At 44.6% G+C, this 136,200-nt stretch overlaps 1 protein-coding gene, 1 long non-coding RNA gene and 1 pseudogene across 3 annotated transcripts; 2 read left to right on the top strand and 1 right to left on the bottom strand.

The window, feature by feature from the left end:
- The first annotated feature begins 20,536 nt into the window (after positions 1-20,536).
- EDARADD (EDAR associated death domain) lies at positions 20,537-107,065 on the top strand. 2 transcript variants are annotated; one of them, XM_001099801.5, is made up of 6 exons: positions 20,537-20,767; positions 34,890-34,948; positions 40,389-40,428; positions 51,757-51,815; positions 90,002-90,047; positions 104,234-107,065. In XM_001099801.5, exons 1-6 carry the CDS (start codon positions 20,707-20,709, stop codon positions 104,614-104,616), a joined length of 648 nt encoding a protein of 215 aa, XP_001099801.3. In that variant the 5' UTR covers positions 20,537-20,706; the 3' UTR covers positions 104,617-107,065. The 2 variants fall into 2 exon arrangements, with proteins under 2 accessions (XP_001099801.3, XP_014982468.3); XM_015126982.3 differs by lacking the exon at positions 20,537-20,767 and adding an exon at positions 21,242-21,894.
- Positions 102,196-104,835, bottom strand: LOC114678800 (uncharacterized). The gene is made up of 3 exons (XR_013416000.1): positions 104,333-104,835; positions 103,294-103,374; positions 102,196-102,931 (listed from the first exon to the last, which is right to left on the bottom strand). It is a non-coding gene; the product is annotated as an uncharacterized LOC114678800 (long non-coding RNA).
- LOC717728 (alpha-enolase pseudogene) lies at positions 105,309-106,437 on the top strand (annotated as a pseudogene).
- Positions 107,066-136,200: the final 29,135 nt, after the last annotated feature.

Below are 136,200 nucleotides of genomic sequence, written 5' to 3'. Positions count from 1 at the left end.
TGTATGTCTTCCCAAGAATATGTAAATTTTTGAGGTAAGGAATATGCCTTTTTGAAACAAGTTTTTAGAGACAGAGTCTTGCCATGTTGCCCAGGCTGGTCTTGAACTCCTGAGCCAAGTGATCTGCCTGCCTAAGCCCCCCAAAGTGCTGGGATTACAGGTGTGAGCCACTGTGCTCAGCCTATAGCTAGTTTCTAGTAAGTCTTGAAGCAAGGTATTGTCAATCCTCCAAATTTGCTGTTCTTCTTCAATATTGAATTGGCTCTACTAGGTCTTTTGACTCTTCACATACACTTTAACATCAGTTTGTTGATATCCACAAAGTAACTTGCTGGGACTTTGACTGAAATTGTGTTAAATCTATAGATCAAGGTGGGAAGAACTGTCACCTTGATGATATTGAGTCCCCTTACCCATGAGCATCAAATATCTTTTCATTTATTTAGTTCTTCTTCGAGTTCTTTCATCTTTTCTTTTATTATTTTCCTTATACAGATTGCAGAGGCCAAAGCGACTTCATTTGGATCCTAATCTGCCATTTTGGCTTCTGATTAACCCCTGTTCCAGGAAGCCATCTAAGATTTCCAGTTTATCCTTTGTTTTTTGTATAAGAGCCAGTACTTATCATAAAATTGTTACCATACTTCAACTATCCTTAATGTTATCATACTTCAATTGTTCTACACATCCCTTCTGAACCACAACTTGGGTGCAGGGATCCACCATCTTGTCTCGCTGCCACCCAAGACACAGTCATGGCTTCTGTTCAGAAGTCCCTATTAACTATTTCTTTCTAAGAAACTTGTAACCACCCAAGGGGTTCATCTTGCCTGCTGCCTAGACAGAGCCTATTCATCAAGATGGAGGAATTGGCCAGGCACTGTGGCTCACACCTGTAATCCTAGCACTTTGGGAGATGCAGGCAGGCAGATTGCCTGAGCTCAGGAGTTCAAGACCAGCCTGGGCAACATGGTGAAACACCATCTCTACTAAAATACAAAAAATCAGCCAGGTGTGGTGGTGTGTGCCTGTAGTCCCAGCTACTCAGGAGGCTGAGACATGAGAATTGCTTAAACCCGGGAGGCAGAGGTTGCAGTGAGCCAATATCACGCCACTGCACTCCAGCCTGGGTGACAAAGCGAAACTCTGTCTCCAAAAAAAAGGCAGGAGAATTGCAATAGAGAAAGAGTAATTCACACAGAGCTGGCTGTGTGGGAGACTAGAATTTTGTTATTACTCAAATCAGTCCCCCTCAGCATTTGGGGAACAGAGTTTTTAAGGATAACTTGGTGAACTGGGGGAGGCCAGTGAGCCAGGAGTGCTGATCAGTCGGAGATGAAATCACAGGGAGTCAAAGCTGTCTTCTTGCACTGAGTCAGTTCCTGGGTGGGGGCCACAAGACCAGATGAGCCAGTTTATTGATCAGGGTGGTGCCCCGTGATCCATCAAGTGCAGGGTCTACAAAATATCCAAAGCACTAATCTTAGGAGCAGTTTAGGCAGAGTCAGAAGCTTGTAGCCTCCAGCTGCGTGACTCCTAAACCATAATTTATAATCTTGTGGCTAATATTAGTCCTACAAAGGCAGTCTAGTCCCTAGACAAAAAGGAAGTCTTTGTTTAAACTGTCAACTGTAAACTAAATTTCTTTCAAAGTTAGTTCAGCCTATACCCAGGAATAAATAAGGACAGCTTGGAGGTTAGAAGCAAGATAGAGTCGGTTAAGTTAGGTCTCTTTCGCTATCTCAGTCATAATTTTGCAAAGGCAGTTTCAATCCAACTTTGTCAGCCTCTCTCTTCAGCCTCTCGGCTTCCTTGGACTTTAGAGGTAGGTTTGCATAGGTACCCCCATGAAACATAGATCTTGTACAGATTTTGTTAGATTTATATCTAAGTATTGCATTTTTAGAGGTGCTAATATAAATGGTACTGTGTTTTTAATTTCAAATTCTACTTTTTCATTGCTAGCGTATGAAAAAGTGATTTGGCTTTTGTATATTAATGTTGGATTCTGCAACCTTGCTGTAGTTATTTATTAGTTTCAGGAGCTTTTTGTTGTTGTCATTGAATATTTCAGATTTTCTACATAGACAATCATGCTATCTGCAAAGACAGTGATAATTCTTCCTTCCCAATCAATATATTTTATTTCCTTTTTTTTTTTTTTTTTTTTGTCTTATTGCCTTAGCTCAGACTTCCAGTATGATGTTGAAAAGGAGTGGCAAGAGAAGACATCCTTGACTTGTTACTGATCATATCAGAAAACTTCTAGTTTCTCACTATTCATGGATGTTGGCTGTAGGTTTTTAGATGTTTTTCTTTGAGACGAAGTTTTGCTCTTGTCGCCCAGATTGGAGTGCAGTGGCACAATCTCAGCTCACTCTAAGCTCTGCCTCCCAGGTTCAAGCGATTCTCCTGCCTCAGCCTCCCAAGTAGCTGGGATTACAGGCGCCTGCCACCATACCCAGCTAATTTTTTTGTATTTTTAGTAGAGACGGGGTTTCACCATGCTGGCCAGGCTGGTCTTGAACTCCTGACCTCAAATAAATCACCTGCCTTGGCCTCCCAAAGTGCTGGGATTACAGGCATGAGCCACCGTGCCCAGCCCCTTCTTACATTTCTGATATTAATGATTTGTGTCTTCTTTCTTTTTCTAGGTTAGCTTTTCTAGAAGCTTGTTGATTTTACTGATCTTTTTAAAGAGGCAGCTTTTGGTTTTGTTGGTTTTTCTTTATTGATTTTCTGTTTCCAATTTTATTGTCTTGGGCTCTAATTTTTATAATTTATTTTCTTCTCCTTTCTTTGGATTTGATTTGATCTCCTTTTTCTGTTTTCCTAAAGTGGAAACATAGACTATTGATTTAAAATCTTACTTATTTTCTAATATATACATTCAAACTATAAATTTCCCTCTAAGTACTGCTTTTGCTGAATCCCACAAATTTTGATAAGTTGTAGTTTCATTTTCATTTAGTTCAAAGTATTTTTAAAATTTATCTTGCAATTTCTTCCTTGACCCATGTGTTATTCAGAAGTGTGTTGTTTGATCTACAAGTATAATATTTTGAGATTTTCCAGATATCTTTTTATTATTGATTTCTAGTTTAATTCCACTGTGGTCTAAGAGCAGATATTGTGTAATTTCTATTCTTTTAAATTTGTTGTGGTGTGTTTATGACTAAGTCTGTTGTCTATCTTGATGAATGTTCATGTGAGCTTGGAAAGAGTGTGTGTTGTACTGTTGTTAGACGAAATAGTCAATAGACATCAGTAATATCAAGTTGACTGATGGTGCTATTGAATTCCACTATGTTCTGTTCCTACTCATTTTCTGCCTGCTAGATCTGTTCCCTCTCTCCCTGCCTCCCTCCCTCTCTTCCTTCCTTCCTTCTTTGAGACAGGGTCTTGCTCTGTTTCCCAGGCTGGAGTGCAGTGACATGAACCTCCTGGGCTCAAGTGATCTTCCCCACCTCAGCCTCCCGAGTAACTACAGGTATGCATCACCACACCCAGCTAATTTTTTTATTTTTAGTAGAGACAAAGTCTCACCATGTTGCCCAGGCTTGTTTCGAACTCCTGGGCTCAAGCTATTTCCAACCATAATAGTAGATTCACTTAGTTCTTGCACTTCTGTTTTTGTCTTGTACATTTTGATGCTTCGTTGTTAGGTGCATACACATTAAGGATTGTTACGTCTTCTTGAATAATTGACCCCTTTATTATTATATAATGCCCCCTCTTTAGCTCTGATAACTTCCTTGCTCTGAAGTCTGCTCTTTCAATATTAATATAGCTATTTTCACTTTCTTTTGATTAATGTTATCATGGTATGTATCTCTCTAATTTTTACATTTAATGTCCATGTGCCTTTATATTTAAAGTGGGTCTCTTGTGAACAACATATAGTTGGGTCTTTTTTTGATCTACTCTGAACTCTGACAATCTCTTTTAATTGGTTTACTTAGATCATTGATGTTTAGAGTGATTATTGATATAATTGAGTATCTACCATATTTGTTACTGTTTTCTATTCATTGTCTTTATTCTTTGTTCCTATTTTTGTCTTCTACAGTTTTTCTGCTTTTTGTGATTTTAATGAAGTATTTCATATAATTCCATTTTCTCTCCTTTCTTAGTATATCAGTTATACTACTATTTTTAAACTTTCTTTTTCTTTAGTTGCTGTCCTACAGTTTGCAATATACATTTACAGCTAATACAAATCCACTTTCAAGTAGCATTATACCATTACACAGGCAGTGCAGGTACCTATAATAACAAAATAATCCTAATTCTTCCCTCCTATTTCTTATATCATTATTGTAATTCATTTCACAGATACATAAGCATACGTAAATATGTATGTAAGCATACATAATTGAGTACATTGTTGTTGTTATTATTTTGAACAAACTGTTATTGTTAGTTAAATTAATAATAAGAAAAATAACCAGGCCAGGCGCGGTGGCTCATGCCTGTAATCCCAGCACTTTGGGAGGCCGAGGTGGGCGAATCACCTGAGGTCAGGAGTTCAAGACCATCCTGGCCAACATCGTGAAACCCCATCTCTACTAAAAATACAAATATTAGCCAGGTGTGGTGGCTCATGCCTGTAATCCCAGCTACTCAGGAAGCTGAGGCATGAGAATCACTTGAACCCAGGAGGTGGAGGTTGAAATGAGCTGAGATCACACCACTGCATTCCAGCCTGGGCAACAGAGTAAGACTCAGTCTCAAAAAGAAAAAAAAAAAGAAAAAAGAAAAATAACCAGCCTGGGCAACACTGCAAGACCCTGTTTCTACAAAAGAAATTTAAAATTAGCCAAGATTGGTGTTGCATGCCTATAGTCCCAGCTACTTGGGAGGCTGAAGCAGTAGGATTGTTTGAGTCCAGGAGGTCAGGGCTACCATGAGATATGACTGTGCCACTGCACTCCAGCCTGGGTAACAGATTGAGCCCCTGTCTCTAAGGAAAAAAAAAGAATGTTTTTGTTTTACTTTCTTTTTTTTTTTTTTTTTTTTTTGAGACAGAGTCTCACTCTCTTACCTAGGCTGGAGTGCAATGGTACAATCTTGGCTCACTGCAATCTCTGCTTCTGAGGTTCGAGCGATTCTCCTGCCTCAGCCTCCCAAGGAGCTAGGATTACAGGCGTGCACCACCATGCCCAACTAATTTTTATATTTTTAGTAGAGACGGGGTTTCACCATGTTGGTCAGGCTGGTCTTGAACTCCTCACCAAAGGTGATCCACCTGCCGTGGCCTTCCAAAGTGCTGGGATTACAGGCGTGAGCCACCACGCCCAGCCTACTTTCACTTTTTTCTAAAGATCTTCCTTCCTTCTTGTAATCTGAGTTTCTGACTTATGTCATTTTCTTTTACTTTAAAGAACTTTTAACATTTCTTCCAAGCATGACTACAGGCAAGACATTCTCTCAATTTCTGTTTATCCGAGAAGCTTTTTATCTCTCCATCATTTGTGCAGGATAATTTTGCAGGATATAGAATTTCAGATTGGTGACTTTTTCTCTCTCTCAACAACACTTAAAAAAATTTCACTTCGCTTTCATCTTGCTTACATTTCTGAAGAGAAGTTGGGTGTAATTCTTACTTTTGGTCCTCTATAAATAAGGTGTTTTTTTCTCTCTGTCTTCTTTCAAACTTTTTTCTTTATATTTGATTTCCTACAGTTTGAACGTGATATGCCTACATGTAATCTTTTGGCATTTATCCTGCTTTGCATATTCTGAGCTTCCTGGATATGTGGTTTGGTGTCTGACATTATTAATATGGGGGGAAATACACAGTCATTGTTCAAATAGGTTTTCTGTTCCTTCCTCTCTTTTCCTTCTGATATTCTCATTATGTGTATGTTAAACCTTTAGTAGTTGTCTTACAGTTCTTAGATATTCATTCCAGTTTTTTTCCAATCTCTTTTCTCTTTGCGTTTCCATCTTGTAAGTTTCTATTGACATATCCTCAAGCTCAGAGGAGATTTTCTTCCTCAGCCATGTCCAGTCTACCAATGAGTCCATGAAAGACATTCCTTCATTTCTGTTACAGTATTTTTATCTCTAGCATTTCTTTTTTGATTTTTTTCTTAGAATTTCTGTCTCTCTGTTTACATTGCCCATTTGTTCTTTCATGCTACCTACTGTGTCCATTACAGCCCTTAACATACATATATATATATATATGTATGTTATATATTTTGTTTATTTATTTATTTATTTAGAGACAGAGTCTTGCTCTGTCGCCCAGGCTGGAGAACAGTGGCATGATCTCGGTTCACTGCAACCTCCGCCTCCGGGGTTTGCACCATTCTCCTGCCTCAGCCTCCTGAGTAGTTGGGATTACAGGTGCTGCCACCACACCTGGCTAATTTTACCATTTTTAGTAGAGATGGGTTTTTGCCATGTTGGCCAGGCTGGTCTCAAACTCCTGACCTCAAGCTATCTGCCCGTCTCGACCTCCCAAAGTGCTGGGATTACAGGTGTGAGCCACCACGCCCAGCCCAGCTCTTAACACATTAATAATAGTTATTTTAAATTCCCAGTCTGATAATTCCAACATTCCTGCCGTATATATATGAGTCTGATTCTGATGCTTGTCCTGTCTCTTCGAACTGTATTTTTTTGGCTGAGCCTGTAATTCCAGTACTTTGGGAGGCCAAGGTGGGCAGATCACGAAGTCAAGAAATCGAGACCATCCTGGCCAACATGGTAAAACCCCGTCTCTACTAAAAATACAAAAATTAGCTGGGCGTGGTGGTGGGCGCCAGTAGTCTCAGCTAGTCGGGAGTCTGAGGCAGGAGAATGATTTGAACCCAGGAGGCAGAGGTTGCAGTGAGCCAAGATTGTGCCACTGCACTCCAGCCTCATGACAGAGTGCGACTCCATTAAAAAACAAAACCTGTAATTTTTTTGCCTTTTAGTATGTCTTATGATTTTTTCTTAACCGGCTGGACGTGATATACTGGGTAAAAGGAACTGATATTCACAGGTCTTCAGCAATGTGGTGTTAAGGGAGGGGAGCTTTCCCTAGTCCTATGATTACATCTCAGTCTTTTTGTCAGCCTATGACTCTGAATTGTGAACTTCACAAGTGTTTCTCAGTCCCACCCACCCTCCTTTAGGTGGGATCTGATGGTTAGAGTGGGCTGGAGTTGGGTATTTTCCTTCTTCCTGGTCAGTTAGGCTCTCATGAAGTAGTTTCCCCTAAGATCAGGCCTTGTTAAGAAGAATAGAGTGCTCTGGTATATTTCTTTTTTTTTTTTTTTTTTTTTTTTTTTTGAGACGGAGTCTTGCTCTGTTGCCCAGGCTGGAGTGCAGTGGTGCGATCTCGGCTCACTGCAAGCTCCGCCTCCCGGGTTCACGCCATTCTCCTGCCTCAGCCTCCCGAGTAGCTGGGACTACAGGCGCCCACAACCGCGCCCGGCTAATTTTTTTTGTATTTTTAGTAGAGACGGGGTTTCACCGTGGTCTCGATCTCCTGACCTTGTGATCCGCCCGCCTCGGCCTCCCAAAGTGCTGGGATTACAGGCGTGAGCCACCGCGCCCGGCCACTCTGGTATATTTCAAAATGGTTATTTCGCCTCCCTCTTCTGCAAGCACAAGGGGATTTTTCTCCAGTAGTCACTGTGTGAACCTGGGGGAACTTCTAAGGTGAATACAAAAGTGTGGTAAGGGAGCCTGAAGTTTTTATTGCTCAGAGAGTTGCTGGCAACTCAGCAATTCTTCAGTTACAGTTCAGGTTTTCCTACCCCAGAGCTGGTTCCTGGGGAGGTTTCTACGCCCATAAGTTGTGGGTCTCTATATCCACCTGTCTGTGTCTCCAATTCTGGGGGGCAGGAATTTGCCCTATGACCTTACTTCTGATAAATATAAGAAGACTGTTAGATGTTTCAGTGTGTGGAGCTCTGTACTTGTTAGGACAGAGTGACGACTTCCAAGCTCCCTGCGTGCTGGTCATTATAAAGTTTTAAGTATTTGAGAGCAAAATAACTATTTTATTGTTGAATTGATATATTTTGCAATCTTCATTAATGTAGCATGATTCAACCACTCTACTACTTCAAGCACTTACTGAACTTTTAAATACACCTTTTCCTTATTTATCTCTGAAGCACTTATACTTCAGCTAAAATGATCATCTTATGTACTTAAAATTCTTCTTCTTTTGCATTATTTTCTTTTTATATTCAACATTTAGATCCATAATCCTCAATCCCAAACTCTATTTTTTAAAAACAGACTACAGTGTTTGTAATTGATTAGATCACTAGATGCAGAGAGGGGATGAGGAGAGAGGGATAAAAATTATTCTTTCTGGAGCTACAAGTCTTTGCACTGATTGAAGTAAAAAAATTCTGAGGAAAACTCAGCATTATTGGAAGTTACCTGTTTAAACAGCTAAAGTCAGCCGTGGTGGCTCACACCTGTAATCCCAGCACTTTGAGAGGCCAAGGCGGGAGGATCACCTGAGGTCAGCAGTTCGAGACCAGCCTGGCCAACATGGTGAAACCCTGTCTCTACTAAAAATACAAAGATCAGCTGGGTGTGCTGTCACATGTCTGTAATCCTAGCTACTTGGGAGGCTGAGGCAGGAGAATCGTTTGAACCTCGGAGGCAGAGGTTGCAGTGAGCCGAGATCATGCCACTGCATTCTAGCCTGGTTGCCAGATCGAGACTCCATCTCAAAAATAAATAAATAAATAAACAACTAAAGTCACAATCCCTGCCGTCTCAACAAAACAGATACCCTTGAAACTGAGAAAGTGTCTATTGAAATACTGGTGATAGGCAATTCTAAAATTCAGGGTTGGGGCCGGGTGCAGTGGCTCACGCCTGTAATCCCAGCACTTTGGGAGGCCAAGGCGGGCAGATCACCTGAGGTCAGGAGTTCGAGACCAGCCTGGCCCACATGGCAAAACCACATCTCTACTAAAAATACAAAAATTAGCCAGGCATGGTGGCAGGCGTCTGTAAACCCAGCTACTTGGGAGGCTGAGGCAGGAGAATTGCTTGAGCCCAGGGGGTGGAGGCTGCAGCGAGCTGAGATGACGCCACTGTACTCCAGCCTGGGCAACAGAGTGAGACTTCTCTCCCCACCCTCAATCCTGGGCACCCATTAATCAGCTTTCTGTTATTATAAATTGGCTTGTGTTGCAATAGATTTATTATCAGTGGAGTCACACAATATGCATGCTTTTGTTTTTTTCTGGCCTCTTTCACTCAGCATAACTATTTTGATATTCATTTACGTGGTTATGTGTGTCAATAGTTTGTTCCTTTTATTGCTAAGTAGTATTCCATTCTAAAGAGATACCATTTTTTGTTTATTTTTTATTTTTATTTATTTATTTATTTATTTTTAGATGGAGTCTTGCTGTGTTGCCCAGACTGGAGTGCAGTGGCGTGATCTCGGCTCACTGCAACCTCCACCTCTTAGGTTCAAGTGATTCTCCTGTCTCAGTCTCCCGAGTAGCTAGGATTACAGGCATACACTGCCGTGCCCGGCTAATTTTCATATTTTTAGTGAAGATGGAGTTTTACTATGTCGGCCAGGCTAGTCTCAGACTCCTGACCTCAAGTGATCCACCCATCTTGGCCTCCCAAAATGCTGAATTACAGGCTTGAGCCACCGCGCCTAGCCAATATTTTTTTAATCCATTCATCTGATGATGAACATTTGTGTTCTTTCCTGTTTGGAACGATTACAAATAAAGCTGCAGTGAACATTTGTGTACAGGTCTCTGTATGTATATAAGTTTTTTTTAAAACTTGGGTTAATACATAAAAGTAGAATAGCAAAATCATACGGTTTGTGTATATTTAATTTTTTATGAAACTGTCAAATGGTTTTCCAAATAGTTGTACCCTTTCACATTCCAACTTCCTGGGTATGAGGATATCAGTTCCTCCATATCCTTGCCAATGCTTGGTGTGGTCAGTAGTTTCAAGTTTAGCCATTCTAATAGGTGTTCATAAGTATCTCATTATGGTTTAAATTTTTTTTTTTTTAGAGATGGGGTCTCACTATATTGCCCAGGCTGGTCTTGAATTCCTGGCCTCAAGAAATCCTCCTGCCTCAGCCTCCCAAGTAGCTGGGATTACAGCATGAGCCACCATGCCCAATTCACTCATTATGGTTTTATTTTATTTTATTTTATTTATTTATTTTGAGATGGAGTCTCACTCTGTCGCCCAGGCTGGAGTGCAGTGACAAGATCTCGACTCACTGCAACCTCTGCCTTCTGGGTTCCAGCAATTCTCCTGTCTCAGCCTCCCGAGTAGCTGGAATCACAAGCCACCACGTCCGGCTAATTTTTGTATTTTTAATACAGACAGGGTTTCACCATGTTGGCCAGGCTGATCTTGTACTCCTGACCTCATGATCTGCCCGCCTCGGCCTCCCAAAGTGCTGGGATTATAGGTGCAAGCCACCGGACCCAGCCCTCATTATGGTTTTAATTAGAATTTCCCAAAAGACCAGTAATGTGAGCATCTATTCATGTGTTTACTTGCCATCTTCTTTGGTAAAGTGTCTCTCTGAATTGTCCGTTTTTTTAATGAGTTGGTTAGTTGATTTCTTATAATTAAGTATTGAGGGTTTCTTTTTTTAAATACTCTAGATAAAAGTCCTTTGTCAGATATATGCTTTGCAAATAGTTCCCCCTAGCAGTGGCTGGTCTTTCCAGTCTCTTAAGAGTTTCTCTAGAAAAGCAAATGTTTAAAAAAAATGATGAGACCCAGTTTTTAAATATTTTCCCTTAGGATCATCTTTTTGGTGTTTTGCCTAAGAAATCTTGGCCTAACCCACAGTTATAAAAATTTCTACTATGTTTTCTTCTAGAAGTTTTGTCATTTCAGCTTTTACATTCATGTATAAGTCTTTGAACACACATGTGCTTTAATTGCTCTTGGGTGAATAGGAGTGGAATGAGTGGGTCATATAATAGGTGTACATTTAAATTTTTAAATAAACTGCCAAAATGTTATTTTGATTTTATTTCCTTTATTGGCTTATTAGCTATAACTCTTGTTTGTGCTATTTTAGTGCTTACTTTAGCATTTTTTGTATACATCTTTAACATGTCGGAGTGTATTTTTAAGTGATATTACAACAATTCATGCATGAAAACGTTAGCTTCCATATCTCCCCTCTAGGCTTTTGAACAATTATTGTCATCAGTTTTATCTCTACATATATCATAAGCCCCAAATACATTCTTACATTTTGATTTAAAATATATTTTTTAAGCTGGGCATGGTGGCTCATGCCTGTAATCCCAGACTTTTGGGAGGCCTAGGTGGGAGGATGGCTTGAGGCCAGGAGTTCAAGACCAGCCTGGGCAACAAAGTGCTATCCCATCTCTACAAAAAATAAAAAAAAGTTAGCTAGGTGTGGTGACATGCACCTGTAGTCCTAGCTACTTAGGAGGCTAAACGGGGGGGATTGCTTGAGCCTGGAAATTTGAGGCTGCAGTGGCTGGAATCATGTCACTGCACCCCCTCCTGGGTGATGGAGGGAGACCCTGTCTCAACAAAACAAAACAAAACAAAAGACCTATTTTTAAAATAAAAAAATAGAAAAATCTTTTTCTATTTACCCACATATTGTTCATTTCTGTGCCCTTCATTCTCTTGCATAGATCTAAATTTCCATCTAGTGTCATTTTCTGTTGGCCCAAAGGACTTTCATTAACATTTTTTTGTAGTTCAGTTCTCCTGGCGTTAGCTCTGTCAACTCTCATATATTTGAAAAAGTCTTTATTTGGTGTTCATTTTTGAAAGATACTTCTACTGGGTGTACAATTCTAGGTTGACATATTTTTCTGTCAATTCTTTAAAGAACTAGCTCCACTGCCTCCTGCCTTACATGGTTTCTGATGAAAAATCTGCTGTTATCCTTGTTTTTATGCTTCTGTAATGTGTCTTTTTTTTTTCTTCCTGTGGTTGCTTTAATTTGTTTTTTCAGAGATGGACGGGATCTTTATGTTGCTCAGGCTGGCCTCAAACTCTTGGGCTCAAGCCATCCTACTGTCACAGCCTCCAGAGTAACTGGGACTACAGGCACATGCCACTATACCTGGCTTAGTCTGTTCAAATTTTATCTTTATCCATGGCTTTGAGCAATGTGATTATGCTGGGTTTTGGTGATTTTTTTTTCATATGTCTTGTGCTTGGTGTTCATTGAGCTTTTGGAGTCTGTGAGTTTAGGGTTTTCCTCAAATTTAAAAAAAATTTTGGCCATTATTTCTTCAAACATTTTTGTTCTTCTTCTTCTTTACATTTCTGGGATTCCAATTACATGTATATTAAGAGATTTGAAGTTACTCATAGTCCTTTTCATTGTCTAAAATTACTTTTTCCCTTCAATATCTATGTCTCCAAGTCACTAATATTTTCTTCTGCAATATCTTATCTGCCATTAATTCCACCCAGAGTATCTTTAATCTCAGGGATTACCGTTTTAATTTCTAAAAGTTGTAGTTTGGGCCTTTTTATATTTTTTGTGTCTCTACTTAGCTTGTTGAACCCATGGAATACAGTTATAATAAAAGTTTTAATGTCCTTCTTACTAACTTATCATCTGTGTCCATTCTGGGTCTGTTTCAATCAACCAATTTTTCTCCTCATTGTAAGCTACGTTTTTTTGCTTCCTGCAAGTCTGGCAATCATTGTATTCCAGATGTTATGAATTCACTTCATTGGATACTGGATATTTTTGTATTCCTATACCTCTTCTTGAGCTTTGTCCTGGGTGCAGTTAAGTTGGTTGGAAAGAATTTGAAACTTTCGTGTCTCACTTTTAAGGTTTGTTAGGTGGAACTGGGGCAGGGTGTGCTCAGTCTAGGACTAATTATTCTCCACTATTCAGGCAAGACCCTTTTGTGTACTCTACCAAATGCTCATGAATTATGAGGTTGTTTTCCCGTCTGGTTGGCAGGAACAGACACTATTACCGGCCCTGAGTAAGCACCAGGCATGGTTCCCTCTAATGTTCCCACATGGTTCTTTCCCCAGCCTTGGATAATTTCCAGGATGCATGCACAGATCAATAAGTGTTCTACTGGGTCTTCAAGGGGGACATTCTTTAGGTCTCTTAGGATCTTTCTGGGACGTCTTTACCCTATTTTTTTTTGCAGAGACAGGGTCTCACTATGCTGCCAAAGCTGGTCTAATCTCAAACTCCTGGCCTCAAGGAATTCCTGGACCTTCCAAAGCTCCTGGCCCATTTTCAGACAATAATTTTATTGCCTATTTTTATTTCTTCTCGAAATTTTCTGTTTAGTCTTTGTTTACATTTATATTGAATTATTTTTATTATATTTTAGCTTACTTGAAGAAATGCTTTAAAATTTGGATACTCACCTTTGTTATATATCAAAGATTAATAATTAATATAAATTAATTTATCCAAGTCTATCCCCTGCTTTAGAACCTCTCTTGTCTTGCTGCAGAGAATTTAAATTTGTATCTGATTGGGTTTATCAGATTTTTCTTCTATGCCTTTTGATTTTTTTTTTTTTTTTTTTTTTTTTTTTTTTGCCTTAAGAAAGCTCTTCCAGGCTGGGCCCGGTGGCTCACGCCTGTAATCTCAGCACTTTGGGAGGCCGAGGCGGGTGGATCATCTGAAGTCAGGAGTTTGAGACCAGCCTGGCCAACATGATGAAACCCCGTCTCTACTAAAAATACAAAAATTAGATGGATGTGGTGACAGGTGCCTGTAATCCCAGCTACTTGAGAGGCTGAGGCAGGAGAATCGCTTGAGCCTGGGAGGCAGAGGTTTCAGTGAGCAGAGATTGTGCCATTGCACTCCAGCTTGGGCGACAAGAGTGAAACTCCATCTCAAAAAAAAAAGAAGCTCTTTCTTTTACCAAATTGTTAAAAGATTTTCTTGCATTCTCTCTTAATAATTTGAAAATTAATGTTTTCCAATTAGATCTTTAATCTAGCCAAAGCTTACTTTTGTGTATAGGGTGAGGCAGAAATATAAATTGCATTGTGTGTGTGTGTGTGTGTGTGTATCCTCCCAACACCATTTTTTGAACTGTCTTTTTACTGTTTAAATGTGTTTATCATTTATCATATTCCAAACACATACATGAGTCTGTGTCTTGAATTTTTGTTCTGCTCCATTAATCTTTTTTTCACTTTTCTTGTACCAATATTCAGTGTTTTAACTACTGTTGTTTTATCATATCTTGCTATATTATAAGCCAAATCCTTGTTATTCTTTCTCAAAGTGATCTTGAATTTACTCTCCCATATGAATTTTGCAATCAGTTTTATGTTCCAAGAAAATCTTGTTAATTTGGTTGAGTTAGCATTGAATCTGTAGATTAATTAAGGAATCATGATTATCTTTACAATATTGAGACATTTTATCCATTAACATGGTATAGCTTGCTATTTAGTCAGATTTCTTTTTATGTTTTTCATTAAAGCTTTGTAGTATTTGCAATAATGCTCTCACAAAGTTATATTGAATTTATTTCTAGTTACTTTATAGTTTTATTTGTTGGTTTCAATGGGACCTTCCCCCCGCCCCCAGTTGGGTATTGTTGGCATATAAGAAAGCTCTTGGTGTTTGGTAACTCCCCACCAAGCTATATTCACTTATTACTTCTAATAGTTTCTCAGGTGACTCACTTGGATCCAAGTCCACCTTCTTGTCTAGCTCAGAATAGGTTTTAAATGACAATTTGTTAAATGAATGTTAAAGTGATTGATGATTTTGTAGATTCCTGAGTTACCAGTCTGAGCCTGTGTTCTCCATTCTGGGGGTAGAAAGCACAGGAAACTGAGCGCTAGCTACAGTCACTGATAACACTAGATTGTTTTTCCATTTGTCCTTTTCTTGCAACAGCAATAACCAAAGCAAACATCCCCCAAAAAACTTCTCTAGCTAAATTTTGTTACTTGGGTTTCAGGTTTTAATATATGAAGTTCATCTCTTGGAACAGATTTTACCTCAAAATCTGAAGCAAGAAATCAATTGCTATGTATGAAGGCATTCACTAAAAAAGTAGCTGGAAATGATGCTGGGTGTGGGAGCACCCATGATCAAGGCACCAGGAACACCTGCGAGGTGGTGAGTGAGGATCCCGAGACTGCAGGAGGATATGTAGAATAAAAGTGCCCTCTGCCCAGCCACACTTTTTTATCCCATCCTGTCCCTCCTCTCTGCTCTGCACCTACCACTCCCCACCCAGGGCATTCAAAGTGTGTTTAGCAACACACCATACTAAGAATCACCCACACTTTGCCATTCTCTTTGTGGGAAACCAAACATTGCTCATGCTTCTAGTGAGTAAACAATTCAAAGTAAATTGCAAGTAGACAAGAGAGATTTAATCTCCTGTGTGAGGAAGGGTGTTGCATAAGTGAAGAGAGGAAACTTTAAGAATTATTCATGCTTGGCTGGGCACAGTGGCTCACGCCTGTAATCCCAGCACTTTGGGAGGCTGAGGTGGGCGGATCACAAGGTCAGGAGATCGAGACCATCCTGGCTAACACGGTGAAACCCCGTCTCTACTAAAAATACAAAAAATTAGCCGGGCGTGGTGGCGGGTGCCTGTGGTCCCAGCTGCTTGGGAGGCTGAGGCAGGAGAATGGCGTGAACCCGGGAGGTGGAGCTTGCAGTGAGCCGAGATTGCACCACTGCACTCCAGTCTGGGCGACAGAGCAAGACTCCGTCTCAAAAAAATAAAATAAAATAAAAAATAAAAAATAAAGAATTATTCATGCTTAAATACATGCACTGGAATACTGTGCCTCTAACAAACAGAAATCAAATCAGCACAAAAGGTAATATTTTATTTTATTTATTTATTTTTTTTGAGATGGAGTCTCGCTCTGTCGCCCGGGCTGGAGTGCAGTGGCCGGATCTCAGCTCACTGCAAGCTCCGCCTCCCAGGTTTACGCCATTCTCCTGCCTCAGCCTCCCGAGTAGCTGGGACTACAGGTGCCGCCACCTCGCCCGGCTAGTTTTTTGTATTTTTTTTTTAGTAGAGACGGGGTTTCATGGTGTTAGCCAGGATGGTCTCGATCTCCTGACCTCGTGATCCGCCCGTCTCGGCCTCCCAAAGTGCTGGGATTACAGGCTTGAGCCACTGCGCCCGGCCTCACAAAGGTAATATTTTACTTATTTTTAAGCTTCTGTCCCTCTGTTGACATTTTGGAATATAACTTTCCAGATAATTTTATGTATGTATGCAAAATCTACAAGGCAATTGACTCCTGTATAATAATGAATGCTTAAGAAGGTAAGAAGTCTAGGCACAGTGGCTCATGCCTGTAATCCCAGTACTTTAGCAGGCCAAGGCAGGTGAATCCCCTGAGTCCAGGAGTTCGAGACCTGCCTAGGTAATGTAGTGAGATTCCTGTCTCTACAAAAAATAATAAAAAAATTGGCCAGGAGTGGTGGGGTGCGTCTGTAGTCCCAGACACTCAGGAGGCTGAGGTGGGAGGATTGCTTGAACCCCAGGACTATGAAGCCGCAGTGAGCTGTGATCATGCCACTACACTTTGCACTCGAGCCTCAGAGACAGAGCAAGACCCTGTCTCAAAAAAAAAAAAAAAAAAAAAAAAAAAAAGAAGGTAGCAAAAGAAGATTTAAAATTTTCTAATGGGAATGGAAAACCAAACATCATATGTTCTCACTGATATGTAGGAGCTAAGCTATGAGGACACAAAGGCATAAGAATGATACTTCGAACTTTGGGGACTTGGATGGAAGAGTGGGAGGGGGCCTGGGATAAAAGACTACCAGTATGGTGCAGTGTATACTCCTCGGGTGATGGGTGCACCAAAATCTCACAAACCACCACTAAAGAACTTACTCATGTAACCAAATACCACCTGTACCCCAATAACTTATGGAAAAAAAAATTCTGATAAGAGTTTCTCCTGCATTTGGATGAGGATGTAAATTCAACTCTAATAAATTACAGTGTATCAAAAGGATTAAAGCGTCTCTCCCTGCATTCTCTCCTAGCTCTGTTGCATCCTACACACAGCTGCTGGATTAATCTTCCAAAACACCAATTTCCTCATGCCACTTTTCAAACGCTAGCTTCCTGGCTTCCTGTTGTCTAAAAACTAGTTTCAAATGCTTTTGTCTGACATTCAAGGAGGTCAGTAGTGTAGAGCCTCCTAAATGTTTCACTCCTACTCCTTCCTTCCACCACATACCAGCTGTGTGCTCTTGGGCTAGTTATTACTATTATTATTATTATTTGAAATGGAGTCTCACTCTGTTGCCAGGCTGCAGTGCAGTGGTGTGATCTCAACTCACTGCAAACTGTCCCTCCTGGGTTCAAGCGATTCTCCCGCCTTAGCCTCCCAAGTAGCTGAGACTACAGGCACCCGCCACCACGCCCAGCTTGGGCTAGTTATTTTAGACCCATTCGCCTGTCCCTGTGAAGATCGCACCCACCTCCTCCACTCAGTGGCTCACTGTAGCAATGCCCTGAAAGGCTGTAATTTAGTCATATTCCAGCCCCTGGACTCAGGAGTCAGGGGTGATGTCGCCACCACCTAATTGCTGGGACTGAGGATGGGAACGGTGATTCTCAAGAAGAAAACTTGGACACTATTACGAGAAGTTAGTACAACTGCCTTAAAGCACTCTGGGCAAAATTTAACAACCGTGTTCCAAAAATGCAGCGACACAGGAACTTAGTAACTCTTGTTGGGGCATCTTCCATCACATATGATTCAGTAAGGGTATATCAAGCAAATTCAGCTGTAGGAACTGGCCCATTCTGAGGCATAGGGTCTCTTATGTTCCTAAATTCATATTTTACCATTGTGGTTCTAGCTGCTTTTCTATAGCTCAGGCCCACTTGAGTAGCCCAATTTGCTGGGTTTTATCTGTACACAATGTACATATCCTTTGAAATAAGAGGTATGTGGTTCAATAATTTAACTTTTTATCTTAGACTGCAGAAATTTCTGTAACACTTACCTCAAATGATATAAAATAAACAAAAACGATGTATTCTATGATGAATCAAACAAAATATATTTTGAGTTGTTGTTCCCCCATTTGAAACAGCACATTTCTGATCATTGTCATCTGTTTGTGAAACAACACGAGACCAACAGTTCTCTCCACACTTACGGCTGCAGCCTCGTACCCATGAGTTAAGGCCTTGGAATTTGCCTGAAACTTCCCCTGTCAATCCAAGATGGTCGTGACCAAGCCACTTTGCTTCCGTACATCTTCAGTGCCTCCTTCCACACACACCTTTCCTGGTTTAAACTTTCATTTCTCCAGTTCTATAGCAAAACAATATTTGCAAATCTCTTTTGACCACAAACTCCTAACAGTCAGGGACTTCTCATTTTAATTTCCCCAGGGCTTGGAATTTTGTTTCGTTCATGGGGAGGCACTCAGATTTTTAAAATTGCATTAATGAATGCAACCAATCAATCCATTGCTCCATGCTATGTACAAACACTGTAATAAATATTGGTTTATTTCTTATAACAAAGGCAATAGGAGCTTCTCTCAATAAACTAAATTACAAGGAAAGAACGAAGGTAGGAGAGTAGCTGGTTTATTTGTAACTACTGTATGACAGGCCTTAGTTTAGGTTTGTTTGTTTGCTTGGAGACAGGGTCTCATTCTGTCACCCAGTGGTGTGGTGTTATCATAGCTCCCTGAGGTCTGTAACTCCTGGGCTCAAGTGACCCTCGTGCTTCACCCTTCCAGAGTAGTAGGGACTGCAGGTACGTACCACCATGCCCAGCTAATTTTTTTTTTTTTTTTTAAGACAGAGTCTCGCTCCATCACTCAGACTGGAGTTCAGTGGTGCAATTTCAGCTCACTGCAGCTCTGCCTCCCAGGTTTAAGTGATTGTCCTGCCTCAGCCTCCCAAGTAGTTGGGGGCCTGCCACCATGCCTGGCTAATTTTTGTTTTTGTATTTGTGTTTGTTTATTTATTTATTTTGAGATGGAGTCTCGCTCTGTTGCCCAGGCTGGAGTGCAATGGCACAATCTCAGTTCACTGCACCTCAGCTTCCTGGGTTCAAGTGATTCTCCTGCCTCAGCCTCCCTAGTAGCTGGGATTAGAGGCACCCGCCACTACGCCTAGCTAATTTTTGTATTTTAATTAGAGACGGGGTTTTGCCATGTTGGACAGTCTGGTCTCGAACTTCTGACTTCAAGTGATCCACCCACCTTGGCCTCTCAAAGTGCTGGGATCCAGCTAATTTTTAAATTATTTTGTAGAGACTGGGTCTCAAAATGTTGCATAAGCTGGTCTTGAACTCCTGTCCTCAAGCAATCCTGCTACCTTGGCCTCTGATAGTGCTGAAATTGCATGTGTGAGCCACCGTGCCCAGCCAGTATTTTCACATAAACATTATTTCAGTGAATTATCACAATCCTGCAGACACTTACAGACTCAGTTTTGGTTTCTTACTTAATGTAACACAACCTTACAGTGACAGGTCCATCAGCAAAATCCAGCATATTTGACTCCATGATTACCAAATGTACTATCTCCATTTATTGGAAAAGGAAAATTGGAGATCACTCAAAGAGCAGTGAAGTTACGGAAATATGAAATTTTTCACATGACTCTGAGATTGTTTGGGTACTATCAGGAAATGTTAAAAATGTCCATTTTCTTTTCTTTTTTTTTTTTTGAGACAGAATCTCACTCTGTTGCCCAGGCCAGAGTGCCATGGTACAATCTTAGCTCACTGCAACCTCCACCTCCCGGGTACAAGCAAATTCTTCTGCCTCCGCCTCCTGAGTGGCTGGGACTACAGGCATGTGCCACCATGTCCAGCTAAGTTTTTTTGTATTTTTAGTAGAGGCAGGGTTTCATCACATTGGCCAGGCTGGCCTCGAACTCCTGACCTCAGATGATCTGCCTGCCTCGGCCTCCCAAAGTGCTGGGATTACAGGTGTAAGCCACTACGCCCAACCCAAAAATGTCTATTTTCAACAGTAAGGTTTAAAACACTCTTGGACAGCAAGAGAAATAAAAGTCGAAGGACATATTATGACAGCAAATTGATTGTATGGGAACTCTGGTGAATGAGAATCAGTTTTAAATTACTTTTTTTGTAAAGTGCAAAACAACAATAGCACCCATTTGTATCATACTTTATAGTTCGCAAAGCACATGGGAAAAATAAAGGTAATGATAGGGATCGTTGCAATTCATAGGAAAGGAGGCACAAGGAAAGGAAAATGAAAGGGAATAGTAACCTGCATAACTAGTCAATCTTCCTTAAAAACAAACAAACAAACAAACAAACTTAAAATATACCGCCCATCTTCTATTTGATATAATGCAGAATGGGAATGATAAAAAGATGAATTACAGTTCAGAGTTTCAAAAAGCAAACCAGCTCTAGAGCAATGCTTGAAGTTGGGCTGCTAACAAGCTCACTTAGTGTTTCCTGACGGCCAACGTCAGAATAATTCCATCTTCATGAGAAGTACAGAAAGAACCACAAACAAACCTCCAAATCGATTCTAAGATAAAATACCCTTTAAAAAAATTTCCCTTCCTATCCGAAGGCAGACCAAAAGGAAGTTTATCCTCCCACCCACAAATTCCCCCAGAGAGCTTTCATCTAGAAGGTTTGTCTCTGGCTAGACAACCAGCGAGCATCTTCTTGGAACCTCTTGCTTCTTCCATGGCAAACTCCAGAGAATAAGAAGCCAAGCTCAAGACTGCCATGGGCCTCAGGAAGACGAAACAGATGGGGAGAGGCACTAAAGCTCCTGGTCACCAAGACGGTATGTGGGCATTTGCTGTCTTCCTGGATTTCTCAGAGCTGAGTTTTTAGCCAGAGGTTGCTTATTTATGATAATTTTCGGATATATTATACACTAAATAATGTGTTATTATCTTTTTCGAGCCAACTTTTATCTTTCTGTTCTTATGTGCGAAGGCAGAGAAAGATTAGAGCTCTTCAAAGATTCCTATTTAATTTAAAATGCCCGTCGCCTTCCTATAATAGACTTATGATGGATGATAGTTTTAGTTAAAATGTAGCAATCTTAAATATATTCTTCATAACCAATTCCAACGTGTTCCCCCTTAAGTAATGGGTATAAAACCCCACTTAAACGTAATATTTTAAATATTTGAAGCCATCCTTTCCGAGAGAACCCGAAGCTGTTTTTTCTAGGGAGGCTGTGAGTGTGTTTCGGGCCACTTGTTTTCACTCCTTTTGTGCAGCACTCACCCTGGAGGTCATATAGTAACTAATGCCAAAGAAAAATCAAAATGGAAAGTACCAGCGTGTGCCATCATGCAGCGGCAGAGTCTGCTTAAAGATCAGGAAATTGTCTAAATATCAGCTCGCCGGCGGGCATCTCGGCCCAGGCCTGTGTAAGGGGAGTTCTGGTGTCTCAGCTGAGGGCGTGATTAGGGAGCCGGGAAAGCGACCCGCGACTGCAGCCGTTTCTTAAGGCCAGTCCTTCTCCCGCGGTCTGTCCGGGCGGCAGTCGTGTCAGCCCCCCGCTAGGACGCGCCCAGGGGGACGTGGGCACCGGGCAGGACGCGCGCTCCGGGCGTTGGGGACGCCCGGGACACTCGCGGCCCCGCCTTGCGTCCCCGCCCCGGGTCGCGGCACCCCGGCTCCCGCCCCGCGCCTCGGGAGGGAGGTACCGAGGGACGCGCAGCGAAGGGGCTTTGCTGATTGCCAAAGCAGGAAGTGAGCTCGTGGAAGAAGCGAAGGAGGAGAAGAAGGAGGCGGGGGGGAAGGCGGAGGAGGGCAGGGGCGCGCAGAGCCGCGGTTTGCTGCAGGCGCGTCGGAACCGCAGGAGTTTTCACCCCCGGAGGCCGGCCAGCCCCGCTTGGACACTCGTTTGCCCCTAGCCCGCCCCCATGGCTTCACCGGACGACCCTCTCCGCGCAGGTAAAGGGACACAGCGCCGCGCCCGCACCTGGAGCGGGCACCGCGGGGCGGGAGCTCGGGAGACGCTCGCAGCAGCCGCAGGGCTATCGAGGCCGGGCCTTGGCGACCCCCGAAGGACGCCCGGGAACCACCCCCAACCCAGGCGCCAGACCCGGGGTCTCACGGGGCTCCTAGTCCAACCTCGCGAGCGGCTGCTGACCGCCCCTCCCGCGCTCGCCACGGCCCTTGCCCCGCGTCACCCACTGAGCGCCTTCCCCCTGCCCACGCCGCATCCCCCGTGGCTTTTGTTCTGGACTCGGGATGCCAGGTTGAGACACGTCCTGCAAACCTCTGGCAGAAATGAGCGCAAGGGGGTGGATTTCGTTTTCCCCTCCCGGGCTTTTTCTTTTCTCTCCGCTCACATGCCTTCTCATTACTCCTCTTCCTCACCCCCAGTGCACTTGGATGAAATGGTTTTGTCTGTCTAAACATTGGCCCTCGGAGCTATTTCATCAGATAGTTTCCGCAGAATGGAGAGGCAGATCCCACCTGTGGGATCCCATCTGTGATTAGAATGGCCTCTAGTTCTGTCTCTATTTTAAAATACTGTGTGTTGGTACCCGAGGTCAGAGTGGAGATTTTTCTCTTTTCTCTCATGTGAATCTAAAATCCGTCCCAGACCTCACTTTCCTGGAGTTCTCTCTTTGCGCTCTCCTATAACCTAGACGGTGACCTCCGTGGGTGTTTCTTGAACACACAAGTGAATGAATGATCTATCCCTCGGAGTACACTGGAGCTTTACTTGGTTTCGTTGAGGTTGGAAACACTGAAGAGAGTTACGTAGAACCTGATATAACCGTCTAGATAAACGCGTTTCTTATTTCATTTCTTGAGCTTGGGCAGGGGCCGAGTTTGAATGTTCCATCCTTAAATTGTGGCTTCAGCAGTTAGAATAAGACAGTGTGTCTGCAGGTGGTCAGAATACTACACCCAACAACTAAGTTGGCATTGTGATGGCTGGGTTTGGGGGCGTTTCTTGGAAACTTCAAAGAAAGATCTACCTTTTTTTTTTTTAAAGTGGGGTTTGGTAAACATTTTATCAATTGGATGCAGAAAATAAATACATTGTCTAGATATTATTCCCCATCCCCATACCTGTTATTTGAAAAAATAGAAGGGGAAACAAAGGGAGAAACCCTCGTACCGCCCCATCCCACTCCACTCCTACCCTAGCATCCATCTCCTCTTCTGAGAACCGAATTGACAAGGTGCCCAGGGATGTTTTCGGCTAGATTTCACTAACAGTGGCCTCAGATCTCATTAAATGATCATTGCAGGTGTATGTGGTGGGGGATTCAAAAAGATCTTGAGAGAGACACACTGAATAGAGATAAAATGTAAAATCTACTTGGGCCCCCCCTAAATCGACACTACCAGGTAAGATAGGGGTTGGAAAACAGCTCAGCAGTGACCACAGTGTATAAAAAGCTCAGTGGTTGGGTGCAGTGGCTCCGGCCTGTAATGCCAGCACTTTGGGAGGCTGAGGCAAGAGGATTGCTTCAGGCCAGGAGTTTGAGATCAGCCTTGGCAACATAGTGAGACACTGACTCTACAAAAAATAGAAAAATTAGCCAAATGTGGCAGTGCATGCCTATTGTCCCAGCTACTCGGGAGGCTGAGGCAGGAGGATTGCTTGAGTCCAGGAGGTCGAGGCTTCAGTAAGCTGTGATTGAGCCACTGCACTCCAGCCTGGGCGACAGAGCAAAAACCTGTATCTCAAAAAAAAAAAAAAAAAAAAAAAAAAGCTACAGGTTCCAGATTTCCCAAGATGGTATTCTTAGTCTGCCTGGTCCAGCCAAAATGGATGCGCACAACCTGGAACAAATGGGCAACGTGGAACAAAGGGATTTCAAAATCCCAGAACATGTGGAGGAGTAGAGGATATGATGGACGGAGGATATGATGATAAGAGGGAGTCATGTGGAAATAATCTGTCTCTTTGACTTTAAGAGGTAGAACCCAAACCTGTCGGTGAAAACTTTAGAGAGAGATGGATTTGGGCTTCCCACAAAGAGAAAGGAGGCCTCCTGAGGGTGAGAGCTCCCCACCAGTTGGCAGAGGATGCCGAAGAACATATTTGACCATCCGAAAGATGATCCAAATGTCCATTCCCACTCTGGGACTCTATTCTGTCTATAAAATGAGCACTCCTCCATTTAAACACAGGCATACACACACCCCAATTTCCCCTTCCTAACATATTGTTTCATTTCTGCAGCCCACAGGAGACACCCCCTTACTCCTATTTCTGTAATGAAACCATAGATGGTGCCCATATCTTGAGCTCGCTTTACCCCAGACCAAGTTACCATACTCTCTTGCCTGATTTCCCACCTTCCTCTCCCACCTGGTGTTTTCACACCGTTCCAACTTAGGTTTTCACACCCACTCTTGCCTTCTGGTAACGTATTCTGCAAAAGGTGGCCAGGGTCATCTTTTATTTTATTTTTATTATGATTATTTTTCAAGACGGAGCCTCACTCTGTCACCCAGGCTGGAGTGCAGTGGCATGATCCCCACTCACTGCAACCTCTGCCTCCCGGGTTCAAGAGATTCTCCTGTCTCAGCCTCCCAAGTAACTGGTATTACAGGTACACACCACCACGCCTGGCTAATTTTTTGTATTTTTAGACTGGTCTCGAACTCCTGACCTCAAGTGATCCACCCACCTTGGCCTCCCAGAGTGCTGGGATTACTGTTGTGAACCACTGTGCTCAGCCAGTCATCTTTTAAAAACAAATCAGATTCTGCCATTTTTCTGTGCTGACTTTGAATCCGGTGCTGGCTTTCCAACACTTTCCGACAGATCCTCAGTCCTTGAGGCTTCCACACTCTGTACAATCAATCCCTACCTATTCCTTCGCCTGCCTCACCTGACACCTAGCTTGACCCCTGCTCTCTGCACACGGCTGTGCTGCCTCCCTTCATTTCCTTGAAGCCTCTTGCACCCTCACACCTCCTGGCCTCTACAAATTTTGTTCCTGCGGCCTGGAAGGCCCCCTGCATTCCAACCGTCACCCCATCCTTCATTCACCCGTCTCCTTCTACTTAACCTCCAGATTTCAGCTCATAGGTCACCCAGATCCAGCCCGATGTTATACACGCTCAGCAAACCCTGTACCTTTCATTTCTGGCACCTGTCACCATTTCTAGCTGTGATGATTTGGCCACTGTGGCTATTTCCAGTAGGCCATAAACTCGTGGCCAGAGGCCATGTCTGTGTGGTAGCTCTCCCTGACACTCAGCACAGTACTCCGCACATAGTAAGCCCTGGGCATACCGCCTGAGTGAGTGAAGGAAGATTATAAAATTTAACCACAGGCCCTTTAAAGAGTTGGGGGGAAAAAAAGCTCTTCCCACATTGGCATTTTAGGAACTTATTCATCGAGTTAGCCGTATTAACCAAGTTTTCTTTGTAAAGTTAAAGTAAGATGTTTTGTATATCCACATGCATATAACAAAAGTATGTATATGATTATACTATATTATGAGTTAGTTTTATTTATTTTTTATTACTTACTTATTTATTTATTTTTGAGACAGAGTCTCACTCTGTCGCCCAGGCTGGAGTGCAATGGTGTGAGCTTGGCTCACTGCAACCTCCACCTCCTGGGTTCAAGCGATTCTCCTACCTCAGCCTCCCAAGTAGCTCGGATTACAGGGGTGTGCCACCACACCCGGCTAATTTTTGTATTTCTTTTTCAGTAGAGATAGGATTTCACCATGTTGGCCAGGCTGGTCTGGAACCCCTGACCTCAAGTGATCTGCCTGCCTCAGCTTCCCAAAGTGCTGGGATTATAGGCGTGAGCCACCATGCCCTGGCCATGAGTTAATTTTAAAAGTGACTTTTTACATTGAGAAAATTCACAAGACTCACAGTCACATGGAAGGAAAACAATGATGGTGGTTACAGTGTAGCTATCACCCTGTGTCTCTTCCACTAAGAAACAGTCTCGCACTGGATGAGCCAGATATGTCTGTCAAATGTGTGTAAAATCTGGTTATTCTTGATTGTTCATACAGATAGATTTTAAAGACAGAAACAAACAACCGGGCTTTGAAGGTCTGGGTCAAAGGTGGCACAATTCCTTGCTTCGTTACAGTAAGGCAAGTGCCAATGGCCACAGAGCACTGCAAGAGAGCACATTCTCCCTTTGTTCTGAGACTCCACAGCACAGGGCTGTTCCCTGGGGGAACCCCGGCCCTGGGCCACCAACTCAGGACGGCCCCAGTGGTGGCACTTCACCTCCCACAGCCCCTCCTGTGGGCTTCGATGGGTCCAAGGTGGCAACCTACCCTCCCATGGCATTGGGGGCAGTACCCAGGACTAAAGGGTAAACCACTTCCTGGAGCACTCATATATGCAAAGCTGGACCAGCCAATTCTTTCTGCAGATACACCAAAGAGAGGGATGGCAATCTGTGGTTTTCCCTTCTCTGCTCCTTCTGCCCTCTCTTTCTCCTCCGTGTGGGTTTTCCCAATTCTCAATTCATTTCTCTTCCTTTTGTTTTTTTGTATCGCTCTGCAATCAGGCTGGAATGCAGTGATGCGATCTTGGCTCATTGCAACTTCCATCTCCTGGGCTCAAGCAATCCTCCCACCTCAGCCTCCTGAGTAGCTGGGACCACAGGCTCATACCACCACACCTGACTTTTGTGTGTGTGTGTGTGTGTTGTGAGTAGAGATGGAGTCTCGCCATGTTGCCTAAGCAATTTCCTGAGCTCAAGCAATCTGCCTGCCTCTGCCTCCCAAAGTGCTGGGATTACAGGAGTGAGCCACCACGCCCCACCTCCAAGCCTTTTTTATATCCAATAATGACAATAGCAGTCAAAAGAAAAGTTATGGGCTGGGAGTGGTGGCTCACGCCTATAATCTCAGCACTTTAGGGGCTGAGGCAGGTGGATCGCATGAGGTCAGGAGTTCCAGAACCAGGCTGGCCAACATGGCGAAACCCCATGTCTAACAAAAATACAAAAATTAGCCGGGCATGGTGGTAGGCACCTGTGATCTCAGCTATAGGGGAGGCTGAGGCAGGAGAATCACTTGAACTCAGGAGGCAGAGGTTGCTGTGAGCTGGGATCGCACTACTGCACTCCAGCCTGGGTGACAGAGCAAGAATGTCTAAAAAAAAAAAAAAAAAAAAAAAAAGCTATGGTACAAAACAAATAACAAATGAGAAAGAAATTAATCCTGCAATCACACGTTCGAAGAATTGCCTGTAATTCTTCACTAGAAAGCACAGTGACTGCGTTTTTCTGGCTCAGGATGCTTGGGAACCCCAGGAAGTCCTGACATACTTCCTTCTTTGTTTTCTCTGAAAGGACATCTTTAGAGATGTTTGAACTTCCTTTGAGAAACCATCTCTAGGAACCATTCACCACTATCTGATGTCAGAATGCGGCAGTGCAGTCCTCGGCCACCTCCCCAGTGTCTGTTTCGGGTTATGTGCTGAGGATTCTTTCTGGAGAGGCTGTTGCATACAGTACCTGTTTCCTAGCATTCCTGAAAAGGCTCTGATTTGGTAGATGATGAGATTTGAGTCTTTGAGTTGAAGATGAGTGATGAGATTTGGGATTTAGAGTGGATGCTGGAATGATTAATGCTTTTGGGGATGTCGGGAGGAGGCAAATAGATTCTGCATGTGGAAAGGATGGGCAGGGGGCGGAGTGTGAACTGTTAGGGGTTGAATTGTGTCCCTCTAAAAAGATATGTTGAAGTCAGAATTCCCAGTACCTCAGAATTTAACTTTCTTTGGAAACAGAGTTTTTCCAGCGGTAACCAAGTCAAAATGAAGTCATCAAAGTGGGCTCTAAAGCAATATGATTGGTGCCCATATAAAAAGGGGAAATGGGACACACAGACACTCACCTTCTCAAGAGAGTCTGTCAGGTGGTCAGTGCATGAACCACTTCTGTTTTATTTTGAGACGAAGTTTCACTCTTGTTGCCCAGGCTGGAGTGTGATAGTGCAGTCTCAGCTCACTGCAAGCTCTACCTCCCGGGTTCAAGCGATTCTCCTGCCTCAGCTTCCTGAGTAGCTGAGATTACAGGCATCCATCACCATGCCCAGTTAGTTTTTTTATTTTTATTTTTTTTTTGAGATGGAGTCTCGCTCTGTCACCCAAGCTGGAGTGCAGTGGCCAGATCTCAGCTCACTGCAAGCTCCACCTCCCGGGTTTATGCTATCTATTCTCCTGCCTCAGCCTCCTGAGTAGCTGGGACTACAGGCGCCCGCCACCTCACCAGGCTAGTTTTTGTATTTTTTAGTAGAGATGGGGTTTCACTGTGTTAGCCAGAATGGTCTCGATCTCCTGACCTCGTAATCCGCCCGTCTCGGCCTCCCGAAGTGCTGGGATTACAGGCATGAGCCACCGTGCCCAGCCCACTTCTATTTTAAATTTTATTTTATTGGCCAGGCATGGTGGCTCATGCCTATAATCCTTGGGAAGCCAAGGCAGGTTCAGGAGTTTGAAACCAGTCTGGGTAACATAGTGAGACCCCCATCTCTACAAAAATAAAAATAAATTAGCCAGATGTGACAGCGCATGCCTGTAGTCCTAGCTACTCAGGAGGAGGTGGGAGGATTGCTTGAGCCCAGGAGGTGGAGGCTGCACTGAGCTGTGATTAAGCAACTGCACTCCAGCCTGGGTGAGAGAGTGAAACCCTATCTCAAAATTTTTATTTTATTTTTTATTATTTTAAATAAGTAGAGATGGGGTCTCACTATGTTGCCCAGGCTGTTCTCAAGCATCCTGAACTCAAGCAATCCTCCCACCTTGGCTTCCCAAAGTGCTGGGACTACAGATGTCAGCCACCACATCTGGCCATGAGGCACTTCTAGAACCTGATTATACTGGAAAACAGGCAGATTATGAAGCCAAAAAGTCCCAGATACAAATTCTGGCTTTTCCACTTACCACCCACCCTATGATCTTGGGTACTCAATGTGTGAAAAGGGGATGTCTAATGCCTTCCTCGGGGTTACTGTAAGGCTTAGCTGAGACTGTGAGTAAGCCGTGCCATGCAGAGCAGACACTAGGGAAGCTTTTAAGCTTTTCAAACTTTTCTTTTATTTTCTTTTTTTTTGAGACAGAGTCTCACTCTATTGCCCAGGCTGGAGTGCAGTGGTGAGATCTTGGCTCACCGAAACCTCCACCTCCCAGGTTCAAGCGATTTTCCTGCCTCAGCCTCTCTAGTAGCTGGGATTACAGGCATGCGCCACTATGCCTGGCTAATTTTTGTATTTTTAGTAGAGATGGGGTTTCACCAGGTTGGCCAGGTCTCGAACTCCTGACTTCAAGTGATCCACCCGCCCTGGCCTTCCAAAGTGCTGGGATTACAGACATGAGCCACCACGCCTGGACAGCTTTTCGAACTTTTCAAAGTGAGAGCTTTGAAAGTTTAATTGTGAACTTTCAGCTTGGAGGTGCTCTTTGACCCTTATGGCTACTACTACTCACCACTCATGGACTTTTAAAGCAGGAAGGGGATGTAGAGGTGCTCTGTTCACCTCCTGAGGTTTAAGTTAGGCATTTAGGGCCCACAGAAAGAAAATGAGGGTGCAGCCTGCCCTGCCTGCTCTCACCTGCAGCCTCTGTGAGCCAGGCCAGGTGCCCTCGCCAGCCCTGATGCATCAGTTCACCAGGTTTCTCTCATGCCTTTTGAGGAACTTTCCAGAATATGCTTGAGGGAGTTAAACCTCAATCTTACTGCCGGCAGAGATATCCCCATCAGTCAGTTACCAGCTAATTTGAGGTGATCTGAGCCTTGTGCAGAGTCACCGACCCAGGGGAGCCCAGGCAGCTTTGGCAGAAAAACACAGCCCGGCATAAGATGGCAGCCACGAGCAGGGGACGGATCCTGCACCCGGGCCTGGCAAAGCCACTGGTCTTGTCTCCGCCGGGCTCTAGCCCCGCTTCTGTTTGGGGCTCCTCTGAGCCATGTCCCATCAGATATCAGAGCCTTGCCTGAAGGCTCAGCCTGCTGTTAGGCGGGAGCTGGGAAAAACAAACATTTTAAAGCTTCTAGATAAATGATTTGATTTTATACTTAATAGTATTGTAAACATGCAACTCCAAGGCCCTAAGAAAGACCTTAGGGCAACTTTCCACATCTGGATCAGTCTCAAATAACCCGGCTCTGCTCTCCTGGGAATAACTTCCCTGGTACACACACCCATCTGGACCTGTGAGAACAAAAGGAGTCTGGCGTGATCTCAAACAGGCCAGGGAGAAGGTGCAGTACCAGATAGAGTGCATGGGGCGCCACCGTGGGCCTGGGTCTGTGAGCATTTATGGCAATAACACGTATGTAAGAACTTAATCCACAGCTTAATATAAGGCAAAGGTTGATAAAGTCAGAACCACAAGAAGGAAAATAATAAAAGACCTGACTAGCCTGGGCAACATAGCGAGACCCTGTCTCTACAAAAAACAAAGACAAAATCCCCCATAAATTAGCTGGGTGTGGTGATGTGTGCCTGTGGTCCCAGCTACTTGGGAAGCTGAGGTGGGAGGATTGCTTGTGCTTGGGAGGTTGGGGCTGCAGTAAGCAGTGATCACACCACAGCCCTCCAGCCTGAGTGACACTGCGAGACACCATCTCCAAAAAAAAAAAAAAAAAAAATGCTGGGCGCAGTGGCTTATACCTGTAATCCCAGCACTTTGGGAGGCTGAGGCGGGTGGATCATCTGAAGTCAGGAGTTTGAGACCAGCCTGGTCCAACATGGGGAAACCCTGTCTCTACTAAAAATGCAAACATGTATCAGTCGTGGTGGTGGGTGCCTGTAATCCCAGCTACTCAGGAGGCTGAGGCAGGAGAATCGCTTGAACTCAGGAGGCGGAGGTTGCAGTGAGCCGAGATCACGCCACTGCACTCCAGCCTGGGCGACAGAGTGAGACCCCATCTCAAAAGAAAAAAAAAATTAACTAATTAATTTTTTAAAAAAGACCTGAAAATGCCTCTAATACCTGTTCTAAAAGTAGTGCCTTTCCCCGTTCCCCTCTCACTTCATTGTTGTGCTTCAGAAAACAAAAAAACCTAAATTCTCTGTGTCTTTGTCTTCTTAAGTTCCATTTATTCTGAGATGTCAGCCAAAGCAAGAGACTTTGTGCCTCCAAGCCTATGTTGTCTTCTGTCTCTATCTTGTTAGCTTCATAACCCTCCAACGCAGGCCCCAGGATCTCACAGAACTCGGTCAGAGTCTGAGGGGAGTTGAAATTCACCTACCCAGGTGGTTCCCAAATCCAGAATAATGGTAGTAAGCTGAGTGTGGGATCCAGAGACCCAGGACTCCTCATGGTGCAGAGGAAGAGCCCGAGGCTTAGAAAGCTTACGTGACTTCTCCAAGGTCACACCTCTAGGCTTGTCCAAGGCCACAGCACTAGATTTGTTCAAGGCCAGACTGCCAGCTCTTAGTGATGTGCCAGTGAGGACCGGTCCTTCCTTGCTTTTAACTGTCCTGTGTGTGTCCTCAGTGATGCTTTTTTTGTGGCTCTGCCTTTCCCAGCGATCTACTGCATTTTCCTCTTTTATGTTTTTCTTTCTTTCTTTCTTTCTTTCTTTCTTTCTTTCTTTCTTTCTTTCTTTCTTTCTTTCTTTCTTTCTTTCTTTCTTTCTTTCTCTTTCTTTCTTTCTTTCTTTCTCTCTTTTTTTCTGCTCATTCTAATTTTCCTGTGGGAAACAAGATTAACTTGTCCTGGACACAGCGGGCATTGTTTGCAGAGGATGGTGTCAGGGGCATTTAAAAGCCCCCAGCCTCACCCCAGCCTCAGCACTCCAAACCCATTTACCTGAAATTTCACTGTGTTGATGCCTATTAACAAGCCACACTCCTAGCAGGATGGCATTTTAAAGCATGTCCTCCAGTACACTTCAGTGAAGATGAAATATGTGAGACTAGGCTGTGACAGGACGAGGGAGAAGGGACTCTGGGCTATTTTGTGGTGGCTTCTACCACCCCCTCCCCAGCTAGGAACCAGCGTGTGAGAAGGATGGGAAGGAAAAACTGGAAAACTGAATGCACGTGTGTCTGGCTATAAGGACTCATTTGAAGTATCGTCATATGTCACTTAACAACAGGGATACACTGTGAGAAATGCGTCACTAGATGGTTTCATAGTTGTGTGAGCATCACAGAGTGCACTTATACAAACCTTCATGGTGTAACCTACAACACTCCTGGGCTGTATGGTGCAGCCCACTGCTCCTGGGCTGCATACCTGCACAGCATGGGACCATCCTGAATACAGTAGGCAGTTGTAATGCAGTGCTGTTTGTGTGTCTAAACATATCTCAACATGGAAAAGGTAGGGTGAGAAGATAGTGATCTAATCTTTATGGGACCACCGTCATATACATGGTCTGCCCTGTGATTGTACATTAATGTGTCATGTTCTCTGTCTTCTCTACGCCTGTGCTATTCCCTCTTCCTGGAATGCTTTTCCCTCTCTACCACGTCAACTCATCCTTCTACACTCAGCCCTCAGGCCCTCTGCAGGCTCTTCTCCCGCCCCTCCTCCTCTCTCCGGGAGCTCCCCAGGCTTCGAGTGCTGGTTCTGTGTGTCCCCTGGTTGTCCTGCACTGCCACTGCCTTAGCACTAAGGGCTCTGTGTCATTACTTGTTGCTTGGGCGGTAAGAGTTCTGCCATCTCCGAGAGGCGTTAGTAGCACAATTTGTTTTTCATTTTCTTTCTATCCATTTAAATCCAAGTCTGAGTGTGTATTGCCCTGGACTGGCAGGAAATCCCACTTCAGTCAGAATTGGGGCCCTGTCCCTCAGGGCCGCCCAGTAATCTGAGGGGTTCGTGGGGTGCTGGGAAAACTAGGAAAGGACCTCAAATTTTTAGCGCATCAGGGAGGCATTGCTGTCTCATGGTCCAGGCCTGAGAAGTCCCTTGAGACCCAGCAGCCCTCTGTTTCTGTGCTGGACACAGGGCACAGGTCTCTTTGCTGGGGCTAGGCCGCGGTCCCCGGGGGTTAGGCTGCTCTGTGCTGTCTCTGATGCAGTCTTGCCTCCTTCGTGCTCTGCATATGTCTGTGCCCTGCTCATGGGAGGCACTGCCGGAGGCTCTCTCCATTCATCCCCACTTCTCTTCAGTGACCGGAGGCTGTCATAAAACAAAGAGATGTTGCCTTCTCGAAGCTTCTTTGGGCATTATCCACACCTGCAGGGTGAAGAAATTACGGAAAGTTCAGACACATTCTCAGCAGGGAAACACCTAGGAAGAACACACACGAATTATTATCTTGACAAATTGTCCTGGTGTGCTTATTTGGATACCCAAAGGCATTCCCAGGATCTAATTCCTAGTCTGCAATATATGCTTAATGAGGATTTGGATCAAAAGTGAACGTTGACGCTTGGCGGGCCCATGACTGCCACTTAGGGTACTGCAGGTTGTGCACTGCACAAATCTAGAGGATCCCATGCAAATAGGTTTGATTATTTATTGAGACAGCTCTCTGGCAGATGTCTTACAAAGCATTTTGGAGGTTGGAAACTTTTCTAATTTGTACTAATTAGGTTCTGACTGAGGTCTGTGCCTTTTTATGTATTTCCCCATTAAATTCCTTAAATGCAACAAGTGGTAAAGTATCAGAAATGAAATATTGAGAAATCAAGTTTATTTTTGATTTAAAAAACTGTAAGTTTTTTGCTTGATTGGCTCACGTAAACAACATTCAGAAGATTAATAAAAATGAGTTGCAGCAGAACAGGAAATCAGGAAAGAAGTAGATTCAGAATGGAATAATTCCTGCTGAAGGTAGTGTCAAATGCAGTAGGCAAGAGGGTCATTAATATCATGCCTGTATAGTTTGTGGTTGTTTGTAACTCTGGGTATTTGAAGATATTTATAGTTAACCTGTTCCAAAATATGGTGGGGTTTTTTATATAGTTATTTTTTAATATTTTTAATTAATTAATTAATTTTTTTTTTTTTGAGATGGAGTTTTACTCTGTCGCCCAGGCTGGAGTGCAGTTGTGTGATCTCAGCTCACTGCAACCTCCACCTCCCAGGTTCAAGCAATTCTCGTGCCTCAGCCTTCTAAGTAGCTGGGACTATAGGTGCACACCACTGTGCCGGGCTAATTTTTGTATTTTTAGTAGAGATGGGGTTTCCCTGTGTTGGACCAGGCTGATCTCAAACTCCTGACCTCAGGTGATCAGCCTGGCTTGGCCTCCCAAAGTGCTGGGATTACAGGCATGAGCCACTGCATCTAGCCTATAGTTTCTTTTTATTAATCTCTTTGTTGATGCAATCTGAATCTGTTCCTCCTTATTTTGTCTCAACTAATAATTGGAAGTAAGGCTTTCAGGCCGGGTGCAGTGTCTCATGCCTGTAATCCCAGTGCTTTGGGAGGCTGAGGGAGGATTGCTTGAAGCCGGGAGCTCGAGGTTATAGTGAGCTATGATTGTGCCACTGACTGTACTCCAGCCTGGGCTACAGAGCAAGACCCTATTTCTTTTTTCTTTCTTTTCTTTCTTTTTTTTTTTGAGATAGAGTCTCACTCTGTCTCCTAGGCTGGAGTACAGTGGCACTGTGTCGGCTCACTGCAACCTCCGATTCCTGGGTTCAAGCAGTTCTCCTGCCTCAGCCTCCCGGGTAGCTGGGATTGCAGGTGCCCATCACCACGCCAGGCTAATTTTTATATTTTTATTTTATTTTATTTTTTAGTAGAGACGGGGTTTCACCATGTTGGCCAGGCTGGTCTTGAACTCCTGACCTCAGGTGATCCACCCACCTCGGCCTTCCAAAGTGCTGGGATTACAGGCATGAACCACCGTGCCCGGCCGACCCTATTTCTAAAAAAAAAAAAAAAAAAAGTAAAGTTTTCTTCAGCCTAAGTAAAATTACTTGCCTCTGTAAGAGACAGTTATCAAAGGACTAATTTGTGGTTTTAAATGAAAGCAAAGGTGCTCTATTTGTTTTTGTTCTGTGTTTGTTTCTTTTACAGATCATATGGCACAGGAACCAGTGGAAGACACAGACCCTAGCACTTTGTCCTTTAACACGGTAGGTTACAAATTTTACACTAATGGTGATAATTATTGTTTTGCTTTTCTTCTTTGTTACTTCTTTATATTTTTATTACTCTGTATTTACATGTGCATCAGAAAGCCCAAAGTAAGATTTTTCTAAGATAAACTGCTTTATCTGGTGTATGTGATAATAATAAACTTTGGGTTGGCTAAAAATGGCATTAGATTCTGTTCTTGTTTTGCACATGTTGTAGGTGATATTAAATTATGTGAAGGCTTTGTCTACTTGCCTTTTTTTTTATTTTATATTTTATTACTATTGTTTTTTAGACGGAGTCTTGCTCTGTCACCCAGGCTGGAGTGCAGTGGCGTAATCTCAGCTCACTGCAATCTCTGTCTCCCAGGTTCAAGCGATTCTCCTGCCTCAGCCTCCTGAGTAGCTGGGACCACAGGCGTGTGCCACCATGCCTGGCTAATTTTTGTATTATTATTTTTTCTTTTTAGTAGAGTCGGGGTTTCACCAGGTTGACCAGGCTGGTCTCGAACTCCTGACCTCAGCTGATCCGCCCCCGCCTCAGCCTCCCAAAGTGCTGGGATTACAGATGTGTGTGAGCCACCGTGCCCGGCCTACTTGCCTGTTTTTTTTTTTTTTTTTTTTTTTGAGACGGAGTCTTGCCCTGCCGCCCGGACTGGAGTGCGGTGGCACGAACTCGGCTCACTGCAAGCTCTGCTTCCCGGGTTCACGTCATTCTCCTGCCTCAGCCTACTGAGTAGCTGAGACTACAGTCGGCCGCCACCACGCCTGGCCAATTTTTTGTATTTTTAGTAGAGACGAGGTTTCACTGGCCTGTTTTTAATACTACTGGTTTGGTAATGGAGCAGCCTGGATGCCAGATGGACACATGCTACTGGATTTACCTCAGTTAGGGCGTTTAATCCTAGCAGCTGGCTTCTGAGCCTCATCCTCTCCCCATCCTCCCATAACCATTCTGAGGCTATTGCTTTAAGGTTACCCAAAGATTTCACACATATTGGTTTTTTAGAATTCATTTAATGGTTTTATTATTATTATCATCATTTTAATTTCAGATTCCATGGGTACATACTCACGTTTGTTACGTGGATACACAGCATAATGGTTAGGTTTGGGCTTCTTGTAAATCCATCACCCAAATAGTGAATGCTGTACCTAATAGGTAATTTTGCAACCCTGAGCCCCCTTTCCACCCTCCCCCCTTTTGGAGTCCCCAGTGTCTGTTATTTCCATCTTTATGTCCATGTGTACCTATTCTTTAGCTCCCACTTATAAGTGAGAACATGCAGTATTTGATTTTCTGTTTCTCAGTTATTTCACTTGGGATGATGGCTTCCAGCGGCATCCATGTTGCTGCAAAGGACAGAATTTTTTTTTTTTTTTTTTTTTTTGAGATGGAGTCTCGCTCTGTCACCCAGGCTGGAGTGCAGTGGCGTGATCTCGGCTCACTGCAAGTTCTGCCTCCTGGGTTCACGCCATTCTCCTGCCTCAGCTTCCCGAGTAGCTGGGACTACAGGCGCCCACCACCACTCCTGGATAATTTTTTTGTATTTTTAGTAGACATGGGGTTTCACCGTGTTAGCCAGGATGGTCTCGATCTCCTGACCTCATGATCCACCCGCCTCAGCCTCCCAAAGTGCTGGAATAACAGGCATGAGCCACTGTGAACGGCCAAAGGAAAGAATTTTATTCTTTTTTATGGCTGCCATCATTATTTTTCAGCCTCCCAACCATCCCTTGAGATGGTGGGGCAGGTATCCCTATCCTACAGATGCAGAAAGGACAGTTAATGGAAGTGTGTAGCCACCTAGACCGGAGCCCTGTTCTCCTGCCCAGCCCTGCCTCTTGCTCAGGGCCAAAGCAGTGCCCTCTGACAGCACAGCATATGTGATGGGCATATTGTGTAGGACATATTCCTTCTGTTCCAGATCCTCGAAGGATGGGATCTACCAACTCATAAAAAGTTTTGGTTAACTAATTTAGTTACAGAGACATAAAATACACTTCATATAATTCAACTAAATGTCTTTAAATCTTAGGTGTCTTGAGGACCTGAGGTGTTTAATTTCCTGTCCTTTAATTACCCCTGGCTTGGTAAATTGTGGACAGCATAGGGGGTCAGGCTTTGATACCTGCTGGAAATTCCTATGAAAAATTTTCAGTCTCTTCACTCTCATCAAAATGAAACGAAGAACAACCCTGTGGCCATGGCTCCTATGTCTTTGGAGGAGCTTGCTACGTTTGGTTTCTATAACGTGTTATTCAGTTTGCCTTCTTTCCCTTGCCGCTGCCCCCACCTGTGACTATCCGGGTCTCCCTGGTATCCTGCTCACTTCCTGATAGCAGGTTTTCTTTCCCTCCCTTAGAGTCATCTCCTTGTGCTCACCTTGGGGCTTGGCTACCTCTAATTACTTCTCCATGATGGGGACAAAGTGATCTTTCCAAAGTGTCCCTGGTACTAATTTCTTAGGGCTGTTGCAATAAAATACCACAGACTGGGCAGCTTAAACAACAGAAATGTGTTTGCTCATGGTTCTGGAGGCTGGAAGCTTGAAATCAAGGCGTCCTCAGAGCCATGCTCCCTCTGAGACCCACAGGAAAGAATCTTTCCTTGGCTCTTCTAGCTTGTAGTGGTTGCCAGCCATCGTGGAAGCTCCTCAGCTTATAGAGCATCACTGCGTTCTCTCACTTTGTTAGCACACGGCCATCTTCTCCTGGGGTGTTTGTGTCTTGTCTCTTCTTCTTCTTGGTTTTTTTTTTTTTTTTTTTTTGAGATTGAGTTTTGCTCTTGTCGCCTAGGCTGGAGTGCAATATGCAACAGCTCACTGCAACCTCCGCCACCCGGGTTCAAGTGATTCTCCTGCCTCAGCCTCCCAAGTAGCTGGGATTACAGGCGCCTGCCACCAGGCCTGGCTAATTTTTTGTATTTTTCATAGAGATGGGGTTTCACCATGTTGGCTGGGCTGGTCTTGTACTCCTGATCTCAGGTGATCCACCCGCCTTGGCCTCCCAAAGTGCTGGGATTACAGGCGTGAGCCACCGCGCCCTGCCCTCATCTCTTCTTTTAAAGATACTGATCATATTGGGTCAAGGGCCTGCCTTCTTCATAACTTAACTAATTACCTCTACAACTATCTTATTTGCAAATAAAGTCATATTCTGAGGAACTGGGGATGAGGACTTCAACACATCTGGTTTGGGAGACAGAATCCAACCCGCAGCATTCCCGCTGGGTACAGGATTTAGTATATACCCCTTGACGTGGGAGATGAGGTCCTCCACGGCCTTACCTCAGCATCCAATGCTCGCCTGATGACCCAGCCCTGTGTGGCTGTGTGGTGCTTCTTCATACGCCATGCCCTTCCACCCTCCCAGGGTAGCAATAATGCTGTTCCCTCTGGCAAGGAAAATCTCCCTGCATCCTTACCTAATGAACTCCTGTGCTTCTTCCCATCTCACTTCAAGTGTCCCCCTGATCTACGAAGCCTTCTTTGCCTTGGGACCTTTAGGTGCTCCCTTTTCCGTAGCCCAATCCCTATTTGCTATCTCAGAGAATTGTCATTGCCTGCTTGTCTGACTTCTTGCAAGACTGTGTTGAACCATCTTCCCTTATGCAAAGTGCATGAGGTGCAAGGCAGGTAGCAAGTTTCATGAGAACCTAGAAGGGCATCCTACCTAAATCCCTTTGCTTATCTTTCTTGGTCTTTCTTGGAAACTGGGTTCATCATTTCTCATCTAATCCCACCTTCCTCTCTCCACCTCCAACAAACTGTTTCAGTTCTGTACCCTCAGCTCTTCCAGCCACCTGGTCCCTGCTCCTGCCATGCCTGCCACCTGCAACTACTTTGCTGCTGCGTCTCAGTTCATCCAATTCTTGGCCATTCTCTAGGCCCAGCTCCAGTGTCAATCTCTCTAGGAGCTTTGTGCTTGCTCCAAGCAGCTTGTGCCGTCTTCCATGCAGACTTTCAGTGGATGTTTGCTTAAAACTATGTTACAATCTGGGGATGCACAGATTGTAGTTCCATCTCTGGAAAAACTCAGTCTATCTGAGGAAATAGATAAGTACTTTTTTTTTTTTTTTTTAGACCAGCTCTTGCTCTGTTGCACAGGCTGGAGTGCGATGGCACGATCTCAGCTCACTGCAACCTCCACCTCCCGGGTTCAAGCAATTCTCGTGCCTCAGCCTCCTGAGCAGCTGGGATTACAGGCATGAGCCACCATGCCCAGCTAATCTTTGTATTTTTAGTAGAGATAGGGTTTCACCATGTTGGCCAGGCTGATCTCGAACTTCTGACCTCAGGTGATCCGCCTGCCTCTGCCTCCCAAAGTGCTAGGATTACAGGCATGAGCCACCGCGCCTAGCCTCTTTTTAAAACAGAGTGATAAATGTTCTAGTACAGATTTGTGTTCCACAGTCTTGGGAATAGAATGATGAGAACTAATTTGATCTGGGGTAGTACTGTAGGACTATTCTTTGTGATTAACTTTTATTTACTAATTTATTTTTGTTAGGAGAGGTTGAGGTTGGAGGCTTCTAGAAGTTCTGAAACTTTATTGCCCAGCTCCAAAGAAACTCCAAGGAAAGGCATTTAAAACAAAACCCTCGATTCTCCATTTCTTTCTTTCTCTCCTCTCTCAGAGGAAGACATGGGTGAGACCTACAGGAAATTGTTGAGGTGTAATTTTGTTCAGGCTGAAGGACAGGGGCTGAGTGGAGTTGGGAGCCGAGCAGGGGTTAGGGGACAGGGTTGGGAAATTAGGCTCCTTTTCATTCCCCTTATGGACGGTTTCAGAAATGGCTACATTGTTTAGTCTGAAATAAGTTTCCGGAACTTTAGATACCTGCATGGAAGTATGAATAAATGAAAAGAAATATATGTGATTGTGAGAACATTTGCTATTTTGAATTCCTGTAACAGTATTACTCTCAACTGATACACTGAGGAACTGTGCTGAATTTTAGAGCTTTGTGCAATCAGTAAGAAAAGGATCTTTTGAATCATCCTGTCTCAGTCAACCCAGGCCAGAGCTCTGCAATAGATGAGTACTGCCCAGAACGGGTGACCCAATGACTGTTGCAGAAACGGCGAGAGAAAGGCGTCTGTCCTCAGAATTCATGACAACAAATGCCCCTCAGTTGTCAGCTGCTGGAGGCTAGCACTGCACAAAAGAGAGGAAGTGTAGTTTTGTGGTCCAAGCTGTGGAAATTTGGAAAGCTTACTGTGTTTCATGTTCCAGCATTAACCTCTTGTCAACCTTGCTTTCATTCCTGTCAGCTGAGAATAAATACAATCAATGGATGAGGCTAGTTGATAAGTTTGAGGCTAAACATGTTCAAGTTTTTAATCGAAGTCATAACTTTCCCAAGACAAAGCTTTCTTTTCACTTTGATCTTACATGGCATTTAAAAATAACTCTCCTCTTTTGTTGGTTTCTGCAGTCAGACAAATATCCCGTTCAAGATACGGAACTCCCTAAAGGTATGTACAGTTAAAATAGCTACTTGAACGTGTGATGATTTTAATATTATGACGTAATTTTTCATTATTTAAATTGTAAAGCAGAAACATGCCCATAGATTAGCTCGTGACTTGTGACATGATTATCTCAGAAATTAATTCTTCTTTCTTTTTTAAAATCGTATCTTTTAACCTTGCAATAGAAATGAATTTTCTTATTAAAAAATGTAAATTATTCCATAACACATTATGCATTAAATTCCTGTGGTGTTTTTAACAGGAATCAAATGAAGATAGTCGGGACTCTGGGTTGCAAAGGGAGAGAAATCTAACACTAATTTGTTTAAAAAGTGGGAACTGGCCAGGTGCAGTGGCTCACACCTGTAATCCCTGCACTTTGGGAGGCCGAGGCAGGTGGATCGCCTGAGGTCAGGAGTTCGAGACCAGCCTGGTAAACATGATGAAGCCCCATCTCTATTAAAAATATAAAAATTAGCTGGGCATGGTGGCAGGCGCCTATAATCCCAGCTACTCAGGAGGCTAAGGCAGGAGAATCTCTTGAACCCGGGAGGTGGAGGTTGCAGTGAGCCAAGATTGCACCACTGCACGCCAGCCTGGGAAGCAAGAGCGAAACTCCGTCTCAAAAAAAAAAAAAAAAAAGTGGGAACTCACTGACTTTGGGGTCTTTGGACCCTGCTGAATCCAAGCAACTAAATGAGGCTGTCAGGTTGAGTCTCTCAGTCTCATGGCTCTGTCTTGTTCCATGTTGGCTCCATTCTTGGGCAGGATGCTTCCCCCACCCCCACCCCCGTGGAGGGAAAGATGATTCCTAGCGCCTCCTGCTTTAGATGGTGTTCTCAAGGTGGTGGAGGAAGAGGGAGCCTTTCTGCCAGCACGGATAGCACAATTTTAGAGATGATTGTGACTGGGGCAGTTCAGGTCATGTGGTCATCCTTAAGTCAACTATTGTCGTCGGGAGGATGGAAGACATTGGCCAGGTCTGAGCCTTGAGACGGGGTCACACAGTGGATTTTGCCCAAACCACTTTGTCTAGGAAAGAATGTTCTGTGGCTAGACAAAGGTGTGAGGGATGCTTGTTAGGCCCAAAAGCAAAGTAAAAAAGCTATCTTTGATAACCCATACACTTATGCTTTAGGCATGGTGCAGACCATAGGGGTGGCTAGACACTACACTAGCCTTCCATAACCTCTCCTACTGGGTGGTCAGCAGGGCTCTGTTCCTTTTTTTTTTTTTTTTTTTTTTTTGAGACAGAGTTTCACTCTTGTTGCCCAGGCTGAAGTGCAATGGCGCCATCTTGGCTCCTGCAACCTCCGCCTCCCAGGTTCAAGCGATTCTCCTCCCTCAGCCTTCCAAGTAGCTGGGATTATAGGTGCCCACCACCACACCCGGCTAATTTTGTATTTTTAGTAGAGGCGGGGTTTCACCGTGTTGGTCAAGCTGGTCTTGAACTCCTGACTTCAGGTGATCCACCTGCCTTGGCCTCCCAAAGTGCTGGGATTACAGGTGGGAGCCACCCACCTCACCTGGGCCCTGTGTTCCTTTATGGAGGCCAGGCTGCTGGTTGTCACAGTGTTGCCTCTACCTTGTAGTCTGCTGACAACCCAGAGACGAGGGGTGGGATGGGGTGAGGTTGGGGATAATCAGATCTGACTAGTTTCAGAGATGGCAGGGGCACCTGGCATCCTGGTCACCATGGAGGGGTAGGCCTGCCCAGCATGCACTAACGTGGGTCTCCCCAGCAGTTCTCATGGTAGTGGATAATTGTAGGGAGATCCCCAGGGCCAACCTGTCCAGAGTTTGGCCAAAGCTCTCCTCCTCTTCTCCCCCTACTATCCCAGACCCTTCTCCCTGCTCCCTGAAATGACACCATTAGAGTGTCCTTTCTTTTCTGTCCAAAAAGGCTGTGAGTGGCCTCAGCAAGTGGCTTCAGGTCTCAGGGTCTCTGTTTCCTCCTCAGCGCAGCAGGAAGGACAAGGTTACTGTCCACCTCCCAGGGTGCTGGTGAGAATTCAATGAAATAAATCGAGAATGGTGCCTGGCACTTGTGAGCACCAGACAGGGGTGCAGGGAAATCCGGCTGAAGAAGTGTGAAAAATCAAGCTTTCAGTCAGAGTGGCAAAGTGAAACTGTCTTAGAAAAAGACGGAGCTGCAGTGGCCCTAGCATTGAATGTCGTGGTGCCATCGGGCTCAATATCTTTTTTTGTCACTCTTAAGTGGATTTCCTGTTTTGAAAGAAAAAGATTGTTGCCTAGCAACCTGATAATACAGTAATTGTATCATCAGATTTCTCCTAGAATTTGAGTTCTACAAAACCTTAATGAATTTATAAGTAACATGAATGTGAAAACCATACCCTCGGTCTTTCCTTTGTCCTTATTCATGCTGAATAGTATTTTTTTCTTAGATCAAGGAACAGATTGGGGTGAACATTATTATTAAGTGCATAATTTCTTATTTCCAAAGAAATACATCATTTTATAAGTAAATGAACCATGTCTGGAAGTTTAAAAACTTACTCCTGCATTTGCACTCAACAATATAACAATTTGATGTCTGCTAGTATTTTTCTTTGATGTCACTAGTGGGACCAATACTATCATTAGACATTATGGTAATTTTCCCATTCAAGTTGTTTATGGCTGGGTGCCTTGGCTCACAGTTGACCCCAGGAGTTCAAGACCAGCCTGGACAACATGGTGAAACCCCGTCTATCCAAAAACTATAAAAAATTAGCCAAGCGTGGTGACATGTGCCGTAATCCCAGCTACCAGGGAAGCTGGGGTGGATGGATCACCTGAGCCTGGTAGGTTGAGGCTACAGTGAGGCATGAACCTCCTGGGCTGCACCCCAGCCTAGGTGACAGAATGAGACCTTGTCTCATAAATAAATAAATAAATAAATAAATAAATAAATAAATTGTTTTTAGGGAAAGAAAAATCCACGTGAATTAACAAAGAGACTGATTTATAGACTTAAAAGCAATTGTAATTTAATTCTATAAAGGAAAGACTAGGACGCCAACATTTAAGTGAGTTTTAAGGAGGCCAGCTTTATTTACTAGAAGCATCATTTGTAATTAGCGTTAACAGTTTCACAAAATCTCTTTCATACTGCTAGCATATTCCTACATTATTCACAGAGAGTATAAACCTTTAACAGTGGCCAGAATAGATTGGTTTTGAATAATGTGGTTTAATAATCAGCTGTGGAAATCTAGTGTAATTTCAGTGATCAGCATCTGTTTTTGAGGTGAAATGTGTTAATATAAATTATATCTGTTTTCTCATTGGGCATAAATGCAGAGCTTCCATCTCAAGCAGTCACCCCCTGATTTTACAGTTTTCGGGGGTTCATTTTGTTTGGGGCTCTTTTCTGATGGCCATTCTGTGAGTCTGCGGGTACTAAGAACTGGTGAGATTGAGGTTTACTTTCCATCACATGATTCCCAGTATCTCATAGAAGCTGCTGCTTAATTGTTCTGAAGGGAATGTGACTGTTCACATTTTTGAGAGAAAAATGTGTTTGAAAAAGGAATTTTGATTTTTGAGCCACTATTCATAATGGGAGAAAATTACACTTAAATACATGAATCTAACAAGATTTTATCATCTTCATTTCCTCTCGTGTCCTTGCTCTTTTCTTTGATCATTCAAAAATGTTATAGTGTATTTAGAAGTTAAAGAGAAGTAAGGTAGACTTTTTTTTTTCTTTTCTTTTCTTTTTTTCTTTTTTTTTTAAGATGGAGTCACGCTCTGTCACCCAGGCTGGAGCGCAGTGGTGTGATCTCAGCTCACTGCAAGCTCTGCCTCCTGGCTCAGCCTGCCGAGTAGCTGGGACTACAGGCACTGGCTACCAAGCCCAGCTAATTTTTTGTATTTTTGGTAGAGACGGGGTTTCATTGTGTTAGCCAGGATGGTTTTGATCTCCTGACTTCGTGATCCACCCACCTCGACCTCCCAAAGTGCTGGGATTACAGGTGTAAGCCACCGCACCGGCCTCTTTTTTTTTTTTTCTGAGTCTTGCTCTGTCACCCAGCCTGGAGTGCAGTGGCATGATCTCAACTCACTGCAACCTCTGCCTCCCAGGTTCAAGCAATTCTCTCACTTCAGCCTTCTAAGTAGCTGGGACTACGGACGCCCACCACCACACCTAGCTAATTTTTGTATTTTTTAGTAGAAAGGAGGTTTCACCATGTTGGCCAGGCTGGTCTCAAACTCGTGACCTCAAGCAATCCACCCATCTCAGCTTCCCAAAGTTCTGGGATTACAGGCGTGAGCCCACCGAAGTAAGGTAGACTAATGCTACCTTAAGAAGTTTCAGGAACTTGAACTTAAGCATAGATGCTGTTTGGGGATGCCTTTTAGAGCAATGTAATTAACATTGTTAATTACATTAACAATCTAATTAACTATGAAGGAGTAGTTCAGTTTGAACACGTGAAGAGAAAATAAACGAGTACCAGGAAATCGCTAAATAATTCAAAAGTAGAAATGTCTGTCCTAAAACTAGGAAGCCAATATGTTGTATTTGATATGATTTCCTACCTCACGGATTGATAGTGATGCCACGGGAAGAGTTGTCCCTGTTCTCATGGGAAACTCCGCATCCTCCCACCTGCATGGTGTGCTGTGTGTTCTCATCCTGCTTGTTCAATAAATACACTCCCCGCCCCTGTCCCCCAAGCCTTGACAGAGACCCTCTTGGGAATCTTCTGTTACAGTAAACCAAAAATCAGTGTGCCCTCCCCTCCCAGTTATGGCAAGAATACAATGGAAACAACTCTCCAAAACATTTTTTAATCTTTTATGTATAAGAGGATAGAGGGGAGGGAGAAGACTGTGACCATGGGAGCATTTGGAAAACCACCTGAGAAAAGTTGCTATTAAATTCAAATTCTTTCCCAGTGTTTCAGGAGCCTGAGGCAGGAGGACCACTTGAGACTAGGAGTTTGAGACTAGCCTGAGCAACATAGTGAGACTCCTATCTATACAAAAAAAAAAAAAATTAATTAGCTGAGTGTAGTGGTGCACACCTATAGTCCCAGCTACATGGGAGGCTGAGGCTGGAGGATCGTTTGAGCCTGGAGTTCGAGGCTGCAGTGAGCTATAGCTATAACTGTGCCGCTGCACTATAGCTTGGGTGACAGTGAGTCCCCATCTCAACAAAAACAAAACTAAAACAAAACAAAAAACTCAACTTCTCATATTGAGAAAAAAAAAAAAAACACTTTAAAGAAATCTGGGTTAATAATTTTGACATTGTGGGAATGACTGTGATTGAAGTCACATGCTTATTACATTGGGCTGTGATGAATGACCCTTCAGTGTGCATCAGAATGTGGGGATGCTTGTCAACAATGCAGACGTGTGCACCCCTGGAGATTCCAACTAAGGAGGTCTGGGGGAGAGCCCAGCACTCTGATTGAGAGGCAGGAGAGCTGAGAGGGACACAAACCTGGGTCAGATGGCAACCGCTGTAGCTGTAAAAAGATGACATACACAGCCTTAGGCAAAGGCCACACTTTTAGCTTCAGTTTCTCAGATCATACTATTATGAAAAGAAAGTCTTTTATTCTAGTCAGAATTGTGTGTGAGACAATGAATACACATGGTCTTTTATTTGAACCAGTCTAGCAGCTCAGTGCATAATAGGTGAATGAATACCAATGCATGTACGGTGACTCACGCCTGTAATCCCAGAGCTTTGGGAGGCCAAGGTGGCTGGATTACTTGAGGCCAGGAGTTCCAGACCAGCCTGGTCAACATGGCGATACCCCGTCTCTACTAAAAATACAAAAATAAAATTAGTCAGGTGTGGTGGCATGTACCTGTAATCCCAGATACTGGAGTGGCTGAGGCAGGAGAATCGCTTGAACCTGGGAGGCAGAGATTGCAATGAGCTGAGATCATGCCACTGCACTCCAGCCTGGGCAACGAAGTGAGACTCTGTTTCAAAATAAATAAACACATAAAATAAAAAAGACTGCTAATGAATGTAAAAAACAAATGACTTAATCAATCAATCCCTTACTTCATCCTGACTTTTCAACCCTGAGTTAAATGGTTCTGTATTTAAGGCTAAATAACTTTAAAATTTTACATGATACTAAAATTTCTTTTATAATATATTTCTGCCAACTTTAAAGTTTAGAGTATGGCCTTGAATTCTGTGACTAAAGATTAGAATCTGATGGAACAAAATCAGTTTTTAAGCTGTTTTGTACCATCTTCACCATTGGTAGGGAAACTGTGAAGTTAACACAACTTTGGAATGGAAGTTGCTTCCTAGCAATTCATATGGAAAGATGTTAAATGTTTAACATGAGTTTTAAGTTCCTTTGCTTTTTGCTGGCAACCTGAACTTGAACAAGAGAACCAAAGTGGTTTAGGTCTGACCTTTAGGAGGGTGAGCTGTTGGGACAAGTATAATCCCACTCTCTACTGTCTGAAAGGCTTAATAAAATGACAGACAAATGAATACAGTGGAATTTAATATCATGTTGTTAATCAGGGGATTTTTTTTTTTTTTTTTTTTTTGAGATGGAGTCTCCCTCTGTCTCCTAGGCTGGAGTTCATAAGATTGCAGGCATGCGCCACCACACCCAGCTAATTTTTGTATTTTCAGTAGAGACGTGGTTTCACCATGTTGGCCAGGCTGGTCTCGAACTCCTGACCTCAGGTGATCCACCTGCCTCAGCCTTCCAAAGTGCTGGGATTACAGGCATGAGCCACCGCAACCCACCAGGCGAGAATGTGTTTTGATTGTCTCCTCTTCACCCCGTTGGTGAGGGAGGGATTCCATCTTAGGGTTACAGGGATGGCCAAACACATAACACTCAACACTGAACAGATGAGATCGACAGGAATTTATGAGTCATGTATACTCAGCCTGGGAGAGGAGGACACTGTGCATCATGCAGGGCCACAGGGGGGTTGCACTTAAGAGCAGAGCAAACAACCAGGGGCTGTCAGACAGTCTTTATAGTATTAAGAGGGTGGGGTGCCTCCTGGTTGTCATGCAGAATGTGATTGACTTGTTTGAGTAAGTCCATGGAGTCGGGGGAAATGAAGCCCTTTACAAAAAGAGAACAAGGACTGTGCCTGGTCCCCTTGGTAAGGGGCATTTTTTGGCTAGGGGACTTTCTCTATGGGAGCAGAGTGGCAAGGGGAACTTGTGGTTAAGCCATTCAGGACCTTCCCAGTTCTTTTTTTTTTTTTTTTTTTGAGATGAAGTCTCACTCTGTCACCCAGCCTGGAGTGCGGTGGCACGATCTCGGCTCACTACAACCTCCACCTCCTGGGTTCAAGCAATTCTCCTGCCTCAGCCTCCTGTGTAGCTGGGATTACAGGTGTGAGCCACCACGCCCGGTTAAGTTTTGTACTTTTAGTAAAAATGGGGTTTCACCATGTTGGCCAGGCTGGTCTCCAACTCCTGACCTCAGATGATCCACCCACCTTGGCCTCCCAAAGTGCTGGGATTACAGGTGTGAGCCACCATTCCTGGTTAAGTTTTGTATTTTTAATAAAGATGGGGTTTCACCATGTTAACCAGGCTGGTCTCCAACTCCTAACCTCAAATGACCCACCCGCCCTGGCCTCCCAAAGTGCTGGGCTTACAGGTGTGAGCCCTTCCAGGTTCTACCAGTGTCAGGGCATCACATAAATTGAGCCTCAATGTTAGGTCTTATACAGCAGTTCACCCCTGGATGCCATGGCATAAATTTAAACCTTGATGATGGCTGAGACTTCTAGGGAATAGAAGTGCCCCACTAAGAAGCAAGGAAGGCACTTGACCAGGAGGGAGAGGGCCACATGGTGAGACTATCACCAAAAACATGAACTTTAGAGGTGTCCCACGATGGCCAGTAAAGGCGGTTGAGTAGGGAGTACATGTCCCCAGAGGTTGTGGATTTAGATTCATTAAGGCCTGTGGCAGTAGTGACACCCAGTAACTTACATAGGAGTTCCTTGAAGATTTCATTATGCCTCTCAATTGAACCTGCTGCCTGATAAGAGAGGGGAGGTGAAAGTTTCATTGAATGGCTTAAGAACCCGGCATTGTATATTCTCAGAAGAAAAATGAGTGTCTTGTTCACTGTCAGTAATATGTGGGACTCCAAGGGGGACCAGAAATGTTCTACTGAAGCCTCGTATTATGGCCTTGCTGTACGTAGGGACATCTGTTTCTTTGATTTATAGTTTGGGTGTATTTGAAGCAAGAGATTCTGAGAGTTCCTTACCACAAAGGATGCAGCTCTTAGGCAATGGTCCAAGAGTTTATAAAAACTGTGCAGATGGGGCAATTTGTTGGCCAGGACATCCAGCAATAAGATGACTGCCTGAAGTTTGACCAGTTTTGCTAACCTTGGGTCCCTCCTTTATCAGGGATATGCTGGTTAAGGGATGGAAAGCAGCAGCTATCCACTGAGCTTCATCGTGCATGATGGGGGTGATGTCATCTGTAAAGTCTACAAATTCCCATTGCTTTTCACCCAGTTGTTTTGAAGGGGCTCCCCAGATAACCTAGAAGTCTGCAAGAGGGGTGACTTTTTCCAGCACCACGGGCTCTGGTGAGGGATGGGGGACGCCACCCCTTCCTGCAGATGGAATATGCCAGAGGGCCCGGGTTTGGCTCCATCCTGTATCAAGGAGGCCTTGGTAACCATGCGGAGCTTGCAGGATTTTGCTTCCATGACCCAAGACATAATGGACAGAGCAGTGTGGAGGGGCACAGCTAGGGTTTAATGACAGCCTCTATTTCCAAGAGAGCCCAGTATGCAGCTAGCAGATGCTGCTCTAATAATGTATAGAACAGAGCCTAGGAGGGCAGTTTCTTGCGTCAAAAGCCTGTGGACAACTTGCAGCTGTCATGGGTGGTCCAGAGACTTCAGGGGGAATGCGAGGAGGTTGCTGAAGCCCCTGCAGTGTAGAAATCTCTAGGGGTCCTAATGGGACTGCCTGCTGTAGACTTTTATTAGAGGGGCTCAAATTTACATTGAGCTAACTTGCAAGTACTGGCATCAATGGGACTAAATTTGTAAATGAGAAATATGTTGCCACCAGAACCCAAAAAAGAACTAAAAAATACTAGACTTGTATTCACATTGTGGGTGCAGAAAGGGTCAATACTCTTTATTGACAGTGTCTGCGTGGGAGCAGCCCTTAGTTTACCAAGTAATTTTTAGAAATTTCACCACAGTGGCAGGGCCTTGCCCTGTGTGTGGGGGCAGTGGCCCATCTCTTTCCGTGAGCATTGTTGTGAGTACTGTACTGCGTGGCCTGCATGAGAATGTCAAGTGAGAATGTCCTCAGAGGAGAACACATGGGCAGCAGCAAGGGAAGCAGCAGCTAAGGGGATAGGCAGGGTCATGCCCTCGGCCTTAACAGCAACCAGGGCACAAGGGAAACTCCCCTGGGGAATTCCCTGGTTTCTCTCCTTCCTTTCTGCAAACCTCTGTCTGCAAAGGACCATCCCCATGGCTGACCTGGGGATGCACATTCACAAACAGTGTCTGTACAGCTGCCCCAAGTGGCCAGTGATGGTCACCAGGCTAGTTGTGTTGCTAAGAGAGCTTGCACCTATCCCTCGATAAGTGGGACTTAAGCAGCAACCGGTTAGGGGGCTGTACTACCACCGTCTTTACAGATGGGAGCCTCAAGAGACCACCTGCCAAACACAGGCCCAACCTGACAGCACTGGGGTCCAGTCAGTTCACAACAGTTTTCATCTTGGGATGAGATAGCAAGCAATCAACAGAGACAACACAGCATTGCATAGGCCAGAATGCAAATCTTCTGGTAATCGTCAATTCCATCCCAGGCAGCCTGCATGGTATTAGTGAAGTTGGTTAGCCGAGAGCAATTAATGAAATCTGACCAAATATCCTTGATTGTGGTTGGGTCATCCTGTTAATTACGCCAGTTGTTTCTTTTTTTGGAGACAGGGTCTCATTCTGTCCCCCAGGCTGGAGTGCAGTGGCATGATCAGAGCTCACTGCAGCCTTGAACTCCTGGGCTCAAGCGATCCTCCCCTCTCAGCCTCCCAAGTAGCTGGGACTACAGGCACACACCACCATGCCTGGCTAATTTTTAATTTTTTTGAGATCGGGTCTCACTGTGTTGCCCAGGCTGCCCTCAAACTCCTGTCTCAAGTGATCCTCCTGCCTCAGCCTCCTGAGTAGCTGTCGTTACAGGCACGAGCCACCACTTCTGGCTATCACTCCAGTTGTTTTGATCACCTTCTCCTCACCCCTGCTCTAGGATTATGGGGATGGACAAACACACACACCCAACACTGGAGAGACAAGATCAGCAGCAGTTTATGAGTCACATATGCTGACAGCCCAGGGGAGGAGGACACTGCCCATCACACAGAGCCACGCAGGGAGACACAGATGTTGTACCTGAGAGCAGAGCGAAAAACTGTGGGCTGTGTGAGGCAAACACTGTGGCATCAAAAGGGTGGGCTGCCTTCTGGTTCCCATGGGAGGACATGATCAGCCTGTTGGAATAATTCCACAGGTTGGCAGGAAACTGAAACCCACTACCCAAAGATAAGCAGGGGGCAGTCACAGTGGCTCACGCTAGTAGTCCCAACACTTTGGGAGGCCAAGACAGGAGGATCAGTTGAGGCCAGGAGTTCGAAACCAGCACGGACAACACAGTGAGACCCTATATCTTCCTTTGCTGGGTGTGGTGGCACATGCCTATCTTCCCAGACACTTGGGAGGCTGAGGCGGGAGGATCACATGAGCCCAGGAGCTCCAAGTTACTGTGAGCTGCACTCTAGCCTGGATGACAGAGTGAGACCCTCTATCTCTATTTTTATTTTTTTTTTGAGTTGGAGTTTTGCTCTTGTTGTCCAGGCTGGAGTGCAATGGCACGATCTCAGCTCACTGCAACCTTCGCCTCCTGGGTTCAAGCGATTCTCCTGCCTCAGCCTCCCGAGCAGCTGGGATTACAGGCATGCGCCACCACGCCCGGCTAATTTTGTGTTTTTAGTAGGGACGAGGTTTCACCATATTGGTCAGGCTGGTCTCGAGCTCCTGACCTCAGATGATTCGCCCACCTTTGTCTCTTATTTTAAAAAAATAAATAAAAAATAAGCAGGAATTGTGCCTAATCTCTTGGTAAGGAGCATTGTTTAGCAGGGGGATCTTATCCTTAAGAGCAGAGTTTGGAGAGGAGTTTGTAGTCCAGCCCTTCTGATTTTACCAGGTGCCAAGGCAGCATGTGACACTGAGCCTTAATTTTAGGTCTTACACCATGGAGTGTGTGCTTTTTAAAATCACACTTTGTTTCTTTCTTTCTTTTTTTTTTTTCCCCTAGCTGAAGAATGTAATACGATTACTTTGAACTGCCCACCAAATTCAGATATGAAAAATCAGGTAAGAATAATTTCAACTATATTTTACCCTTAGGTACATGATAACCCACCTAAAATGTTTTGAGAATTATAGAACTTTACAAATAAAAAATGAGAAACAGGATTTCTAGATCATATACAGGGTTTGCAAATGGTCTCTAAGCATCCTAGTAAAGCAGCATATCTTTAGAACTTTTTTACTTCTAATAAGTATTGTAGCTTTCACTCATTTTTTGAAATACTTGTCTACATGCCAGCAACAGAAAATCAATGCTGGTGAGTTAGAAAGGAGAGCTGCTTTCTTTCTAATGCAGTTGGCACCCTGGGGTTGGGCAAATTCTTTAAGACACAACAAAACTAGATACTCTAATATAATACTTTTGTAATGCTTTATAAAACTTTAATTTTTTTAGATATCAGATGTCAAACTTTAACATATTATTTCTATTATCCTTTTACAAAAAAGGAAATATTTATTGTGTTATGATTATAAAAGAATGTTATTTTTAAAAATTTTTATTTATTTATTTATTTTTTGAGACAGAATCTCACTCTGTTGTCCAGGCTGGAGTGCAGTGGTGTGATCTTGGCTCACTGTAATCTCTGCCTCCCAGGTTCAAGAGATTCTTGTGCCTCAGCCTCCTGAGTAACTGAGATTACAGGTGTGTGCCACCATGCCTGGCTAATTTTTTTTTTTTTTTTTTTTTTTGAGACGGAGTCTCGCTCTGTCGCCCAGGCTGGAGTGCAGTGGTGTGATCTCGGCTCACTGCAGGCTCCACCTCCCAGGTTCACGTGATTCTCCTGCCTCAGCCTCCCGAGTAACTGGGACTACAGGCGCCCGCCACCACGCCCGGCTAATTTTTTATTTTTATTTTTTGTATTTTTAGTAGAGATAGGGTTTTGCCATGTTGGCCAGGCTAGTCTCAAACTCTTGGCCTCAAGTGATCTGTCCACCTAGGCCCCCCAAAGTGCTGGTATTACAGGCGTGAGCCACTGCACCTGACCAGAATGTTCATCATGTTAAAGTTCAGATTGTGCAAAAAGGTACATACAAAAAATTGAGAATTGCCTGTCATTCCACTGTTCCACCTTTTGATATACATCTTTCTGGGGACTTCCTTGGTCAGTTACTTGTACTGTCCAAGCCACCTCTGTTCTCTCCCAAAGCTCATTAGCAGAGTTGCTTAACTATATTTACAGCATTCGATATCTCAAAGGCATGTCTTGCCTCAAATAGGCTGATTCAGTTCTGCTCCTTCTATATATAACATCAAGTTAATTTGTAACAAGTTTTGCCTAGTCTTGCTTTAAAAACATCAGTCTGTAATAAAGTCTTTAATAGTAACATTGTTGGGTAGTCAAATCACCTCTGTAATAAAGAGAAGTTACACAATAGTTGATAAAATAAGCAATTTAAATTAAAACACATAACTCTTGAAAATGGTCAGTGGTGCTACTTTTAACTTTGTTTCGGGGAATCTTCAGCCATTAATTGTGAATATCAGACTTGACTTTACTCTTGATACTCAACATTTTCCTTGAAATTACAATCTAATAATGGGCTTCTGTACTTACCGAATTTAAACTAGTTTAGTAAACTGAAAGTATAAATTTGTTCTTCTCATTATCCTAATTTTTAAACAAAGTTTTGCTCCTCAAATTTTTTTGGTAGCATGTAGACTTCCTTGAAGATAAAAGAATGCTAAGTTTTTCATGTACTTTACTTTTAGGGATTTTCCAAAACCACTTAAGATGAGGTACAGAATATATGTTAGCACACTGTTCAGCATTTTCCCTAATTTCAGTGTTATAATTTTGGCTATATCAAGTAAATACTGTCCTAAAAGGTGAAATATATTTATCAACTAAAAAAATAGGGGAATGACCTCTCTGAGATTTTTAAAGTTCTGTTTTAAAACAAATGTCTTCTTGTCCTATAAAAAGTAGTACTATAAGCAGCTGGCTGCTTCCGTTGACTATTTCCTTGTATAATCTATAGGATTTGTTTTAACTGCTAGATACTCAGAAGGATTCTTTGAAATGAACTTGGCAATTAGAACAAAGAAACTTCACCAGGGAGAAACGTTTAAAAGAAGAAAACAACCCACACTCCACTCTATAGTTCAGACATTAAAAGCAAGCTGGAGGCCGAGCTCGGTGGCTCATGCCTATAATCCCAGCACTCGGGGGGGTGGAGGCAGGTGGATCACGAGGTCAGGAGTTCAAGACCAGCCTGGCCAAGATGGTGAAACCCTGTCTCTACTAACACTACAATAATTAGCAGGGTGCAGTGGCAGGCACCTGTAATCCCAACTACTTGGGAGGCTGAGGCGGGAGAATTGCTTGAACCAGGAGGTGGAGGTTGCAGTGAGCCGAGATTGTGCCACTGCACTCCAGCCTAGGTGACAGAGTGAGACTCTGTCTTAAAATAAATAAATAAATAAAACAAAAGCAAGCTGGAAGTATGTTCTTTAGAATAATTATTATCTGCCTTTTTAGTGATTTTTGTAATTTAAGAACTAAAATCTACTCCTACTAAGGATTAATTTTAGCTTCCTTTTTTGAATGATGCTGAGGAACAACATGGTAGTGTCCTAGTGTCAAAAGTTAAAGTCTAAGCCAGGCATGGTCGCACATGCCTGTGGTCCCAGCTACTCAGGAGACTGAGGTGGGAGGATCGCTTGAGAGCTGGAGTTTGAGGCTAGTCTGGCAACATAGCAAGACCTGGCTCTTAAACGAAACAAAACAATAAGGTCTGACGTCTCAAGTAGAGTTTCAGAAAGAACCCTGTATTTTTAGTTATTTAAAATCAATACCCCATCTACTAGAACTATTCAACTTCTACAGCTTACTACAACTGGTATTTATTGAGGATATACTCTAAGACCAATGTGAACTGGGTATTCTTGGACATAAAAAATACAGGAGAAGGAGGTGGTGGAAGATGAGACCCCAGGCAGACCTTATAGAGTTGTTGGAGAGGCGGTACACACACAGTTTGATTCTTGGATGTGCGTAAGGCTCAGATATGTAAACAATTTCCATACTTTACGTTAAGGAAAACATTTCCTAGGACCTTTATCAATCAATAAAGTTTTAATTACTTTAACTACATGCACAAGCATATGGCAAATGAAAGTAAAGCAAAAATTTGTTCCAGCTGGGTACAGAGGTGCACGCCTGTAATCCCAGCACTTTGGGAAGCCAAGGTGGGCAGATCACTTGAGCCCAGGAGTTTGAGACCAGCCTGGGCAACATGGCAAAACCTCAAACTACAGAAGATACAAAAATTAACCACACCTGTGGTCCTAGCTACTCAGGAGGCTGAGGTGAGAGGATTGCTTAAACCTGGGAAGCAGAGGTTGCAGGGAGCGGAAATCGTGCCACTGCACTCCAGCCTGGGAGACAGAGCCAGACCCTGTTACCCAAAAAAAAAAAAAAAAAAAATTAGTTCCAATTTGTAGCCAAGAATCCATGCCAAGAGGAATCTAAGGTAATAAAACAAAAATAAGAAAAATAATAAATATTAGGGTACTAAGTTGGAGTTAGAAGTTATGAAAAGAATGACATTGTCTTCTTTGTTGTTTATTTGGGTTACAAAACAAGTTTTTTTAGTTTTAGAAATTACATTAAGAAACTACAGTCCGGCTCGGTGGCTCATGCCTGTAATCCCAGCACTTTGGGAGGCCAAAGTGGGCAGATCACCTGAGATCAGGAGTTCTAGATCAGCCTGGCCAACATGGTGAAACCCTGTCCCTACTAAAAATACAAAAATTAGCCGGGCATGATGGTGGGCGCCTGTAATCCCAGTTATTCGGGAGGCTGAGGCAGGAGAATGGCATGAACTCAGGAGGGGAAGGTTGCAGTGAGCTGAGATCATGCTCAGCTTGAGCCTGGGAGGCTGAAGCTGCAGTGAGCTGTGATTTTGCTACTGCACTCCAGCATGGGTGACAGAGCAAGACTCTCTCAAAAAAGAGGAAGAAACTACAGTATCATTAAGTTATTGGCTCATTTACTCGCGACAAACATATTCCACTAATGTAAGATGTTCATAATAAGAGAAACCGGGGGTAGGATATATATATATAGGAATTCTTTACACTGTCTTCTCAAATTTTCTGTTAATCTAAAATGATTCTAAAAGGGTTACTTTAAAAAGCATACCATATAAAATTTAGATTCTAGATCAATGAAAGGCGCATTGCCCGTTTCACCACTTGAATACAACTATTTTTGTTACTTCGTTGTATTCCTTTGTACATTTTTGTATGTATAATTATAAAAACTGCAAATAAGCCTGGGCGCAGTGGCTCATGCCTATAATCCCAGCACTTTGGGAGGCCGAGGCAGGTGGACCACCTGAGGTTAGGAGTTTGAGACCAGCCTGGCCAACATGGGGAAACGGAAACCCTGTCTCTACTAAAAATACAAAAATTAGCCGGGCGTGGTGGTGGGTGCCTGTTATCCCAGCTACTCTGGAGGCTGAGGCAGGATCGTCGCTTGAACCCAGGAGGTAGAGGTTGTGGTGAGCCGATATTGCACCACTGTACTCCAGCCTAGGCCACAGAGTGAGACTCCATCTCAAAAATCAAAAACAAACAGAAAACCCCCCAAAAAAACCCTGCAAATAATTTGATATTGTTCCATATCCTGCTTTTGTTGTTTAATAATTCAGAAACATTTTATCCAGTTTGCTCCATGGTTTTGCCATCCTGTTGCTCTATGGCCATGATGATGTCACGGTCATGATGATGTCACAGTCAATGGCAGCATGGTATGCCCATCTAACACAGAAATAGATTCTAGGATGCGAGTCTGAGGGCCGGAGCCAGAGCCCTCCTAGTAGGTGGAATGGTATAGCCCAAGCTTGTCCAACCCGTGGCCTGCAGGCCATATGTGGCCCAGGACAGCTTTGAACGCAGCCCAACACTAATCTGTAAACTTTCTTAAAACGTTATGAGTGTTTTTGCAATTTTTTTTTTTGCTTTTTTTTTTTTTGAGATGGAATCTTACTCTGTCTCCCAGGCTGGAATGCAGTGGTGTGATCTCAGCTCACTGCAACCTCCGCCACCTGGGTTCAAGCGATTTTCCTGGCTCAGCCTCCCTAGTAGCTGGGATTACAGGTGCGCACCACCACACCCAGCTAAATTTTTTTGTGTTTTTAGTAGAGACAGGGTTTTGCTATGTTGGCCAGGCTGGTCTCGAACTCCTGACCTCAAGTGATCTACCCGCCTCAGCCTCACAAAGTGCTAGGATTACAGATGTGAGCCACTGTGCCGGGGTTTTGGCAATTTTTTAAAGCTCTTCAGCTATCATTAGCGTTACTATATTTTACGTGTGGCCCAAGACAATTCTTCTTCCAGTATGGCCCAGGGAAGCCCAAATATTGGACACCCCTAGTATAGACAGAGGATCTGAGGGGAGAGTCTGTGACAGAGTGAACTTGGCCTGAGAGATCTTAGGTGATGAGGCTGGAAGGTAAGTTGAGACCAGGGCACCAGAGCCTTGAATGCCGGAGAGGCGTAGGTGGTGGAAGGTATTGGGGATTTTCAGTGATTTTCTCATGACCTTATCTGGGATCCCAGGGGGACTTGAACGAAGATGAGACTGGATTTTAAGCCTCTGCCTGGGAGAAGGATGCTATTGACAAGATCAATAGAGAATTCAGGAAGAAGACCATCAGATGTGTGTGTGTGTTGTTAGGACTGAGTTTTCTTGGTTGGCTGGTTAAGAAAGAGGAGATAAAGGTGTGTGGAGTTTGGGGTATGTGAGATTTGTTGTGCCAGTGAGACTGCTTGTGTGGATGACACAGCACTAGGTACTGTGCTTAGGATTCATGCATTGGGAGGTTATAGTTGAAGCCCTAGGCATGGATGAGACTGTCAAGGAAATTCGTTGTTATAGGAAAGCAGACAAGTGAACCAAGATGGAACCTTGAGGAACACTTACTTTTGGAGGCCAGAGGAAGAAAGGAGCTCAGGGGTAACTAGAGGAATAGCCAGAGAAGAAAGCCATCTGTGGTCAAGGCAACGATTCTTTCCTTCATAGCACTGATCCTAGTTCATAGCCACATGTCTGCTGACTATTTCATTGTCTTCGCCCATTGATTAGGCTATGCTCCTTGAGGGAGGGACTCCTGTGTCTTTTTGTTCATAATTGTATCTTCAATGCCTACTACATAGTAGGTCTCAATAACTATGTATTGAATAAAGAAAGGGAAAAGCCAGGGAAGGACATTGCCTCACGTGTCGGGGAAGGAATAGTCACCACCCGCAGGAGGCACCGTGTGGTCAAGAGGGAGACCTACCAAGACATCATTGGATTTACTTGCAAGAGTTAAGAAGTGAGTACGAGAATGCTTATGCAGTTCTATCCAGAAATTCATTAAGGTAGCAAAGAAACATATTAAAATGTTATTTGAAGGTATTGAAAAGTACAGAAAAGGCTTCCTTTTTACTTTTCAGGGTGAGAAACTTCAGGATTTTAGAAAGAAAAAGGATCAGCAGGAGTGGAGGATTACAAATAATGGCGAGAAGGGGGATAATACATGGGATGTTTTCCTATAGAAGGTAGAGGGGATTCATTTTCTGAGCAAGTATTTATTGATACGTATGTTTGGTAGAGAACACACAACACTAAATTTTCCTCAAGGAATCTGTAACCTGGCAAGGAAGTCAAGAAATACGCACACGTAATTTTGATAAATAAGAGTCATCAAAGGCACGGAGAGATGAATATTGCATTTTGAAAGTAAGAACCTCAGCCGGGCATGGTGACTCAGGCCTGTAACCCCAGCACTTTGGGAGGCCGAGGCAGGAGAATTGCTTGAGACCAGGAGTTCAAGACAAGCCTGGGCAATAAAGTGAGACCCCATCTCTATAAAAAATTTCTTTCTTTCTTTTTTCTTTTTTTGAGATGGAGTCTCACTCTGTTGCCCAGGCTGGAGTGCAGTGGTGTGATCTCAGCTCACTGCAACTTCCACCTCCTGGGTTCAAGCGATTTACCTGCCTCAGCCTCCCAAGTAGCTTAGACTACAGGCGTGCACCACTGCTCCCGGCTAATTTTTGCATTTTTAGTAGAGACCACCATAGGTCTCACCGTGTCGGCCAGACTGGTCTCGAACTCCTGGCCTCAGGTGATCCCTCCACCTCGGCCTCCCAAAGTGCTGAGATTACAGGTGTGAGCCACTGTACCCAACCAAAACTTTCTTTTTAATTAGCCAGGTGTGGTTGTGCACACTTGTAGTCCCAGCTGCTTGGGAGGCTGAGGCGGGAGAATCACTTGAGTCTGGGAGGTTGAGGCTGCAGTAGGCTGTGATTGTGCTACTGCATGCCAGCATGGGTGACAGAGCAAGATCTTGTCAAATAAATGAATAAATAAATAAATAAGAATCTTAACTCTTTTTCAGAGGCAGGACTCAAAGAAGGTTGGATGGGGAAAGTTAGAAATATTCTTTTTGGATGCAAAGGCAAGAAGTTGAGTTAGTTGATGTGAAGCTGGTGTTGTGGCTTGAATCATGGCATTTGGTTGGGACAGGAGGGAGGAAATGGAGCAGAGTTGTTAGGGGGCTAAAGAGTTTACTCTGTTCATACAGCAGGGAGGCAGAGACCTGCGTGAAATAGGCAATGGTATGACAGTATTTGATAAATGTGAAATAGATTGCGAGATAGTAGATGGTGAAACATCCATTCATCCCTCTATCTTTCAAGTATTTCAGCGCCAAGAATGTATTACCTGCACTCCCTTAGGGACTGCGGATACAATAGTGAATACCTAGAACTTACAGTCAAGTTTGGCATTGAAACTCTCCAACTGGGAAGGGTGAGTGGAAGTGTTTACGGATGCTCCAATAACAGAAGCTCCATAGGCAAGTACACTAAGAAAATCCCCCTCTTAGAGAAGCTCAGCACATATCCCTAAAGGCAAAAGATAGAGAGAACACCTGATCGACAGGTAAGCTTAGTTGAACAGAGAAATACTTGTTTTCCCAACCCCCGGGGCATACCTGTTAAATGTCCCCTGCATCTCACGTTTCCTCTAAATACTACTTTGGGAAGAGTTGTTCAAATGGAAGTCTTGAATGCCAGGATGGAAGAGTGTGAACTTGATGTCCCACACCCTGGAAATTTCCTGAAAGTCTGACGGTGGAATGATGGGGTAAAAAGGCAGAGTTCTAGAAAGGGCATCCTAGCAGAGGATGGTCTAGAGATTAGATAGGAAGAAAGACTGAGGCCAGGAGAGCCTGAGGGCTATTGCACTCACCCAGGGATGTAATCCCAAGGGTTTGGGATTTGGATTGTGGCAGGGAGAAGGAAGAGGGGAGAGTGCAGTTCTAATATGTTGGTGTTAGTGTATTAGGGCTGCCATAACAAAGTGCCACAAATGAAGTGGCTTAAACTTACCATCATCTCATAGCTCTGGAGGCTACAAGTCTGAGCTCAAGGTGTTGGCAGGGTTGGTTCCTTCTTTTTTTTTTTTTTTTTTTTTTGAGACTTGCTCTGTCACCCAGGCCAGAGTGCAGTGGTGTGATCTCAGCTCACTGCAACTTCTGCCTCCTTGGTTCAAGCGATTCTCCCACCTCAGCCTTCTAAGAGTAGCTGGGATCATGGGCACATGCCACCATGCCCAGCTAATTTTTGTATTTTTGTAGAGACGGGGTTTTACCATGTTGGCCAGGCTGGTCTTGAACTCCTGACCTCAGGTGATCCACCCACCTCGTCCTCCCAAAGTGCTGGGATGACAGGCGTGAGCCACCGTGCCCCGCCCAGGGTTGGTTCCTTCTGAGGGCTGTGAGGGAAGGACCTGCTCCAGGCCTCTCTTCTTGGCTTGTAGCTGCCTGGCTTCTCCCTGTGTTTCTTCACATAGTTTTCCCTCTTTGTTTGTCTGTCTGTGTCCAAATTTCCCCTTTTCATAAGGAAGCCAGTCATACTGAGTTAGGGTCCACCCCAATGACCTCATTTTAACTTGATTACTTCTGTAAGGACCCCATTTCAAAATACAGTCACATTCTAAAGTACTGAGGGTTAGGATGCCAACATGGGAATTGTGTGGAGACACGGGTCAATCCACAACAATGTTTGAAAACAAAGTAAAACAAGAACCTTACAATATAACAACAGCGCATTTTCAGGGAGAGATAAAGACTTGCTTTGGTGTCTGGCAGACGCTGGGACAGAAGTGGAGGGAAGGGCTGAAGGTCTGCTTCAGAGAATCCCCGCTGGTGACCAGGGCTGTGGTGCAGACCACTGTCGAAAATAGAAAAACCACTTGTTTGGGCAGTGGGAAAAGCAAGCACAGAGTCTGATCAACAAAAACTGAAGACCCCATGTCATTTAATCCTCTGAGGGCTGATTATCTAATTGGTGAATTACCTAATGCTATCATTTTCCCACTCCCGGCACATCATCCGTAGTTGATTCTTTTATTATTATTTTTAATACGCTTTATGTTTTTAGAGAATTTTTAGGTTCACAGCTAAATTGAGCAAAAGGTGCACAAATTTCCCATTCACTCCCTGCCCCCACTCATGCACAGCTCCACCATGAACTGCACCCATATAAGACAGTGAACTTAATTGATAAATGTGTGTGTTCTGACTGCTCCGATGACTGGCCATTCCTCTGTCTCCCTCTCCTTGGGCCTCTCTATTCCCTGAGACACAACAGTATTGAAACTAGGCCAATTGATAACCCTACGATGGGCTCTAAGTGAGGAAGAGTTACGTATTTCTCACTTCCAATCAAAAGCTAGAAATAATTAAGCTTAGAGAGGAAGGCATATCAAAAGCCAAGATAGGCTGAAAGTCAGGTCTCTCATGCTAAACAGCCAAGTTATGAATGCAAAAGAGAAATTCTTGAAGGAAATTAAAAGGGCTACTCCAGTGAACACACAAATGATAAGAAAGCCATTATTCTTATCTTATGCTTATCTTATTGCTGATATGGAGAATGTTTTAATGGTCTAGATAAAATGGTCTAGAATGTTTTAATGGTCTAGATAAAATGGTCTAGAATGTTTTAATGGTCTAGAATGTTTTAATGGTCTAGATAAAATGGTCTAGAATGTTTTAATGGTCTAGATAAAAAATCAAACCACCCACAACATTCCCATAAGCCAAAGACTAACCCAGAGTAAGGCCCTAACTCTCTTCATTTACATATATATATATATATAAAGAAGAAAGTCCTAGATGGCATCTTCTTCCAGTAAAGAAGTAAAAGTAAAGGAATATTATATATTATATAATATTATAAATATATAAAATATATAGCATATTTTATAATATATAATATACAATATATTTTATATTTTATAATATATGTTATATATTTTATAATATATATTATAGATATTTTATATAATATAAATATATAAATATATTATATATTATATAATTATTTATATATTATTTATGTATATTTATTTATATATTATAATATATAATTATTTATATATATAAATATATATATAATGTATGATAAATCAATACAAAAATACATGTTATAATATTATATTATATTAGAATATATAGATATATATATTTTTAGATGAAGTCTTGCTCTATTGCCCAAGCTGGAGTGCAATGGCGCAATCTCCACTACTGCAACCTCCATCTCCTGGGTTCAAGTGGTTCTTCTGGTTCAGCCTCCTGAGGTGCTGGGATTACCGGGATTACACACCTGGCTAATTTTTGTATTGTTAGTAGAAACAAGGTTTCACCATATTGGCCAGGCTGGTCTTGAACTCCTGACCTCAAGTGATCCACACTTCTCGGCCTCCCAAATTGCTGGGAATATAGGCATGAGCCACCGTGCCCGGGCTCCTAACCCTCTTTAATTATATAAAGGCTGAGATAATTGAGGAAGCTGCAGAAGCGAAGTTTGAAGCTAGCATAGGTTGGTTCATGAGTTTAAGGAAAGAAACCATCTCCGTAATATAAAAGTGCAAGATAAAACAAGCAGCAAGTGCTGAGAAGCTGCAGCAAGTGATCCAGAAGATGGAGCTACCATCATTGATGAAGTAGCTATACTAAACAACAGATTTCCAGTGTAGACGAAACAGCCTTTTACTGGAAGAAGATGCCACCTATGACTTCCCTTTTTTTTTTTTTTTTGAAACAGAGCCTCATTCTGTCGCCCAGACTGGAGTGCAGGGGCGCGATCTCAGCTCACTGCAACCTCCACCTCCAGGGTTCAAGTGATTTTCGTGCCTCAGCCTCCCAAGTAGCTGTGATTACAGGCATGCACCACCATGCCCAGCTATTTTTTGTATTTTTAGTAGAGACAAGGTCTCATCTTGTTGGCCAGACTGGTCTCAAACTCCTAACCTCAAGTGATCCTCCCGCCTCAGCCTCCCAAAGTGCTGGGATTACAGGCGTGAGCCACTGTGCCTGGCCATGAGCCACCAAGCCTGGCCATCTAGGACTTTCCTAGCTAGAGAGGAGAATTCAATTCCTGGATTCAAACTTTATAGGAGAGGCTAACTCTCTTGTTAAGGGCTAATGCAGCTGATGACCTTAAGTTGAAGCTAATGATCATTGACCATTCTGAAAATCACAGTGCCCTTGGAATAAGCCTCAGTTTACTCTGTCTGTGCTATGCTCTGTAAATAAAACACCAAGCTTGGCTAACAACACATCTGTTTATATCATGGTTTACTGAATATTTTAGGCCCACTGTTAAGACTTATCGCTCAATCAAAAAGATTCCTTTCAACACATTACTGTTCATTGACAATGTTCCTGGTCACTCAAGAGCTTTGGTGGAGATATACAAGGAGATTAATGTTGTTTTCATGCCTGCTGACACAATATCCATAGCGCAGCTGCTGTGGTTTGAATATTTGTCCTCTCCAAAACTCATGTTGAAATTTAATCCCCCATGTAGTAGTTGAGAGAAGTGGGGCCTTTAAAAGGTGATTGGATCATGAGGGCTCTGGCATCATGAATGGATTAATCCGTTCACAGATTACTGGGTTTATGTTAATGAGTTATCATGGGAAGGGAACTGAAGGTTTCCTAAGAAGGAGAAGCTACCATGTTAGCATGATCAGTTCCTTTGCCATGAGATACCCTGCACTGCCTCAGTAGAGGCCCCACCAGCAAGAGGGCCCTCACCAGATGCAGCCCCTCAACCTGGGACTTCTTTGCCTCCAGAACTGTAAGAAATAAATTCCTTTTCTTTATAAGTTGCACATTTTCAGATATTCTGTTATGAGTAACAGAAAATGGACTAATACAGCACCCCATGGACCAAGAAATAATTCTGGCTTTCAAGACTTATTTAATAAATACATTTGGTAAGGCTAAATGTAGTGATTCTTCTGATGGTTCTGTGAAAAGTAAATTGAAAACCTTCTGGAAAGGATTCACCATTCTAGATGCTATTAAGAGTATTCATGATTCATGAGAGGAGATCAAAATATCAACATTAACAGGAGTTTGGAAGAGTTGATTCCAGCCCTCATGGAGGACCTTGAGGGGTTCAAGATTTCAGTGGGGGAAGTAACTGCAGATGTAGTAGAAATAGCAAGCGAATTAAAATTAGAAGTGGTGCTGAAGATGGGGCTGGATTTCTGCAGTCTCATGATAAAACTTGAATGGATGAATAGTTGCTTCTTACGGATGAGCAAAGAAAGTAGTTTCTTGTGATGGAATCTACTAAAGACAACGAAGACTTTAGAGTAGTACATAAACTTAGAATAGTACATCAACTTAGTTCATAAATAATGCATAAAGCAGTGGCAGGGCTTGAGAGAATTGACTTCAGTTTTGAAAGAATGTCTACTGTGGGTTAGATGCTCTCAAACAGCATCATATGCTGCGGAGAAATCTTTTGTGAAATGAAAAGTCCATTGATGCAGCAAACTTTATTATTGTATTTTTAAAGAAATTGCCACTTCTACCCTAATCTTCAGCAACCACCACCCTGATCAGTCAGCAGCCATCAACATCAAGGCAAGACCCTCCATCAGCAGAAAGATTACAACTTGCTGAAGGCTCAGGTGATCATTAGCATTTTTTAGCAATAAAATATTTTTGATTAAGACATGTACTTTTTTAGACATAATGCTATTTCTAGACTACAGTATAATGGAAATATACCTTTTCCATGCACTGGGAAACCAATTTGTGTGACCTGCTTTATTGCTATATTTGTTTTATTAACTATGTTTAATTATTATTATTGTTTTATTTTATGTTTAATTAAATCATATTAACTAATATAGTTTTCAAAACGACCCTATGCAGGATGTACTATTATTATGCCCACTTTACACATCAAGATCCAGAGAGGTTAAATAATTTAAGGTCATACAGCACTGAGCACTGATTCTCCTATCTTGACTCTACCATCTTTTTTTTTTTGGAATGGAGTTTCACTTCTGTTGCCCAGGCTGGAGTGCAATGGCACGATTTCAGCTCACTGCAACCTCTGTCTCTGGGAGACTGTGATGGAATCTACTCCTGACAAAAATGCTGTGAACATTGTTGAAAAGACAACAAAGAATTTAGAGTAGTATATAACTTAGAATAGTACATAAACTTAGTACATAAATAATGCATGAAGCAGGGGCAGGGCATTCTCCTGCCTCAGCCTCACTAGTAGCTGGGATCATAGGCATGTGCCACTATGCCCAGCACGTTTTTGTATTTTTAGTAGAGACGGGGTTTCTTCATGTTGGTCAGGCTGTTCTCAAACTCCTGACCTCAGGTGATCCGCCCGCCTCAGCCTCCCAAAGTGCTGGGACTACAGGTGTGAGCCACGGCACCCGATTGACTCTACCATCTTGATTCTATTACCATGGCCACTGCACAGTTATCTGATATGGGCAGTGTACTCTAAGCTGAATTTTTGCACCTAACCCCAGCAGCCAACCCCACCTCTTCAGTCTGGAACTGAACCCACAATAATTCTGAGATATGCCTGTATTTAGTTATTTGATTTCCTTCATCAGACTTTGTATAGTTTTCCTCACATAGATCATATATGTATTTTGTTAGATTTCAGCCTAAGTCCTTCATTTTGGGGGGAGTTAATATATTATAAATGGTATTGTGCTTGAGATGTCAGGATCTTCTTCATTGCTCATATATAGGAAAGCAATTGACTTATTTGTATTTATTTATTTATTTATCCTGCCACCCTGCCATAATAATTTACTTTTTTGTTGACTGTTTCAGATTTTCTATGTAAACGGTCATATCATCTAAGCAAAGACAGTTTTATTTATTTTTCCACTGTACCTTTTATTTACTTTTTTGTGTTACTGCATTAGTTGAGACATAATCAATTCTTTTTTTTTTTTCTTTTTTTTTTAAGACGGAGTCTTGCTCTGTCACCCAGGTTGGAGTACAATGGTGTAATCTCGGCTCACTGCAACCTCTGACTCCCAGGTTCAAATGATTATCCTGCCTCACCCTCCCGAGTAGGTGGGACTATAGGCATGCACCACCACGCCTGGCTAATTTTTATATTTTTGGTAGAGACAGGGTTTCACCATGTTGGCCAGGCTGGTCTTGAATATCTGACCTTGGGTGATCTGCCCGCCTTGGCCCCCCAAAGTGCTGGGATTACAGCCATGAGCCACCACACCCAGACTATAATCAATTCTTTATTGACCATCCTCTACATCTGAGGATGAGCTAGGCAGGAGGCAGGAGCACACTACAGCAGGGATCTTTGCCACTGGCCAAGGTCACAGGGAGGTAGAAATGAAGAAGGAGCTTAAATTGGTGACTAATAAACTTTTCAATATATTTGTAAGTCACATTACAGTCTTCATAAATGTGTATGCCCATATTTGATACCTCCAACAGTCTTAGGAGGTGAGATATTACCTCCACTTCATAGATGAAGAAATGCAGAAGAGTTAAACCATCTGTTCATGTTCCAGAAGAATGAAGGTGGGAGCCCAGGTTCTCTGTCTCCAGGCTCCCTGCTTGGCTGCCTTTGTGCCTTTCCTTTTTCTCAGCAGTTCCACCCCTGTTGGAACCGATCACTGTGAGCACCCATACACAAAGAGTGCTTGTAGGATTGGCAGGTCTAAGTACCAGAGTGTCAGTGGTTGGAGAGCGAGAAGTCATGATTCATTATTGATGTCTGCAGAGCGTGGCACTTATACTTTGAAAGACATAGAAATGCTTTATATGAAACATGCAAGCTCCATTTTACTGTAAGAGAAGAGCGGGACATCTTCCTGCTGCCATTTTTTAAACAAAGACCAAGAGGCCTCGGGCCCCTAAGGACCTTCCCCTTCTCCCCTTTGTTACACAGACCTCTCTTACAGCCCTTGGCCTGGCTATGATTGCTTTCACCAAGTCTGCCTATAGTTCAGTATTTTTCAAACTTTAAACAATGACATAGATTAGAAAGTCATAAGGAGGCTGAGGTGGGTGGATCATGAGGTCAGGAGTTCGAGACCAGCCTGACCAACATGGTGAAACCCCGTCTCTACTAAATATACAAAAAATTAGCCAGGCATGGTGGCATGCGCCTGTAATCCCAGCTACTCGGGAGGCTAAGGCACAAGAATTGCTTGAACCTGGGAGACAGAGGTTGAGTGAGCCAAGACTACACCACTGCACTCCAGCCTGGGCGACAGAGCAAGACTCCGTCTCAAAAAAAAAAAAAAAGAAGAGAAAGTCACAAAAGCTTCTTAAGTCTTGACCAGCATTTCTACCAATGAAATGAGTAGAATGCAATACAAAAAAGTAGAAAATGTGTCAAAATGCTATGCATGAAATAGAATTATTTTTGTAAATTTTTGGTTTCGAGTAGACATTTTTTAAAAACACATATATTTGTGCAAAATAGTGTTACATGTTTCATTCTGTAGGTTGAGGTCAAAAAGTTGGAAGAGGCCTGCACTAGACTGTGAGTTGTTTAAGGACAGAGAGGCTGTCCTGGTCGTCTTTGGTCTCCAGTGTCATGCATGAAGTGTGCACACACTGTAAAGCGTGTGAATATTTCGTGAGCGCGCTGGGTCAGGTTGTCCTGGGTACTGCTCAGAGTGCTGAGATGTGGTGGTAAACAAAAGACAGAACCCTGCCATCAGGAGCTGACAGCCAATGGGTGAGGAGGGCGCACAGCGGGGCAGGGCAGGTCAGGTCACTAGTGCTGGCACCAGAGCACCTATAGCAAAATCTCTGTGACCCTGGGCTGTGACCCTGGGCAGTGCCTTCATTTCTTCCTTTTTTTTTTTTTTTTTTTGAGATGGAGTCTCGCTCTGTCACCCAGGCTGGAGTGCAGTGGCGTGATCTTGGCTCACTGCAGCCTCTGCCTCCCAGGTTTCAGCAGTTCTCCTGTCTCAGCCCCCCGAGTAGCTAGGATTACAGGCACATGCCACCAAGCCTGGCTGATTTTTTATTACTAGTAGACACAGGGTTTTGCCATGTTGGCCAGGCTGGTCTCGAACTCCTGACCTCAGGTGATCCGCCCACCTTGAAATCCCAAAGTGCTGGAATTCCAGGCATGAGCCACCACGCCTGGCCTTCATTTCCCTGTCTGTGAAATACTAGGCAATAGAATTAGATAAGGCATACAGTAGCACCTCCCTCAGGGTGGTTTTGATGATGAAGTGAGCTAATATTTTTTAAGCTTTAAAAATATTATCAAGTGCATCATTAATGCCTTATGGGTGTGTAACAAATAAGACTAACCATGAACAGATTTGTACAAGATTATGTAATACAGATAGTTTCTAATGGGAATGGGTGCTGTGGAGAAAAATAAAGCAGGGGAGAATGAGGAGTGTCATTTTAACAGAGAAAAAGACACAAACTCTGCTGTGTTCAAGGTGCCCCAGGAGGAGGAGGCTGCAGTGGGCTCTGATTGCCCCACTGTGCTCCAGCCTGGGCGACAGAGCGAGATCCTATCTCAAAAAGAAAAACAAAACCAAAAAACAGTAGATGTGGAGAGTCCCCAGCAATCAAAGGTTGGCTTGTGCTAACTCAAGTCCAAGCGGCCTTGCCTCTTCCGCCGCACAGGCGGTGGCTTGAGCAGTGGTTTGCAGAGGATGTACAAGGCCAAGCTCCCTGCTCCAGAAACTGCGGTGGAGCTGAGCTAGCAAGACACTTGCACAGGGAACAAATGCAGCTCAGGACCCTGCAGGGCTCATCCAGGCACATGCATCCAGCCCTGTGCTCTGAAGAGGTTTCCAGGACTCTCCGGTAGTGGGTTAGTCCTGTCTCTCGGGAGGGTGGAAGGTGGGGAGGCCTTAGCTAGACCACACAGCTGTCATTGAGAACAGAGGCAGGCAGGGTGGGGGAAGGAAGTAGGGCCGCGTTGCAGGAGCCCTCAGCTTCCAGAGCTGCAAAAGCAGATCTTCTCAATCTTCTTTTCTCTGTCCCTCCCCAGCCCCCCAGCTAACATTGCCTGGGAGGAAGTAGTTTTTAAAAGTCTTATGGGGCCGGGCGCGGTGGCTCAAGCCTGTAATCCCAGCACTTTGGGAGGCCGAGACGGGCGGATCACGAGGTCAGGAGATCGAGACCATCCTGGCTAACACGGTGAAACCCCGTCTCTACTAAAAAATACAAAAAACTAGCCGGGCGAGGTGGCGGGCGCCTGTAGTCCCAGCTACTCGGGAGGCTGAGGCAGGAGAATGGCGCAAACCCGGGAGGCGGAGCTTGCAGTGAGCTGAGATCCGGCCACTGCACTCCAGCCTGGGCGACAGTGCGAGACTCTGTCTCAAAAAAAAAAATAAATAAAAATAAAAATAAAAATAAAAGTCTTATGGGAGCAGGGCATGGTGGCATGCACCTGTAATCTCAGCAGCTCAGAAGGCAGAGGTGGGAGGATTGCTTGAGCCCAGGAGGTTGAGACCAGCCTAGGCAGCTTGGTAACAAAGTGAGACCCTGCCTCAAAATAAAAAAATAAAAATAAAAGCCTTATAGGTGATTCTGATGTACCCAAACCCATACCCAATATGAAATAATTGAACAGGACGGCTAACTGGCTATGGGTTAAATTCACCTGTTCCACAGCAGGACGGATATATGAATAATTTTAGTGTGGGCTAACACAAATCTACGGTAGTAGTGATTGTGAGATTAGTCACACATGTACCTCTTACCCTTCATTTGCATGTCCTCCTGCCATCCTACCCTTCTTAGCTGTTTTTGTATAACCCCTGAGCCTGCCGCATCACTTTACACATAGAAGGTGCTTCAAACATGAGCCCCATTAAGGGGGAGGGGTCAGCAAGCTTCAAGTGGCCACCCTGTGACTAGCACCTTAGGCAGTAATGAGAATCCCTAACGATAGATTTGAAAAAAAAAAAAAAAAAACATGGAAAGTGCCTATTAGTTAGTGGCCCAAAGAAAACAGATTTAAATTTTCTTACCAACAGTATTAGTACCCATCTATGATCTGCTTAAACCAGTGGTTCTGGTCCTTGACTGCACATTAGAATTACTTGGAGAACTTTTTTTTTTTTTGAGACAGTTTCATTCTTGTTGCCCAAGCTGGAGTGCAAAGGTGCAATCTCAGCTCACTGTGTCCTCTGCCTCCCAGGTTCAAGCGATCCTCCTGCCTCAGCCTCCTGAGTAGCTGGGATTACACATGCATGCCACCACACCTGGCTAATTTTGTACTTTTAGTAGAGACAGGCTGGTCTCGAACTCCTGACCTCAGGTGATCTGCCCGACTCGGCCTCCCAAAGTGCTGGGATTACAGGTGTGAGCCACCGTGCCTGGCCTACTTGGAGAGCTTTTATAAAATGCCAGTGCCTGGGCCCCATGCCCCAGAGATTCTGGCTTAAGTGATCTGGGGTAGACTCCAAGTATTGATCTTCCTTAAATGTCCCAGGGCTCTCCCAGCATAGCCAGAGCAGGGAAGGCTGGCTTAGACCATGCATCCACAGGGCAGAGAAATGCAGACACGTTCACTGCCTAACTCTTCATGTAGCCTGTGTGTGGGCTGCTCCTCCTGGCTGCCATGGATGGCCTGCTGGGCTGAAGTTGAACTGGGCAGCTTGGGAGGGTCTGATCCTAGAGTCGGTCCCACCATGGTGGTCATAGCAGGCCCACAATGGCAGCCTCAGCTGCTGGGGAAGAGCACGAGAGAGCGTATTCCCTGACTCCCAAAATTCTTTCCCCATTTCTAATATATTAACTCCCCCCAAAATGAAAGACTGAGGTTGAAATCTAACAAAATACATGTATGATCTATGTGAAGAAAACTATAAAAACTCTGATGAAAGAAATCAAATAACTAACTATAGGTGCTCCAGTGCCAGCGCTGGTGACCTGCCCCGCCCTGCTATGCAAATTTTTTAGGCCAAGGAACGCACCTTGGGAAATGCCGTCTTCACCTAACCAATGTGCATTTCTGATACAGAGATTGTGTAGACTTATAGGACATTAGAGGTGGAAGGAGCTGCATCATTTAGTCCAGCTTTCTTTGCAGATACAAAAACAGAGGCCCAGAGGTTTCTTCTTGCTCCTTTTCAGAAGCAACTGACATAACCACGTGTGTCTAGTCTGCTTGGGCTGCCCTAACTAAGTACCATAAAGTCAGAGGCTCAAACGACAGGGATTTATGGTCTCCCAGTTCTGGAGGCTGGAAGTCTGAGATCAAGGTGCCAGCAGTGTTGGATTCTCCTGTCCTGAGGGCTGTGAGGGAGATTCTGTTCTATGCCCCTCTCCTAGCTTCTGGTGGTTTGCTGGCACTCTTTGGCATTCCTTGGCTTGTAGAAGCATCCTCCCAACCTCTGCCTGTTCTCCCTGTGTGCAGGCCTGTCTCCAAAGGTCCCCATTTTATAAGACACTGGCCATATTGGATTTCAGAGCCCACCCTAGTGATCTCATAGTAACTTGCTTACCTCTGTAGAGACCCTATGTCCAAATAAGCCTACATTCTGAGATATTGGGTATCAGGACCCCAACAAAGGGATTTTGCGGGGGACACAATTCAGCCCGTAACAGCACACGATAATTTGATGATTATTGCAGCATTTATCTTGGAATCTGATACTTAGTAGACATAAATGGAATGGATGGATGAATGCATAAGTCTTAGCATCCAGGGTATTGTGTGTTTATCTGTATCAGAAAACATACACCCTGATGGTTTCCATTATCCTCTGAGCAGAAGGCTGGAGTTTTCCCGACCAGCCTCCACTGTCATGGATCATTGTGCTTTATCATTCATTCTGGCTATATCTGTTATACTTACATCTTTTCCTATGTATTCTGTTTGGTTCTACTTCCCATCCGGGATGTGGCTGCATATGCTTACCTAGCCTTTGCTAAGTCACAAAGTCTTAGATGTGATAGGTACTCATTATATGTTTAAAACTGTTAATAGTAACAGCAAGCTAGGGCTACCAAATTCTTTCTGTTACATGATTACTTTTCCATTATAAAAGTAACAGGCAGCTGGGCGCGGTGGCTCACGCCTGTAATCCTAATACTTTGGGAGGCCAAGGCGGGTGGATGCCTGAGCTCAGGAGTTCAAGACCTGCCTGGCCAACATGGCGAAACCCTGTCTCTACTAAAAATACAAAAATTATCTGGGCGTAGTAGTGGGCACCTGTAATCCCAGCTACTGGGGGGGCTGAGGCACGAGAATCCCTTGAACCCAGGAGGCAGAGGTTGCAGTGAGCCGAGATTACGCCACTTCACTCCAGCCTGGGTGACAGAACGAGACTCTGTCTCAAAAAAAAAAAAAAAAAAAAACAACAACAAAGTAATAGGCTTATTAAAAGATGATGAATGACGAGGGCCCGGTGTGGTGGTACACGTCTGTAGTCCCAGCTACTCGGGTGGCTGAGGATAAAGGATCACTTAAGCCTAGGCATATGATCGTGCCACTGCACTCCTGCCTGGGTCACAGAGGAAGACTCTGTCTCTAAAATAATAACAATAATAATAAAGACAATGAAGGAAGTATGATTTTCTCTTTTTTCCCTTGCATGGGTATAATTTTTTTTGTATAGTTATGGTCACACTGTATAGACAATGGAATGTCTTGCTTTCTTTACTTACTACAGTATCATAAACGTTTTGTATAAAGAGTTAATTTGATGTGATCAAAAGAATAATCATTATAATTAAAAATGTTAAGGCCAAGTGCCGTTCTAAGGACAGCCCCATTTTTAAAAAAAATTTTTTTTATTTTTTGAGACAGAGTCTTGCTGGAGTGCAGTGGTGCAATCTCAGCTCACTGCAACCTCTGTCTCCCAGGTTCAAGCGATTCTCCTGCCTCAGCCTCCTGAGTAGCTGGGATTACAGGCGCCCACCACCACACCCGGCTAATTTTTGTGTTTTTAGTAGAGATGGAGTTTCACCATGTCGGCCAGGTTGGTCTCTAACTCCTGACCTCCAGTGATCCACCAGCCTCAGCCTCCCGAAGTGCTGGGATTACAGGCATGAGCCACTACACCCAGGCTAACTCACATAGTTTTCAAAATGATCCTATGCAGGATGTACCATTATTATGCTCACTTTACACATCGAGATCCAGAGAGGTTAAATATTTGTTGACGGTCATAGAGTACTGAGCGCTGATACTACTATCTTGACTCTACCATCCTGATTCTATCACCATGGCCACTGCACAGTCACCTCATATGGGCCGTGCACTCCCAGCTGAATTTTTGCACCTACCCCTAGCAGCCAACTCCAGCTCTTCCTCTCCCAGGGGTACATAATGCAAGTCTTGACTCTACTACTCAGTACTGTGTGACTGGAAACATGGTGATAAAATCTACTATCTTGATTCTATCGCCATGGCCTCTGGACCTAGATGGACCTTCTCAGTCCCTAGCTTTGCTACTTTGCTGTGTCACCTGGAGCTGGTTCCCTAACCCCTCTCAGTCAGCTTTCTCCTTGGTAAAATGGACATCATAATACTCATCTCCTAGCACACAGTAAGTGCTCAATAAATTTCTGGTTAATGTTATATTTACATGAAATGAACTCAGTGGATTATTTGTCAACAAGTTCAAAACTTTCTTTCCTTCTTTCTTTTTCTTTCTTTCTTTCTTTCTTTCTTTATTTTTCTTTCTTTCTCTTTCCTTCTTTCTTTCCTTTCTTTCCGTCTTTCCTTCTTTCCTTCTTTTCTTTTCTTTTTTTTCTTTTCTTTTTTCTTTTCTTTTTCTTTTCTTTTCTTCTCTTCTCTTTTCTTTTCTTTTATTTTCTTTTCTTTTCTTTTCTTTTCTTTTCTTTTCTTTTCTTTTCTTTTCTTTTCTTTCCTTTTCTTTCTGGAAACAGAGTCTTGCTATGTCACCCAGACTGGAGTACAGTGGCACAGTCTTGGCTCACTGCAACCTCTGCCTCCCGGGTTCAAGGAGTTCTCCTGGCCCAGCCTCCCGAGTAGCTGGGACTACAGGTGCCCACCACCATGTCCGGCTAATTTTTGTATTTTTAGTAGAGATGGGGTTTCACCATGTTGCCCAGGCTGGTTTTGAACTCCTGACCTCAATGATCTGCCTGCCTTAGCCTACCAAAGTGCTGAGATTACAGGCATGAGCCACCACACCCGGCTCAAAGCTTCTTTCCTCACCTTCAGCACAGGCCTGATCTGGAATTTGGAGGCCTAAAAGTTAGGCGGTTGAACCTGGCTCTCTCCCTCCTCCCCAGAGATGAGAATTTGGCCACTGCACAATTACCTGAAATGGGCAGTGCACTCCCAGCTGAATTTTTACACCTCCCCCCAGCAGCCAACCCCAGCTCCTTCTCTCCCAGGAGTACACCTTGCACCTCTTACCTGAGCAGGTAAGAGGCCTTTGTGCTTTCCAGAAGGCCCTGGTGCATGTGACCCATAGAAAACATGCCCCACGGTGCCATCATCCAGGGCGGCTCCAGCTAGCATCTCGCTTCCTCAGGCCCACAGGTTAGGTCTTCCAGTGGTTGAAAGGTTGGGCCTGTGAGTATCTACAGTCCACAGGAATCCAGTTGGGGAGTGAGAGGCTGGTCCCCACCCCTGCTGATAAGCAGCCCCTCGTGGTGATCTTGAAGCCCCCATCACTTGGCTTGGATGGGGCAGAGAGCAGTCCCGTTTCTCCTTGTGAGCAGAGGGAGGACAGCGGCCCCAGCTTTCACTTCTTCCGTGAATTTCTTCTAAGAAATCTCTTTCTCTTATTGATACGGTTTGGCTCTGTGTCCCCACCCAAGTCTCCTCTTGAATTGTAATCCGCATGTGTCTGGGGAGGGAGCTGGTGGGAGGTGATTGGATCATGGGGGTGGTTATCCCCATGCTGTTCTCACAATAGTGAGTGAGTTCTCACGAAATCTGATGGTTTAAAAGTGTGTGGCCGGTCCCCCCACCTCTCTCTTTCTTGCTGCCATGTAAGACGTGCCCTGCTTCCCCTTCACCTTCTATTGTGACTGTAAGTTTCTTGAGGCCTCCCCAGCCATGTGGAACTGTGAGTTAATTAAACCTCTTTTCTTTTTTTTATTTTTATTTTTTTTGAGACGGAGTCTCGCTCTTTCGCCCGGGCTGGAGTGCTGTGGCCGGATCTCAGCTCACTGCAAGCTCTGCCTCCCGGGTTTACTCCATTCTCCTGCCTCAGCCTCCCGAGTAGCTGGGACTACAGGTGCCCGCCACCTCACCCGGCTAGTTTTTTGTATTTTTTAGTGGAGACGGGGTTTCACCGTGTTAGCCAGGACGGTCTCGATCTCCTGACCTCGTGATCCGCCCGTCTCGGCCTCCCAAAGTGCTGGGATTACAGGCTTGAGCCACCGCGCCCGGCCAATTACCCAGTCTCAGGCAGCTCTTTATAGCAGTGTGAAAATGGACTAATAGACTTCTATAAGCTGAAGGTGGGGCTTGGGGCAAGGGTCATACCACCACATTTGGCCCACCCTTAGCTGGTCTTTTGGGGTTTATCTGGCACCTCTCTGTGGAACATGTACATACCACTGTCCTCACTTGGGCCCAATCAAAACTCCTGTGACACTGAAGACATCCCATCTCACATCCTCCTATAGGATGTCCTGTTACACTCTCTGCCGTACAGCTAATAAGAGTTTCTTTCTGTCTATTATGGGACCTGGAGATTGTTTCAACTATTTCACTGTTTTTTTTTTTTTTTTTTTTTTTTTGAGACGGAGTCTCGCTCTGTCACCCAGGCTGGAGTGCAGTGGCGCGATCTCGGCTCACTGCAAGCTCCGCCTCCTGGGTTTACGCCATTCTCCTGCCTCAGCCTCCTGAGTAGCTGGGACTACAGGCGCCCGCCACTGCGCCCGGCTAATTTTTTGTATTTTTAGTAGAGACGGGGTTTCACCGTGGTCTCGATCTCCTGACCTTGTGATCCGCCCGCCTCGGCCTCCCAAAGTGCTGGGATTACAGGCGTGAGCCACCGCGCCCGGCCAATTTCACTGTTCTAAATGCTGCTTTGGTGAATGTCACAATGTGAGTACCTGCCCCCTACCCCCACGTAAAGCTGTGTCTTTCCTACAACTATCCGGATGTCTACATTTGCAGACTAGACCTAAGGCCGATTGCCAGTTCATTCTTCCACTAAGCAAACCAGAGGCACTCCAAGTCCCTTCCTAGTGATAAATGCCACCAAATAAAAGAAATGATGCTGTTTTGTCTGTTGAAAATGATGCTGTTTTATCTGTTTAGAGCCTAGCAGTAACTACAGTCTTGTGCTGCATAATAACTTGACTGTCAACAACAGACCATGTGTTCGACAGTGGTCCCTTGAGATTCTTTTTTTTTTTTGAGATGGAGTCTCGCTGTCAGCCAGGCTGGAATGCAGTGACGTTGTCTCAGCTCACTTCAGCCTCCTCCTCCCGGGTTCAAGCGATTCTCCTGTCTCAGCCTCCCAAGTAGCTGGGATTACAGGCGCACACCACCATGCCAAGACTAATTATTGTATTTCTAGTAGGGATGGAGTTTCGACATGTTGGCCAGGTTGGTCTCTAACTCCTGACCTTATGATCCCACCCGCCTCAGCCTCCCAACGTGTTGGGATTACAGGTGTGAGTCACTGCGCCTAGCCAAGATTCTAATACCATTCTAGTGCCTCTTCTGTGTTTAGATATGTACTTACCATTGTGTTACAGTTGCCTACAGTATTCAAGTCAGTAACATGCTGCACAGGTTTGTAGCCTAGGAACGATAGGCTTTACCACCCAGCCTAGGTGTGTAGTGGGCTACACCATCTAGGTTTGTGTAAGTGCACTCTATGATGTTCACACAATGACATCACCTGAGGACGCATTTCTTAGAACATATCCCCATTGTTAGGTGACACATGACTGTAATTGATTTCTTTGATATCTACCAAGTCTCTCAACAATTTAAGTTCTGCATTATGTCATACAGAATAAATGGGGAACTATCTTAGTTAATGATTGATGCTAATGTAGCCACCCAATAAATAGTGACTGGTTTTGCATCTTGTTTCCTCATCGAAGAAACAGAAATCAAGCAGTTCTCCTGCCTCAGCCTCCCAGGTTCAAGCAATTCTCCTGCCTCAGCCTCCTGAGTAGCTGGAACTACAGGCATGTGCCACCACACCTGGCTAATTTTTTGCATTCTTTTAGTAGAGACAGGGTTTCACCCTGTTAGCCAAGATGGTCTTGATCTCCTGACCTTGTGATCTGCCTGCCTTGGCCTCCCAAAGTACTGGGATTATAGGCGTGAGCCACCGCTCCTGGCCCAGAGTTTGTATCTTAAGTGGGACACACCCCTTTGTCTTTGACCCCTCACACACCACCTACACCTTCCTTTTAGAGGGCTGGATTCCTCCTTCCTCCTAGCCCCCATGCACACTCTGTCATTCAGAGACCAGGGCCCCATCTATTGTGCTTTATTTCCTAGGCTTGGTGCCATCCAGAACTAGAGCAGGGGGATGACTCAGCATTGCTAATCTTGACAATTTAGAAAGTGAGCCTGGGGCCCAGCTGCCCAGTTTGACAACTTGGCATCTTAAAGCTGAAGGGAACCTTAGAAGTCACGTAGTTCAGCCTCCTTGCTTTACAGATGAGGGAGCCTGGGACCGTGGATGAGCAGCAGAGTTGGCACCGGGACCTGGCCCAGCACCCCTGCCAGGTGCCCAGAGTGTCTGAGTTGGTAGCAGTTGTTACCACCTGCTGCCGGGCCTCTTGCCTTGCCTAACTCGAGGGAGATTTAGACTTTTCCACAGTTCTAAATGGTACCCATCTGGCAGAATGGTGCAGATAAAAGCTACTGGGAGATGGAAGGGTTGCTCCTTTCCTTAAATTGGATGGAGAGGCTGGGCGCGGTGGTCACGCCTGTAATCCCAGCGTTTTGGGAGGCCAAGGCGGGCGGATCACGAGGTGAGGAGTTCGAGAGCAACTTGGCCAGTATGGTGAAACCCCATCTCTACTAAAAATGCAAAAATTCGCCGGGCATGGTGGTGTGTGCCTGCAGTCCCAGCTACTTGGGAGGCCGAGGCAGAAGAATCGCTTAAACCTACGAGGCAGAGGTTGCAGTGAGCTGAGATTGTGCCACTGCACTCCAGCCTGGGTGACAGAGCAAGGCTCTGTCTTTAAAAAAAAAAACAAAAAAAAACTGGATGGAGAGGCAGTGGGCAGAATCCCATCCAACAACTTCATTGGCTTGGCAGGGCAACCAGCTCACCAGATTCTCTGCAGACCCCAAGTCATTACCTACAGTAAAATAACAGGGAATGGACCCGACCAGCACTTGCTGGAGATGATATCTGGTGTGAGTCAGCCCGGCAGGCCCCTACCTGCTTCTCATGATATGTAGGAATCCTTTCAAGCTCCGACAAGATCTGTTTAATAGACTGGAGAGTCCTTAGTTCCTTCCTCTAAGGGAAAATCTGATCGTTCTGGTTTGCTTGGTAACTCTTTACTTTATCCCTGATGGGAAGTTTATAGAACGGGGGGGAAACCAGGGCTATTAGATGAAACTATAAAACTGCCTAGAGCACATACTTGGTGTTTTTAACACTGATGAGAGGGACTCACTTCAGCCTTGCAGCTATTGCATTCCAGTCCAAACTAACGGCAGGTTCCCAAAACAGGCGGTGAAAGGGTTCCTGTTGCAGAGCTGTCTGGACATTTAAAGAAGGGAGAGGAAATCTCAAGGGGTCAGTTGCACTGGAATAGAAATCGCCTCTTCTTTTTTTTGAGATGGAGTCTTGCTCTGACATCCAGGCTGGAGAGCAGTGGCACTATCTCGGCTCACTGCAACCTCCGCCTCCTGGGTTCAAGTGATTCTCCTGCCTCAGCCTCCCAAGTAGCTGGGACTACAGACATGTGCCGCGACATCTGGCTATTTTTTTAAACTTTTAGTAGAGACAGGGTTTCACCATTTTAGCCAGGATGGTCTCGATCTGCTAATCTTGTGATTTGCCCGCCTCGGCCTCCCAAAACGACAGGGATTACAGGTGTGAGCCACTGCTCCTGGCCGCCTGGTCTTATTTTTAGAGTCTTGCTCTGTCACCCAGGCTGGAGTGCAGTGGCGTGATCTCCGCTCACTGCAATCTCCATCTCCTGGGTTCAAGGGAGAAATCACTTGTTCTGTTCTGTGAACAAAAGCATCGCGGATCTCTCTTGGCCTCACACTCCTCCATCTCCCTGTTTTCTCTGTTCTTCATTTACCTACCTTCCCAGCAGTCTGTAGAGCTGGCCACTCACTCATCTCTAGTAAGGTGATCGAGGGTCCTGTGTTAGAATAACTCACTGACCACTAGAAAGTTAAAAATAAGTGAGTAATGCTGGGAGAACTTGGCTGGGGTCTTTAAAAACTGTAGAACTTCTCTTTCTGTCTTTAGATAACTGTAAACAATTTTGTCCAAAACAGATAATCATCTGATTCTACCTCCCATTGGTATTTACCTTCCTCGGCATGTGGCTTCTCACTTTCTCTAGACTGAACTTCTTTATCCCAGACTGTGACCTTGCCATGACCTTCCTCCCACGTGTGCCTGTGCCACCAAGGGAATGGCCATGCCTCAGATCATGCCACCGCTGGGAACAAACCCTCTATCTGTGACTCTGAAGTTCCCTCTCTGACCCCAGCTTTCCTCTTTTCTTTCTTCCCCTTCCCCCCCTCCCCCTCACTCCCTCTGCACCTGTGTTTAGCTGTCACACTCCCCACTCATCCCTGTACAGCCGCTGGAGACGCAGCCCTGCAGCCCTCCTCTGGCCTCACTGACCCAGCCCGATGCCCTGGTCAAACATTTTGGCAATGCTCCTGGTGATTTTTAATGGAACCTGCCTTGCCAAGCCCTAGGCTTGGGTGAACCAGGGCCACCTGCATTCTTTGTTTTTGATTGCTGGAAAAAAATCATGAAATGTCAACTGTTGTTCTTATTTTTCCCACTGCCAATTCCTACTACCCAACCTCAGCCATCATTTCAAGGCCTTGAGTATTTTTTTTCTATAGTGAAACCTCCCCAAAATGCTATTTTTTTAAAAAAAGAAAAACCATAGTACTCTGCTTTGATGTGGTCTGTTAATACTTATGGGCTTTGACTTATTTCTGCTTTTAGACCCGGACAAAATAAAATATTTGTGGTAAAACATACTCAAGTTTACTGGGCATGGGGGCTCACGCCTGTAATCCCAGCACTTTGGGAGGCTGGAGTAGGCAGATCACTTGAGCCCAGGAGTTTGAGGCCAGCCTGGGCAACATGGTGAAACACCATCTCTACAAAAATACAAAAAGTATCTGGGCATTGTGGTGTATGCCTGTAGTCACAGTTACTCGGGAGACTGAGGTAGGAGGATGGCTTGAGCTCTGGAGGCAGAGGTAATAGTGAGCCGAGATCATGCCACTGAACTCCAGCCTAAGCAACAGAGCCAGACTCTTTCTCTGTCTCTAAAAAAAAAAAAAAAAAAAAAGAAAGAAAGAAAGAAAAAAAACAGACCAGGTGCAGTGGCTCATGCTTGTAATCCCAGCACTTTGGGAGGCTGAGGTGGGCAGACCACGAGGTCAGGAGATCGAGACCATCCTGGCCAACATGGTGAAACCCCGTCTCTACTAAAAATACAAAAATTAGCCAGGCGTCGTAGCGCATGCCTGTAGTCTCAGCTACTCAGGAGGCTGAGGCAGGAGAATGGCTTAAACCCGAGAGGCGGAGGCTGCAGTGAGCCAAGATCGCGCCACTGCACTCCAGCATGGGTGACAGAGACTCTGTGCCCCACCAAAAAAAAAAAAAAAATTCAGGCCAAAGGGCAAAAATGCTTGCTTTTTAGCACTTAGTACTTATTTCCCCAAGAAGAGCAGGAGAGAAGTTTATTAATAATTAAACTGGACAGTTCTTTAACAGCTCTAATTAATTGATTCAGTGGCTCCTCTTCTCATTACCTTGCAGTGCTCCACTGACTGCAATGCCTTTGAACTTTACGGGCAGGTTGGAATTTCACTTAGACATTCGGATGGTGTGGGTGTCAGGGTGCAGCTCTCACACACAGTTGAGAGTGTAAATTGATACAACTTTACGGAAAATTGTTTAGCAGTACCCACTCACACTCCTGTCTAGCAGTCTCACTTTAAGGACTTGATCCTACAGAACTCATTACATGGTGCAAGGTACACAGTATGGCATTCAAAATAGAGAAGAGCTGCGGGTAACTCCCATGCCCATTGGCAGGCACTGGTTGAATAAATTATGGTGCATTGATGCTGTGGGATATTTTTAAACCATTAAAAAGAAGACAAAGCCTTGGCCTTAAGAAATATATCTGATGTATTGTTAAGCAGATAAAGCAAGTTGTGGATCAATGTGATATGGGGCCTAAAAAAATATTTCTCCATATATGTGAACATGGCCATGACTAAGGAATCAGGAAGGAAGTGCCCAGATTGTAACCAGTAATGTGCAGTGAGTGAGATGGGATTGAGAGACATGATAATAGATTGAGAGAGAAAGTTTTTCCTATCTCTTTTTGATTTCTAATGAGACAGCATGATTTTGAGTAATTTTTACTTTTTGGGTGTTTTTGGTACTTTTTCTTTTTCTTTCTTTTTTTTTTTTTTTTTGAGATGGAGTTTCACTCTTGTTGCCCAGGCTGGAGTGCAATGGCCTGGTCTCAGCTCACTGCAACCTCCGCTTCCCAGGTTCAAGAGATTCTCCTGCCTCAGCCTCCCGGGTAGCTGGGATTACAGGTGTCCACCACCATGCCCGGCTAATTTTTATATTTTTAATAGAGACAAGGTTTCACTGTTTTGGTTAGGCTGGTCTCGAACTCCTGAGCTCAGGCAATCTGCCCGCATCGGCCTCCTAAAGTGCTGGGATTATAGCCGTGAGCCACCACGCCCAGCTGGTATTTTTTCAAATCAAAGAAAAAATAATAGAGTAAATCATCCAAAACTTTAGATGGTATTTAGACTCAGTAAACTTTTCATATATGACAGATGAAGCCAAATGGTCTTTCTGTGCGGTCAGCTAGCACACAATTGTGCACCCAAGGAAAATTATAGACTGAGCCAGGGAGTCTGTGGGTGCATTTCCTCAGCACTCAGCCTTCCCTTTGCCTGTGTTCTAGCATTACTTCTGTCCTACAGCCTGGGTTTTGTGAATGAAATAGATAGGTGCGAAAACTCCCTGCCTCTCTGTAATATCCAGAGCCCCATGCTCTACTTGTATTCGCATGTACAAACCGTAATCTCCTGTAAAATACTCTGTGATATTTCTGAATAATAATCAACTCTACATCCTACACAGGGAAAACCCCTTTATCTTTCATCTTTGAAACCATAGCAAAGGTATGAAATTACACCTGAGCTTGCCCGGCCTCAAAGTCCCGGAACGGTTATGTCTTTGACCCCCCACTTCAACTCCAGAAGAAGCAGGTCTTCCTTGTAATTGGATAGAAAACTCATTGCAGAGAAGAAGGACCTACAGGTCCAGAAACCCACAGGCTTGCTCTCATCCAAGCAAAGCACTGTAGCATTTATTTTACACTTTCACTCTTCCTTATTTAGCTCTTTTTTTTTTTTAGACAGAGTTTCACTGTTGTCACCCAGGCTGGAGCAATGGTGCGATCTCGGCTCACTGCAACCTCTGCCTCCTGGGTTCAAGCAATTCTCCTCCCTCAGCCTCCTGAGTAGCTGGGATTACAGGCTCCCGCCACCACACCCAGCTAATTTTTTGTATTTTTAGCAGAGATGGGGTTTTAGCCAGACTAGTCTCCTGACCTTAGGTGATCCTCCTGTCTCAGCCTCCCAAAGTGCTGGGATTACAGGCACCTGCCACCATGTCGAGCTAATTTTTGTGTTTTTAGTAAAGATGGGGTTTCACCATGTTGGCTAGGCTGGTCTTAAACTCCTGACCTCAGGTGATCCGCCTACCTCGGCCTCCCAAAGTGCTGGGATTACAGGCATGAGCCACCGTGCCCAGCCTGAGAAAGTTTTGAACAGTCTAAATCCATATGCTGTGAATCCTGTTACCATCACACACCTAGGCATTTAAAATCAGATTTTCAAGGCCATGTACTGAAATATTTTCTGCAAGCAGAGAGATCAAACTTGAGCATTGTTATTCTTGTAGTGGTTTCATAGTTCGAGGTCTTAGATTTAAGTCTTCCATTGATTTTGATTTGATTTTTGTATATGGAGAGGGATAGGGGTCTAGTTTCACTCCTTTGCATATGGATATCCAGTTTTCCCAGCACCATTTATTGAAGAGACTATCTTTTCCCCAGAGTATGCTCTTGGCACCTTTGTCAAAAGTGAGTTCCCTGTAGGTGTATGGGTTTGTTTCTGGGTTCTCTATTCTGTCCCATTGGTCTAAGTGTTTGTTTTTATGCTACTACCGTACTGGTTACTATAGCTCTGCAGTATAACTTGAAATCAGGTAATGTGATTCCAAAGAAGCTAGTTAAGTAATTGAGCTGAACTGGTGCCTCAAGTCATAAGCGTGCGGAGCGTTTCTTCTCAGGTTCTCTGCCTATAATTTAGTTTGCCACACCAGATGAAGAGTGACTACTTGGTCTTGGTGTTCGTGGTGGTTTCCATTCAGACTTTGGTCATACCAGGTGAACCAGCCTGGGCCACGCTTTCCCATTCAGTTATCCTCCCCATAGTTTGCAAAGTAGCACAGATGAATGCTTTATGAGTTAACCAAACTAGACAGTCCTGAAGAGCATGTTTCACAGAAAACTAGCCCCTATTGGACCAGTGCGGGCTGTAAGAGAACAAGGTTTCAACTTACTGAGTTTTAAAGATCTAATTGGCTTTTAATAACGATTCATGAACCAGGCACCATAGTCTGCAAAATAGACAAGGTTTCTGCTGGGCACTGCAGTACAGTTGGTTTTTGGAAGGTGGCTTGAGCAGGAGCAAGGAAACAGCACAGTGCCGAGAGTGGATTGGTTAACATCAGGGGACTTCGGGTGACTTTCCTTCTATGGGTTAAACAAAGGGGACTTCCCTAGCATGTCAGTTCATGACTGGCCCCCTTTTGATTAGTTGCTGTGAATCTCCTGGGTTTTTTTTGTTTGTTTGTTTGGTTTGGTTTGGTTTGGTTCTTTTGGGGAAAACTGGCCGGTTTTTAGAGTCAGCTATTATTTCTCTCTCCTGATATCAGGTCAGATCTTAGGAATACACAGCTGAGGTTTTGGGTTGCTGATGTGGAACCTTAGTGCGAGTGACTCCATTTTGGGTTGGTCTATTGGGGTCTCAGTGCAGGAGCTCAGTCCAAATCAGTAGCCTCTCCTTGTTTTTATTTGACTTCTCCATCAACCTATTAGTGTCTCTGGTCACATCAGTCCATTCCCACGTGGGCTGCACTTTCAGCTGGGAGCTGGGAGCTTTTCCCAAGTGTGCCCTGGGCCTTGGGGTTTCTGTTGCTTGGAGCCTGATATTAAATCTCAGTTGTAAATAGTTAGAGGCAACTGTTCCTTAGTACCCAGAGCTTTCAGCTCCCTGAGCAGAAATGGGACTGACTGTCAGTTTATAAAATAACCAAGGTGTGAAATTCATGGAACTTAGCCAACTTTCTGTTCAAAGAATTCTTGGCAGCAGTTAATACATTTTGCCCAAATATAAGATAATTCTCTTGTTCTTACAATGAGAAGGTTTTACAAAATGGGGGTTTTCTTTAGTTTACTTGAATATAAAACATAGGTGTTTGACTCTGCAACACCTTAACATTTCTTAAGGAGATATTTAAAACAACCCATGTCCAGGCCTCACACCACGCCAATTAAATAAGTGAGAAGTTCTTCCCAGCCAGTGTTAAGAAAAATTAACATCAAGTTTTAGGAAGGTAGACTGACTATGCAAATGCATACCTATATGATTTAAGTTATTACATTAATTTACACACACATATTTAAAATCAGAGATTAATCTAATTTAGAGATGCCACATTTTTTTCCCGTCTCTCCTGTCTCATAAATGTGATTCACACGGCATTTCTCTATCCTTGGAATAGTGTTTGTTTCGTGTCACTCTGGCACAGGGCTCTACAGAGTATGTCGAGCATGTCGCCTTCCTTACTGCCCACATCGTTTAAGAGAACACATTTTAAACATTTTTTATTGTGGTAAAATACACATAACTTAAAAGTTAACGACTTTAACCGTTTTTAACTCTGTCACCCAGGCTGGAGTGCAGTGGCAAGATCTCGGTTCACTGCAACCTCCACCTTCCAGGTTCAAGTGATTCTCCTGCCTCAGCCTTCCAAGAAGCTGGGATTACAGGTGCATACCACCATGCCCGGCTTATTTTGTATTTTTAGTGGAGATGGGGTTTCACCATGTTAGCCAGGCTGGTCTCGAACTCCCGACCTCAGGTGATCCGCCCGCCTCGCCTCCCCAGTGCTGGGATTATAGGCGTGAGCCACCGCGCCTGACCCATTTTAACAATTTTTAAGTGCACAGCTCAGTGGCATTAAGTATATTCACGGTGTTGCGCAACCATCACCACCGTCCATCTCCAGAACTTTTCTGTCTTTCCAAACTGAAATTCTATATGCATTGAACGGTAACTCCCCATTCCCCGTTTCTGCTTCCTATCCCCTGACATGGAGGCTGGGCCAACGGATATCTCACCTCCCTCCAGGTTTCTCCAGATTTGCCCCCGTTTTTCTCCCTCTTTGTCCTATCTCCAAAGAAATGGTGTCTTTTCATCATCAAGGTCCATCCCTTGCTCCTTGAATACACTCCAGGCCCAGTGGAACAGGCATGCTGTGGGGGTGCATGGACAGGGTGCCTGGGGAACGCCCAGGGCACAGAACCCAGACTGGGGGTTTGGAGAAGGTGTCCTAGCGGAAGTGATGTCTAAGCTGAGGCTCTACAGATAAGAGAAATTAAGCAGATGACAGGGCTGGGGAGGGTGGCATTTCAGGCCTACACAACCACACGCATGTTCTTCAGCCATCTCCATGGCCTCACTGCCTACCTGGTATCAGCCAGCCACCACTCTGCTAGAACGGCTTTCAAAATTGCTGCTCGTCTCCTCCTCACCAAGTCTTGTCTTCACTTGGTGCTCAGAGTCCATCCCTTTCTGCAAGTTTTTTTTTTTTTTTTTTGGAGACGGAGTCTCACTCAGTCACCTGGGTTGGAGTGCTGCAATCGCTTTTTTTTTTTTTTTGAGACAGAGTCTTGCTCTGTTACTCAGGCTGGAATGCAGTGGCGTGATCTTGGTTCACTGCAACCTCCGCCTCCCAGGTTCAGGTGATTCTCCTGCCTCACCCTCCCGAGTAGCTGGGATCACAGGCACTCACCACCACATCCAGCTAATTTTTGTATTTTTAATAGAGCCGCGGTTTCACCATGTTGGCCACGCTTGTCTCAAACTCCTGACCTCAGGCGATTGGCCTGCCTCGGCCTCCCAAAGTGCTGGAATTACAGGCATGAGCCACCGTGCCTGGCCGTTTGCTGCAACTTTTGATACTGCTTCCCCTGCTTTTCTTCCCCTCTCTAACCTCCTTTCTCTGCTGTCCTTTCGTTCCTTCCTCTGCCACTGACGTGTCCTTCTCAGGTCCTTCTCGAGGTTGTGACCTCACAGCTGTCTTTTCACTTCCAGTCATTTCTTTCGTAATCACTTTGACATCCTTATTTTCATCTCCTGCCCTGGCCTCTCCCAGGGACCAGGACCATGCTTTCAGCTCCTATGGGTATCTCAAGTTTGTTGTGTGTGAGCCTGCCCTTGTCTTCTCTGTCACCTCTTCACAGCTTGCTCTGCATTTCACCTCCTTTCCTGTTTTTCCCAGTGATCGCATCTCTACAGCGGCTCTCGCTTCATCCCCTTCTCTCCTGGAGGAGTGATGCGGAGTCTCATTAATCCTTGCTCATGTCATTCTTCCCCCTTCTCTGTCCGTCGCCTCCACATGTTCTGTTCCCCCACGCGTCCTACACTGTAGCCCGACAGGTATTTCCTGCGCTGGTCTTAGACACCTGTGAGGATGCCCTGCTTCAGACAAGAGCCCCTCAGTGACTCCCTGTTGTCTGGAATGACGTCCAGCTCCTTGGACAGGCCCCAGTCTATTCACCTGTCTTACCCCCTTCTTTTTGTTTTGTTTGTTTTTCTTAACTTCCAGCCTGATTTCTGAATCATCTCCCTCTTGCCCCTCTCATGGTCTTTGCTTAAGATTAGATGTTTCTTCCTCTCAAGTCCCCACTGCCCGGATTTCAGCAGGGTCCGTCTCAAACATGTCTGTCTCCAAGAGACTGCCTCTGATTTTTTTCATCAGAAGACACCTTTCCTCTCTGACTTCATCTGTACCCCTCTCCTGGAATTCACTATCTCGTGCCTTGCATTTTAGTTGTTTAAGTGGTCTCCATTTCCCAGCATATCTTGAGGTCAAGGGTTCAGGTCCTTTTATCTTTGTGCATTGCAGTATGGGGGCTTTTACATATTAGCTGCTCAATAAATAGGTGTTGAATAAAGGCATGTGTATGCTTTCATTAAGACTACAAAACCCACAAAAATCAGTGGTTTCCCTATTTCACTCTTAGAAAACAAACCCACAACATAGCGCAACCTGATAATCAGAGCTAAGAACAAAGATCATGCATATTAATCTAAATTCTATCGTTATCAACTTTCACAAGTAATTCATATTCCCTGTCTGCATCATGGGGATGATTCTGGCCAGACACTGACCTTGGTAAAATTTTCTCTCGATTATGAGAAATCAAGTCAAATATGCCAAGTAACATAGTTTCTACTTAGAGTCAAGTTCATGTTTTAGCAGGAACCTCAAATACCACAAAATCTGTCAAGTTCTAACATTTGTATCTCTCGAGAGTACCTGAAGTTCCTGCTTCTGTTTCCTCAGCCCAGGTTTCCAATTCAGTGAGCAGAACCGTGACTGTGTTGATAAAAGAGTCCACATACCTGCCCGATCCTGCAGGAGTGATGCAGATGCGAAAAGGCAGGTCTCCACATGACCTGCGGAGTAATGACTAGTGTCCCTAAAGTCGTGGGGCTTCTGGGGTTAGCCTTGAAATAAAACAAAAGGTTGCATAGAGAGAGATTTCTATCTGCTCAGAGACTCACTATAATTCTCTCTTTCCATCTCTGTCTCTTCATCTGTTTCTCTCTTTCTCTCTCACACTCTCTCTCTGATACACACACACACACACACACACTCCTGAGTAAGGGAAATGTGAGAAGAAAGTACGACTTCACCTAAATGAAAAGAAATTGTATGAATTATGGTAAGCAAGTTGGTTTTTAGTTCCAGCAAAGATAAGAAATATTTAGATGACTTAGGAGAAAAGTCTAGCTGGTAACACATGGGAATGTGCCTGTGTGGAAAAAAAAAAAGTCTAGGTTTGTGGTTAGGTTAAGGTATGTACACGGCGGAGACATGGGGATGGATGAGCTTGGGATGAGGCAAAAGGCTCCTCTGAGAAGATTAAGAGAGAAAGATTGTTTAAAATGTTTAAAACACACCAGGCACAGTGACTCACGCCTGTAATCCCAGCACTTTGCGAGGCTGAGGCGGGCAGATCACGAGGTCAGGAGATGGAGACCATCCTGGCCAACATGGTGAAACCCCATCTCTACAAAAATACAAAAATTAGCTGAGTGTGGTGGCGCATGCCTGTAATCCCAGCTACTCAGGAGGCTGGGGCAGGAGAATGACTTGAACCTGGGAGGCAGAGATTGCAGTGAGCCGAGATTGCTCCAGTGCACTCCAGCCTGGTGACAGAGCGAGACTCCATCTCAAAAAAAAAAAAAAATGCTTAAAACACATTGACACCACGGATTTAGCACATCTTGACAGGTGAAACTCTCAGACCCAAGAAAGTAGAGGCACGTTAGAGCTGAGCTAATCCCACAGCTACCTCAGTACACAAACGGGGGATCTGAGACCCTCACTGGCACTGTGCCTGAGGTTCTAAAGCCCAGGGCTTCTGACTGGCCTCTTGTGCTGCTTCAGTACTGTGGATGGGGGTGGAGTGGGGGGTGGCATTAGCTGATAAGAAAGATTTGGTTGTAGAAAGATGGAGTTAACATAAACGAAGGTATACTGGGACCGGTCTCCTCTGCTGACTTCATGGGAAGCACACACACACACACACACACACACACACACCCCTCCAAGATCAGAGTAAATCCCTCACATCCCTGTAGCATGGTCCTGATTATAAAAATGGAACCCCAGTCAGAAGGGCAGAAACACGATTGTCTCTCAAGAGATTTGGACACCACTTTTTCATAGTTGGTTTTAGCTGCTTTGCGATATATACTGAAATAAATAGAAAAGGGAAAGAATTGTAACCTGGATCGACAGACAAGCCCTGACAGACAAAAAGCAGATAAGAAATAATATAAGGAAGATAACCCATAATGTAAAATAAAAATAGCACATTGTTGCTTGCATTGATACCCTTTTTTTTTTCTTTCTTTGAGATCTTGCTATCTTTCAGGCTGAAGTACAGTGGCTCAGTCATAGCTCACTGCAGCCTCCAACTCCTGGGCTCAAGCGATCCTCCCATCTCAGCCACCCAAGTAGCTGGGGCTGCAGGCACAAACTATGGTGTCCAGCTGATAATTTTTAAAAATAGGGACACTAGGGCATTTAGCAAGTTTGAGTGTCTGCTGTGTATCAAGCACTGTTCTGGGCACTGGGACAGCACAGGGAGCAAATAAACAAAAGTCCCTGCACTCAAGGTGCTCATATTCTAGAGGCAGATGCTGGGTTCACCTCCCATTAAAATACCATTCTCAAGATTCATTCCCTCCACCCACCCCAGCCCCTAGGGTTTTAGTGGAAATTTAAGTAAGTTGGAAGATGGATAATATCTCCATTCACATTTGGATATGATTTTAATGAAGGTTGCTTTTTGGTTTTTAGGGAGAAGAAAATGGCTTTCCAGATAGCACTGGAGATCCCCTTCCAGGTAAATGATTTATTCTAAAAAATATCTGGGCCAATAGCTAGTATGACTGAATTAAAGATAATTGGAGGCCGGGGTCGGTGACTCACACCTGTAATTCCAGCACTTTGGGAGGCCGAGGTGGGTGAATCACCTGAGGTCATGAGTTCAAGACCAGCTGGCCAACATGGTGAAACCCCGTCTCTACCAAAAATACAAAAATTAGCTGGGCGTGGTGGCAGGCGCCTGTAATCCCAGCTACTTGGGAGGCTGAGGCAGGAGAATCGCTTGAACCCAGGAGGCGGAGGTTGCAGTGAGCCGAGATCGCGCCATTGCACTCCAGCCTGGACAACAGAGTGAAACTCCATCTCAAAAAATTAAAATAAAATAAAATAAAATAAAAGTAATTTGAGACTATGTTTATCATTAACTTAAAAATCTGTACTGCAGAATAGAGCAACTTTCTACTTGCGGCAAACTGCAGGGAAAGCCCTATCTTACAAGACTTCACAAAAGCCTTCAAAGAGTATGTTCTCTGCACTACCCTTCCTTTGCATGTGAGGGGCATGGCAGGGTTCTGAATAGGGCAGGTGTAGGATCCGGCCAGTCGGGACTGAACGGATTCTCCTTCCCTCTGAGTTCTAAGAGCCATAGCATTGGTGGAGAACGTGCTGTTTGTTGCTTGGTGGAAGGGACCAGAAGCCAGCTGGGTCATCTCTCTCTGTGTGTCTTGGCTACTTGGGTAGCCAAAGGAGCCCTCCTGACATTAGGCCAGGTGTTAGTCCTGCTTCTCTTCTGCTTTCAGTGTGTTTAAGCAAAGAAACATTAAAGTTTATTTTCCCCCCTCCCCTTTTTTAATCATAAGACAGACATTTTTGCAATGTTTAAATTTCTCATTAATTAATCAGAAGGGACAGGGAGTGAGGGAGTAAGCATTAAAATAAGCTAGCAAATGGCCAGGTGTGGTGGCTCACACCTGTAATCCCGGCACTTTGGGAGGCCAAGGTGGGCAGATCACTTGAGACCAGGAGTTCGAGACCAGCATGGCCAACATGGCGAAACTCCATCTCTACTAAAAATACAAAAATTAGCCAGGCATGGTGACAGGCACCTATAATCTGAGCTACTCAGGAGGCTCAGGCAGGAGACTTGCTCGAACCCGGGAGGCAAAGATTGCAGTGAGCTGAGGTCACACCACTGCATTCCAGCCTGAGCGACAGAGCAAGACTCCATCTCAAAAAAAATGCTAGTAAAATAATAATAATAAAAAGACCTCACCAACATTTTCTACATCTTGTAAAGCATACATTGACTGACTGGAGTCACCAGAGTTTTGTTTATTTCTTTCTTAAGCAGGGTGGGGAACCCACAGAGCCCTCAGGGGCAGCTGTCATCAGCCCAGGTAACCAAGCTGAGAAACCAGAACATGCAGTGCATACTCAACTTTTTTTCCCCTTAGAAACATGATATTAGAAAATACACCAATACCAGCATGTGAGCAGCAGTTCTCTCTGGAAGGTGCAGTTCTAGGTGATTTCTTTTTCATTCCATAGATTTTTTGTTTTGTTTTGTTTTGAGATGGAGTTTCACACTCTTGTCACCCAGGCTTGAGTGCAATGGTGAGCCACCGCGCCTGTCAAATTTTTGTAATTTTAGTAGAGATGGGGTTTCACCATGTTGGCCAGGCTGTTCTCAAACTCCTGACCTCAGGTGATCCAACCGCCTCGGCCTCCCAAAGTGCTGGGATTACAGGCATGAGCCACCATGCCTGGTGAATTTTTATTTTCTTTCCACTATCCTGTATTTCTGAAATTTCTAACATGAGCTGGTATCGGAAACGGCCCTCCGCATTTAATCTGTGTATACAAATGTGTATGTAACAAATGATCACATGTCGGTAAGTATACCTTGCTGCATGGTAAATAACCAAGGAAATTTCTAAAAGGTTAACTGTGGTTGGCCTGGGTAATGGGAGCATTAATTTTTTCCATATGCTCATCTGAATTTTCAGGTTTGCCATGACAAGCACATATTTATTTTCTAATTTAAAAAATCTATGTTTAAACTCTTTAAAGACTAACACCCCACACACTAATGTGGCACGTTAACTAAAATAAAAATGAGTACAGAAATTTGTTTAGAAATATTTATAAACCCTTTAAGGACTCTTCTGAATGATAGTCATTATTACTTAGTAGATTAATTTTAATCAGGCTTCTGGTCATCTTCAAACATTTTTTACTTGTGTCAGAATGAACCACCAGAGTGTTGTTTGTTTGTTTGTTTTTTGAGATGGAGTTTCACTCTTGTTGCCCAGGCTGGAGTGCAATGGCATGGCCTCCACATCCTGGGTTCAAGCAATTCTCCTGCCTCAGTCTCCCAAGTAGCTGGGATTACAGGCATGTGCCACCACACCCGGATAATTTTCTATTTTTAATAGAGACGGAGTTTCACCATGGTTGGTCAAGCTGGACTCAAACTCCTGACCTCAGGTGATCCACCCGCCTCAGCCTCCCAAAGTGCTGGGATTACCGGCCTCAGTCACCACGCCCAGCCCAACCTGGGTCTTTTTGTATGTGAGAGTTTGCTTCTTTTTCTCACGTGCTTTCTCTACTCCAGTTTTATTCGATGACACAATTGAGGCCCAGCATGATTTACTTGCCTGGATCCACCCAACCTGTCAGTTAGACTTCCCAGTGCTGCTGCCAACTTAATGTCTCCTTAAAAGGATGCTTTAGAGAAAACGAAATCACGTTGTTCTTCCCCTTTGGTTAAGAGATCAAACGCCCACCAAAAGCCCTTGGGTCAGTTTCTTAGTAGGTAAAAATAATTCTTCATCACTTTCCGAAAACTGCTAATATATAACTCTTATGATGAATAATGTGGGGTGTGTGTGTGTGTTTGTGTGTGCCCCAAGTTCCAATGATTTATCAAAGCCAGAAACTGGTAATTTAACTATGTTTATTTCCAACCACATTGGAAACCACACACAGAAAAAAAAAAAAAAAAAAAAGCATGATTATACCCCCTTAATAACCATTACTGCAGAAGGATGTGACTCTACTTCAACATTTGTTGGTATTTTGCAGCCTCCAAATCTGATCATGTATAACCACCTGGGATAGAGTTATTTATTTATTTATTTATTTGAGACAGAGTCTCGGTCTGTCACCCAGGCTGGAGTGCAGTGGCACGATCTCGGCTCACTGCAAGCTTCGTCTTCTGGTTCATGCCATTCTCCTGCCTCAGCCTCCTGAGTAGCTGGGACTACAGATACCCACCACCATGCCCGGCTAATTTTTTGTATTTTTAATAGAAATGGGGTTTCACCGTGTTAGCCAGGATGGTCTCGATCTCCTGACCTCGGGATCTGCCCGCGTGGGCCTCCCAAAGTGCTGGGACTACAGGCGTGAGCCGCCGCGCCCGGCCGGGATAGAGTTATTTTATTTCAGAACCACAGTACTTAGCTATCTCTGAAGTTGCCAATATAAAATGTTTACTCTCTAATGGTTTTGAACGAACTCAAGACCTGGTTATCCCGGGGAGCATCCTTACAAATGACCTGAGAGCTAACAGTCCTCTTGCAGCAGTGGAGGGAGACGCTGCCGTAGCAGTCACTCTCCAAAAGCCAGAGGGTGCAAGATGAAAGGGCACCTTCCTGCAGGGAGGCACATTAAGTCAGTCTGTGATCCGCTGCCAACATCCTGACTGGAGCCATTTCTACTCCTAACTAATCATGACGTGTGTGCATTGTGAATCTTGTTCCAATTCACAATTAACTGTTAATTGACCCATATTTTATAACCTGCCAGCCACGAACTTATGAGTTAGATACAGACACTACCAGTCACTTATTTTTTTTAACAGTTGTTTTAAATGACATTAATGAGCGTGCTTGATTCCTGAACTCTTCTTTACAGTATAATTTTAAAACATTTGAGTGAGAAACGATGGAGAGGCGGAGGGTGGGGGGAGAAATGTCCCATGGAAAACCACTTATTAGGTTGTGAGTGTGGAGAAGCACTGCGTATCCGAGAACTCTTAATCATCAACAGACATGGCGTCTCACAAAGAGAGGTGGGTGTAATTCCAAAACCTAATTTTGGCAGGCACTTCTGACTAAGTACTTAATCTGGAGATGTCTTCAAGGCCGGTGGAGGTTTTCAGTCCTAGCTGCACATTAGAAGTCCCAAGGGAGCTTTAAAAAATTCCCGTGTCCTCCCTGCATCCCAGACTAATTAATCAGGATCTCCAAGGGTGGGACCACACATCAGGGTTTTGTAAATTTCCCTGGGGGATTGGTAGGGTGGGGGGTTGGGGGGGGTCCATCCTATGACCAAGGTTGGGAACCACTGCTTTTTAAAAGACTGTTGGTTTGGTTTTTTGTTTTGTTTTGTTTTGTTTTGTTTGAGACGGGTTCTTGCTCTGTCGCCCAGGCTGGAGTGCAGTGGCGCGATCTCAGCTCACTGCAGCCTCCACCTCCTGGGCTCAAGCGATTATCCTGAAAAAGGCTGTTGGTTATTAATGCTTCCCCACAGCTATGCTATTCATTGTTGCATGCTTCTTACCGTGTGCTAGGATGGGGGCTTTAAAGGATTACCTCATCTAATCCTCACAACCACCGTGTGAGAGAGGTGTCATTATCCCTGTTCGGAGAGTGAGACGGGGGCTTAGCAAGCTCAGTAACCTGTCCAAGTTCCGCATCTGTGCGGGGTTAGCTGCCTCCAAAGCTCATGCCGTTAATCTCCATGGTACACAGTGTCCTCTCCATAGCAGTCTTGCAGCTGCCTGGTTAACACCAAAAACGCTTGCGTCAGCTGGTTTAAAAACTTCTAGATAGAGAACTCTTCTTGGGCTGCTAAGAAGCCTAATTTCTCATTTGATTTTTTTCTTGAACTGTCACACTCCTCATTCGTTTGATGTATCCATCAGATATTTATTGGGCACCTGCTGTGTGCCTGGTGTGCAGCAGTGACACCAGACATCCAAAGACCTTTTCCTCTTAGAGCTTATATTCTAGTTGGGAGAGACAGACAATCAACACAGAATCAGTAAGTCATTTTATATGGTGGTAGGTGCCTTGAGGAAGATAAGCCAGGTTAATGGGATTAAGCCTGGTAGGGGGAGGGTGCCATTTAGCTCGGAAGGGGCAGTGAGACCCGAACAATGCAAAGGACCCGGCCCGTGGAGATCTAAGACAGGAGGATGCCAGGGACAGGAAGTTGCTGGGGCAAACGCCCTGAGGCTGGACTGAGCTCAGTGTTCTAGGATGGGTGTGGGCAGTGAGGAGCAGCAGAGGAGGTGCGCTGAGAGATGGCCTGGGGCCTCTTTATTCCCCTGCCTCCTTCAAAAAATAAAACTAGCCGGATGTGGTGGCTCACACCTGTAATCCCAACAATTTGGGAAGCTGAGGTGGGTGGATTGCTTGAGTCCAGGAGTTCAAGACCAGCCTGGGCAACATAGTGAGACCCCTGTTTCTACCAAAAATATAAGAAAATTAGCTGGGCCTGGTGTTGTGCACCTGTGGTCCCAGCTACTCAGGAGGCTGAACCCGGGAGGTGGAGGCTGCAGTGAGCCATGATTGTGCCACTGTACTCCAGCCTGGGTGACAGAGTGAGACTCTGTCTCTAAATAAATAAATAAATCTAAAACCTAATATCTTGGAGTGCAGTAGCACGATCATGGCTCACTGCAGCTTCAATCTCCTGGGCTAAGCAAGCTTCCCCTTCAGCCTCCTGAGTAGCTGGGACTATAGGCGTGCACCACCACACCTGACGAATCAAAACCGAACATCTTTAAAGAACATTGGCATAAGACTTGGCAAAAATGGCATCTTGTCCCTCATCTCATTTAGTCGAAGAGATACAGGCAATACTGCCATCTCCATTTTATAGATGAGGAGATGAGGAGTCTGACATTCCTAGAGGTTCAATGCCCTGAGACATCAAGCCCTGAGGAAGTTGGAGCATTGGGATTTGAAGAGCACCATCCCAAAAGACCCAGAATCACCCAGGATGATTTGGGATTATGCTTGTCAAGGACTCAGGGCAGGGCTACCATACGTTAGGCACAAGAATTTTGATAGTGATAATTACTGTGTTAATTGTCACTTCATCATGACAGTTACTCTGATGACAAGGAACCTGGCCGTTCTTCACCTGACAAATGTTTTCTTCGTTTGAGCCACTGCTCAAACTAGACTGACCAAGAGTAGACCTTCGGGGCTTTGGCCTTTAAAACAGGAAGTCAACATAAATGACTTGACGTGGCTTCATTCTTGCTTTGCACCAGTGGAAAATATACAGGTCAAGAGTCAAAACATGGCAAATGGGGATCCCAATTATTAGCGAATCTAAGTGAATTTTTATGTATAATTAATTTTTCAACAACCCTCTCTTCTCCTCAAACCTAGAATTAATCCATCTTTTGTATTTTAAGGCCAATTCTGCAGTATTTTCCATCAGTATCTATTTACTGCTAGCAGATATCAGCTACATTCTTTCTCCTTTAGTAGAAGTTCCCTCTTTAGGTATTAAGATTCATTAAGCGACAATAACAAATCTACTTTGTCCCCCAGGGACAATACACAGTTCTCATTCATTTGTTCATTTAGCAGATAATTTTTGAATTTCCACTGTATAGCAACCCTGGGCTTGTTATTTGAGAAGCATCAAATAATAATCTCATTTTTTGACTGGGTGCGATGGCTCACACCTGTAATCCCAGCACTTCGGGAGGCCAAGGCAGGTGGATCACTTGAGGTTGGGCATTTGAGACCAGCCTGGCCAACATGGTGAAACCCTGTCTCTATTAAAAATACAAAAATTAGACGGGCGTGGTAGCAGGCGCCTGTCATCCCAGCTACTCGGGAGGGTGAGGCAGGAGAATCGCTTGAACCTGGGAGGCAGAGCTTGCAGTGAGCCAAGATCGCCCCATTGCACTCCAGCCTGGGCAATAAGAGCGAGACTCCGTCTCAAAAATAAAATAAAATAAATAATCTCGTTTTTCTCCATTTCTGATAAGGATTTATTTGGTCCGAAGTCTTTCTCTCCCCTCTCTAAGGCATTACCCAGTTTAACCTTTCATGTATAATATATATGATAGTAATTTAAAGTATAGCAGAACAAAATGTATTTGATAGGAACAAACCTTGTTTGCTCTGTGTTAAGTCCTCCAGAGAGCTAATTAGAGTTTGTAATTCTAAAAGGCAGCTATAGATTCATTTATATTAGCAGTCCATGTAGATTCCAATTAAGGAAATGGTTTGTCACTTGTGTTATTGAAAACACACACAGGGCGAGCGCGGTGGCTCATGCTGGTAATCTCAGCGCTTTGGGAGGCTGAGGCAGGCAGATCATGAGGTCAGGAGTTTGAGATCAGCCTGGCCAACATGGTGAAACCCCGTCTCTACTACAAATCCAAAAAAAATTAGCTGGGAGTAGTGGCAGGCGCCTGTAATTTCAGCTAGGTCGGAATGCTGAGGTGGGAGAATCGCTTGAACCCAGGAGGTGGAGGTTGCAGTGAGCCGAGATGGCACCATTGCACTCCAGCTTGGGCAACAAGGGCAAGACTCCATCTCAAAAAAAAGAAAGAAAACACACACAAACAAAAACTTTAGTAGATCTTTTGGCATATCATTTTTTAAAATAAACTGATAATGGTCGATATGATTGTTCAAAGAAATAAGAGCTTTTCATACACTCAGTTTAAAGGAACTTTCTAGACCAGGCGTGGTGGCCCATGCCTGTAATCCCAGCATTTTGGGAGGCCGAGGCGGGTAGATCACCTGAGGTAAAGAGTTCAAGATCAGCCTGGCCAACGTGGTGAAACCCTAAAAGTTTTAAAACCCTAAAACCCTTTAGTCTCTACTAAAAAAATACAAAAATTAGCCGGGCATGGTGGCTGGTGCCTGTAATCTCAGCAACGCGGGAGGCTGAGGCAGGAGAATGGTTGGAACCTGGGAGGCAGAAGTTGCAGTGAGCTGAGATCGTGCCATTGCACTCCAGCCCGAGCTGACAACAGCGACACTGTCTCAAAAATAAATAAATAAATAAATAAATAAAGGAGCCTGACAGAAACTTTCTGATGTTTTTTCCTTCTTGACGGTAACATTGCCAACACTAACTCTTACAAAGACAAGACAAGAAAGGGAACTTGAGACACCATTACATATAATTCTGGACCTAGCAGTTTAAATCCTTATTTTTTTATGACATTAAAAAATGTCTATTTTAGGCCAGGCACAGTGGCTCACACCTGTAATCCCAGCACTTTGGGAGGCGGAGGGAGGTGGATTGCTTCAGCCCAGGAGTTCAAGACCAGCCTGGGGAGCATTGTGAGACCCCTGTCCCTACAACAGTTTTTTTTTTTTTTTGAGATGGAGTTTTGCTCATGTTGCCCAGGCTGGAGTGCAGTGGCATGGTCTCAACTCACCGCAACCTCTGCCTCCCAGGTTTAAGCAATTCTCCTGCCTCAGCCTCCCAAGTAGTTGGGATGACAGGCATGTGCCACTATGCCCAGTTAATTTTTGTATTTTTAGTAGAGATGGGGTTTCTCCATGTTGGTCAGACTGGTCTCGAACTCCCAACCTCAGGTGATCTGCCCCCCTCGGCCTCCTAAAGTACTGGGATTACAAGCATGAGCCATATCGCCCAGCCTACAGAAAGTTTTAAAAAATCAAAAAATTAGTTGGGTATGGTGGTGCATGCCAACTACTCGGGAGGCTGAGGCAGGAGGATTGCTTGAGCCCATGAGGTGGAGGCTACAGTGAGCCATGGTTGCAGCACTGCACTCCAACCTGGGCCACAGAGCAAGACCCTGTCTCAAAAATGCATATAGTATTCAAATAAACACAATAATTATAGAAAATTGGAAAATATCCATAAGCAAAAAAAAAAATTAGTCACCTGTGTTCTCATCACCCAGAATTAACCATTGTTAACATTTTTGTTATAGATCCTTCCAAACTTTTCTCCATGCTTGTGATTGTATTTATAATACATGATTTACAGGGATATAAATGAATTATTTGTCATTATAAGAACTGTATTATAGCCAGGCACAGTGGCTCACGCCTGTAATCCCAGTACTTTGGGAGGCCACAGTGAGCGGATAATGAGGTCAGGAGATCGAGACCATCCTGGCTAACACAGTGAAACTCCATCTCTACTAAAAATATAAAAAATTACCCGGGCCTGGTGGCGGGCGCCTGTAGTCCCAGCTACTCGGGAGGCTGAGGCAGGAGCGGAGATGCCTGTCTGTTCTCAGGATTTTAAGGTGTTGCATGGAAATAAGAAAACCGTACAGTATTTCTCACTACAAGGCGGGGTCAGGAGATGCAAACAAAATGATGTGGGGGTTCCAAGTGAGGTGGAATTCCAGACAGCGGCCGGGAAGACTTCATGGAAAGGGGGAATCCGAGTGGGTTTTCTAGGATGGGTAGAGTCCATTAGAGGAAGGGAAGTGCCATAGAGGAAGTTCGGTGAGAAGGAGAGGGAAGGCATTCTGATCATGAAGGAAACACTGAAAACGGCATGGAGATAGAAAAAGATACGGCCTGATTTTTTAACCTACCACTTTTTAAGAACCTTTAAAAAGAGATTTTTAAAACGAATACTTGGCGCTGACAAAGGGGAAATGACTGGGCGTGGTGGTTCACACCTGTAATCTCGGCACACTGGGAGGCCAAGAGGGGAGATCACCTGAGGTCAGGAGTTTGAGACCAGCCTGGCCAACATGGTGAAACTCCACCTCTACTAAAAATATAGAAATTAGACGAGTGTGATGGCGGGTGCCTGAAATCCCAACTACTCAGGAGGCTGAGGCAGGAGAATTGCTTGAACTCAAGAGGCAGAGGTTGCTGTGAGCTGAGATTGTGCCACTGCACTCCAGCCTGGATGACAGGACGAGACTGTCTCAAAAAAAGAAAAAAAAGAAAGAAAAGAAAAAAATTCATACTGTAAACTGGTACAGCCTTTCTTTCTGGAGAGCAATTTGGGGCACATGCACCAGTAGCCTTAGAAGGCTCATTCTTTTGACTTAATTATCCTGTTAGTGGTGAGATGATTAAAGATGCGGCCAAAATTTATGTGAAAGGTATGCATCACATCTTCACTCAGTCAGGAGAATTGGGGAAAACCCTAACCGTTAATAGTTTATCCAAAATTCATATATATATAATATATACGTGTATATATGTGTATATATATGTATTATGTATGTGTGTACATATACGTATTCTATATGTGTATATATGTATTATATGTGTGTATTATATATTATATACATATATACATATTATATGTGTATTATATGTGTGTGTGTATATATATACACACGTGTGTGTGTGTGTGTGTGTATATATTCCAAATTTTCTACACTGAGATTAGATTAGGGATTTTGTTTTGTTTTTTGAGACAATCCCACTCTGTTACCCAGGCTGGAATGCAATGGCACAGTCATAGTTCATTATAACTTGGAACTCTGGGTTCAAGCAATCCTCCTGCCTCAGCCTCCCAAGCAGCTGGGACTGCAGGTGCACACCATCACACTCAGCCAATTTTTAAATTTTTTTTGTGGAGATGGAGGTCTTGCTGTGTTGCCCAGGCTCATCTTGAACTTCTGGCCTTAAGCAATCTTCCTGCCTCAGTTTCCCAAAGCACTGGAACTGTGGGCAGAAGCCACTGTACCCAGCCAGTTTTTTTTTTTTTTAATTAAATTAAACTTTAAAAAAGAAAATGCAGGGAATTGAGTAGTCCAGTTTGGTTCAGCACAAGTTATATTGAGGCAGTCATGGAAAATAAAACAGGAAGAGAGCATGGGGAGCATGGAGTGGAAGGCTGGGACTTGGTAACTGGACAGATACAGAAAAGAAAGTCTAAGCACCCCAGCGAAGCTTAAGTGTACATAGGGAAGTTCAGGTATTCTTAAAAGGTGCACAGAGAGAATTTTTGGGTTTTTTGAGACAGGGTCTCACTTTGTTGCCCAGGTTGGATGGCAGCGGGGCAGTCACGGCTCACTGCCGCCTCAACCTCCTAAGCTCAAGCAATCCGCTCACCTCAGCCTCCCACGAAGCTGAGACCACAGGCATGTGCCAGCACACCCGGCTAATTTTTAGGTTTTTTTTTTGAGACAGGGTTCCACTATGTTGCACTGGCTGATTTCGAACTATTGGGCTCAAGTGATCCTCCTGCCTCAGCCTTCCAAATTGCTGGGATTACAGGTGTGAGCCACTGTGACTGGCCAGGGAGAAATTTTTTTTTCCCAGGGTGCTTTTTACTTTTTATTTTTTAATTTCCATAGTTTATTGAGGAATAGGTGGTATTTGGTTACATGAGTAAGTTCTTTAGTGGTGATTTATGAGATTTTGGTGCACCCATAACCCGAGCAGTATACACTGCACCCGATTTGTATATTTTATCCTTCACCCCCTTCCCACCTTTTCCCCCTGAGTCCCCAAAGTCTATTGTATCATTCTTATGCCTTTGCATCCTCATAGCTTAACTTCCACTTATGAGTGAGAACATACGATGTTTGGTTTTCCATTCCTGAGTTACTTCACTTAGAACAATAGTCTTACTGGGCACGGTGGCTCACGCCTGTAATCCCAGCACTTTGGGAGTCTGAGGTGGGCAGATCACAAGGTTGGGAGAACAAGACCATCCTGGCTAACACGGTGAAACCCTGTCTCTACTAAAAATACAAAAAATTAGCCAGGCGTGATGGCGGGCGCCTGTAGTCCCAGCTACTCGGAAGGCTGAGGCAGGAGAATGGCGTGAACCCGGGAGGCGGAGCTTGCAGTGAGCCGAGTTCGCACCACTGCACTCCAGCCTGGGCGACAGAGCGAGACTCCATCTCAAAAAAAAAAGAATAATAGTCTCGAATTCCATCCAGGTTACTGCAAATGCCATTAATTAATTCCTTTTTATGGATAAATAGTATTTCATCATATATATATAAAATCAATGAGTGGATAAAGAAAATGTGATATATATATCACATTTATCACATATATCATATATATATATCACATTTTCTTTATCCACTCATTGATTTTCATGTAGTTCTAATCGTAGAATTCATACATTTTTTTCTATCCTGCATTTTTCCCATAACATCACAAACATTTTCTAGGTTGCCATATTGTCTTCATAGTTACTTAAATAATATTCCATCAAGTAGTACAATCATTTATTTCACAAGTCCCCTAACTTTAGACATTTTGGTTGTTTTTGAAACTCAATAATGTAAATAACACCGTGATAACAATGTTTATGTAAATGTGTATTTTGGATTATCTCCTTAGGATGGATTCCCAGGAGTTACATTAATAGGTCAAAGAGTATGAGCATATTTTCATGGCTCTTGTTTTACTGCCTTTGAATTTCCACTGGCCTCAAGATTGCTGGTTTGCTCCCTTATGATCACCAGAGTTACTCCCTCTGTCCAAATTCTTTACCTTCCCAAACTAGGAAGGCCATGACTCAACGTCATATATATAGTAAAGGCTATTATAACCTTCCCCAGAATTTTCCAAGCCAGTGGCCTTTCCAAGCAAAGTGGCCTTTGGCTATTAAAATCTGAATTCAGAGGGCTCGTGAGACTCAGTGTTGTTGTAGAATTTAAGCTGCTTAATTTGCCATGTTGTTTAGACACCACTTAATACTTTATTACAAATGACTTGTCCACACCTCTCACCTACAAACTTTGTCCTCCTACTAACATGCCTCCTGCTCGTCAAATGAGGCTACAGTTGAGTCTTTAAGATTCAGTAGGAAGGCGGCTCTTCCTCTGGTGTGGGCGCATGCTCTTCATGCTGAAGCTCAGCTGAAAAGCCTCCTGCTGGGTTTTCCGCCTCTTTCCCTCCCACTGCACACACCCCAGGGTGTTGGCGCCACTTCAAAGGGAGCCTATGGGTGAAGAAAGCACAGGTAAAGGCAGGGGGCTGATAAGGGGGCCGTAAATTTAAAAAGTAAGATTTCTGGCACTATCAACTATCGCTTGTTTTCAAATATGCATATGGAGTGGATATTCCAGTTTTCATGTCTGCATTTTTTTTTTTTTTTTTTAAAAAAGACCTTTCAAAGAAGTGTGCAGTTTTGTACATGCTGACATGGTGTGTTTGGTGTTAAACTGTCAGGGCTGACTGGTCACTTGGAAGGGGCAAGGGCTGAGGTGCATGCAGGTGTGGGCTGGTTACTCACGGGCACTGCATGCAGGTGTGGGCTGGTTACTCACGGGCACTGCATGCAGGTGTGGGCTGGTTACTCACGGGCACTGCAGACCTTTGTGCCTCAGGGAGCGTTCTGTTTGCTGGAGCCCTTGTTCTGGCCAGCAGTGTCACAGATGCACACTGTAAGACATAGACAGTCTTGGAAAGAAAGGCTTTAAAAATTCCTACTCCTTCCAGCAAAGCAACCCACCTTTGGCTATGAAGAATAACACAGCCAAGTGCAGTGGCTCATGCCTGTAATCCCAGCACTTTGGGAGGTCAAGCTGGGCAGATCACTTGAGCCTAGGAGTTCAAGATCAGCCTGGGAAACATGGTGAAACCCCATCTCTACCAAAAAAATAGCCAGGTTTGGTGGTACGTGCCTATAGTCCCAGGTACTCGGGAGGCTGAGGTGGGAGGATCACCTGAGCCTGGAAGGTGGAGGTTGCAGTGAGCCAAGATCATGCCACTGCACTGCAGCCTGAGCAACAGGGTGACACCCTGTATCAAGAAAAAAAAAAGAAAAGAAAAGAAAAGAAAAAAAGAGTAACACATTATTAGAAATGAGCATTCTTAGGCCAGGCACAGCGGCTCACACCTGTAATCCCAGCACTTTGGGAGGCCGAGGCAGGCAGATCACGAAGTCAGGAGATCAAGACTATCCTGGCTAACACGGTGAAACCCCGTCTCTACTAAAAATACAAAAAATTAGCCAAGCGCGGTGGCAGCGCCTGTAGTCCCAGCTACTCAGGAGGCTGAGGCAGGAGAATGGCATGAACCCGGGAGGCGGAGCTTGCAGTGAGCTGAGATCACGCCACTACACTCCAGCCTGGGCAACAGAGCGAGACTCCATCTCAAAAAAAAAAAAAGAAATGAGAATTCTGAAATAGTCTTCCATATGATGCTTTTGACAATTCAGCAGGAACATAAAGGATGTAAGAAATGAATGCATATGTTAGGCCTCTTGTTGACCTGTGGACTAAATTGTTTCTCCCTGCAGAGATCAGCAAGGACAACTCCTGCAAAGAAAATTGTACTTGTTCCTCCTGCTTGCTCCGGGCCCCCACCATCAGTGACTTGCTCAATGATCAGGACTTACTAGATGTGATCAGGATAAAGCTGGATCCGTGTCACCCAACGGTGAAAAACTGGAGGAATTTTGCAAGCAAATGGGGGATGTCCTATGATGAATTGTGCTTCCTGGAGCAGAGGCCACAGAGCCCCACCTTGGAGTTCCTGCTGCGGAACAGTCAGAGGACGGTGGGCCAGCTGATGGAGCTCTGCAGGCTCTACCACAGGGCCGACGTGGAGAAGGTTCTGCGCAGGTGGGTGGACGAGGAGTGGCCCAAGCGGGAGCGTGGAGACCCCTCCAGGCACTTCTAGAGCTCTTCTTCTTCCTTCATTGGCCTCCCCGGACGTTGACACAACCACAGGTGAAGAAGGAATGTGAATCTGTTCTTTTGTAGGAATTTAGTATAAGGACGTGGAACGGTGGACACTGGTTTTCCCCAAAGCTGGTAGTTTTGTGGAGGGGTAGCTTGTTTCGGTGGTGGATCTCTGTTTGTTTAGTTTTGCACATCTGTTTTAATTTAATATTCAAATCTGGAATTAGGAAAGCATATTTTCTAGTATCTGCTAAGGGCCAAAGTCCTGCAGTCGGAATGGATTCATGCCATGATGAAAATAAAATTATCCTCTCCCTGAAATACGGCTAAAGATTTAAATAGGTCCTGAGACTGCTGATAGGCCCAGACATACCCACAGCACTATATGTAACATCTCTTCCTGATCAGTGCCATTCCCACGGTTTCAAAGCAAACAGCAATGAGGAGCGCTCACCTCAGTGTCTGCAGCACCCTCCACGTCTCTCCTAGGCGACGAGACCCAGTGGCTAGAAATTCACCACATCTATTCTCAAGATCCATGCCAGGGAGATCTTTGACTCTTGTGGGAATCCCACTATTGAGGTTGATCTCTTGACCTCAAAAAGTCTCTTCAGAGCTGCTGTGCCCAGTGGTGCTTCAACTGGTATCTGTGCGGTCCTAGAACTCCAGGACAATAATAAGACTCACCGTATGGGGAAGGGTGTCTCAAAGGCTGTTGCGTACATCAATAAAACTATTGCACCTGCCCTGGTTAGAAAAAAACTGAACGTCACAGAACAAGAGAAGATTGACCAACTGATGATCGAGATGGATGGAACAGAAAATAAATCTCAATTTGTGGGAACGCTATTCTGGGGTTTCCCTCGCCGCCTGCAAAGCTGGCGCTGTTGTGAAGGGGGTTCCCCTGTACCACCACATTGCCGACTTGCCTGGCAACCCCAAAGTCGTCTTGCCAGTCCTGGTGTTCAGTGTCATCAATGGCATTTCTCATGCTGGCAACAAGCTGGCCATGCAGGAGTTCATGGTCCTCCCAGTCGGTGTGGCAAACTTCAGGAAGCCATGCCCAGTGGAGCAGAGGTTTACCACAACCTGAAGAATGTCATCAAGGAGAAATAAGGGAAAGATGCCACCAGCATGGGGGATCGAGGCGCATTTGCTGCCAACATCCTGGAGAATAAAGAAGGCCTGGAGCTGCTGAAGCTGCGATTGGGAAGGCTGGCTACACTGATAAGGTGATCATCGGCATGGACACAGCGGCCTCCGACTTCTTCAGGTCTGGGAAGTATGACCTGGAATTCAGGTCTCCCGATGACCCTATAAGGTACCTCTCACCTAACCATCTGGCTGATCGGTCCAAGTCCTGCATCAAAAACTACCCAGTGGTGTCTGTCAAAGATCCCTTTGACCAGGATGACTGGGGAGCTTGGCAGAAGTTCACGGCCAGTGCAGGAATCCAGGTAGTGAGGGATGGTCTCACAGTGACCAGCCCAAAGAGGACGGCCGAGGCGGTGAGTGAGAAGGCGTGCAGCTGCCTCCTGCTCAAAGTGAACCAGATTTGCTCCATGACTGAGTCCCTCCGGGCGTGCAAGCTGGCCCAGGCCAGTGGTTGGGGTGTCATGGTGTCTCATCGTTCTGGGGAGACTGAAAATACTTTCATTGCTGACCTGGTGGTGGGGCTGTGCCCTGGCAGCTCAAGACTGGTGCCCCTTGCTGATCTGAGCGCTTGGCCAAGTACAACCAGCTCCTCAGAACTGAAGAGGAGCTTGGCAGCAAGGCTAAGTTTGCTGGCAGGAACTTCAGAAACCCCCCGGCCAACTAAGCTGTGGGCAGGCAAGCCCTTCAGTCACCTGGTGGCTAATTAGACCCTCCCCTCGTGTCAGCTCGGGCAGCCGAAGGCCCCTGACCAACGTTTGTAGGGGCCGCTGCTAGTGAGCTCCCCTCGCCCACCGCCGTGGAGTTTGCACCGCTTCTTTAGAACTTCTACAGAAGCAGGTTGCAGTGAGCCGAGATCATGCCACTGCACTCCAGTCTGGTGACAGAGCGAGACTCCATCTCAAAAAAAAAAAAAAAAAGAACTTCTACAGAAGCCAAGCTCCCTGGAGCCCTGTTGGCAACTCTAACTTTGCGGTCATGTAATTGGCCCAAATCATTGTTTTTCTCGCCTCACTTTCCACCAAGTGTCTGGAGCCACGTGACCCTCCGGTGTCATCTCCAGGGTGGCCACAGGCAAGATCCCCAGTGATTTTGTGCTCAAAGTAAAAAGCCTCAGTGACTCATGAGAAAAAAGAAAAAAAAAAAAAACAACAGCAATGAGAAGTGACCCTGTCTTGTTGGTTTATTACTTTTTTTGTTATAAAGTACTTTGGTGAATTAACAGGATGCTGTTACTCTTGAGAACACCTGCCCCATCTTTTTTATGCAAATATGTTTACAATATGTGGACTATCAGTAATGTCATTTGCTCAAATATTTTTTAAAGACCTGCAGAAACTGATGGTTATTGGGAAAACAGTCAGGAAGCAGCGAGGTAATCAAGGCCATGGGAATAGTGTTTGACAAAGAGAGTACTCCAAATCCCCTTTGGTTACTCAGGACTTTAAAAAAGAGAGTACTCCATCACACCTGTAATCCCAGCACTTTGGGAGGCCGAGGCGGGTGGATCATGAGGTCAGGAGATCGAGACCATCCTGGCTAACATGGTGAAACCCCATCTCTACTGAAAATACAAAAAATTAGCCGGGCGTCATGGCATGCGCCTATAGTCCCAGCTACTTGGGAGGCTGAGGCTTGAAACCAGGAGGCGGAGCTTGCAGTGAGCAGAGATCGCACCACTGCACTCCAGCCTGGGCAACAGTGTGAGACTCTGTCTCAAAAAAAAAAAAAAAAAAAAAAAAAAGAGGACTCCAAATCCCCTTTGGTTACCCGGGACTTTAAAAAATGTAATGTGATAGTTAGGCTGGGCGTGGGTGCTCATGCCTGTAATCCCAGCACTTTCAGAGGCGGAGGTGGGTGGATCACTTGAGGTCAGGAGTTTGAGACCAGCCTGGCCAACATGGCAAAACCCCGTCTCTACCAAAAATACAAAAATCAGCCAGGCGTCGTGGCAGGCGCCTGTAATCCCAGCTCCTTGGGAAATTGAGGCACTAGAATTGCTTGAACCCAGGAGGCAGAGGTTGCAGTGAGCCGAGATCATGCCACTGCACTCCAGCCTAGGCAACAGAGCGAGACTGCATCTCAAAAAAAAAAAAAAAATTGTAATAATAATAATAATTTAATGTAATATTTACTTTTTCATTCTTTGTGTAAGGCTGAGTGCTTCACCCCTAAAATAAAGCTCAGTTAAGAAATAAATGAAAATCCAGTAACCTATTGGTGAAATGTAACCACTTCCAGCTTCTACTAGCCCAGCTTAAAACAGTACCTCATCACACTACACAGCGGTTTAGCCAAGAAGAGGGAGTCTTCATGTGGACGCTGGGAGGGACGGGATTCCTTCAAATCCAAACTTTAAAGGATTTTAAACAAATGAAACATTTGGTTCAAATTTGTTATTGGAAAGATCAGATTTTCTAGGTAATTTGGGGGAGAAAAGATAAAAGGCAAAGCCTTGCTTTGACAATTCCATGAAAGTGCTATTTGGTTTTGGTTATGGGCTTAGAAAATTGAGACACTTAGTTCAATTTGGAAGGATTCTGTGTAAGTCCCTGATTAAAATAAGCAAAAATGATGAATAACACTGATTCAGTACAACCGAAAGATTAGGATTAACTCAAAAGAAAGTTATTTTCTAAACCACCATGTTTTTTTCCACTGACAATTACAGTGGTTTTCATTAGGTTGCTAGCACATGAAGTCAGCCTCACCATCAATTGTAAACTCTACACCAGCAAAATCTATTATAGAGACATACTTATCACTTCTGATTTAGTGCTCATCTCACCCAGCTCATCTTCTCTTGTCAGATTTATGAGATAAATGTCAGATTTATCACCAGATATATTGAAATTAACAGCCAGTAATAAAATGTTGAGATTTTAAAAAATAGATTCTTTGGCAAATTGGTGTCCAGTGAGGCAATTATTAAACATTTTTGTCAGCCAGGTTCCGGGCACTGTACAGAAGCCGTTAGGAGTTCTCGCCATCTACGAATTGGATTTGATGTATCACATTCTCATTAAACTACGTGTGACACATTCTCATTTATTAGCCCAGAGTTTACTGCGGGGAAATGGAAGAGGACATTCCTTTTTTACCTGTTAGAGAAGTGGGATTTGAAAGGCTGTGGTTGTTTAGTGTTGGTGGTAGCAGACCCCAGCAGTCTGATGCGCTGCACCACTTCTGTCCTGCCACCGCCTGGGGATGCAAAGAATGGATCTCAGGGTGACAATCTTCTTGCGCACGACTGCCTGGCCAAGTGCCTCCAGAAAGCTCCTTCCTTCCCCCATCTCCACCCAGGCCCACTTGTCGCCTGAGCCTAACACCAGCCTGCACAGTCTGTGGCCACCATACAGGCAGTGGGAGAGGGAAGGGGGAGGAGGGTGAGAGGAAAACCCCTTTCTATACCTCTCCTCACCTGTTCTTTCCTCCTCCCACCTCTGGGCCTCCACCCCCCACAAACAGAGACAGAAAAGATGGAAGAACAGGTGGGACCTGCACCCCCCTCCAAAGCCTTCATCCTGGTGGAGGGGGATGGGAAGCTTTATCTCATTTCAAGAGACTCCTCCACCTCAGACTGACAAAGGGGCAGAGGCCTGGCAAGAAGAAAGGGCAGCCTGGGGAAGAAGGGCATTGAAATAGCACCTGCGGCTGGGCACGGTGGCTCATGCCTGTAATTTCAGCACTTTGGGAGGCCGAGGCAGGTGGATCACGAGGTCAGGAGTTCAAGACCAGCCTGGCCAAGACAGTGAGACCCCGTCTCTACTAAAAATACAAAAATTAGCCAGGCATGATAGCAGGTGCCTGTAATCCCAGTTACTTGGAAGGCTGAGACAGGCAACTGCTTGAACCGGGGAGGCGGAGGTTGCAGTGAGCTGAGATTGTGCCACTGCACTACAGCCTGTGCGACAGAGTGAGACTCCGTCTCAAAAGACAAAAACAGAAATAGCACCCGCCCCCACCCCCTGCCCGCCCTCCTTCCCGCCCCCATCCTGTCCTAGTCTTCACTCAAGTCCTCCGCTCAGAGGAAGCCCTGCTCTACTGAAAGCCACAGGGCCACTCTCGGTGGCCTGGGACAGCAGCCCAAGAAGTGGGCTTCTAACTCCCTCCGAAGGGCCACAGCAGCAAGCATAAATAAAAATTGTAAAATGATCTTAAATTCTAAATTTAAAATTTGGAAAATTTAGTGAGCACAGCTTCTAGGGGGCATGTTTCCAAAATTCCAACCACAAAAGTGCAGTCTCAAAACCGACTGTAAACTGAACGTACCATCTTATCTGAAACACAGCTATTGTTCACAAGTGTCAGTGGAACTTTCCTTCCTTGAGACGGATCAAAAATGTCAAGCAAGATGACATTTGCTGATTTGCAGGGTTCAGGCAGATAAGATACAGGCAGAGTTGAGTGTGTGCCTTTATCATTAAATTCAGGAATAACAGGAAAAACAAGAAAAACATAGGATCACAGGGTACCTCCCACTTGTCTCATTTGGTATCATTATTTCCAGAGTCCCGATTGCTAGTCATGTCTAACACTGGGTTTATCATCATCTCGTTGCTAGCATGGCTAGGAAAGCTTTGAACACCCTTATAGTTCTGTTTTAATTCCTATTAAAATTGCATGGGGAAGTTCCAAGGTGGAGGAATTTTCTTTCTTTTCTTTTCTTTTCTTTTTTTTTGTAAAAGGCGAGTTGGCTGGGGGCAGTGGCTTACGCCTGTGATCCCAGCACTTTGGGAGGCCAAGGCGGATGGATCACCTGAGGTCAGGAGTTCAAGACAAGCCTGGCCAACATAGTGAAACCCCATCTTTACTACTAAAAATACAAAATTAGCTGGGTATGGTGGTGTGCACCTATAGTCCCAGCTCCTGGGAAGGCTGAGACAGGAGAATCACTTGAATCCGGGAGACAGCAGTGAGCCGAGATCGCGCACTGCACTCTGGGTGAGATCTGCCACTGGGCGAGACAGAGCAGAACTCCATCTCAAAAAAAAGAGTTGATGTAAATTTGCTGTTATAATTTGACTGTACTGTTTCTTGCACATGTTGTCATCTGTAATGACCGGAGTTTATGAAAATTTTTGATGAGTAGGAGCATGCCATTAACAGAGAAATTTTATCAAAAGATTTTTAAAGTTCCTTCGGAGTCCAGACTTTGACTAAATGTAGTATGATTTATATCAATGTTGCATACAAAAATATCAAACAGTAATTCCCAGCTGAAATACAAGTATCAATCAGTTGCATAACAACGCAAAAATCATTTTATTTAAAGTTAATTTATAGCAAATAAGTACTGTCATAGCATAAGCATGATGATATTTTACAAAGGAGAGAGTGGAAAGGACATTATAACTAATTGATCAAATAATTGTTAAAATTCAAGTTTATTAATACTTTTACTTCTGTCCGTAGGGATCCATGTTAAATTGGGCATATTGTAAACTTAACTGCTGATGATGAGGTCCTTTTGCTATTAGAAATCTGTTTATTTTTTTTAATTATTTTTTGGAGACACGGTCTTGCTCTGTTGCCCAGGCTGGAGTGCAGTGGCGAAATTATAGCTCACTGCAGCTTCAACCTCCTGGGCTCAAGGAATCCTCCTGCCTCGCCCTCCTACCTCACCCTCCTAAATAATGGAAACTGCAGTCCTATACAAGCACGCCTAGCTAATTTTTTCTTTCTTTTTTTTTTTTTTTTTAAGTAGAGATGGAGTTTAGCTGTGCTGTCCAAGCTGATCTCAAACTCCTAGCCTCAAGTAATCCTCCCACGTCAGCCTCCCAAGTGCTGGAATTACAGGCTGGAGCCACCATTCCCAGCCTAGAATGAAATATCTTTTGCTAAATTACAGGGCTGGGTGTTATGTCTCATGCCTGTAATCCCAGCACTTTGGGAGACTGAGGGTGGGAGGGTCACTTGAGGTCAGAAGTTCGAGACCAGCCTGGGCAACACGTGATAATTCTGTCTCTATTTTAAAAAGAGAAAAATCTGGGGTATATTCTCTTAAACAAAACTTTGATCTGTAATGGTAGTTGATGAGGTTCTATGTAGTATGCATTTCCTTGGTTGCAATAGCAGAGAAAGGAAGGCCGCACTCACCCACGCATCCACACACAGGAGGGCTCACACAGGAGGGAGACTCAAAGAAGACACGTGACTTTTCAAATGGCAAAGGTTTACATTGTTAGGGCTTAAGTGGTGCTGGGATTTCCCACCAGTACTCAGAAGATCAACTGTATGAACAAGTCACCTATTTTTACGGCACTAAATAATAATTACTCAACAACATAGAAAATATGAGGTAGCAGACAAAAGATGCTGCGCCCTAGATTTTCCTTAATAGTAATTTTTATGTGGTACTGCCCCCTGCTGGAGTATAGCATCTATACACATCCTTTCTGACTGGGCTGACGTCCTAAAACCAGCCTAGGACCAACCAGCCTTTTATTAATATTAATTTTTGGCCGGGTGTGGTGGCTCGCCTGTAATCCCAGCACTCTGGAAGGCAAGGCGGGCAGATCGCGAGGTCAGGAGTTCGAGACCAGCCTGGCCAACATGGTGAAACCCCGGCTCTACTGAAAATACAAAAATTAGCTGGGCATGGTGGTGCATTCCTGTAATTCCAGCTAGTCGGGAGGCTGAGGCAGGAGAATTACTTGAACCAGGATCCAGGAGGCAGAGGTTGCAGTGAGCCAAAATCGCACCACTGCACTCCAGCCTGGGCTACAGAGCGAAACTCCATCTCAAAAATAAATAAAAATAAAAATAAATTAACTCTTGGTTGTATGCTAAAAGCCTTGCAAGTAGCCCCACTAGAAGATAGGAAGAGTTAGGCTGTTTTACCAATGAGCACATACAAGCAGAATGAGGCTGGCATAATTGAGATGAGGGTCCCTGTCCCCTGGATGTGTCCATCACTACTTCACCCTGTCATTCGGATCCAGTGTGTGACCAGCCAACTCCAATAACAGTTCCGTACTCTGGGAATTATTTTTACCACTCAGCAGGATGCCTTCTTCCTGTAGATTTAGGCTTAGCCCTTTGTGGACTTTTGGTCTCTTTCCCTTTCAATTTAGCATCCGAGGAAGCGGTTGTGACCAAAGGTAGCTGTAATGTTAGAGGACAAAGTTCATAGTTACAGCAAATATTGACCCAGAGCACTATCCTTGTCCCTTCCTCTATAATATGCAATGCAAAAATATGTTCTTTTAAGTACAATATTAATAAGTAAGGTCTAGGAGATTTTCTTCCCCCTTCCTTTCTCTTTTAGATGAATTAATGTTTTACCTAGTTTTGAGGAGACTGTCCTTCTTATCACATCTCTTTCCACTTCTGCCCTCCTTGTTTTATAGTTTTCCTCTCCTCTGGGTCCATGTCATTGTTTCGTGTCACTTGTTTTCGAGCCATTCACTCATTTCTCAAATCAGATTTCCTCCATATGCTGACGGCCTTCCTCTCCCCGCCACGGGCTTCCTTTTTCCTGACCATGCCGAGGCAGTTGTTGGCTTGTGTTTCTTTTTCTTTCTTTTTTTTTTTGAGACAGAGTCTCGCTCTGTCACCCAGGCTGGAGTGAAGTATCAAAATCTCGGCTCACTGCAACCTCCGCCTGTCAGGTTCAAGCGATTCTCATGCATCAGCCTCCAGAGTAGCTGGGATTACAGGTGTTTGCCACCACCCTTGGCTAATTTTTAGTAGAGACGGGTTTCACCATGTTGGCCAGGCTGGTCTTGAACTCCCAACTTCGGGTGATCCACCCATCTCGGCCTTCCAAAATGCTGGGATTATAGGCATGAGCCTTGTCTTTCATCATTAATGACACTTTGGTCCTACTATTGCTAAAACCATTTTCTACTCTTTGAAACACAGCTTATCTACGTGAGCCCAAGGCAGTAGCAACGTTCACCCCTATGTCTTCTCTGATCTCCACCTTCTGAACCCTGTGTACTCGGTTGTAAATGGATGAGGGCAAGTCTTGCTTCCTTCCCCTGTGTTTACAGAGGATCGTGGCTGAGATGCTGGGCCATGCACTGGGCCTGCTGACACCCCTGGGCTGGTGGATACCGCCCCTCAGGGTGCTCACCACCTAGACCAGAAGAATCAAGGTGAGGGAGAGCCTGTTCCCTTTCTTCCTGTGGCTGCAGGGGCTGCGAGTCATGGGTCTAGTGGCCGTGTTTAGCTGGGGATGCCTCCTAGAAATCAGCTCCACCGCTGAAGAGACCAAAGCAATGCACAGTGCCACTTGAAATTAAACAATTGAGCTTATCAGCACTTTTGCAAATGTACAAGAGGGTAGCTTCCTCGGACATCCTGAACTGAGCCATGCTCTTCTATTTGGTGTAACAGCCCAGTGACCCCTGCATCTTCCCAAGGCAGGTCCTCGAAGCTTCATGGAGGATGTTCCTTAGCCGCGAAGGTGATGCTCTTGAGCTCCTAAACCTTTGTGACACTGTTTATACATCTTTGTGCTGTACTTTTTAAGCTGCCTTCATGTTATCATCTGTATGGTTGTATGTTTTGCTTCTAAATAAGTAAAGATTATTTTAAACTCTAATAATGGGTGCTACAAAATTAAAGATTATGTCAATCACTGTCTCTGATGAATTATTTTATGCAGATTGCAACACAATCGTTGATTCATGTGTACTCTCGGCACACATGATTATCAGCCATCTGAGCACCTACTGGCTATGTAAAATGGGCCCTGGATGCTGGGGATGCAAAGATAAGCAACACATTTCTATCCTCAAGGAGCCTGTGGACGAGGGAGAATCACTGCAGACAATGAGGGAAGCTACCGGAGAGAGCAGTGCACACGTGGTCCAGAAATGGGTGGAACAAAGTTGAGAATCACTGAACTAGGAGAAAAGACAGGCCATTGACAATCCAAGGCTGGGCACAGTGACTCACACCCTAATCTCAGCACTTTGGGAGGCCAAGGCAGGAGGATCTATTGAGCTCAGGAGATAAAGACCAACCTGGGCAATCTATGGAGACCCTTCTCTACAAAAAAAAAAAAAAGAAAAGAAAAAAAAGAAAAAAAATTAGCCTGGCATGGTAGGGTGCGCCTGTGGTACCAGCTATTCAGGAGGCTGAAGTAGGAGGACCGCTTGAGCCCAGGAGGTGAAGACTGCAGTGAACCATGATCACGCCATTGCACTCCAGCCTAGGGAAGAGAGCAAGAAAGATCTTGTCTCAAAAAAAAAAAAAAAAAAAAAAGAAAAATCCAATAAAGTGTTTCAGATGTTGTGATATGTGTAAGTGAAAGGTGGTTTCACCATTACTTTTCACCTCTCCTCATTTTACATCTCTGACCCATGCTTGTCCTCTGAGTGACCAGACATTCCTAGCTATGGACTTGATGTCTCCACATGGAGCCTCTCAGGCACCCCAAACTCAACCTGCTCTAAGCTGAACCCATGATCTTTCCTTCCAAACTTGTTTCTCACCAGAGTTCCCATCTTACCATCCACCTAGTTGTTCAAGTCATCCTTAGACCTCCCTCTCCTTCCCTGTCTATTCTACATCCCAAATATCTCTTAAATCCTTCCATCCTCTCCCACCTCACAGCCACCATCCTAACCCAAACCCAAACAGCTACCCTTCCTCACCCAATAATGACCTCCCGGCTGTTGTCTGTAGAGCTGGTGAATCCTTTCGTCTTCAGCCTGAATCTCTTTTGACAAATTCCTTTTTTTTTTTTTTTGAGATGCAGTCTCGCTCTGTGGCCCAGGCTGGAGTACAGGGGCGAAATTTTGGCTCACCGCAACCTCCACCTCCCAGGTTCAAGTGATTCTCCTGCCTCAGCCTCCCGAGTAGCTGGGATTACAGGCATGTGCCACCATGCCCAGCTAATTTTGTATTTTCGTAGAGACGGGGTTTCACCATGTTGGCCAGGCTGGTCTTGAACTCCTGACCTCGGGTGATCCACCCACCTCGGCCTCCCGAAGTGCTGGGATTACAGGTATGAGCCACTGCGCCTGGTCAGATTCCTGTCTTGAAGACAAAGCCCCAGATCATCGACACGGCCTGCAAGGCCCTGCATGACTTGCCTCCTGCCCCAATACCTCGTGTCATCTTGCTCTACTCTCCTGCAGCTCCTGAGGCTTTAGTCACCCTGGAATTCCAAGTCCCCATGGCCATTTTTTTTCCTGCTCCAGGTGTCACCATGTGCCATCCCCTCTGCCCTTGTGTACACCCACGCATCCTTCTCCCGCCCCAGCCACACTCATGTCTCACACCGTCCTTCCCTGGCTAATCCTCCCACACTCAATACCACTTTCTCCGGGAAATTGCACCCAATCCTCTGCTGCAGTTATCTCCCTATGACCCACTCCCACAGCTCTTGCCACAATGGTAGTTGTTTGATTCCTACTTGTCATCCCTGCAAGGCTGCAAACCCCAGAGGACAGGGACCCTGTGTTCTCCTTCGCCTCTGGATCATCAGCACTGAGTACCTGGCCTAGAAGAGAGGCTAACGATGCTGAATGAATGAAATGGGATGAACGAATAGATAAGTGGAAAGCCTCTCAAAGCAAAACCTTTATTTACCATTTTATGGCCCTCAAGGAGGAAAACACATTATCAATGGAAAATGCAAAATGAGGGGATCTGTTTAGCAAAGGAAACCATGGATTCCTCTGGCACCCTGGCAGCCTTGGTTTCTTTTGATGAGGTCCACCCCCTTCCATCCATCTTCTGGGCTAAAGAGGTCAAAACAAAACATGTTGTGGAATTTGATACTGGTGCTGGTTGCACAACATTGTGAATGAACTAAAAGCCACTGGATTGTACAACTGAAAATGGTTAAAATAGTGAATTGCATGTTACATGAATTATAACCTAATTGGGGAAAAAAAGGCTTAAAAAAAAGACAAAGCTTCCCCCACAATGGAAAGGAAGGTATAATAGAAACAGCAGCTCTCAAACCTTGGCAGGATAACGAAACCCCGTCTCTATTTTTAAAAATTAGCCGGGCACAGTGGCACATACCTCTAGTCCCAGCTACTCGGGAGGCTGAGGCTGGAGGATCGCTTGAGCCCAGGAGTTCAAGCCTGTAGTAAACTATAATCACACTACTGTACTCCAGCCTGGGTGACAGAGCAAGACCCTGTCTCAAACAAGGAAAGAAGGAAGGAAGGAAGGAAGGAAGGAAGGAAGGAAGGAAGGAAGGAAGGAAGGAAGGAAGGGAGGAAGGAAGGAAAGTAGGGAGGGAGGAAGGAAATAGCAGCTCTGAGCTTAGAAACAGGAAGGAAGGAAAGAAGGAAATAGGAACTCTGAGCTTAGGAACAAGAGTCTGGCTAGTAGGGGATGGGAAGAAAGAGGGACCCGGGGAGCTGAGGAAGAAGCAGGTATTGTAACCAGTGAGGACTGTGCTCTTGTGAGCCCAGCTAGGCAACTGGCAATTCCATTCTGTTAGTTACAGCTAAAATAACCCAAAGCCCTCTAGAGCTCTGCTTTCCTCTGCTCTCTTCGCGGCTTGACCAGGAGCTGAAGATCCTGCTCCTCTCAGAGCATCTGCGGAGCTGGGCCCTGCTGCAAATCCCACCCTCCACCCACCCCGCCTCTGCGCTCCTCCACCTGCTGCCTCGAGGCCCCTCCCACTCCCGGGATGGACAAACTGCAGAGGCTGAAGTGACTGGGGCTGTAGCTGTTGGATTTGTACATGTTTTAGAAAATCGTCATATGTTTTGTGTGGACTCCATGCATAACAACAAAAGAGAACCAACCAGATCCCATAGACAGAAGGGGGTGTGAATTGAAGACAAAATTTAAATTATAATGAGTTGCCTTCCATTCAGATTTCTCCCATTTTTTTAAAAAAAGGGCCCCAAATTCCTAAATTTTATAGCTGTCTGCAGCAACTTATCATCTTTCTCCTTTCCTTCACAGCCAAGGTTTTTGAAAGAGCTATCTGCGGCTGGGCACGGTGACTCACGCCTGTAATCCCAGCATGGAGGCCAAGGTGGGTGGATCACCTGAGGTCAGGAGTTCGAGACCAGCCTGGCCAAAATGGCAAAACCCCATCTCCACTAAAAATACAAAAATTACCCAAGCATTGTGACGTGCGCCTGTAATCCCAGCTGCTCAGGAGGCTAAGGCAGGAGAATCACTTGAACCCAGGAGGTGGAGGCTGCAGTGAGCCAAGATCTCGCCACTGCATTCTAGCCTGGGCGACAGAGTGCGAATCTCGCCACTGCATTCTAGCCTGGGCGACAGAGTGAGACTCCATCAAAAAAAAAAAAAAAAAAAACAGTAAGTGTCTGTTCTTTCTTCTCAAACTCTGTTTCCCATTGGAGTCTGTGACCTGCTGCCGTCTGCCTCAAGCGAAAGGGACTAGCAGAGCTGGTGAATTACCTTCTAATTCCCGTGGCTGCAGCCTGCCCATACCAGCTTGAATCTGTATGTAGAAGCTTAGCTTAATCCCTGCAGGACCTCCAGCATCCACTGGTCACAAAATAACACCAAATAGTGTGACAAAGAATGGTCACATGGAGCTGAGGCGCTGCTGAGACTGAACTCAAGCCGGGGCTACCGCTGGGTGGAACCGGACATGCCCAGCCCATGGGAAGTTCTTCCCACAAAAGTCATATTTGCAGGGGCCTCCCAGGAGACAGCACACTCTGAGCAAAGGAGCCAGGCAGAGGTAACTCTTCAGGAACCAAGACAGACTCATTGGAAAGAAGCAGAGATTTTCAGCACAGCGTCGTGGATGTTTCTTGAATCTTCCCCTGTGGATGCCCCAAACCTTGAGGTCCTTGCAACAAATAGCACATCACTGACAAACTGTGGCTCAAAGAGGAGGGACCCACGCTCCCCTACTCTGTCACAAATCACTGTGAAGCTCTGGCACCCTGACTGCTCAGGTGGCCACCCACAGAGAAGGACCACGAATGGCTGAGTCAGGAAGTCACAGCCGTGTGGCCGGAAGAGGCTCTGCCGTGCTCTGGGAGAAATGCCTATCCCCAAGAAAGCCTGAGTATCCATGGGAGAGAAACTGCAGCAATGGTCCCCAGGACTCTTGGGAAGCCACTTCTGGTGGGAGGGGACTCAAAGGGTGCTGGGGGACCTGTGTCTGTATCTGGAAGTGAGGAGCCAGAGAAAATTTTCTTTCAGCTTTTTTTTTTTTTTTTTTTTTGAGACAGGGCCTTACTCTGTTGCTCAGGCTGGAGTGTGGTGGTGCGATCTCGGCTCACTGCAACTTCCACCTCCCAGATTCAAGTGATTCTCCTGCCTCAGCCTCCCGAGTAGCTGGGACTACAGGTGTGCACCACCACGCCCAGCTAATTTTTGTATTTTCAGTAGAGACGCGGTTTCGCCGTGTTGGCCAGGCTGGTCTCGAACTCCTGGCTTCAAGTGATCCACCCAAAGTGCTGGGATTACAGGTGTTAGCCACCGTGCCTGGCCTCTTTCTGCTTCATTTAACATTAATGGTCATCCCACAGGATGGCAGTGTGCACCTATAGTCCCAGCTACTTAGGTGGCTGAGGTGGGAGAATCACTTGCGTTCCAGCTGTAGTGAGCCTTGATCGTGCCTGTGAATAAATGCCACTTCTCTCCAGCTTGGGCAACATAGGGAGACTCTGTCTCTTAAAAAACAAAGCAAAACAGGCTGGGCTCGGTGGCCCACGCCTGTAATACCAGCACTTTGGGAGGCCAAGGCAAGGGGATTGCTTGAGCCCAGGAGGTCAAGAGTAGCCTGGGCAAAATAGGGAGACCCCATCTTTACAAAAAATTAAAAAATAAAAAAAAAAACTGGGTGTGGTGACACACCTGTAGTCCCAGCTACTCTGGAGGCTGAGGTGGGAGGATCTCTTGAACCTGAGAGGTCGAGGCTGCAGTGAGCCATGATCATGCCACTGCACTCCAGCCCAGGCAACACAGTGAGATCCCGCCTCAAAAAAATAAAACAAGACAAATCTCATCTCTCCCTTGGCTCCTGAGACCACAATCCCTCATGGATTTTCCCTACTTCTCTGTTTTTCTCTTCTTGTCTCCCTTTTTTCTGGTCTCTCTGTCACCCAGGCTGGAGTGCAGTGGTGTGATCATAGCTCACTGCAACCTTGACCTGTTAGGTTCAAGAGATCCTCCCACCTCGGCCTTTTGAGTAGCTGGGACTACAGGCGTATACCACCATGCCTAGCTACTATTTGTAGATTTTGTAGGACAGGGTCTTGCTATGTTGTCCAGGTTGGTCTCGAGCTCCTGGCCTCAAGTGATCCACCCACCTCAGCCTCCCAAAGTGCTGGGATTACAGGTGTCAGTCACCTCATTCGACTTCTTCTTGTCTCCTTTTTGGCCTTTATTTATTTATTTATTTATTTATTTATTTATTTTTGAGATGGAGTCTTATCTGTCGCCCAGGCTGGAGTGCAGTGGCATGCTCTTGGCTCACTGCAAGCTCTGCCTCCCGGGTTCAAGCAATTCTCCTGCTTCAGCCTCCCGAGTAGCTGGGATTACAGGAGCCCGCCACCATGCCCGGCTAATTTTTTGTATTTTTAGTAGACATGGGGTTTCACCGTATTAGCCAGGATGGTCTCTATCTCCTGATCTCATGTGATCTGCCCGCCTCGGCCTCCCAAAGTGCTGGGATTATAGGCATGAGCCACCGCGTCTGGCCGATAATTTTTTAAAAATCATTTCCAGTTAAGGTATCCACTTAAGGTCAGAAAATGAGAATTTTTTTTTTTTTAAGCTGTAAATAAAACAGACTCAGTGGGGACATGATGGCTCACGCCTGCAATCTCAGCACTTTGGGAGGTTGAGGTAGGATAGTCACTTGAGCCCAGGAGTTCAAGATCAGCCTGGGCAACATAGCGAGACCTTAGCTCTACAAAAAAATTTTAAAATTGCCCAGGCATGGTGGCATATACCTGCATTCCCTGCTACTTGGATGGCTGAAGTGGGAGGATCCCTTGAACTCAGGTGTTAGAGGCTGCGTGAAACATGATTGTGTCACTGTCCTCCAGCCTGGTTGACAGAGCAAGACCCTGTCCCCTCCCCCCAACCCCGAAAAAAAACAAAAAACAAACCTAAATCCAAATTTTAAAAGCTTCCTTGACTCTTCAACTTGCTCACCCCCTGTCAAATAAAATAACTATGAAGGAGACTTATTTTTACTCTTTCCAGAGGTACCGTATACATTTGTCCTGAAAATATACATCATGGCTTTACTCAAGCCACAGTGATGAGTCCTCATTGTCACTGTAGCCTAATTACGAGTTTACAACTCCATTTAAAATTCAATTTAAACACAGTTGAAAAATTCAGTCCAAGTCAAACAAGCTCTCAGTAGCTAGAAGCAAAACTCTGTTCAGGTCCTTGATGGATCTATTTGTACTTTCTTTCATGAAAACAGAAAATCCTTTTTTACACACCACACAACAGGAAAATTCATAACGGACATTGTTTTTCCTGTTCTTGGCAAAGACAGCTGAGCTCTTAACAAGCAAGGTAACTGTGGAGATGACGTTTGGCTCCAAGTTAACCCTTACATATCAGAAAGATTTTGAAGGTGGACAGATTCACTGGAAAGTTTCCAAAAGCTTCACTTGTTCAACAATCAATGTCAGAGAGGGAGCACCACGCCCTCAGGCCCCTAGGAACTAGTCCCACGCGGTCCAGTCCTCTGTCCAGCGTGCCCAGAGTCCGCTTGGGAGAACAGCATGGCCTCCTGTCCAGGGCAGCCCACGCCAGCACTGCCTGCCCTCTCAGGCCCATGGTTCCCACTAAGTGCCATATCAAGCACACTTGGCCAGGTTTCCCTATCACGGCCAACAAAGAGGTTGTTCAAAGATACTTGTCAGGTCGAGCATGGCAGCTCACACCTGTAATCCCAGCACTTTGGGAGGCTGAGGCGGGCAGATCACCTGAGGTCAGGAATTCAAGAACAACCTGGTCAATATGGTGAAACCCTGTCTCTAAAAAATACAAAAAGTAGCCGGGCATGATGGCAGGTGCCTATAATCCCAGCTACTAGGGAGGCTGAGACGGGAGAATTGCTTGAACCCAAGAGGTGGAGTTTGCAGTGAGCTGAGATCACACCACTGCACTCCAGCTGGGGCGACATAGTGAGACTCCGTCTCAATAAATAAATAAATAAATAAATAAATAAATAAATAAATAATAAATGGTTGTCAACAGTTGCACTGAATCCAGAATACTTTTATGAAATGTCAACCCTATAGAATACATTTTATAAAATTACGAAGGCCTGGTCTGGTGCAGTGGCTCACGCTCGTAATCCCAGCACTCTGGGAGGCCAAGGCAGGTGGATTACTTGAGGCCAGGAGTTTGAGACCAGCCTGGCCAACAAGGCGAAACCCTGACTCTACTAAAAAATACAAAAATTAGCTGGGCATGATGGTTCACACCTGTAATCCCAGCTACTCGGGAGGCTGAGGCAAGAGAATCACCTGAACCCAGGAGGCGGAGGTTGCAGTGAGTGGAGATCGCGCCATTGCACTCTAGCCTGGGTGACAGAGCAAGACTCTATCTTTTTTTTTTTTTTTTTTTTTTTTTTTTTTGAGACGGAGTCTCGCTCTGTCACCCAGGCTGGAGTGCATTGGCCGGATCTCAGCTCACTGCAAGCTCCGCCTCCCGGGTTCACGCCATTCTCCTGCCTCAGCCTCCCGAGTAGCTGGGACTACAGGCGCCTGCCACCTCGCCCGGCTAAGTTTTTTTGTATTTTTAGTAGAGACGGGGTTTCACTGTGTTAGCCAGGATGGTCTCGATCTCCTGACCTCGTGATCCGCCCGTCTCGGCCTCCCAAAGGGCTGGGATTACAGGCTTGAGCCACCGCGCCCGGCCAGCAAGACTCTATCTTCAAAAAATAGATAGGCCAGGCGCGGTGGCTCATGCCTGTAATCCCAGCACTTTGGGAGGCCAAGGCGGGTAGATCACAAGATCAGAAGATTGAGACCATCCTGCCCAACATGGCGAAACCCCGTCTCTACTAAAAATACAAAAATTAGCTGGGCATGGTGGTGGGTGACTGTAATCCCAGCTACTCAGGAGACTGAGGCAGGAGAATCATCTGAACCCAGGAGGCGGAGGTTGCAGTGAGCCGAGATCAGTGCCATTACACTCCAGCGTGGGTCACAGGGCAAGACTCCATCTCAAAAAAGAAAAAAAAAAAAGATAAATAAATAATAAAATAAAATAAAATTATGAGGGCTTTAGGTCAGAGAATTACCAAGGGAATATTCAAAGTTATACCTCCAAGTATCTACAATGAAGATACTTTCGCCAGAAAAAAGGAGTTTACCGCCAGGTCCTGTGGTTCATGCCTATAATCTCAGCACTCTGGGAAGCCAAGGCTGAGGCAGGAGGATCACTTGAGGCCAGGAGTTTGAGACCAGCCTGAGCAACAAAGTGAGATCCCATCTCTACCAAAAACAAAAATATAAGCTAAGCATGCAACTGTAGTCCCATCTACTCGAGAGGCTGAGGCAAGAGGATCACTTAAACCCAGGACCCCAGCCTGAGCAACAGAGCAAAACCCTGTTTATTAAAAAAAAAAAAAAAAAGAGAGAGAGAGAGAAAAAGAAGAAGAAGAAGAAAAGAAATAAAATTTAAGGGAAAAAAGGACTTAATAAGGTTGAATGAAGGCAAGAATATTCTTAGCTCTGTTTAAGTCAAGACCTGAGTAGTAGCTCTACGTAGCTGTATGTCCATAATGTTTTTGAGACAGCACTACCGATAAATTGTTACATAATAAACTGCTATGGCTGGGCGCAGTGGCTCACGCCCATAATCCCAGCACTTTGGGAAGCCGAGGTGGGTGGATCACCTGAGGTCAGGAGTTCGAGACCAGCCTGACCAATATGCTGAAATCCCGTCTCTACTGAAAAGATGAAAATTAGCTGGGCGTGGTGACGTGCCTGTAATCCCAGCTACTCAGGAGGCTGAGGCAGGAGGATTTCTTGAACCCAAGAGGCAGAGGTTGCAGTGAGCCGAGATTGCGCCACTGCACTCCAGCCTGGAAGACAGAGCGAGACTCCATCTCAAATAAATAAATAAACTGTCAAATTAAGTTTAGCCTAAAGTTGCCCCCTTACATATTTTAAATTCAGGTTAAAGGTTTCCCTGTACATAGTGAACTGTAACCTGACTGGATGTGTAAACAGACTATAACCTACTCTTGGGCCGGTCACTGAGCTTTGGTCAATCAAAGGCAGCCAACTGTTCAAACCAGGCTAACACAAGGCAAGTGCTGAGCTCTAACCAATCCAGCCATTTCTGTGCCTCGCTTCCATTTTCTGTCCATCACTTTCCCTTTTTTGTCCATAAATCTTCCTCCACGTGGCTGTGCTGGAGCCACTGTGAACCTATTCTGTTTCAGGGGCTGCCCGATTCATGGATCACTCCTTGCTCAATTCAACTCTGTTCATTTAATTTGTCTAATGTTTTTCTTTTAATCAAAGTAATTTGGCCGGGTGCAGTGGCTCATGCCTGTAATCCCGACACTTTGGGAGGCCGAGGCGGGTGGATCACCTGAGGTCAAGAGTTCAAGACCAGCCTGGCCAACATGGTGAAACCCCGTCTCTATTAAAAATACAAAAATTAGCCGGGCGTGGTGGCAGACACCTGTAATCCCAGCTACTCAGGAGGCTGAGGCAGGAGAATCGCTTGAACCCGGGAGGTGGAAGTTGCAGTGAGCTGAGATTGTGCCATTGCACTCCAGCCTAGGCGACAGGGCAAGACTCTGTCTCAAAAAAAAAAAAAAAAAAAAAAAAAAAAAAAGATTAATTCAGAGACCTACTGATGTGAAGTTGTATTTTTTTATTCTCCATATAACAAAATAGAACAATTGGCACAGAGATGAAGAAATACTTTTGCAAAACATCTAGAGAGGTTAAGTGCCATGAGTCTTTAAAATGTAAGACTCCTTTTACTTGAGCAATCTAGTGTCCATTTCTAGAGCTAGCTTAAACGTCCCTCCTAAATCCCCGTAATTGGTTGGGATAGCAATTACCTATGTTGTATGATTTGAGTCAAAAACTATGTTTCCACTGCCTGCCACCCCTATGGGTGGTTTTCTCTTACGGTATCAAATTTTACCACGAAAGACCTAGATAAAATACAGCGAAAATGAGGAGCGGCGTCATGGCACACGCCTGTAATCCCAGCACTTTGGGAGGCTGAGTCAGTAAGGTCTTTGAATTCAGGAGTTCACGACCAGCCTGGGCAATATAGCTGTAGCAGGACGAGCGGCAGACAAAACCCCTCAGACACCGAGTTAAAGAAGGAAGGGGTTTATTCAGCCGGGAGCATCTCAAGACTCCTGTCTCAAGAGCCCAGCTCCCCGAGTGAGCAATTCCTGTGATTGATGGAGCAAGCAGGGGGTACGTGACCCAGGGCTGCATGCACCAGTAATTAAATCGGAACAAAACAAGCTAGGGATTTTCACAGTGCATTCCTATACAATGTCTGTAATCTATAGATAACAGAAGCAATTAGGTCAGGTATTTTAACTACCAGGCCTAGGGTGTGGCACTGGGCTGTCTGCCTGCGGATTTCATTTCTGCCTTTTAGTTTTTACTTCTTCTTTCTTTGGAGGCAGAAATTGGGCATAAGATGATATGAGGGGTAGTCTCCTCCATTATAGTAAGATCCTGTCTCTACAAAAAATTAAAAATTAGCTAGGCATGGGGCATGGGCCTGTAGTCCCACCTACTTGGGTGGGTGGCTGATGTGGGAGAATCACTTGAGCCTGGGAGGTTGAGGCTACAGTGAGCTCTGACCATGCCCCTACACTCCAGCCTGGGTGACAGAGCGAGACGCTGTCTTAAAAATTAAAAAAAAGAGTAACCTACCTTGACTTTCTGTTACTATGGAAGATATTCTGGGTATCTCTGAGATCCAAGTACTATGGCACTTCAGTAATTCCTATCTATTGTTCCACTCGGTTCCTCAGGAGTAAAAGTCAAACCCAAAAGGCCGTGGGATTGCCAGAATTTTAAAAGCAATAATAGTTAATGTTCTCCCATGGGAGTTACTACATGTTTTTACATATGTTCCATATGTTAACTCATTTAAACCTCATTGCTTTATGAGGTAAGTACCCTCCTTATCCCCAATTTACAGGTGGGGAAACTGAGGCACAGAAAGAGTAAGTTGCTTGCCTAAGGCCCTGTTACTAGCAGGTGGTGAAACCAGGATTCCAACCTGGGAGTCTGGTAAATGTGTGTAAAGACCACACGTTTGGAAATGACAGTCACGAGGACATTATAAGACTTCTGGAATGTTTATAATTTCACCTCTGCTTGTTAGTTTTCCTGTCTGTTTCCCTAGAGTGAGTTGAGTAAAATGGAAGAAAAAAGAAAGAAAAGAGAGAAAGAAACAAAGAAAAAGAAGGAAAGAAGAAAGAAAAAAAGAAAGGAAGGAAGGAAAGAAGAGAGAAAGAAAGCAAGAAAGAGAAAAAGAAAGAAAACAGGAAGGAAGGAAGGTGGGAGGGGGGGAAAGGGAGGAAGAAAGAAGGGGGACAGAGGGAGGGAATGAAGGAGGGAGAGAGGGAGGGAAGGAGGAAGCAATAAAAAGACGAGGATCTGTATGCTTGTAGAGTGGTGGGATGGGCAGAAAGCAGGAGGGAGCCCTGGACCGACTGCATTCCACAGAGGATTGTGGGTGCAACGTAGGCGGCAGATTGAGAAAAGCAAACAAACAAGCTCAACCTTTGGAGCTTTGGGGAAAAAAAACTGCTGAGCAGTGAATGCTGGCTTCCCACGGAGAAGGCAGGCTGCTTCCCCAGCTCACATCCTTCCGTGCACCCACCTCCTCTTTCCGGAGGTCACTTGAGATTGCTTTATGGCAGAATCTCCGGGTCACAGGAATGTTACGTTTTGATTGGGGTTTCCCCCTCCCCTGGGAGGCCTGGGCCAGCTCCCCAAGGGCTCGTCTCTGTCCCAGGCCCTATACTCCCATAGCACTTAGCAAAAGCCTAGAGAGAGCACCGCAAAATGCCAAGCACAACAGGAGCGCGTAGGAAGAACACACTTAGAATGACAGGGACGCTAGAACTGCCCATGGTCGTGGTCTGACATTTTCGTTCCATGGTCTGAAATACTAAAAGTTCCTAAACAGCTATTTGATTTCATACAATTGTTTTCAAGAAAACAGTTTTTGTTTGTTGGTTGGTTGTTTTTTTTTTTTTTTTTTTTTTGCTGCTGTTGTTTTGAGACAGAGTTTCGCTCTTGTTGCCGGGTTTCTCCATGTTGGTCAGGCTGGTCTGGAACTCCTGACCTCAGGTAATCCACCGGCCTCGGCCTCCCAAAGTGCTGGGATTACAGGAAAACAGTTGTTTATTTGAAACAATGATATAGGCTGGGCGCGGTGGCGCACGCCTGTAATCTCCACACTTTGGGAGGCTGAGGTGGGTGAATTACCTGAGGTCAGGGGTTCGAGAACAGCCTTGCCAACACGGTGAACCTCCGTCTCTACTAAAAATGCAAAAAATTAGCTGGGTGTGGTGGCGCATTCCTGTAATCCCAGGTACTTGGGAGGCTGAGGCAGGAGAATCGCTTGAACCCAGGAGGTGGAGGTTGCAGTGAGCCGAGATAGCGCCACTGTACTCCAGCCTGGGCGACAAGAACAAAACTCCATCTCGCAATCTCAAAAAAATAAAATAAAATAAATAATTATATAAGCTACCTTATTGATGTAGTTACAAATGAGCCGCTGAAACATATAAATTTTAAGGAACAAGCCACATATCTTTCACCCACAGCTTCACCAACTAAAGGTGTACGTGGTACTTTTGTGGAAGGCATTTGGACATGCTTTGAGGGAACCTGAAATACCGCCATGATTACGTGATTTTTCAAAAACCAGGCTCTATTCCTACATTACCAGAATTTAAAAGTTCAGAGTAAATATTTTTTTTTTTTTTTTTTTTTGAGACAGTCTTGCTTTGTCGCCCAGCCTGGAGTGCAGTGGCCGGATCTCAGCTCACTGCAAGCTCCGCCTCCCGGGTTCACGCCATTCTCCTGCCTCAGCCTCCTGAGTAGCTGGGACTACAGGCGCCCGCCACCTCGCCTGGCTAGGTTTTTGTATTTTTTAGTAGAGACGGGGTTTCACCGTGTTAGCCAGGATGGTCTCGATCTCCTGACCTTGTGATCCGCCCGTCTCGGCCTCCCAAAGTGCTGGGATTACAGGCTTGAGCCACCGCGCCCGGCCCCAGAGTAAATATTTGTAAGACCTAGGTTACTAGAAAAGATGATGATTTTTTAAAAGACGCTGCCCATTTTGTCTCCACTTCCTTGATTAAAAAAAAGAAAAGAAAAAAAATTTGCCCAAGTTGGATTCATTCACAGAATTTTACACGTTAAAAATGATGTTGCAGGTCGAGTGTGGTGGCTCATGCCTATAAGCCCAGTGCTTCGGGAGGCTTGAGCCCAGGAGGTCAAGGCTGCAGTGAACCGAGATCGCACCACTGCACTCCAGCCTGGGCGACAGAGCAAGACCCTGTCTCAAAGAAAAACAAAACAAAACAAAAACAGAAAAAAATAATGTTACAGAAAAAGTACAATATTTTTAATATATACAGATTTTTTTTTTCTGAGACAGAGTCTTGCTCTGTCAACCCTGTCTTGCTGGAGAGCTGTGGCGCAATCTCAGCTCACTGCAACCTCCGCCTCCCGGGTTCAAGCAATTCTCCTGCCTCAGCCTCCCGAGTAGCTGGGACTACAGGCGCCGCCACCACGCCTGGCTGATTTTTGTATTTTTAGTAGAGACAGGGTTTCATCATGTTGGCCAGGCTGGCCTCGAACTCCTGACTTTGTGATCCGCCTGCCTTGGCCTCCCAAAGTGTTGGGATTACAGGCATGAGCCCCCGCGCCCAGTCAAAAGTACAATATTTTTAATGACATATAAAATGTTCATTCTTTGTGGTTGCCCTGGATGAGAGGGACTATTGATACTCAATAGTGTTTCTTTTGTTTCTACATTGTTTCTATAGTGAAAATACGCGTTGGCTTTGTATTGAAAATGTATAGTAAAAATGGTTTTATTAAAAACAGCAAATAACTACAAAAACTCCATTGGAATGGAAAGCAGCCCTTGGATTTTGTAGTTGAATGAAACAAGTAATTTATCCAATGTTAGAAATGTCTGAAGGCTTGCTCAGGTTTCATGGGCAGAACAGGAATTGAATTAAAGGTGAAACTGCAACGCCTGATGTGGCGGCTCGTTCCTGTGATCCCAGCACTTTGGGAAGCCGAGGCAGGGGATCGCTTGAGCCCAGGAGTTTGAGACCAGCATGGGTAACATAGGGAGGCCCCATCTCTACAAAAAATAAGAATCGTTAGCTGGGCAGGTTGGTGCATGCTTGTGTTCCCAGCTGAGGCTGGGTGGAGGCTGAGGTGGAAGGATCGACTGAGCCCAGGAGGTTGAGGCTGCAGTGAGACATGATCGATGCACTCCAGCCTGGATGACAGAGTGAGACCCTGTCTCAAAAAATAAATACATAAATAAATAAGGGTACAATCGCAATTAAATGTCTTTGCATTGGTGGTTCCTGACCAAATTGCCTAAGCAAGCAGTACATTAATGAGCAGAGAGGCCACAACTCCCCTTGCTCAATTAAAGGCAGGAGAAGGCCAGGCGCCGTGGCTCACGCCTGTAATCCCAGCACTTTGGGAGGCCGAGGCGGGCGGATCATGAGGTCAAGAGATCGAGACCATCCTGCCCAACATGGTGAAACCCCGTCTCTACTAAAAATACAAAAATTAACTGGGCGTGTGGTATGCACCTGTAATCCCAGCTACTTGGGAGGCTGAGGCAGGAGAATTGCTTGAACCCGGGAGGTGTTACTCTTTCGTATACATGATCTCAAGAATCGCCTGATCACTGCTAGGGTTAAACCAATACAGTAACCACCTGAAGTGCTGAAAAGTCAAATAGGGGCTTAGAACCTCACTCCAGATCCTACACAAGCCGATGGTTCTGTTCCCAGAAACAGCCCAGCTTCCTGATCATCTATGGCCAGAGCCTTGTAGCAGAGCGGGAGATCACCCCTTAGGGGGTTCTTCAGCTGGATCTAGAAATCAAATGGAACCGGCAGATTAATAAGAGAAAAGCATACAGATTTTATTGCTTTTATATGTACATGGGAACCTGCACAAGAGCAAAGTCTGAAGAGGTGGCCAAAGCAAGGTGTTTTTATACTTTTTTAGAAAAAGAGCAATACATTGGAGAAGAAATGATAGCACAAAGAAAATCTAGCTGGGCAGTAAATTTTCTAGGAGAATCACTAGGACATATATGAGGGATGGTGTGTAAAGCAGGTGAAAGATAAGGGCTAGTTCGTTAAACATGTTTACCCTGGTCCAGTGTAGCCTCTACGATAAGGAGTATCTCCTCGCTCTGGTGTGGAGAGGGCATGCCTCCCAGAGCAACCTTTATCACTCACTGCACTCAGGAAGAGACAGGTCAGCCTGCCCTTTCTGAAACTACAATTTCTTCAGTGTTTTCAACTCAAAATAACCAATATCCCCCACCTGGCATATTTGGGGATGGCACGTCCTTTACTCCTTCAGCCTGTTCTCCCTGAAGGTCCTTTGTGTAGTTGGGAATCTCCACAGGAGGGGCAGCTCTTTGGTCTAAATCCATGGCAGGCAGAGTTTCGACGATATTCCCAACTTAAATGTTTCTGATTCTGAGTGGCGGTTAGATCCCTTAGTACACCCGTGTCCCCAGTGTCTACAGAATGGGCATGTTAATAAGCGTTGGCTGAACATTCAGTGATGGATACGGAAGAATAGGAGGCAAGAGAGATGGTGGTCTCCAATGCCAAGCCTCTGTGCTAACTGGGGCAGTTTTTTCCATGACTCATTTTCCTAAAAGCACCCTCAAGAGTCCCACAAAACTTTTTCCAACAGCTAAATCACAGACTGATCTCCCGTCAACATCTTCCCATGACTATATATTAATCTTTTTTTTCTTTTGAGGTGGAGTCTTGCTCTGTCACCCAGGCTGGAGTGCAATGGCACTATCTCAGCTCACAGCAACTTCCACCTCCTGGGTTCAAGGATTTTTCTGCCTCAGCCTCCTGAGTAGCTGGGACTGTCAGTGCATGCCACCATACCTGCTAATTTTTTTTTCTTTTTTTTTTTTTTTTTTTTTTGTAGAGATGGGGTTTCACCATGTTGGCCAGGATGGTCTTGAACTCCTGACCTCAAGTGATCCGCTTGCTTTGGCCTCCCAAAGTGCTGGGATTACAGGCGTGAGCCACTGCGCCTGACCATATATTAATGGTATCTGATGAATTTGTTCCGTAGATTAAAATCTTGTGCCCCATCGCATGTGGCACTCCATCACATGTGGGGCACAGGGCTCCTGAGTGTTTGTGGCTGTCAAACCAAGATGATTTCTTGCTTAATCATGCAGATTTAAAAGTTCATCTCTGCTACCAGGAAGCACTTGCTCAACTCAGAAGACAACGTCCTATCAGCCTTTCACTATCACGCATCTGTTCTTCAAGATTCGTCAAATTGGTTAAAGCTCCAGTGAAATGGAGGCTAAAGTGAAACTTTTTCTCTTGTATAGATTTTTACTTGTAACTAGGAAAAAATTAGGCACCCACAGGAAAATAATGACCTAAAAAAATTAGGCTGAATGTAAGAAAAATTTGTGATGAAGTAAACATTTCAATCAACTGAAAATATTTTTCTGCCTTTTTATGTGCCACCATTAGCTACGTCATTGAGAAAACAATATTTGTATTTAAAGAAAAAAGAGCTGGTGAAAATCTGGCAATTGGCCGGGCATAGTGGCTTATGCCTATAATCCCAGCACTTTGGAAGGCTGAGGCAGACAGATCATTTGAGGTCAGGAATTTGAGACCAGCCTGATCCATGTGGTGAAACCCCATCTCAACTAAAAATACAAAAATTAGCTGGGCGTGGTGGTGGGTATCTGTAAACCCAGCCACTTGGGAGGCTGAGGCAGGAGAATTGCTTGAATCTGGGAGATAGAAGTTGCAGTGAGCCGAGATTGAGCCACTGCACTCCAGCCTGGGTGACAGAGCAAGACTTCATCTCTCTTTCTCGCTTTTTTTTTTTTTTTAAACTTCATCTCAAAAATAAAAAGAAATAAAGAAAATCTGGCAATCTAGTAAAAACTGGCCACTATGGCTTGCATGTGCTATGCATAAACGTAAATTGATGCATAAACTTAATTTTAGAACTGGAAGGAAATCTGGAGTTCTTTAGGAGCCGGATTTTACAGATGCAGAAATATAACAGCTTCAGTTTCGATTCAGTAAAATTTGACTAACTAAATTTAAGATAAGCATAGTTATGCATTAGAGTATTAACTCTCAAACTTTTAAAAAAGAATTCTTCCTTTGCTTGCTAATTTTCTTTCTTTCTTTCTCTTTTTTTTTTTTTGAGATAGGGTCTTGCTCTGTCGTCCTGGCTGAAGTGCAGTGACATCATCATAGTTCACGGCAACCTCTACTTCCCCAGCTCAAGTAATCCTCCTGCCTCAGCCTTCTGAGTATCTGGGACTACAGGTATAAGCCACCATGCCCAGCCTTTCTTTTCTTTTTTTTTTCTCTTCTTTTTTCTTTTCTTTCTTTTCTGTCTCCCTCCCTCTCTCCCTCCCTTCTTTCCTTCCTTCCTTCCTTCCTTCCTTCCTTCCTTCCTTCTTCTTTTTTTTTTTTTTTTTGGATGGAGTCTTGCTCTATCGCCAGGCTGGAGTGCAGTGGCGCGATCTTGGCTCACTGCAACCTCTGCCTCCCAAGCAATTCTCCTGCCTCAGCCTCCCGAGTAGCTGAGACAACAGGCTTATGCTACCATGCCCAGCTAATTTTTGTATTTTTAGTAGAGACGGGGTTTCACCATGTTGGCCAGGATGGTCTTGATCTCTTGACCTCATGATCCGCCCACCTAGACCTCCCAAAGTGCTGGGATTACAGGCATGAGCCACAGCGCCCGGCCCTGTCTTTCTTTTTATCAAGACAATAACATGTCTTTATAGTGCTCCCAAGGCTAAAGTATACCTTCCATCTGTGTAAACACTCAACCTGAGCTTTGCAATGGCCCGTGCTGGCAGCAGTGCAAACAAAAACAATTATGAAACCCATTTTCCTTTGACAAAGAGAAATAAGTGGCAAGAATCGCTTCTTTCTCTTCGTATGGGTCTCTGAAAAGAACCGGATCAATCAAAAGGGGAACATTTTTCTGGAGGGATAGGTCTGGCCTAGTGGCTTCTGCCTCTTTTAGATGACTACTGTTTCTCGTTTTAATGTTAAATGGAGACTAATAGGAGAAATCACATTAATTCAGTCAACAAACATTTACTGAGCACTTCCTGTGGTCAGGCCCTCTGTTAACTTCTCAGACTACAATGACAACTCTGACACTCCCAACTCAAGGAGCCAACAAGTCCAGGAATAGAGACAGACAAGAAAACGGACAATTCCAACTCCACTGTTAGGATAAAGGTACACTGAGAACTTGCAAATATTCTCCATCCCTTATCTTAATTATTCATGACATGTTTACCACCAATCAGAACAGCAATAACAATGAATGCCCGACTCAGACAGTGATGTCCATTTACCCTGTGTTTACACAGCATAATACAAGAAGGCAGTGGACAGGGATTCTCTTGTTTAGTCCTCACAACTCTGCAAGGTGGGTTTTATTACTCTCCATTTCTAGAGAAAGGATCTAACCTAATACTACATGGGCTGGCGGTCTTCCAATTGGGGTATGCACAACCCTGGGGGTAGGTGAGGACCCTGCTCTGGGGCCTTCAGGTGGGGACCATCAACCTCCATTTGTACTCTTTTCTGAACATTGGTCTGAGATAGAAAGTCCCTGCAATTAAGGCATTAAGCTGGCTCTTTTTCTATTTCTCATTTCATAATTGCCCTTCTCCCACTTTACCAAAACTTTCACCCATCATATATATATATATAAAATCCCCATATATATCCTATATATATCCCCTATATATTCTATATATACATATCCTATATATACACACACATCATATATGTGTGTATATACACACATGTTATATATGTATGCATATATGATATATATACGTATATGATATGTATACATATGTATATATACATGTGTGCATGTATGTGTATGTGTATATATGTGTGTGTATGCATATTTATACACGTGTGTGTACATATATACATCATATATATGTATATATGTGTGTGTCTATATATGCAAACATATATATGATGTGACATAAGATATGTGTGTATATATATGTGTGCATGTGTGTGCATATATATATAATATACAGATTAACAAGAGAAATATATATGTATATTTTGAGACAGCGTCTCACTCTGTCGCCCGGGCGGAAGTTCAGTGGCTGATGACAGCTCACTGCAGCCTCCCGGCTCAAGTGATTCTTTCACCTCAGCTTCCTGAATGGCTGGGACTACAGGAGCGCGTCACCACACCCAGTGAGTTATTTTATTTTTTGTAGAGATGGTGGTCTCACTATATTGCCCAGGCTGGTCTCGAACTCCTGGGCTTAAGCAATTTTCCATCTCGGCTTCCCAAATTGCTGAGATTACAGATGTGAGCCACTGCATCCGGCCCATCCTTTATTTTAATATTATGCAGTGCCTTGAGGCATATAAAAAACCCATCTTCCCAAGTAAAGGAAACTCAAGCTGATGCCTGCAGAGCCTGCTTTAACGAAGGCTCTGAAATACCCTCTCTCATTAAAATGATAATTTCCAATAAAATTTTGTTTAACAATGATTTACAAAATGATAAAATTTATTTATTTGGGTTGTGTATGGATCATGGTAACATTAAAAAGACTTGTAAAACTAACTAAATTGAAGGAATCTTTGAATATTTAGAGCCTTAAGACCACAGGAATTGAAGACCACAGAAATATTAATTTATATTAATATTTTTGTTGCAGAGACATAAGAATGATCAATGAAAGGCTTTTAAGCACTAAAAATATATTATACTAGATAAAATTCTTTGGGGGAAATGGGATGGAAATACATTTTCAAGAGAGAAAGGAGCAACATAAAATGAGGATGTAAAACCCTTTTGCTGGTTGTCCTTGGGGTTTCCTTTTAAAGAAAAGCTTGGCAAAGTTTTTTTTTCCCCCCCCATTGGATGATGGTGAATATCAAATCACTTTGGTGCTAATATTTCATTTAATACATTAATTTAAAAATGTTCTGTAGAGATGGGATCTCACTATGTTGTCCAGGCTGGTTTCAAACTCCTGGCCTCAAGCAGTGTTCCTGCCTCAGCCTCCCACAGTGCTGGGATTACAGGTGTGAGCCGCTGCATCCAGCCCCATTTACTACATTTAAAAGAGTGGTGTAACAATTTTTATTTAAAATGTCATATTTACAAGATTCTAGAATGTATATCATTTTCAACTAATCAAACCTAAACATCCTTGTAAAAAGTGTGAAAAGTTATATAGTTTTTCAAAATTCGATTAGTGGTTATGTGAGCAGAAATGTTTGAAGTATGTATGGCAGAGCCAGGCTTCAGTTCCCTGTCTTAAACATCAACAGGTACTGCATGGTTTGCTGTTTTTCCTCCTTCCCCCATCTCCAAATAAACGAAAGTATCAACATGCCTCACCTCATATAACCCTAAGGTTCCAGCAGTTGGCAATTACATTTTGACTTGGAAACCATTTTTCTAAAATAAACAAGAACTGTTTGCTTATGGATCAAAATGCAAAGGGCCATACCATTTAGCCTCACCTTCGTACTACAGATCGAGTTTCAAAGTGCCATGGTATAGCTAAATTATAGAGAAAAATATGAATATAACTGCAAAAGAGGAAGGAGATTTGGGATAATTCTTGTCCATTTTGTTAGGCCAAACGCGTCTTTGTGCAAATTAGAAAAAGGTGGCCTTTGTCCCTTCACTCCTATCGTTTTGGGGATGGAGGGGCAGTGCAGGACTGGACGAGTGTGGCTAAAGTACAGACTGGGTTTCAGCTACCACATCCTCCTTCAGTTAGCTGCCCTCAGTGTGATCGAAACATGTGCCACGGCCCTGGGCCTTTGTCTTATGCTCCAGCCAGCCAGGAAAAATAATGTAAAAGAGCAGCTGCTATTTGGGGTAATGACCTTGGACCTTCCCCAATTTGTTCAAGCCTGTTTTTGCATTCATTTTTCCCACATTTATGTTCCTGGATGGAAGCTTCCGTATCTGCTCTTGGCCGTACTTGAAATTCCGTAGATTTCCTTCCTGGCTCCTGGCCTTTGGCTTTTCAAGTGGCTCCTGGTCCCGCACACTCCCTTAATTGGATTCTCCTGTCATTTCAGGTGAGAGGTTTCCCACTACAGCCTCTTGGGCCTCACACCCAATACCACTTTCCCATCAGAACAGCCTGGACCTTCGCCTATCGTAGAGCAGAAACAGAATTTAAATGAATTCTCAACAAGTGCTTGGACTTATATCTA

This window comes from Macaca mulatta, chromosome 1, assembly GCF_049350105.2.
Source record: "Macaca mulatta isolate MMU2019108-1 chromosome 1, T2T-MMU8v2.0, whole genome shotgun sequence".
Classification (NCBI taxonomy): Eukaryota; Metazoa; Chordata; class Mammalia; order Primates; family Cercopithecidae; genus Macaca; species Macaca mulatta.
Note: the sequence above shows the minus strand (reverse complement) of the source record. Positions and strands in the feature narration are given on the sequence as shown.

Coding starts and splice junctions, on each gene's coding strand:
- EDARADD (XM_001099801.5), top strand. CDS start 20,707: ATGGGCCTCAGGAAGACGAAACAGATGGGGAGAGGCACTAAAGCTCCT. Junction 34,949..40,388: donor GCACTTTGTCCTTTAACACG/GTAGGTTACAAA, acceptor TGGTTTCTGCAG/TCAGACAAATATCCCGTTCA. Junction 40,429..51,756: donor AGATACGGAACTCCCTAAAG/GTATGTACAGTT, acceptor TTTTTCCCCTAG/CTGAAGAATGTAATACGATT.